The sequence below is a fragment of the Hyperoodon ampullatus genome (assembly GCF_949752795.1).
Source record: "Hyperoodon ampullatus genome assembly, chromosome: 14".
NCBI classification, from domain to species: Eukaryota; Metazoa; Chordata; class Mammalia; order Artiodactyla; family Ziphiidae; genus Hyperoodon; species Hyperoodon ampullatus.
Window position 1 is genome coordinate 82434764 of NC_136927.1, and position 143537 is coordinate 82578300.

At 46.2% G+C, this 143537-nt stretch overlaps 4 protein-coding genes across 5 annotated transcripts; 3 read left to right on the forward strand and 1 right to left on the reverse strand.

The window, feature by feature from the left end:
* Positions 1-8032: 8032 nt before the first annotated feature.
* CASS4 (Cas scaffold protein family member 4) lies at positions 8033-44396 on the forward strand (the record flags this gene model as incomplete). The annotated part of the gene is made up of 6 exons (XM_079719659.1): positions 8033-8068; positions 30468-30890; positions 35391-35492; positions 37346-37429; positions 38172-39479; positions 43986-44396. The coding sequence occupies 6 exons, from the start codon at positions 8033-8035 to the stop codon at positions 44394-44396; spliced, it is 2364 nt and encodes a 787-aa protein (XP_079575785.1).
* A 5493-nt stretch (positions 44397-49889) lies between these two features.
* Positions 49890-92615, forward strand: RTF2 (replication termination factor 2). 2 transcript variants are annotated; one of them, XM_079719434.1, is made up of 9 exons: positions 49890-50008; positions 53653-53747; positions 54805-54898; positions 56636-56775; positions 60907-60985; positions 87940-88053; positions 90895-90949; positions 91057-91152; positions 91974-92615. In XM_079719434.1, the coding sequence occupies exons 1-9, from the start codon at positions 49940-49942 to the stop codon at positions 92150-92152; spliced, it is 921 nt and encodes a 306-aa protein (XP_079575560.1). In that variant the 5' UTR covers positions 49890-49939; the 3' UTR covers positions 92153-92615. The 2 variants fall into 2 exon arrangements, with proteins under 2 accessions (XP_079575560.1, XP_079575561.1); XM_079719435.1 differs by having other exon boundaries at positions 91977-92615.
* Positions 70028-76108, reverse strand: LOC307063354 (beta-1,3-galactosyl-O-glycosyl-glycoprotein beta-1,6-N-acetylglucosaminyltransferase 7; the record flags this gene model as incomplete). Its single annotated transcript, XM_079719433.1, has 3 exons — positions 70028-70251; positions 73877-73972; positions 75139-76108. 3 exons carry the CDS (start codon positions 76106-76108, stop codon positions 70028-70030), a joined length of 1290 nt encoding a protein of 429 aa, XP_079575559.1.
* Positions 92616-95063: 2448 nt separating the features above from the next.
* Positions 95064-96508, forward strand: LOC307063431 (protein FAM209-like; the record flags this gene model as incomplete). Its single annotated transcript, XM_079719585.1, has 2 exons — positions 95064-95309; positions 96242-96508. The coding sequence occupies 2 exons, from the start codon at positions 95064-95066 to the stop codon at positions 96506-96508; spliced, it is 513 nt and encodes a 170-aa protein (XP_079575711.1).
* Positions 96509-143537: the final 47029 nt, after the last annotated feature.

A 143537-nucleotide genomic window follows, 5' to 3' on the forward strand; every position in this document is an offset into this window, starting at 1 on the left:
TCCCTTGATCATTTGAAGAAGGATAGAGTATTCAAGTGCTTTCTAGATCTCAAGTGGATCTGTCATGAGGAATGTTCATCTGGATATTTTGTCAACTTTGGTGCCTGTTCTACATCCCCTTTGTACATTTCTTTTCAAAGTACATTTTGGCAGATATGGGGGCATATGGCTCTGAGAATCAAGAGTTTTATGCCATATTACAACCATGTTAGAAAATTGATAGTATCAATTCTATCCTAAAGTGACATCATTCTGATAATAAAGTTCAGATCTGTGACGTTACTGTTAACACATTTTTCACTTCAGTGAAACTAATGGCCAGCTTTTCCTGAAGATTTATAGAGGTATATCTCCCATCACACGTCCCACATTATCCTTTCACAACCTAAAATGCTTGTCTTCAGTCAATGTGTTTCTGGTGAGATTACTACCATTTGATAGGAAACATTGAAAACACATCCAGTGTAAAATCAAAATTAGGTGAGCCCGCTGTTGCTCGCAGGTTTTGCTCATCTTCAGGAATGATTACTATCGATTGACTTCGTTCTTATGTAATTTTAAATCTTATTTTTCAGTTCCCTTCAGCATGAGCCGTAACTGCTCATCGTGGATACACCCAGCAGCTGCATTCTCAGAAGTTTTTTTTTTTTTTTTTTTTTTTTTGCAATTAACAAACTAATACAGGTTTTCTGGTTCTTGAAACTTTTTAGGCAGTGACAGTGGTTCTCTGGATTCAACTCTAGCTAGGTCAGAGAGCCCTGAGCTCCCCTTACAGAGGGAAACTTTGGTTTATCATTATCTCCCAATACAAATACCTCATGGTCTGGGTAGGAGTACCTAGAAATACAGTCCGGGATCATTTGATAAAGATATGAAATATATTAAAGTAATTGTTTTATGTTACAGGAATTTTATAGTCTTCTGAAGTTTATTGTATAAAAATTCTGCTTTAGACTTCACCCTTAAGGATCATTTTAACTCTTTGATTTATAAAACCATTTTCAGCATTCTTAACATGTTAAGTCACAGGTTTTAGTTCAGATTTCCAAAGAGCTATATTTTTTGGTCCGTAGTGAGTTTAAATTTATTTTGTGTTCTCATTCTGTGGTATTTGAGCTTGGCCATCTGTGGGTGCTCTTCTTGTACGACCGAAAGAAACCTATTGAATAGAAACAAGGATAACCAATTCTACCCCAAAATTACCAACCAAAACTACCCACGTTTTCCAACTTTCAGCCTATGAAACTGTAAAGCAAAGGTTCAACTTTTCTGCTTATTCTCTCTGGCACACGCACTGGGATAACCACACTGCACGCCTGATACAAGTTCCATTGGACCTTTTTAACTGTTCATGAATTTAAATGATACTGCCTACTTTTTCCAGCTTTTGGAATAGTCTCAGCAATAGATCTGTAGTTTCAGGACTTCTGTTTACGAGATCAAGATGCTTTTGTGTGTTTCCAAAATAGACTTCTTTTAAAATTTTTTTTCTTTTAAAAATCACATTAATGTTTGAAACTGGTGTAAATGCCAGGGATATTACATGGACTTGGTTTCATCACATCATTAATTGTACCACTTAATTTTACCACATAACACCCTGACATTCAGATGGTGAGTAATATCCAGTTAAGTTAAGAACGTATAACATCTATGTTATTTTTTAAAGACGTGATTTCTAAAATAAACTTTTTGTATATAATGATAATTTAAAGCTAGTGTTTGTTTGTTTTTTGGAGCTTGCCTTGAATGTTTCTGTATTTGAACGTAAGTTCTCGAACAGCAGTTGTGACTTTGGACTGACACTTTTCACACTGTTTCTTTAGTGCTTTGTTCTAGAAGCCAGATTTTCGTAGCTTAATCACCTTTAGCTGTGTATCTTTCCTCTTCTATGAATGTACAATTTTTAGTATAATCTGTTTCTTTAGATCGTTCAGAGAAATCTGGCTTTTGCCTTAAGCTTTGGTTTCTCTTAGGAAAGGAGATGTCGGGGGCATCTAAGTCTCAGGCAAGTCATTTCCAGGCGATAGCTTCCTTTTCTGTGATTGAAGAACTTTATCAAAATCATCCCCAACATGCACTTCAATCACTGAATCTCCTTTTTTTTTTTTTTTTTTTCACTCTGAACGCTACTCCAAATTTTATTGGTCTCTATTTTGTCTAGGAGTTTTTCAAATTTTCTACCATGATCATTTGTTAGTTTTATAATTACATAATAAAGGCATTACATCATACAATCTTTTGTTATCCATTGCAGTTTTAAAACTATTCCTTTCCTTGTCCTCAGCAGATATGTCATAGATTATTAGTACACAAGCAAAGACTTTCAACGTAACAGTACTTTATAGTGAGAAGAACTATACTGAGCTATCTCTATCCTAAGACAATGCACTAGGAAAGCACTAGGAATTCTTAAGCACTAGGAATACAGAGACAATCAAGGGGCAAGTTCCTTGCCTTCGAGTATACATAATCATTATAGCAAATGCTTAAATAGCACTTAGTATATAACTCACCACAGCAGTCTTTTTTTTTTTTTTTTTTTTTGCTTTATAACAAATTTAATCAGTTATACATATACATATGTTCCCATATCCCCTCCCTTTTGCATCTCCCTGCCACCCTCCCTATCCCACCCCTCCAGGCGGTCACAAAGCACCGAGCTGATCTCCCTGTGCTTGAATCTCCTTTTTTAAAAACACATGATATAAACAGAATTGCGGGAGGGGAATAACATTTACTTCTTGCGGGACACTTCTACTGAAAAAAAACAGCAGGCCAGACAGAACCCTTTCGGTACGAACCTGGATAGAATTTGTTTTTAATCACTAAGTAGATAGCTGAGCTAGCAAGAAAGTGAGGGGGTTTCTGAGGCAGACCCCACACAAAGCACAAATCCAGAGGATTAACAGTGACAGCTGCCGGTTGTACCAAGGACATTTGTCAGTCCCTTGTAGCCTAAAGATTTCTGGGCTCTGAGTCTTCACGGGGTTAGGAACTTTGATCAAGACCCAGAAAGAAAACCCAGAATCCAAAAGGTGGCCCCTCAGCAAAAGGGTGAACTGGACAAAATCCCCACCTCAGAGAAAGAGGAATGTGGCCCAACACTACTGGCTCAGGTTTGCAGGGAAGGGTCTGGAGTGTTGGCACAGGGGAGGGTCTTCGAGAATCCCATCCACAAGCAAGGTTGAACCAATCCACACTACCTATGTGGTTTGGAGAAAAGCAAGCTGAGAATTTCACGCAACTCCAGCTGGTAGTGGCCATGAGTGCCAGACAGGCCAGCACCAGTTCTTTATGGATGAGCACATCTTAAACACCAGGCCTCAATTCCTTCTCCCAGAGAAAGCGCTAAGAATCACGTGTTCACAAGTGAACATAGGAAACAGCCACTGTGATGAGAATCAGAAACGAGTCAGACTTAGTGGAATTAGCAGATGCACAATATATATGCAGAATATGTTTGAAGAACTAAAACAGAATAACTAAAATGGGGCCTGGGATCAAGAGACGTCAAAAGTAACCAAGTGGGTTTGAACAACAACAACAACTATAAAACATTCAACACGTCCATAGCTTTCGTACCTCATGTTTTTGCCCCTTTTCTAGAGCCTTTGCCTTTGCCTTGCTACTCCCTTAGTGGGTGTTTTCATCTGTGAAGCCTCTTTCCCAGTCATTTTCTGGCCAATTTTCTCTTCCTGGCTGCTCACCCGCACTGACTACTGGCCTGTGGTGTCGTTTTCTGCCGCGGATTTTCTGGATCCTCCTGTGTCTGCATTCAGCCTTGTCCTCCAGCTCCACACCCCCTCTCCACCTGCAGAGTGTCCTTTGCATCCGTTCTGTTCAAGTCTTGCTCTTACTCTTTTTCCCTCTCAACCTTGGGATCAAAATTCAGGCTCTTAAGCTCAGTTCTCACTAATAATTAGTAGCTGTAGAATCGCAGTCCTCCCTGTATTATCCCTATACTAGGGTATTTAGATGAATTTGTTGGCAATGTATGAAATCCTACTTTGACCAAAGGAGCTGGGTTTTTTGTTTTTTGTTTTTTTGCAGTACACGGGCCTCTCACTGTTGTGGCCTCTCCCGTTGCGGAGCACAGGCTCCGGACGCGCAGGCTCAGCGGCCATGGCTCACGGGCCCAGCCGCTCCGCGGCATGTGGGATCTTCCCGGACCGGGGCACGAACCCGTGTCTCCTGCATCGGCAGGCGGACTCTCAACCACTGTGCCACCAGGGAAGCCCAAGGGAGCTGTTTTGAGTTATGTTCATGAAGTTAAAATCTGCCAGATAATCAGGTGATTTTAAAGCAGCAGAGTCTGAAATGTCCTGCCAGGCCTTTAAGGCTCTGGACATTATGAGTGGTGTTTGGCTGGACTTTAATAAGCCAGGTATTGAGCTACCACTCATGGAGCTGAATGGCTGAAAGTCCACACGAAAACAGTATAAAAGCATATAAAGAGCAGTACACAAAAGCCATCTGCCTTCTTGTACATTTATTTATTTACTTATTTTTAATTTATTTATTTGGCAGTGCCGGGTCTTAGTTGAGGCAAGCGGGATCTTTAGTTGTGGCACATGGGATCTAGTTCCCTGACCAGGTATCAAACCCGGGACCCCTGCATTGGGAGCATGGTGTCTTAGCCACTGGACCACCAGGGAAGTCCCTGCCTTCTTGCACATTGATTGGGAGCTGTGGAGGTGATCTGACTCCCTAGGTTCTGAAAAGAAAATCAATTCAAAATTCTGTTCTCTGGAATTCCCTGGCGCTCCAGTAGTTAAGACAGAACTCTGCGTTTTCACTGCCGAGGGCCTAGGTTCAATCCCTGTTTGGGGAACTAAGATCCTGCATGATGCTCAGCCAAAAAAAAAAAAAAAAAAAATACTGTTCTCAGTGGTACATTAGTTAAGAGAGGAGGGGTGGGAATTACCTTATTAGAAGCTCTCTCACTTGGTTCTTTTGAATTCTAACTGTTTCAAACTTCTGCCTGCAGTATATTGTGAAAACCACCCAATTTTCTAGAATGATCAACTCTCACAATATTTGTGCACGTAAGAGACTCATTTGCCTTAAGATGTAAATATGAATGGATTGCAGCAAAATGTCTACAGGCTTTCATTCAGAAAAATCTTAGCAGGGTCAAATAGGAGTCTGAGAACTCAAGCCCCTTGTTCACAAAATACTACACTAAATATCTATGTAGGGGTGAGTATTTAATTTCAAGGCCAAATCCTATTACTTTTGTGTCTTGGATTTTGGTTCTGATTGTTTTTCCTTAAAAAGGCATGCAGGGACTTACCTGGTGGCGCAGTGGTCAAGAATCCGCCTGCCAATGCGGGGGACACGGGTTCGATCCCTGGTCTGGGAAGATCCCACATGCTGCAGAGCAACTAAGCCCGTGCGCCACACTACTAAGCCTGTGCCACAATTACTGAAGCCCGCATGCCTAGAGCCCGTGCTGCAAAACAAAGGCACCGCAATGAGAAGCCCGTGCACCGCACTAGAGAAAGCCCATGCACGGCAACGAAGACCCAACACGGCCAAAAGTAAATAAATAAATGAAATAAATTTTTAAATAAGACATGCAAATTACAGCATTCTAATCTGTTTAGGGACCTTTGAAGTCAGCCCTTCAGTATAGGGAAGAATTACTGTCTGGAGTCCGAGAAGGTGATAGGAACCGTCTAAACTTGAATTGGTGTGAAATCTGTCTGTTGTCTTTTTTTGTTCATCACTGTGTGACCTTGAGTGAGTATATCCATCCTTTCTTTTTACTTTTTTTCAAATATATACAAAAGTCAATAATACAGTAGAAACAATGGTTGCCAGGGGCGGGGGCAGAGGAGACCAAGGAATGACAGCTGATGGGTACGGGCTTTCTCACTGGGGTGACGAAAACGTTCTGGACTTAGTGGTGATGGTTGCACAACTCCGAATATACTAAAAAACACTGAATCGTACTTTTGTGGTATGTGAATTATATCTTAATAAAGCTGTTATTTTTTTAATTCAATATCAGCAGTACAGTACAATGAATCCCCATGGACTCATCACTCGGACTCCCCAATTTTCAACTCATGCCCAGTATTGTCCTACCTATACCTCTATCTACTTTCCCCTTGAATTATTTTGAATTTTCAAATTTTATCTGTAAATATTTCAGTATATATCTCTGAGAGATAAGGACTTTTTAAAATGCAATCATAACATTTTTCCGTCTCAATATATATGTGGAAACATGGAATCTTGGTTTAATAAATTCCCACTCTGGAAACATGAACCTCAGCCTTAGCTGGACAGTGCTTGCCTCTTCCTCATCTGAGGTGCTACATGGCCCATGGCCACCGACACGGAGGAGCTGCTGGAGCCAGAAGAAAAAGCAGGAGGGAAGAGGTGCACCCAAGAGAAACACCCGGATTCACATTTAACAACATGGAAATCACCTGCTATTTTGCAGCGGCCTTTGCCTCACAAATATCACCTGTTATATGCATTGCGGTGGTACTACTTTAATGAGTTGTCTCAGCTGTAAAGACTAACAGGATAAAATACTTCTGTTAGCTCAGGCTCTATACTGCTCTGCCCCTGCTTCTCGTACCTTGCCTTCCTCGTGAAGCCTTCCCTAAATTACTCCCCCACTCTCCCATCTCTGTCCTCCTCTCTATGGATCTCCACCTTGAACTTGTTGCCAAGTCAGTTTGTGACCCTTCTGTGCAATCACTGTTCCCTCCCTGTTATCTGCTCCCATCAACAGCATGTCAATTACTTGGCACTGCAAGTTAACTTCCAACACTGGTAACGATTTAAAATATAGGTCGTGGGGACTTCCTTAGTGGTCAGGTGGCTAAGACTCTACACTCCCAAAGCAGGGGGCCCAGGTTCAATCCCTGGTCAGGGACCTAGATCCCACATGCCACAACTAAGAGTTCACATGCTGCAACTAGAAGATCCTGCATGCTGCAACTAAGACCTGACACAGCTAAATAAATCTTTTTAAAAATAAATAAATAAAATAAAATATAGATTGTCTCAGCCAGAAATCAGTCAGCTATTTCCACCTGTAAATCCTTCCTGGTGCTCAGACTTGTAGGGGCTACATGTGGGACAGCCAGCAGACAAGACAGTAAGTGCTGTAATCACAGGAGAGAGACAGCCCACCGGAGGTGGAAGCTGAGCCCCGCTGGGAAGGATGGGTACTAGTTTGTTTATGTGAAATAAAAGTGTGAACATGCCTAGCAAGGAATCTGCTCTCGGGTAGGTCCTCTCTGGATGTTTAGTCTGAACTTAAGGAAAGTGGAAAGACTTAGCAAGTCGTCCCGAACTGTGTGAATTAGTGTGGCATCAAGTGGGTGGGTCGGTGAGATTTGAGAGATAATGTATTGATAAGTGCTCAGCATAGCTCTGCTGCAGAGCCAGCACTCAAAGACCAGGGGGTGAGTATGGGGGTCAGAGGAGGGGGAAGTGGAAGGGTGCATCTGACGGGGAAAGATGTGGGATGAGGTCCCTTGGGCACGCCCCCCCGCCCCCCACTGGACTCGTTTTCTCCGGCTGTTGCAGGGTAAGTTTTAGGGGGCAAGAAGGAAGAAACACTGACCGCTATCACAAATTTGTCCTGGCGGCGTCTAATCAGAGAAATATGCTTGGTCTGTCCAGGGGGAGTTGTTCCACAACGTTCAAGGGTTGAGAATTCCGTGCGTTCATAAGTAGGAACTTCACCCTATAAAGCAGAAGACTTTTTTTTTTTCCTTTTGTGGTTTCTCGTAGCAAATGTGTGACAATTTATACTTACAGACATCACACATTGAGGAGTGAGTGTGGCCTGGATTTCTGGTCTCCCTTCCTTCACCTCTTTTCTTCTCGTCCTTTCCAGAAAGTTTGCTGCTCGGAGAATCATTCTGACAATTTCCTGTGCTGTCAGCTCCATAGAATTCAGTTTCTGAGAACCAGCCAGAGGCATGCAGTGACATTGCGTAACCACCTCTGAAGTCGGAGATATCAGCCGTGGAGCTCAAAGGAGCCGTTTCACACCAGCAACATGAAAGGAGCTAGCATCACGGACGGAGCGCCCAAGGTGAGTGGCGAGGCTGCCTGCAGAGGCAGACGGAGCAGCCTGTTTGTGTTATGAGGACAGCGGCCAATTTCAGGGCTGAGTTTCTGATGAAGTCAAAGATGAATACCACTAACATCTAAGTTTGAGAAGAGAAAGTTTCACGTGAGTTTAAGTATAGAAACTATATGTGCCGTAAAGCTCCTGACCAGTCTGACTCAGAGATGGCTGCAAATTACTTTCTAGCAAAACCCAGTTTATGCGGTTGATAACACAACCCATCCCTTTGAATCCATTCACCTTCTAACAAACTTCTGAGCGAGACATGGGTCTCTGCCCCAGCCCTGAGTCCTCAGCGGGCCTTCCTAGTGCTGTTTTCACGTTACCTTCTGTACTGACATGCATGAGTGGAGCCCAAGTCTGTGACAGGAATCAAAAAGGATTTGCTGTTTAGAACGTTGAAATGGCTGCTAAAAGAAAACTGCTTGGACACAAGGAAAAGTGAAGGTCAGGGTTATTTTGCTACATCTTTTAAAAATTTTAAGTAGAACAGGAAAAAAAATGAAACAATTATGAAATGGGGAGCTTGCTTATATGATTAAATATGTGTTATTTATTATTATAATAATAACAATAGGTGTCACTGGTGAAATGTACAGCTGAATAACCCATGACAGTCTCTCTTACATAGATTGCTACCCTAGAATTTTGTACCTGACTATTTTCTTTGAAAAATTTTAAACCATTGGGAAAATAGAAAAAAAAATTCAGTAAACCTGTGCGTATCCTTTACCTAGATTCACCGGTTCCTGGCACTTTGTCACATTTGTGTGCATCTATTTGTATATATTTAGACACAGGCTACATTCACATTTTCCAAAAATCCAAAAACATCCTTTCTAGCTTTTTTGGCTGTTATTATTTCTTTGTATGTTTATTTGTTTTTTTTTTTTCCAACCCAGGACTCGTTCCAGGATCACACATTTTGTTTGTTAGGTCTCTGTCATCCTTAATCTAGAACAGTCCACTACTTTTTTTTTTTTACATCTTTATTGGGGTATAATTGCTTTACAATGGTGTGTTAGTTTCTGCTTTATAACAAAGTGAATCAACTCTACATATACATATATCCCCATATCTCTTCCCTCTTGTATCTCCCTCCCTCCCACCCTCCCTATCCCACCCCTCTAGGTGGTCACAAACCACCTAGCTGATCTCCCTGTGCTATGCAGCTGCTTCCCACTAGCTATCTATTTTACGTTTGGTAGTGTATATATGTCCATGCCTCTCTCTCGCTTTGTCCCAGCTTACCCTTCCCCCTCCCCATATCCTCAAGTCCATTCTCTAGTAGGTCTGTGTCTTTATTCCTGTCTTACCCCTAGGTTCTTCATCAGTCCACTACTTTTTTATTTCTTTAATAACACTGACATTCTCTACAAATATCCAGATTTTTTTATGATTTATACTTTTTTTTAATGGGCCACTTATTCTGTCCAATTTCTATAGCACTTTACAATGTGTAATTGTAACATGTATATGTGTAAGTAACATGTATATATACATATAACATATATTTGGTAGTCCCAGCATCCCCGTGAATTTCTATTATTGATATTATACAGATAATAACAGCTGACCCTTACTGACTGTCCATCTGTCAGGCCTGCTGCTGAGTGCGCTTCTTCCTTTTTCTCATTACATCCTCTTGACATCTCCATAAGGTAGACGTGTTACTCTTATCCCCATTTGACAGATGAGGAAAGTAGGGTTCATTGACTTGCCAAGGTCATTTTCTAGTAAGTGGAAGGCCAGGAGCCAAACCCAGACAGACTGACGCAGACCCAGGCTTAACCAGCTCACTATATACTGACCCTTAGGCCAGAGGTCCGCAGTCTTTTCATAAAGAGCCAGCTAGTATTTTATGCTCTGTGGTCCACCTCTGACCTCTGGTGCATATTCTCGTTTCTATTTTTTATTTCTGGCCGCACCTCGGGTTTCGGGATCTTAGTTCGCGGACCAGGGATCAAACCTGGCCCCCTGCTGTGGAAGATCAAAGTCCTAACCACTGGACTGCCAGGGAAGTCCCTCTGCTGCATATTCTTTTTTGTTTTTACAACCCTTTAAAAATATGAAATCATTCTTAACTCTTGGACTGGTCATGTGGATTTGGCCCACAGGCCCTAGTTTGCCGACCCAAGTCTTAGATGAATGATGTCTCAGCTCGTACGGATGCCCCCCCTACCCAGTAACAGCAGCACCAGGGCAAGAGCCCAAATCTTCCATTCCTAGCCCAGAGGCAACCTCAGTTCATGCTTTCTTGGGTATCCCTACAGAACTGCCAATGCACATATAAGATAATATGATTTTTTTAAAAGGTTTTTCAAGAACAGGAGCGGTAAGTGAACAACTGTTGAGCTTCTTGTCTTTTACAGTGAACAGTACATATTAGAGCCCCATCTGTTTTAGCACCAGTGACCTACCTCAGTATTTTCAATGCCTACGTTGTCATTTAGGTGCTTTTGATTAAATGGTAACACAGTGCTTGAAGGAGTCATACCATGTGAGTGGTTCTCAGCATTGGTGCATCTGACTTTAAAGCAACCCTGACTTTCACTTAGGGGCACCCAGACTCCTTTCATGCCCCGAGGTCAGCCTGTGTACGTCATGTGGTGAACTGTGCCTGCCCTTTCAGGCTGTTCCCCAGTGTTGCTGCTTGACAAACAACCAAGAGTTCCTCGTCAGTAGAATTTCACCTTTGTGCACAGCAGATTTTGTGTAATTGTCTGACTTTTATTAGGTTTCTGCAAACTGTCTTACAAAATGAAGAGAAAACTGAAAAATAAACATGGTGATATTAGAGCTAGGAAACACTGGTCTCAAACAGTGTAATTGCAAAAGGTAGAGACCGTTGTGTTGTTGCCAAGGTGGTAAATCCAACATCTCATTGGACTATAGCTGATTGACTCCGTGTTCAACTCCATTCATGAAACGCTGGAAAATGAGGTCTGAAAGAAAAGGTGAATAACTGGTTTTACTATATGTAAGTCCTTGCTTTGGATTTTTGGTTGTTTCAAAAGCGTCTTATTTATGAAAATAGAGTCTGCATGAATTTTAGTGATTCGGTCCCATTTGTTGCACATTGTGTTTACTTCTGAGCGTACGTGTCTGTGTGTGCGTGCAGATGTCCACACCATTAGAGGTGATGCTGCAAATAGCATCTTTGTGTACAGGCATCTTTGTCTCCCTGGAGTGAATGGCCAGGAAATGAAAGAGGAATCCTGGGTCAAATAAGCATGGTATTTTGTTTTCCATCACTTTCTGAGAACTTCTAAAATTTGAAAACTTAGTTTCCATAGTATTTTCTCTACAATCTATATATTTTCTCTCTTTTATAAATAGAGCCATAGGCTGTTTGCTCACTTGGTTTTCTGAAGGGAGTTTTCAAACCAAGTGTCTTTACCATGTTACTGAAGGGTGGATGTTCCAGAGCACTGATCAAAATAATATTTGTGTTTTAAGAACGTTTAAACGTCCTGAAATGTTCTCAACATTTCAGATTCAGCTTCAGTTAAAACGCAAATATCCTGTGGTCCTCTTCCATCTCAACTCTGAGTGGGATGGTTCTAGATTCACTCAAGGAGGGTCTAGGTAAAGACTCAGAATAATAATAAAAAAAAAATCACCAACACTGCCAGGGTTAGTTTAGACCCTGACAGGCTGCAGTGGCATCGGATGAGTCTGCCGCTCGCCAAGACTCTTCTGCTCTGGTGCTTCTGGGCAAGAACGCTCGGCGAGGCTTCGTTTGTGAATGAGGAGCAATTTCAGGCTCTCCTTGTACCTTCAAAGCTCTCAGATGGTGAGCAAGACACTTTCAACTCAGTCTTTGTCGAAGAAGGGCAAGTGCGATCACGGCAGGGAACTCACCGTCACCCACCAGGCCTGCCGCGTGCCCCTCCCACCAGCTCCCACCAGCTCCCACCAGCTCAGTTCCTTGCCCTTCTCCCCTGCTGTTCCCGACCTGGGAATGCTCCTCTCTCCCTGTGGCTTCACCACTGGGTCCTCCTCTCAAGCATCTCCCCATCCAGAGGCCTCTCTGGACCACCCTGTCTAAACCACCTCCCTTTTCCACACCCATCCCATCATTCTCATCATCCATCTCAGCCTCACTTATCAAGATTGGAAATTGTCTTGCCTTTGTTTCGCCCTTTGGAAAGTCAGCTCCCTGAGGGACAGATCTGGCCTCTCTTATTCAGTGCTGCATCTTTAGTGCCTACAGCAATGCCTGCACATAGTAGGTGTTCCAGAAACACTTTGGCCGGTGTGCGTGTGTGAATGAATGGGAGATTACCGGGAGTGCAGATAGAGCCCTTGCAACGTGGCCACGAGGACAGGAATGGTACTTCCTGCTCACCAGATGTCTGGGAACAGAAGTCACCCCTGACTCTCAGCTCTTCTAACCCCTACCTGGCTCCGTCCTGACCCGCCTCTCAACCTAGATGCTTCAGAATTACCCCCACTCCTTCTCCCACGGTCACATGTTGCCTTAGATCTGAGCCTGTGCAAGTGAAGGCATGGCCACAAGGACCTGTGGTCTTCCTCTGACCTCATCCAGCAGCCTCATCCCTTCACCTGCCTCCCAAAGCAAAACAAGTAACCACAGCACCCAGCTTGAAAACACAACTCATGGTCCACTGTTTAGCCTCTCACTCAAGACAGAATCATTGAGCTCTGGGGCTTCAGGCAATCAACACAGAGCCGACATTCCCGTGGGATCAGACAGTCGGTAAATGAGTAAATGGACACAATGATCTCGGGTGCTGACAACTGCCCTAAAGCAAAGAAAACAGGGCTTCCCGGTGGCGCAGTGGTTAAGAATCTGCCTGCCAACGCAGGGGACACGGGTTCAAGCCCTGGTCCGGGAAGATCCCACATGCCGCGGAGCAACTAAGCCCGTGCTCCACAACTACTGAGCCTGCACTCTAGAGCCTGTGACCCACAACTACTGAGCCCAAGTGCCACAACTACTGAGCCCGTGTGCCACAACTACGGAAGCCTGTGTGCCTAGAGCCCGTGCTCTGCAACAAGAGAATCCACAGCAATGAGAAAAGCCCGCACACTGCAACAAGGAGTAGCCCCCGCTCGCCGCAACTAGAGGAAGCCCCCGCACAGCAACGAAGACCCAACGCCGCTATAAATAAATAAATAAATTTATTTATTTTTTTAAAAAAATTAGTATAAAAATTAAAAACAAACAGGGTGACCTGATAGAGATGATCCACAGAAAGGGCCTCTCTGGAAACCAGAATGATGGGGAAAGTTTTCCAGGCAGAGGGAACAGCAAATGCAAGGGCAGGAATGAATTCAGCAGAGCAGGGCATCCATGAAAACGCCAGTGTCGTCAGAGCAGAGTTAACAAGGGGAGAAAGTGTCAGAAACAAGATCTGAGGGGTAAGCAGGGTCTGTTCACATAGGGCCCCGTGGACGCCTTAAGTACTTTGAAGTGCATTCTTTTTTTTTTTTTTTTTTTTTTTGCGGTATGCGGGCTTCTCACTGTTGTGGCCTCTCCCATTGCGGAGCACAGGCTCCGGACGCGCAGGCTCAGCGGCCATGGCTCACGGGCCCAGCCGCTCCGCGGCATGTGGGATCTTCCCAGACCGGGGCACGAACCCGCATCCCCTGCATCGGCAGGTGGACTCTCAACCACTGCGCCACCAGGGAAGCCCCCTTTGAAGTGCATTCTAACTGCAGAATGCACTCGAACTGCATGCAAACTGCTACTTTACACAAGCCACTGGCCTGTGTAAAGTAGGAGATAACATGGGCTGATTTACGTCTTTTAAGACATCTTAAGGCTGCTGTGCACACACAGACAGTCAGTAGGAAAGAGCAGGAGCGGGGAGGTGAGTCAGGAGGCAGGGCCAGGGCTTCATTTTCCATTTTGGGTGGTACCGTGCTGTTCTCAGCGCACATGGAGAAGCACCGTTTGCTCAGTCTTTTGAAAAAAATAAAACGTTTGGTGTTTGAGAGTGTCGGGAGATGTGAGCAGAAAGAAGAGTAAATAAAGGTATAAATAGCTTTTATTGAGCTACATGGGCTGTATGCTTTATTTTTTGAAGAAACGGATGTTTATTTTCCACCAACTTTATTTCCATTTTCTTTCATTCATTCCACAAATATATTGAGCCAGACGCTGCTCTAAATGCCACAGAAGACAAAAGTCTAGTCCCTTTTCTCAATATTTAATAAACTGTCATTAGCGTTAAAAATCCATTACCTTCTATTATTCTTTCCCCTGTTCGGTAACCTTTATTCTCTCTCTCTTTTTTTAAATAAATTTATTTTATTTTTATTTATTTATTTTTGGCTGCGTTGGGTCTTCGTTGCTGTGCGCGGGCTTTCTCTAGTTGCGGCGAGCGGGAGCTACTCTCGGTTGCGGTGCGCGGGTTTCTCATTGCGGTGGCTTCTCTTGTTGCGGAGCACAGGCTCTAGGCACGCGGGCTCAGTAGTTGTGGCTCGTGGGCTCTGGAGCGCAGGCTCAGTAGTTATGGCTCGGGGGACTCTGGAGCACAGGCTCAGTAGTTGTGGTACATGGGCTCAGCTGCTCTGTGGCATGTGGGATCTTCCCAGACCACGGCTCGAACTGGTGTCCCCTGCGTTGGCAGGTGGATTCTTAACCACTGTGCCACCAGGGAAGTCCATAACCTTTATTCTCTTAACATTGTATTTGCTATAGAGCTCACATGGCGGGGCGGGGGGTGGGGGGTGCGGGAAAGGCCAGACAGAATACCAACTGCTTATACTACAAGTTAAAGAAGTTGCCAGGACACTTTTCAAAGGAGAGTGGCCTGCATGATAATGGAATGAGGAAGCAACCGTAGAAATGTGTGTGGTCATGTTGGAACTGTGATGACTCAGGGGGGAAATGACAAGAGCCTGGAGGGGAAATAGCTTCAAAGGAGGAAGGTGGGAGGCTGGTAACAAAGAAGAAAAAAGATACCACTGCAAGTGATATTCGAAGACTCCAACATGAGTTGCAAAAAGGGGAAATACGTATTTTAGGAACCATTTCCAAACGTATTGCCCATAAACCATGTGTTTACTGGAATGGAAGAGGGCTCCTGTGTGCACATGGCGAGGACAGAGATAGGAACAAGAAGGCGGAGTGCGCGCCTGCGCCTGGGACCGCATCTCCTGGCTCTTTGCGGGGAGGCTTTGCCGGCTCTTAAAACTCCTCTAGGAAATGTTATTCCTGGTCAAGTCTGGGCTCTGCCTCCGCCCACCCACTCCAGGGTGAATCGATTGTTCTTTTTCTTTAAACTGTTGCTTCTCCTTAGAGTCAAGAGCAGTTTTGTTTGTTACACGTTTGTTACAGGCAGCTTGTCTTTTGGGGCTTGGAGGGGGTGAGAATTGGGGTAAGAAAGCAGTAGGGTGGCTCTCCCTTGGAGACGCTTGCCATCTGGTTCACAGAAAGTAAAAAGTGCCTGTGGAATGTTCTCTTGGGTTCAGAATTTAAACTCAGAGGCGGCTGAAAGGGCACGAGAGTGAATTACTAAGAGCGAGAATGTCAAGTTGCTTCTGTCCTACACGGATGTTTCCCAACATGGAGGGGATCAACAGCCCTGGGGAAATCAACAGGGACAGTTACAAAGCACATTCTCTCTAACCTTCCTTGTGTGAGGCTAGCCATGGGTTTATCTGTGACTCATTATTGACAACAAAATGAATAAACCCAGTGAACTGGAATAAATGCCCACCAACAGACTGAGAGAAGAACTTAAAAGAACAGGTGGCTTGCTGCTTTCCTAACACCCCTAAAAATGACCCTAGCAAATGGAGAATTCGGTGAACAAGTATGAATGTTCACTCATTTCTCTGTGATCCATTAAATAGCTTGGACCAGTTTTGAATTCTTCCTGATCAATCAAATGGAAAATAATCACACCCTGCAGGGACTTTGACCGCATGCATACAAGATGATTTTAGGTGTGGTACACAGATAGAACATTTTTTAATGTTAGCTCTGTATTTTAATGTGCATTGGAAAAACCTAAAACTAGCTCATCAAACTTGTAATTTCATAGGTCATATTGCTTTGGGAGACTTTTTTTTTTTTTTTTTCTTTTTTTTTTGTGCAGTACGCGGGCCTCTCACTGCTGTGGCCTCTCCCGTTGCGGAGCACAGGCTCCGGATGAGCAGGCTCAGCGACCATGGCTCACGGGCCCAGCCGCTCCGCGGCATGTGGGATCTTCCCGGACCGGGGCACAAACCCGTGTCCCCTGCATCGGCAGGCGGACTCCCAACCACTGCGCCACCAGGGAAGCCCTGGGAGACTTTTTTTTTTTAAATGGCCTTAATTTAATATTTTCCTTGAAGTTAAAAATATACAGACAGCACATGGATATGACAGGAAGCATGCAGTTAATAGACAGGGAAGTTTAAGAAACACAGTCTTAGACAAAGCTTTCTCCTAATCGGAGGTGGTATAATTGCTTAAGACCAATCAAAGGAAACGAAACACCTTCTTTTGTCTCCATGCCTTTGATCCCCTTTATGCTTCAAAACAAGAAAAAGGGAAGGAAGGAAAAGATGAGAAAGGAAAAGATTCCACCTTCCATTTTCTTTAATCCCTCTGATGGCTTTCAGGAAGTAGGAGATAAGAGCAAGACAAGAAACCATGCAAAATGCAGGGGGTTGCAGCTGGATGGGAACCCTACACTTTCAGGTGAGGATACTGAGGCCCAGGAAAATTCTCAGCTACTTGCCCTCCCCCCTCCATGTGTTTCTCACAAGAGAGGGCTGAGTTCTCAACCACTTACCTTGGCCCAACATTGCTCTCAACTCCTCTTTTCCCCAAACCAAATATCTGAAACAAGAGTTCAGAAACTTGTCTAGCAAGGAGTGAACTTGGAGGTGGGGAGGGGGTTTGGGGGACGGATGAATAAATATACTGGATCTCTAGGGCACTACAAGCTACAGAAACAGTTTGGTATAACATGGACCTGTCTTGGGCCACATCCAAAAATATCAATTACTTAGAAGACCTGGGAGATCTTTATTGTTGCATCATTTCAACCCTGAGCTTAGACTAACAGAACCTTGTTCACCTTCCTCCCCCCAGCACACTGTCAGACATACAGTAGGTGCTTAATAAACAACTCAAATCAGTGAAGCAAGACAAGTGCATTTTAGCGAGGGTCCCATGAATAGGGGAAGTATATTCAAACAATACACCTTCCAGCAGGACCCAAACCTGTTGGAAACCACAGCATTCAGGCATCAGGGAAGAAAATGTTTCATTTCCACTGGGTGGCTTTGGAATTTTTTTCTGACCACAGCCTCTTCCTCAAAGTCTCATCAGTCGGCAGTGCCTTCTGCGGCTACCCAAGTCTCCGTGGCGAGAGGCCTTTTCATCTGAACCATTAGGAAGAATTCAAAGCTGGAAGGATCAGAGTTCAACGTTATCATGGAGAAATCAGTTAAGGTTTGTGCGTGTTCACTGACTAAACCATGGTCAGGATCATTTTTAGAGGTGTTGGGAAAACTAGGAATCCTTCTTTTACTTAAGTTTTTCTTTTTCTCTTATATCCCTTCTCATTTCCAAGTTCACCAGGTTTATTCCTTTCTTAGTCCCCAGTGCCCACAGCTAAGCCGGAGACAATGGCTATTTGCATCCAGATGGGTGGAAGAGAAACTATGTGTTATGTAACCGGCCCCAAACTTTCCCACCCATGGCTGTTCGTTTCAGCCCACATCTCCCACCCCACCTCCGGTAGGGACAGCTGCAGAAAGAGCAGTGCTCAGGCACAAGTGTTCTAGACCCCAAACCTCACAGCATGCCAGCGCCAGCTACTACAGAAGGAGTTCCCTTCTGAAGTGATTTCTGCCAGTGTTTTCCAGGGTATGGACTAATCACCTTTAAAAATAATATCTTTAAAGGATCAAGACGAAGGTGAATGTGAGTATCTGAGTTTCTCTCTTCTGGAATCCATTTCCTGCAAGAGTTCAATTGCTTAGGACTCAGAGTGAACTGTGTAAATGCATCCATTACTTGTTATTCTGCATTTTTCCCACTAAGTTAAGGAAGTAGGTAATGATGTTTCCCAAGCAAATATCCCATCAGTGGAAATTATCAAAAGTTGTTTTATGTCCCACGTTTTGAAGCAAAAAAGAGAGAAATAGAATTTTGTTTAGAAAGCTCTATTCTACTCAGTTAAGTTTTTGGGGTTGTTTGTTTGTTTGTTTGCGGTACGCGGGCCTCTCACTGTTGTGGCCTCTCCCATTGCGGAGCACAGGCTCCGGATGTGCAGGCTCAGCGGCCAAGGCTCACCGGCCCAGCCGCTCCGTGGCATGTGGGATCTTCCCAGACCAGAGCATGAACCCGTGTCCCCTGCATCGGCAGGTGGACTCTCAACGACTGCGCCACCAGGGAAGCCCTAAGTTTTTTTTTTTAAAGCTTAAAGGTGACTCTAAATATAAAAGTAATCTGGAAAAGGGCATTTCAGTATCTCAGTTAAATGACTTCAGATCACTTTCTACACATTCTGGAGTCTTTTAGTCCAGAACTTTTCAACTTTTTCAAAAGCGGAGCTGAAGCTAAAACTCAGTTATTTTCTAGCCTATCTGGCAAATGAATATTAACCACAAGAAAGACAGCAGTTTTCCCTCAGCCTCTCTCATTTAACTGCTTTGCTAAGTTTTTTTAAAAAATAGCTCCAAGAGAAGCAACTCTTCTTTATGCTGTGGGATGATGCAAGAAATTACTTAGCTGTCACCTCATTAAAAAAAAAAAAATTCTAAGTATTTCTGAAAATGAAATGCAGATCATTGCAGCCGAGCTGTGTCAAGTTCTACAGCACCATGTTAGGCATGACACATTAAAAGGAAATAATTTAATATAGTTGCAAATCTCAAGGCAAGTTCTGGTTGTGAAATATACCATTTTGCTATGTTAAGTGACTCTCAGTTCCCTGTAACTTGTGGAATTTTATTTTTCAATGTAAATGTGGCTATGGAAAGCTACTGAAATTCACGAAAGGAAAGAAAAGTTAACTTAGAGAAGAGAAAGAGGAGGAGGCCTGATGGCCTGGGGGCCCATCTCAGCTGCAGACCTCATGATACAACTCCATGTGGAAGGAAAGCAGCAAATGGTTATCCCAACGCCTTCCCCAGTGGTACGGGAGTGCAAGGCACAGCTACAGTGTCCTGCAGCTGCTGGTCCTAATTTCTGGTCTTGGGAACAGTCCCCTCCTGGGGGGGCCCTCCCACCTGGCCCAGGTGTTTGTGCCCAGGACCATGTCATTCTGCAGCTGACCTCAGGGGAGGGGGCGTACCGGTGGCAAAGGCACCCAGCCTCCCCTGTTTACCTGGAGACTTATTCGATGTCTCTCTAACTTGCCTGGGCCGGGCTAGAAAAACCCTTAAAGCTTCGCCCCACCTAAACTTGTGTGATTCTTAACACACCTGCGGTGAGACCCTGTTGCCTTTAAGTGGTAGGTTTTTGTTGCCTTCTCTGGATGTCTTCTGTGGCCCTACTCTCAAGGAGCTGGGGAGAAAGAAACACTCACAAAATCAGCTGGTTCTCAACAACTGTCCAAGCACTTCTCAGCATTTTCCACGCTGTAAAGGGTCCTCTGATGGATGGGCAATAGAGTTCCATCAATGGTGTGAGCTTTCCCGGAAGTACACAGAGGGTTTCCCCAGATGCCAGATGCTTTTGTGTGGCAAACTGCTTTTGGCTGAGATGAAGACTGACTGGGTCAAGGTTCCCTTCTATCAAATCTGGGAGTAGAACAAGCTTAAGTGATCATGGAAAGCAGGAGCTCAAGTTCACCAACGCAGAAGCAATTCTCTTCTAACAGAACAGAATCTTTTTGAAACACTAGATTTTTATATTGAAAAAGCAAACCATGTACATATGGCTTTAAACATTCCAACTGTACCAATGAACATGGACTGAAAGCATGTTTTCCTTTAATCCCAGAGCTCTGTAGTTTCCTGGTCTCCGGTTCAGCTAGCCAGAGGGGGAGCCCCAATGACTCCCCAGAAAGATCATCTTCCAGAAAGATGCTGTACTCATAAAAGCATACATGGGGGGCTTCCCTGGTGGCGCAGTGGTTGAGAGTCCGCCTGCCGATGCAGGGGACACGGGTTCGTGCCCCGGTCTGGGAAGATCCCACATGCCGCTGAGCGGCTGGGCCGGTGAGCCATGGCCGCTGAACCTGCGCGTCCGGAGCCTGTGCTCCGCAGCGGGAGAGGCCACAGCAGTGAGAGGCCCGCGTACCGCAAAAAAAAAAGCATACATGGGGACATACTGTCTACACAGTTTCTCATCTTGCTTTTTAAAATATTAATCCTTGGGAATTCCCTGGTGGTCCAGTGGTTAGGACTTCACACTTTTACTGCCCAGGGCCCAGGTTCAATCTCTGGTCAGGGAACTAAGATCCCACAAGCCACATGATGCGGCCAAAAAAAAAAAAACGTTAATACTCTATTTTAGAGAATGTTCCACTTTGGCTCATTTAAACTCTACCTCATTATTTCTAATGGCTGTACAGTATTCCATTATACAAATGTGTCATTATTTGCCAGTAATTACATTGAAGCCATTTCCCAAATTCTTAATGGAGAATCTAATTCTGATCCTCTAACCATACAACTTACCCAGCTGAGTTAAAAATGTTATTCAGCTTACCATGCCTCTCTCCAGAGGCACACTTTGTCATTTGCTCATCCATCAAAATGCACATGCCATCTCATGAAGGTTAGCATGCTAAGCACTATGATTTGTAGGCTAAGAGGGCAGACTCCAGGGTCAGAACTGCCTGTGTGCCAATCTTGGTTCTATTCGCTGCCCTCCGAGCAACCTTAGGCTAACTCACTCACCCTCTCTGTGCCTTAACTTTTCATCTTTTAAATGGGACATTAGTAACAGTCCCTGCTTTATGGGATTGTGACTATCATGTGAGGTAATCAATGTTAATTACTTATCCCTGGAACAGGGTTGAAAAGCTGTGAGCAATCTTTATTAATGAGGCATTTGCTACATAGTGAACAACAATACAAACGTGACTCAATATGCATCCAAAAGATTAGAGAGGATTTTTTTTCTCTTTGGTTAATTATGGGAACTTAATATTAGTTGACACATACAGTGTGTAAGAAGTCTGCGTAGTTATGTGGGGTTTGCAAAGTGGGGAGCCTTCCCAGATAGTCCTTGCTGTGACTCCTTAAAGCCCATTGAGCCCTCCCGTATCTCTCCCGAGATTGCCTTGCAGAATGCTGTCACCCATCCACATCTCTCATCAAAAAAGAGTCATGTGGGTACTTTGTTTCTTCCTCAGGGTTGTGTTCCTTCCTCTGTCTTTCTTCCCTTTTTGGAGAATGTGGGTGGGAAAGGGAAAATGGAGGTGGTGAGGGCATTTTTCTTACACTCTTGGAATCTTTTCTTTCTCTCTCTCCTCTCTCTATTTTTTTTAACATATGCGTTTTAAAATATGATGGAAAATAAACATTCTCGAGCCAACAGATAGCACCATTCTCTCTGCTTTGATCTTTCTAAGCCTATCTATGTATTTATATAATATGAAATACTTCCAAGTACATTGAAGGGAAGACCTCTGTCTTTAGAGATGATCCAAGAGCTTTCTCCATTCTGCGTTTACTCCTATGTTCTGAGTCTGGCCTCAGCAGCCTCATAAAAGATGTATAAGAGAATATCTCATTGATCTCAAAGAAAAAGTTCCTACATCCAGGGAAGACCTTCATGAACTTCAGGGGTTCACATTTCCCATACATCACAGGATTTGAAATATTTACAGTGCATGCATTAAAAAAAAAGTGTGGCTTATGTATAACTATTCTCTTTCATGGCCCTCAGAGGGGGAGTATCAATCATTCCATCACCTTCCCCTAAAACTAACTGCTACTTCCAAGAATTCTTGGAAGTAAGTCATGGAATCTGTGAGAAGGAAGCTAAAATGCTAAACATGGATGCTTTTCAAAGAAGGATCTTAGTAGAAGAAAAATGCCCGTCTTGTTAATGGGGTTCCACGATGTCGTACAGAGCAGGGACCCAGCAACAGCTTGCTGCTCAGGGTTCCTTCCACACTTACGATCTCTATCTCTTCCTGTCTGGGACACTTATTTATTTACTACTTCCTGCCATGAGCTGGTGTCCCTGTGGTATGATTTACCTTCCCAAGGAAATGAAGATTTTCTGGCTACTTTAATGGAAAACATTCCAGGATCTCTACTCTCCTATCCCCTGGCCACTAACTCTGTCATTTCAAGAATACAAGAGTCTGGGGGCCGGGGGAGCACTTGTGAAGGATACAATGAGGAGAAAGCAGGACTGGGTTGTGATGCTGATCTGACCCTTGTGAGGGGAAAGAGGGGAGCAAGCAGGGGAGGGTAGAGAGAGCCTCAGACTGTGAGCATTTTGCACATAGTCTTGGATAACATAATGGGGGGTGGTGACGGGGGGCTTCAGAACAGATTGCCCATTAGAGGAGTCCTGCACTGGGCAGAAATGCTCCAGCCCCTGCTTGTTAACTTCGAGTTTGCAAAGGAAACCAGTGTGGGGCCTCTAAGAGCCCAGCAGTGGGCTGGACTCAGCCGCAGAGTACTTCATTTGTCCCAAGTAGTCATCTTTTGAAATCTGCCTGAGCATGCTGCAGTCTCCACCATTCCCAAACGTCTGACACCTGGCCTGCCTCCCTGACATAATACTGCTTGCCCGGCTCCTATGACCATTTGAGTTTGCCTCTCTTGCCTATAGATGTCATTAACCCAGCTCCTTCTAAGTTTACATGCATCTAGACTTTAGCAGATTAGAGTAGGAAATTGACTTGGACTCAGAGAGGCTGTGCACTGAATTGACAGGCTTCAGAGTCTGACAGACTCGAGTTTGAATCCCCACTCTACTGACTGCTGCTATGTGACCTTAACCTCTCCTAGTCTCGGGCACCATAAAGCTCTAAAATGAGGCCAACACAGCAAGTGAGCCCCCCACCCCCACCCCATCCAGCTCGAACACTCTGAGTTTCTGCAGCTTTGCTCTTTCAAGTGAACTGAAGAAAAGTGGAAAGTAAAGCAGGAAGGCAAGCCAGGCTCTTGGAGAGCCAGCATGGGGCAGTCACTGCGGAGCTGTGCCCACCCTCCCAGCCCAGAGAGGGGATGACCATCCTGGCAGTGGGAATGATGCAGAAGCCCAAAAAGAAGCTTCAGCAGGTGGCATTTCTACAGGCTCATCTAATGTGGTTCTGCTTAGAACTGTAGCTGCTGGCTCTTCACATCACTGCAGAAGACAAAGTATGAGAACCAAACCTGTCTCTCTGCATCTTACTTCCCTTGGTCCACAGCGCGCCTCTCTTCCCTTCTCTGGCAGTTACAATCCTGCCCTTCTTTCAAGACTCACCTTAGGGTTGCCCGCAATCCCTTGCCAACTCCTCCTGGCAGCACTCCTAGAGCCAACTGCCACCCTCATCTGAGCCTCAGGCATCTCCCGCCTGGACTGGACCGCTGGCTTTGATGAGCCTCTTTGGCTTCACACTGACTCCGTGGAATCCCCTTTTCACCCAGCAATCAGAGATAAACATCAACCAATATGGAACCCAAGCCCCAGGTTTTTGTTTACTTCTCTCCAGACAACCTGGTCATCTTTCAGTTTCCCCGACTCACAATGCACTTCGCATTGACACACAAATTCACTCCCTCCCTCCCTCCCCCACTTTTCTTCCTCTGCCTGGATGATTTGTCCCCCTTTCTTTCTTGATCTGACTAACTTCTACTCACTCCCAGATTGCAACTTCCATGGCCCGTTTCTCAAGGGAACGTTCCCTAAGCCTTCATCCATCCCCACTTCCCAACTGCACTCATAATTCCTCATACATTTCTGTATCTTCCTTCATTGCACTTAAGAGAAGTAGAAACCCTACATTTATTTCTGATGTGACTGGAATGTGTCTCCTCTGCTAGGGCGTACACCGGCATGAGATCAGGAACTGTTTTGTTCACCGCTGTATCTCTAGCAGAGTGCTGGGCGTATAGTCGACGCTCAACGCAATCTTGATGTATGAATGATTGAATGAATGAATGAATGAAGCTAGCTAATTACTCCCATGACTCATTGCTGATCCAGTATAGATTAGCACATTGCACCTGGCCATTGTGTGAACGTCTCCCCAGAGAGGGAATCTCTTATTTGCCTTCGTTTCCCCAGTCTCCTTTCCCTTCTCCCAACTGTTGTATGAAGGTGGGCATTTGGGGGAAATGTCCTTTTTGGAAATTGGTTAAGGTTTCTTCCGTTGTACCTAGAACCTAACTGTCTTTGTGCCCAAAGAGAATAAAAATAAACATATGCCCTCTTTCATCTCTTAAATATCTACATGAATGTTGCCAAATTATCACCCTGTTAAAAAATAACTTGGGAGTGGCCTCAGTGACAATTGCAGTTGTTATCAGGATGCTTTGCAGTCCTCGTCAGTCCCTTCCATCTGTTGTCTATAAAGCGTTTAGCACAGTGCCGGGGCATGGGTTCACGATGCCTGTTTGCTGCGGCTGCTATTTCTTGTTCTCCCCACACGGCCAGCCTGTCCATAAAAGCCCGGGTTGCCCCGACTGGACTGTTTCTTAAACATGCCTAGAGGGTCATCATCTCCAAGTCCCGTGGATGCACGTGGAGGAGCCCAGCCTCCAGCGTGTGGTCAGGGACATTCTCTTCAGGAGGTGACTCGAGCTGAGATCTGAAGGAGGATGAGTCATTTGTGCAAAGATCTGGCAGAAGAGCATTCAGGGCAGGAGGACTAGCATGGGCAAAGGTCCTGAGGTGGAAGCAAGCTTAGTGCATCGCAGAAAAGTAAGAAAATGATGCAACTGGAGGGAAATTAACGGGAGTAGTAGTGGCCCAGGAAGCCGATCAGGCAGGGCAATCTGGTAGGGAGTTTAGGTTCTGTTCTAAATGGGGTTCTAGGCAACTGGACATTTTTAAACAAGAGACCAAAAGTCTGATTTATGTGTATAAAAGACCATTCTATGCAAATCAAAACTACAATGAGGTATCACTTCACACTGGTCAGAATGGCCATCATCAAAAAGTCTACAAATAATAAATGCTGGAGAGGGTGCGGAGAAAAGGGAACCCTCCTACACTGTTGGTGGGAATGTAAATTGGTGTAGTCACTACGGAAAACAGTATGTAGGTTCCTCAAAAAACTAAAAATAGTGCTACCATGTGATCCACCAATCCCACTCCTGGGCATATATCTGGAGGAAACCATACTTTGAAAAGATACATGCACCACAACACTCACTGCAGCACTATTTACAATTGTCAAGACATGGAAGCACCCTAAATGTCCATCGACAGAGGAATGGATAAAGAAGTACATATACATTATACAGTGGAGTATTACTCAGAGTCATAAAAAGAATGAAATAATGCCATTTGCAGCAACATGGATGGACCTAGAGATTATCACACCAAGTGAAGTAAGCCAGACAGAGAAAGACAAATATCATACAAAATATCATTCTGGCTGGTGTCTAGAGACTGAATTGTAAGGGGAAGCGTGCAATAACGGATGTGAGGAGAAGGCTTAGAGTCTACGTGACCTCGGACAAGTCATTTGACCTCTCTGACCCTCCATTTCCTCATCTGTAAGATGGAAATAAGAAAACCTACCTCTGAGGCAGTTGAAAATTAAGTGACATAATGGCTTCAGTGCCCCCAACACAAAACAAGTCCCCATTCAATATAGTCCACTGTTACCTACCTTTTCTGGGAGAGGAACTCCCCAAGATTTCTCACATTTTAAAAATTCTTTTACGACACAAATTTTCATAGTCTTTGTTATTAAAACTCTAAGACATTAATTGACTGCAGGAGATGTCTCTGGACCAATTATAATGAAATACTATTCTGAAGGGAATCATGTTATAGCAACATATTTAGGATTTTCCTTTGCTGGGACTTTATATCCTTTAAGATGTTGGCTGCTGCTCTGAAGGCTTCAGGCTGCAAGTGCAAAGTAAACTGTGTCTCCATTTTGGACAGCTGTGGGTGCCCGATGGGGTGAGTGATCACACAAGCCCATTGTTCTCTGGACAAGCATCCCCGCCCTTTGCAACAGGCAAATCCACCAGCTAAAATGATGCCAGTCTGGGCACTTCAAAGCAACTGCCATGTTGAAGCAACTGCTCTGTCTAAAGATACACACGATCTTATTTCTAGACAGGTGCAAGCACGTTTCAGATGATGGGCTTTTTCTTTTCAGACTATGTTAGATGTATTTCATGGGAATTGTGATGATGGGTTGGAGATTGTGTTTTGTTTTCCCATTTCTTCCCAGTGTGGACAGTTACAGTATCATTTTCATAAAGGTAAAATCATGACTCTCGTGCGAATATAAAATGAACTCATGTCAAAGATTTTATTAAACTGAGTAATTAATGAAGGAACCAGAAAAAAAGTTAAAATCAGGTCAAAGAGCATTTGAGGATCTAGGTATCTGGAGACAATTCAATACAGGAATCTTAGGATAGGATTGCAGGGCTAGACACAAATCTGGTTAAAATCCAACCAACAAGATAATAAACCATTAACATTTCAGGTTCTCTTTTCTTACTGAACAGAAGTTACTGGCTTCTTTAACTGGAAAAAAGAATCCACAAGGTAGCAAGTAACTTTACTAAGTCAGGACCTTTAATCAAGACCCTTTATAAGATTCTAAACCTCTCTTCCCTCTAAATGCTTCATCTCTGCTCGATTCTCCAAAGCTGAGCACCCATATTCATGTGAAACCAACTCACGGCACATTGAGGGGACAGTACTAGAGTGGGCAGACTGGCCAGGCCTCGAGGTCCATCTTCTGGACATCTCAGGGGTCATCCTTACTGAAAGCCATCAAAAAGAGTGGCCAGAGAGTCAGAGAGCTTCCTTCTTCTTAGACAGAAACAGGAGCTCTCACCTTGGTGCTGGGTGTCTCTTTACCTTCCAAAGACTTGAACATAAGGCATCGCATCACTCATCCTTAAGCACCCATTAACTAACCAAGTAGCCAGTGAGCACCTACTGTGTGCTGGAATCTGAGGATACAGTAAGAGCAGGAAAGTGTGGCCCCCTGCTCTCCTGGACGTTATGCTCTGCAGGGAGACAGATACCAAATAGATGATCGCCCACTTAATGAATTAAATACAAGGGTCATACATCCTGATATGGAAAGGTGTTAAGAAAAAATAATGGGGAGAACTAGCTGAGTCTGGAGGACTATGGGTAACAGGGCATCCTCTTTCAAGGAAAGGACACTTTAAATTAATCTGGAAGGATGAGAGGGATTTCACGGGGAGCGGGGGGGGAAGGTGCTAACTGTTTTGGGTAGAGGGAACAGCTTGTGTGAAGGATTCGAGGACCCCAAAAGGGCGGCGCTCCTGAGTGGCTGGTGAGGAAGGGATGCCATGAGACTGGACAGGAGAGCAGGGGCCTGGAAGTTTTGGCAGAGTTGGGGCTTCATCCAAAGCGTGCTGGGGAGCCATCGAAGGGCCGTAGGGCGAGGAATGACACGATCAGAATTTGTGTTCCTGGAAAGTCCAGCACTGGGAACAGCGCTGGTAAATACTCAGTAAACGTTGGCAGGAACACAGGGCTGACCCGAGGGGATGCTTCTCAGGATCCCTGGCTGTTAGCTCTAACTCAGCTCTCTGCTTTCCAATTTAATCTCATAAACTCACTCAACCCCAGACAAGTAAGGCTTCATACCATCCCTCTAGCTGAGGATCTGTGGTTCACCATGGATGAAAGAGAAACTCTCCACAGGCAGCGATGACCCTCACTGTACACCAGCCCGTAACTCTTCAGGCCTTTCTTCCTTCTTTGACAAACGAGTTAACAGTGGAGATGCCCCAGGGAGCTAACGCTCCTCCCAAACTGCAAAAACATTTCAAGTTTTCTTGACAAAGATTTTAAAACGAATGTGCCATCCAACAAAGAGCTAATGCACAGGGTATGTTAGCGTGCAAGGAACTGGGCAGTTTCATTCAAGGGTCAGGGTGGGCAGATGTGGAAATGACTCGGACCTCGCTGGTGGGCCGTGAGCAGCCCGGAAGGGGAAGCCCCAGTGATTTCCACCTGCAACTCCCCTCCCACAAATGTGTCTGTGGAAATAACAGGGGGAGTTGCAGATAGTTGGCTATCAAGGTAATCATTTCAGCATTGTTTGTAATCGCTAAAAACTGGAATTAGCTAAAACGTCCCCAGATCAGGAAGTTCGAGTATGGGTCATTCATACAATGGAAAACCATTCTGCTATTTAAAAGGATAGTGAAGAAAACTGTTTATAGGCTGAGGAAGATGTTCACAATCTATTTTTAAGTGGGGAAAAGCAGATTATAAAACTGGATGTATCATAGATTCTTATTATGTTTTTTTGAACATCTTTATTGCAGTATAATTGCTTATAGTGATGTGTTAGTTTCTGCTGTATAACAAAGTGAATCAGCTATATGTATACATATATCCCCATATCTCTTCCCTCTTGCGTCTCCCTCCCACCCTCCCTATCCCATCCCTCTAGGTGGACACAAAGCACCAAGCTGGTCTCACTGTGCTATGCGGCTGCTTCCCCCTAGCTATCTATTTTACATTTGGTAGTGTATATATGTCCATGCCACTCTCTCACTTCGTCTCAGCTTACCCTTCCCCCTCCCCGTGTCCTCAAGTCCATTCTCTACGTCTGCGTCTTTATTCCTTTCCTGCCCCTAGGTTAAAATATAATTGTTACTCTAAGTATGTATATGAACATGTAAGTTCAAGAAGAGGTCTGGAAAGACACAACCAAAGAAGTAACAGTAGTGACCTGTGGTTGGTGGCACTGTAGGTGTTTTTGGTTTTTTCTATTTTCTTATCATCATTTTGTATTCTTTCTTTTATGAACTTTCATCGCATTTGTAGCAAGGAAAAAAAGGCTCATGTACAAAAATGTGCATGATCTCCTAGGATCTCAGCTGCTGTAGATTTTATGGAGGATTTTCAGTGCCTATTTGCCTGCAAGGAGGATTTGATTCTACTTAGTCTTCTCAGATATACATGCATGTGTTTCCCCAAATCCACAGACCCTATTGTGGGTTTAAGATGGTATTTTTCAGCAGTTGGCCATCCAATTCCATTTTTGTGACAGAAAAAAAAACATTATTATGCAAAAAAAACTGCATCAGTTCTCAACCAATGTAATGGGAGGATTGGTCGTTTTTGCTTTATTTATAAACTGTATATATTAGGGGCTAGTGGGTATAAAAAGTATAATTAACTAAATTTGATTTTTTTAAAAAGGCAGCCGGAAGGATGTATACCAAAATGATGTAAATAGTTACCTCTGAGTGGTGGGATTGTAGGTAATTTTCATTTTCTGCTTTTTGCTTCTCTACATTTCCTAATTTTTCTGTAATGCATTGATATAATAAGGGAAGGAGGCGATTACTTTAAAACCCACAGGAACAAATTGCATTCTTTTATTTACAGCAGAAAATTCCAGTAAGAAGGGGTTTTACCATTGCTGTCGCTACAACAGGTGGTTTTTCTTTTTTTGGAGGACTGTGTGGCTTACAGAAAGGGCAGGGGTCTGAGAATTAGGAGACTGCCCGTGTTTTGATCCTGGCTGTATAGACTAGTCACTCACTCCCTGCGTCTTTGTTTCATTGCACGTGAATAAATGAACATTGATGGAGCCTCGCCTATGCGCCTGGGTACGTGCTTGATGCTGGGGAGAGAGCAGCAAATCGAGTGAGATCTGGTCCCAGAAGTCATGGAATTTCTAGTTCCAGTCAGGAGAAAAATAACAACTAGGCAAAGAGCAGTAGAATCATTTTGACACTTTACAGCCAAGCTTTACTGAGCACTTAGCAAATGCCAAGCACCGTTCAATGAGCTTTCTACACTTACCAACCCATTTAACTCTCACAATAACTCCATCAGGTAGATAGTACTATTATTCCCAATTTACAGACAAGGAAACTGAGGCCCAAAGAAAGTAATTTAATTTGAGCTAATTTAAGTAATTTGAGCTAATTTACTCAAGGGCACACAGCTAGGAAGTCACAGAGTCAGGATTTCAACCCAACTCTGTGCTAGGCTGCCCTCTACCATATAACTAGGGGGGTCATAAATTAAATCAAGACCATGAGAGGGGAGAGACTGGACCTGGTCTCAGGGTGGAGGTAATACTTCCTGGAGGATCTGACATTTCACCTGAGACCACGCCCCACACTCCCCGAGGATGGGTAGAAATAAATCAGGCAAACAGCAGGGACAGGGCCTCTGGGGTCGAGGAAACAAGATAAATGAGCAGCTGTGACTGGGTGCTAAGCGAGTGGTATGGCTGCAGTGGTCATTGGCAATGATAATGACCGTGAATTCTTTCTCCCCTGCCCCCAGATGCTGTTGGCCAGGGCACTTTATGACAACCACCCCGACTGCGCAGATGAGCTGGCTTTCTGCAGAGGAGACATCCTGACCATTCTGGAACAAAATGTGCCAGAAAGCGAGGGCTGGTGGAAGTGTTTGCTTCACGGGAGGCAAGGCCTGGCCCCTGCCAACCGCCTTGAAATCCTCGTGGAGGCCTCTGCCGACAGGCCCTGTCCCCCTTTCCTGAGAGGCCCGGAAGATGCTTCCACCAGCTCCCAGGAGACCTATGAAGTGCCCACCCTGCTCAACCCCTCATCTCCAGGCCCTGTGTACGAGCAGATGAAGAGCTGGGTGGAGGGGCCTCCACCTCCCACAGTCCAAGTCTATGAAGTCCCTAACCCACCTGCCAGCGCCAGAATCGTCTGTGAAAAGACTCTAAGATTTCCAAAGCAGGTAAGCCTGTTTCCAGACAGAAGAAATAGGTCAAGGGGTACATAGCACCCAGGGGCTTAACTACCCTTGAATCGTGGGTGTCCGTCAGGAGATCAAACATACAAATGGGAACCAGATGGCCGGGGTGAGTGGATGAGCTTGTGTTTGGCGCCCACTTTGGTTGTCACTCTGGGTACCTTGGCGGTTCCTGGCTCGCCAAGACACCCACACTTTGCAGGAAACTAAGTGCTTAGTCAAGCTGTGTGTGAAAGCATCTCAACATTCATGGTGGTCTTTTTTTACACCAGGAACACTAGGATGGCTAGTGGTAAATGGAGGGGTTGAATTTCCATGGGTCAAAGGCAGGAAATCACTCATCAGATTTAAAGTATGTATTCCTTTCAATCCAGAAACTTTACTTCCAGAATTGCTGCAGAAATATACGAGAAGGCAGAAATAGATCTGGATGAGGAGGCCATAGGCACTATAGCATTATTTGTTACAGGGAAAAATCCAAGATGCCTAAATGTGTGTTCATGGGGTATTTGTTACATAAATTTCAGCATAACCCTATGATGAGCTACTATGCAGTTGTGAAAAAAAGATGAAGCAGTCCTATAAAGTATTTATAAGTGGGGACAAAGAACCATTTAAATAAAAACCAACCTAACAGAGAAAAACTCAAAAAAAAAATTGTGCATGTATGTGTGCATTGAAAAGAATACACACCAACAGTGGTTACCCTTAGGAAGTGGAACTGGTTAAGGAGAAAGTGAAAGAAGGCATTAAGCAGGGACCTTTATTTTATTCGCTCCTGTGTCCCCAGCATCTGGGACCATGCCTGGCATGGGGTGGGTACTTGATAAATATTTGATGAACAAAGAGACTAGGAAGTTGATTTGTGCGTTATGTAGAGCGTGTGTTACATCTGTAATTTTTTTAAATAACAATTTTTTAAAAACGGAGGAAAAGAAGCGCTCAGTAAATGCAGAATGAAACTTTTTTTTTTTTAAAGAAGGAAAGGAATTAAAAGAAGAGAAAAATAATGTACTGTTTTTCCCCAAGCCCTGGCCTTCATGAAGTGTTAACAATGTAGAACAGAGTTGCATGGTCTTCAGTCACTGCAGGCATTTCCTGCCGTCACACACTTTGCTTTCAGCTCAGATGACACATCCCACCCGGCCCCAGCTCTGCATGGAAGTCCCGGCGAGGTCCGTGTCCAGGAAGGGCCACTCCTCCCATGTATGTGCTGGCCCCCACCTCCCAGCCCCCCGAGCAACATCCCACCTACCCTGCAGGCCTCCTCCACACTAACTTCTTCAAACAAGAAGGTGTTGATTCCTTAAGAGATTTTGCGTACTTCAGATTTCCTAGCTCCCGGGGGCCGCCAGGCAGAGAACCAGCTGTTACACAGAGCAGCTGCCACCCGTAGGCACTGGCTGCAAACACCAGAAGGAGGCAGCTGAGTCTCCAGCAGCCATCCGTGGGGTGGACCCCAAGTCACTTTTCGGGAACAACTGGCCCAGATCTAGGCCTGGCACACTCAACTGTCATCTGAGCAGCTGACTCGGTGCTGGCTTCTCTGAGAACAACGAGTGGCCTGGGCTGAAGTTAATTGAGTTGCTTTTCAAAGCCACTAAAAGAAACAAAAAAAAAAAAATCAAAGGCCCCCTAAAAGGACAGCAGCTGCAATGTCCACTGTTCCCCGGGGATCCCAGACCCCCAGCGCAGTGCCAGGCTCCTGCAAGATGCTCTGTAAACATTTACGGAAGGAATGAAATGACCGGATCCAACCTAAGGCTTCACAACCGTGGACTCACTGTCAACTCCTAGACTGACAATGGTATGAAAGGAGAGATGAGTTTACCATCCTAACTCAGAAAAGGGCCGGGGCATTAGCTGTAACATTTGTCCTTGACACGAAGCGTGGAGCTCTCACTGGGGCAGGCTGCGGCCATGGACAGAAACCACGGCGGCCAAAGGGGAATTTAGAAGCGAGGGATTCCTCATCACTCAAGCAGGTCTTGCTGTGGCCCCAGTAAAACACCTGGGGAACTTCCCTGCCTTTCACTCCTGCTCACTTTCCCTCCATCGCTGCCCTGTCGATAGTTTTCCTCCCTCCCCCCTCCCGTTTTTATTGCCTTCTCCGTGCTTGGGGGTCTTTTAAAGCAAGAGATGCCATCTGTGGCTTAGAAATCAGGAGACCAGCTTCACTTGGCTTTGGGGGCAGCCACAACTATGCTGGGTGATTGGAGACATCCCAGCACCCCTCTGGACTTCTCTTTCTTGCTCTGTATCAAGAGAAGGTGCGGGGCTTCCCTGGTGGCGCAGTGGTTGAGAGTCCGCCTGCCGATGCAGGGGACGCGGGTTCGTGCCCCGGTCCGGGAAGATCCCACGTGCCGCGGAGCGGCTGGGCCCGTGAGCCATGGCCGCTGAGCCTGCGCGTCCGGAGCCTGTGCTACGCAACGGGAGAGGCTACAGCGGTGAGAGGCCCGCGTACTGCAAAAAAAAAAAAAAAAAAAAAAGAGAGGGTGGGGCTCCATCATTTCTAAGTTCACCTCAAGTTGTATCTTTTGGTGATTCTGAATAATTTTGCTTCTTCCTCTACTACAAGAAGGAAGGAGCTAGAAGAATGCAAGATGATAATCAGTTAAGAATCTTCTGATTCACAGAAAAGGCAGACATCTTCTCCCCGTTCGGGTAATCTAGCGGTGAGCCTTGAGTCTGAGACCACCCAGAAAATATTACATTCTGAGCAGAAGCGGACATTGGTAAAACCAAGCACGTCCAGCCATTAGCTTTGAGCTGTTTTCTGATGGGCTGTTCACAGGGTTGGCACACGGCCCGGGGGACCCATTTCAGAGATTCCCCGGGTTGAGTATCTCTAGATTAAGGTTGGCCAAAAATCAAAAACCAAGAAGGTGGAAATATGTCACTTGTCTCAAGTTGTCCTAATAAGGGATTCTCCGTCTTTCTAGCTGGAAGAGACCCGTGTAGATTAGAACAACTCTTCGCTTTAAAAATGAGGAAATTGATTCCCAGGGAGGTGAAAGGCCCATCCAGGGTCACACCCTGATGAATACCAGAGACCAAAGTTTCTTTGTTGTGTCTGTCTCTGTCTACACCCCTGGACTGACAACACCCAAGGCAGAGCCCTTGGCCTACCCTTGATCTTGTTCACCTGGCTCTGTGGCTGACGCTATCTGTTTTGTTTTATTGAAGTTTAACCTATAGATCCTAAGGGTACATAGTTCATTCGCTAGTATCCGGATCTAGAAAAAGAACGAAACTAGCATCCCAGAAGCCCCCTCCCGCCTCTCCCAGCCACTTCCCCCCAGCGTAACCACTGTCTTGAGCTTTGTTTTACTTTTTATTCCGACTTCCTTAATATAACATGCCGGCCTCTCTTAAAAAAATAATAAAATAAAATGACCGTACAAAGAAGGTATTTGATTTTGGTTTCAATTCAGAGAGGGTAATCTTTTGTATTTCAAGTAAAAAGGTTAGATTTCCTGATGAAATTGCTTTTAGACCCTCTAGTTCTCGAACTGTCCTCCAAACCTTTCAAAACCACGTTTCTCAAAACAGCTTCCTTAACTGACTGCCGTCTACATTTTCCAAGAAACACTGGGCATTTTTGAACTGACTCCTTTCCACCTAAAATTCCAAACACAGGAAAGTCCCCATGTAGCCTGTAGGTTGTCTCTTGGGCAAGTGTGACCCACAAAGGCAGCTGCATAAATAAAATGGACCTGTGGTGATTGGGGAGTGGTAGGCAGTGGAACCGCATTTGGACAGGCTCTGCAGTGGGAGAGAGCTCGGTGTGTTCCAATAAGGAGGTGGGGTGGGCAGGGAGGAAGGCAGGTGACGGCTGACAACTGGGGACACACCGTGCATAGTCCCTGGGGTTGGGCAGGGCATGGCCTGCAAGGAGCTTGGAATTAACCCAGAGCATAATGGGGAACCATTGCTGAGTTTGTCCTAGACAGATCAGCCGAAGACCAGCAGGGACCAAGTCCGGTTTACTAATCTGCGGCAGTGTAGGGGATCACAGAGCGGAGGATCAGGCAGCACCTGTAAAGCCCCCCTGCCTGCCTCATTCACGGCTGCATCCTCAGCACCATGAGACAAACATTAATAACCCAGCATTCAAATCACAGCCTGGGGTCCCTAGAGAACATCAGAATCACCCGGGAAACTTGATGATCCTGCAGTTTTTCAGTTTCTCCATCAAGACTCAGAAATGCTATACAGCGGACTCGGAGCCCAGGAATCTGCATTCCAACCTGCTTCCCAGGTGAGGCTGATGCAGGCAGCTATGGGCCAGCATGTGAGGAAGACTGCCCTCCACCATGGACCTCCCCAACAGCGCGTCCTGCTGTTCCCAGTCTCAGAGCGAAGGGTCTCCAATTAGAGGTGCCCAGAGAACGTCTCAGTGTGTCGGAGCTGCCTTTGCTGTCTCATGACCCGTGGACTCAGTGGTGACATCTCTTTCCCTCAACTCTTCTTTCTCTCCCCAAGGCCCTCTTCACAGTTCCCAGACCTGCTCGCACCTCATTGCCAGCTCTGCCTTGCCAGGTGTACGATGTGCCTGCCCAGAGCCGGTGCCTCCCAGCCCTGAAGGTGAGTCTCAGCCGTGGCCCTGCTCTTCCCACACCTCTCCACCCATCGTGGGGTCTCAGGGTCACTCAGACCCTGCATTTCAGCTTTACCACTGAGATATCTCCTGGAGCATCAGTCCTGACTCCAAAGGACACATCTCCTCTCAGAGACCAGCTTTGTGCCCAGGGAGCCCAGACCTCCTCAGGAGAATAGTACTACTATTTGAATTCTGAATATTTAAAACTTTTTTACTTTTCATTTGTAATAGATACTTTATATCCATGCACATGTACACACACAAACATACACATACACATATCTGCACTTCTTGGGTTTTTTTTCCGGTTTCCAAAGCACTTTTACTTTGGCAGGCGTGACCTTTGTTCCCCTGCAGTGCGAGTGTGGAGTCTTTTTTTAAAATAGATCTTTATTGGAGTATAATTGCTTCACAATACTGTGTTAGTTCTGTAGTACAACAAAGTGAATCAGCCATCTGCATACGTATGTCCCCATATCCCCTCCCTCTAGAGCCTCCCTCCCACCCTCCCTATCCCACCCCTCTAGGTCATGTGCTATGCTGCTGCTTCCCACCAGCTAACTATTTTACATTTGGTAGTGTATATATGTCGATGCTACTCTCACTTCGCCCCAGCTTCACCCTCCCACCCTGCGTCCTCAAGTCCACCCTCTATATCTACATCTTTATTCCTGCCCTGTAACTGGGTTCATCAGTACCTTTTTTTTTTTTTTAGATTCCATATATATGTGTTAGCATACAGTATTTGCTCTTCTCTTTCTGACTTACTTCACTCTGTATGACAGACTCTGGGTCCATCCACCTCACTACAAGTAGCTCAATTTCATTTCTTTTTATGGCTGAGTAATATTCCATTGTATATATGTGCCACATCTTCTTTATCCATTCATCTGTCGATGGACATTTAGGTTGGTTCCATGCCCTGGCTATTGTAAATAGAGCTGCAATGAACATTGTGGTACATGTCTCTTTTTGAATTATGGTTTTCTCAGGGTAAATGCCCAGTAGTGGGATTGCTGGGTCGTATGGTAGTTCTATTTTTAGTTTTGTAAGGAACCTCCATACTGTTTTCCGTAGTGGCTGTACCAATTCACATTCCCACCAGCAGTGCAAGAGTGTTCCCTTTTCACCACACTCTTTCCAGCATTTATTGTTTCTAGATTTTTTGATAACGGCCATTTTGACCGGCGTGAGGTGATACCTCATTGTAGTTTTGATTTGCATTTCTCTAATAATTACTGATGTTGAGAATCTTTCCATGTGTCTCTTGGCCATCTGTATGTCTTCCTTGGTGAAAAGTCTATTTAGTTCTTCCACCCATTTTTTTTTTTTTTTTTTTTTTTTTTTTTTTTTTTTTTTGTGGTACGCGGGCCTCTCACTGTTGTGGCCTCTCCCGTTGCGGAGCACAGGCTCCGGACGCGCAGGCTCAGCGGCCATGGCTCACGGGCCCAGCCGCTCCGCGGCATGTGGGATCCTCCCGGACCAGGGCATGAACCCGTGTCCCCTGCACCGGCAGGCGGACTCTCAACCACTGTGCCACCAGGGAAGCCCTGAACTACCGTTTTTAACTGCAGCTGCAGCTAATTCTCTCTATACTTTGTCCCCACCTTCAATCGAGGAGTCACCTTTTCTAAAGCACAGAGTCCACTGTTGAAAATATACCCAGTAGAGCACACACTTCCACCATAAAATCATCATGACTGAAATCCCCAAGTCTTCAGTGATTTGTGTTTTCATTTGGAAAATAGAAAAGAAACGCTGGAGTGGAGAGAGTTTGTGATGTGCAGCCATCAGGAGGGAAACATTCAAGTTGTCCTTCTTTGCGGTCTTTCCCCAGGAGCCAGGGAAGCAGCAGCAGCTATATGACATCCTCCCCAGCCCCCCAAAAGCAGCACTTGGTCCCCCTGCCAGCCAACCAAACGTAAGTATGACGGGCGCTGAGATCCGATGCTATGCAAACCTGAACGGCCTCTGGGAAATGTTGTTTGCTTGGTCAAAATTAGGAATGCAGGGCTTCCCTGGTGGCGCAGTGGTTGAGAGTCCGCCTGCCGATGCAGGGGACACAGGTTCGTGCCCCAGTCCGGGAAGATCCCACATGCCGCTGAGCGGCTAGGCCCGTGAGCCATGGCCGCTGAGCCTGCGCGTCCGGAGCCTGTGCTCCGCAACGGGAGAGGCCACGGCAGTGAGAGACCCGCGTACCCCCCCAAAAAAAAAAAAAAAACAAAAACCTGTGCCCAAGGTGGCAACTCAGCAGTGTCACGAAGGATGCATAGGAGTTTGTTAGACGGAAAGCAAGGGGTTGGGAAGACATTTAGAGCAGCGGAACCAGTTGGGGCAAAATTAAATATAGGGGTTCAAGAGAGCATTCTGTGTTCAGGGGAAGGTAAACAGCAAGAGGAGCTGGACCTTTAAGGAGGGTGGTGGCAGAAGCGGAGAGCAAGGAGGCTCAAAAGGAGGTTGGAGCCCGACTGCGAAGGGCTTGCGTGATAGCAGCAGTGGGCAGCCACAGGAGAAGCTGAGTGGGGGAGCGTCGATCAGATTTTTGAGAAGCACAGTGCCCAGCACTTGGTGGGTCCTCAGTATAATACACATGTGTCACCTGAGTCGCTCATACTGTCTTCTTGTTGCTCCTAAACTGGGTGACTTTGTGTGGTTTTTCACAGGAGCAGAGTGTTCCCCTGATGTCAAGCATTGCCTTAAGGAGAGGCAGCTGCAACACGTTGCCAAGCCCTCAGACATCCGAATGGATTTATGACACGCCAGCGCCTCCGGAAAAGGCTGATGTAAGAAACGCATCTCTAAGCAGCTTTGTGGAAAAATCGGGGCACCGTGCTCTCCCCGGGTACATGTCCAGTTTTCACAGCCCTCAGAACAGCAGAGCAAGGACCCTCAGTCCACACCCGTGGAAAAACGTGCCCATGCAGAAAAAACTCAGCCTTCCAGAGATTCCTTCTTATAGCTTTCCACCACCCAGGGATGCATTCCCTTTGGATGAGGGTGTCAGCTACAAGATCCCTTCAAGCTTTCTGATCTACCGAGTGGAACAGCAGAACACCAAGCTGAACATCTACGACGTCCCTAAAGCAGTGCCCAGTGTCCCCCAGGATGGGAAAGACCTGGGAAAAGCCGATGGGCCTTCGGAGAATTCCGTGGACCATAATTCCTCATGGTTCTCCGGACGGGCAGCATCGCCGTCTCCTGAGCCAGACGGCTTGTCCGTTTCCAGTTCTGACAGCAGAGCCAGCGTCCTCTCCTCATGCTCCTCTACGTCTAGCCACTCTTCTAGCTCCTTCTCGGAGGAGTCAGCCAAAGAGCTCCCCTTGGACCTGGACTTGGCCAAAGAGACAGTCACAGCTCTGCAACACAAGGTGGACAAGTCTGTAGCAGGCCTGATGCTCTTTGTCAGTAGACAGTGGAGGTTCAGAGACTACCTGGAGGCCAATATCCACGCGATCCGCAGGGCTGCCGACTGCATAGAGGAATCCTTGAGAGAATTTCTGGATTTCGCCTGCGGCATCCGTGGGACCGCCTGTAACGTCACCGACAGTAAACTTCAGGCCAGAATTAGGGATCAGCTACAGACAATCTCCAACTCCTACCAAATCCTGCTTGAAACAAAGGAAAGTCTGGAGAGCTGCAATTGGTCCCTGGAAGTCCTTGTGACCAACAAAGTCCAAAACAGCCTGGATGACCTGGAGAGATTTGTTCTGACGGCGCGGATGGTTCCAGAAGACATCAAGAGGTTCGCCTCCCTCGTCATTGCCAACGGGAGACTCCTTTTCAAGCCGAACTGTGAAAAGGAAGACCCCGTGCAATTGACCCCAAATGCAGAATTTAAGCTTGCAAAATCTATCCGGCTTCCCCAAAAGGAGATTGAATCATACCAAAGGAATGCTCCTTTTCAGAAACAAAGGGAAGGCGAACACCCTCCTGAACTATTAAAGAAAAATAGGACAAATGTTTGTGAACAGGTGAGTTCAGAGTGGTATACTATAAGGGGACTTTCCATTTTTATCTGGAGTGGTCACCAGTAACTTAGATGATGAGAATCTGTTTTATCGTCTTTGGGGAGACAAGGGTTCCATTTTCCAGAAAATAAAATTCATGGAAGTAAAATTCTAGGTGAGCTCTTAGTAAGAAGTAAGATATGTATCTTAATATTAAGGCAGACAGGATGTCTTCTGGAAATTTTGGGGTTTAGGGCTTACCTCTGATGCTAGGATTAGAAAGGATTTTGAAAACCTTGTGAAACCTGTTCTTTGAACAAAATTTTTCATCTCACCACCAAGTTTCTTTGCATTTTTGACAGTTATAAATTTAGTCATTGTCAATGTGTTTCTTAGAAACAGAAGAGGAACTGTAAACACTCTTCCAAATTGTGCATGGTCCTAGCAGCCTCCAGACTCTAATTACTCTTAGGAATACTTTGCTCCATGAGTCTAGACACTATAGAAAGAGACCCTTAGTTCAAGAATTGCAAGTTGCAGGGCTTTCCTGGTGGCGCAGTGGTTAAGAATCAGCCTGCCAGTGCAGGAGACACGGGTTCGAGCCCTGGTCTGGGAAGATCCCACATGCCTCAGAGCAACTAAGTCCATGCGCCACAACTACTGAGCCTGCGCTCTAGAGCCCATGCACCAAGAGCCCCTGCTCCTCAACAAGCCACTGCAATGAGAAGCCTGTGCACCGCAACGAAGAGTAGCCCCCGCTCGCTGCAGCTAGAGAAAGCCCACACGTGGCAAGGAAGACCCAACACAGCCAAAAAAAAAAAAAAAAAAAAAGAATTGCAAGTTGCAAGAAATGCAGCAGGTAACCTGGGGCCTGTGTCACGGAGATAACTCAGTGCTTTCAGCCCCAGTCTTGGTTTTCTGCTGACACGCCTGGAGGTGCAAGAGCTTTAACACACTCTAGAGAAGCTGGAAATTTGGATATTTTTCATTTCCCAATAAAATTTTGTGTCATTATATTAGGCCGTGTTGGTAGGCAAAATTCAGCCCTCGGGCTGCTGAAGTCTCCTTTGTTGGAAAAAGTCATCACTAGGTAGAACCATCAACAAAAACATAACGAGGAATGCTCAAGTTTTAAAGTGGACTTAAACAGCTATATAATAGTATAAAGACCATTCTAGCTGGTAATTTGAAGGGATTTTATGTTTCAGGAGTTGCCTAACCTAGAAGAGAAAGAAAAACCCATCTTGGTACAAAGGTTGGATAAAAACAAAGACTTAGAAACACAGGTAAGCGATGATGCTGACTCTCCAATACTTCTGACTGACTAATAGGCTTTATCCCCAGGGACGTTTCCTGCTGTGAATAATTCAGCTTTACAGCCCGGACCCACATGGGAGGAGACTTGGTTTTGTGACAGTTCTTCCTTTTTTACAATAGAAGGAACCCTGGAGATGAGCAAGCCCAATGAGCCCCAAAATATGGAACATGGTCCTTTAACCATCAGTGAAATAATTCTCGGTGCTCTGCGAGTTTATCACAGGAGATACTGACATGGCATGAAGCCACACGGACTCACATTCTTGTTGACATTTTTCCCCCTTTGGCTTAAACAATATAAGTTTATGTTCTCACAATTCTGGAGGCTAGAAATCCAAGATCAGGGTTCATTTCTTCTCAGGTGTCTTTCCTTGGCTTGTACATGGTTGTCTTCTCCCTGGGTCTTCACTTGACCTTCCCTCTGTGCGTGTATCTGTTTGACATTCCCTTTTTTTTTTTTTTTTTTTTTTTTGCGGTACGCGGGCCTCTCACTGTTGTGGCCTCTCCCGTCGCGGAGCACAGGCTCCGGACGCGCAGGCTCAGCGGCCATGGCTCACGGGCCCAGCCGCTCCGCGGCATGTGGGATCTTCCGGGACCGGGGCACGAACCCGCGTCCCCTGCATCGGCAGGCGGACTCTCAACCACTGCGCCACCAGGGAAGCCCGACATTCCCTTTTAATGTTTCTGATTACAACAGAAAAAACATTTTGGTCTGGGGCCTGTGTATCTTCAACACCTCTTTGACATTTGATATTCTTCCTTTTTTTTTTAAAATCAAAAATGTTATCATTGTACTTATTTTTCATTGGTCACCTCCTATGAATAGCAAATGATAGTTGTTTTCCATTTACCAATTTTAAAAGTTTTAACTTAAGTAAAAACAGCTGATCACTTAAAAACAAAGATGAAGCTGACCGAAGTTAAGAGGAAGGTAGAAAGGGCGTAATGTGAGAAGGTTTTCTTTGAATAACTGAAGCTTGGGAACCAGTGAACCCATTCAACCACCTGGCTGATGGGGGGTGGGGAGGGCAGCATGGGCGAGAAGGGACAGAGATATCCAATGATGTGGACAAGATTGTTTGCCTTCTCAGAGGCCAATTAAGATAATAACCCAGGCGTCCTGATGCTTCGTTCTGCAAACCCCAAACCCAAAGCTTGGGGCCTGTCAGATTGCTAAAAGTCATGCTATTTTGTTCAGCATGAAGTATGCCTTGGACCAGTGGTTCTAAAACCTGAGAGTGGGTCATAGTTTCCCATAGGGCTTGTTAAAACCCAGAGAGCTGGACCCCACCCCAGCGTTTCTGATTCAGTAGGTCTAGGAAAGGGCCTGAGAATTTTCTTTTCCAACAAGTTCCCAGGTGCTGGAGGTCCAAGGATCACCCTTGGAAAAACCCTGCTTTAGACTGACTGATTCTCAGTGGGGGTGGCAGGGGGACCACTGACCATCAGGTGGACAGTTCTTCATTGCATGGGATGGACTGTTCAGCATCCCTAGCCCCCTGCCCACTGGTAGCCTGTAGTGTTCCCTGGTCAATGTGACAACCAAAAATACCTCCAGAGATTTCCAACAGCCCAGAATAAAAATCATAGTACATTTTTGTTTACCTACAGGTAATACTCCCAAGCTAAGATGCCAACATTCCAATGTCCAGATGGCTGCTCCTCATTTCTAGCCTCTGATGCATTCTTCTCATGCTCCCTGCCCCCCGAGAGTCCATCTCAACCAACACCCCGGTCTTTTTTTCCCTTTACCTGTCTATCTTAATCTGTTTGTGCTGCTACAACAAAGTACTATAGGCTGGGTGGCTTATAAACAACAGAAATTTATTTCTCACAGTCCTAGAGGCTAGGAATCCAAGATCAGGGTGCTAGCAGGGTCAGATTCTGGTGAGAGCCCTCTTCCAGGCTGCAGACTGCCCACTTCTCATTGTACCCTCACCTGGCAGAGAGCAGAGGGTGGAAGCAAGCTCTCAGGCAACCCTTGTAAGAGCACTAACCCCATTCCTGGGGGCCCCGCCCACATGACCTCATCTAATGCTGGTCACCTCCCAAAGGCCCCATCTCCCAATAACTTCACACTGAGGGGTAGAGTTTCATGATATGAATTTTGGGGAGACACAGTCAGACTATAACACTGTCTGAGTGCTTCTGAGCTGGGTGTTTTAAGATCGTAGGTGGATAAGAGTGCACAGTTTAATAGAAAGAATGAGAGTTTCAGACTCGCTGACTAGGCTAAGAGCTCCAGATCTTTATTTTGCTAATAGAGTGACCCTAGGCAGCCTCTTCTCTTCAGGAAGCCTCAGTCTCCTCACCTATAACCTAACAAAGGGGCTTTTTTTTTTTTTTTTTTAACTTTTTATTTTACATTAGAGTGTAGTTGATTAACAATGTAGTGTTAGTTTCAGGTGTACACAAAGTGATTCAGTTATACATATACATGTATCTATTCTTTTTCAAATTATTTTCCTATTTAGGTTGTTGTATAATATTGAGCAGAGTTCCCCATGCTGTACAGTAGGTCCTTGTTTGTTATCCAATTTAAATATAGCAGTGTGTTTGATTGTCACCTGGAGTAGGATTTCCACTAAGTTTGAGGCTGAGAATCTTTCAACAGTGAATAGGCTTTGGTTCCACATTCCAGAAAATAAAATTCACGAAAGTAAAATTCTAAATAAAACTTTAATTAGCAAGTAAGATAAATATTTTAATCTTAAAGCAGATAAGTCAGTATATTTTTATTTCTTCTGGAAATCTGGGGGATTCAGATTTACCTCTGATACTGGAACTAGGAAGGGTTTTTAAAATGCTTTAAAACCTGTTCTTTGAGTAAATTTTAAAATCTCACCATCCAGTTTTCTGCATTTTTTTTTAAAGTTATAAATTTAGTCATTGTCAACGAGTTTCTTAGAATGGGTTTCTAACAGTTTGTAGAGAGGGTTGAATACGATTTTATATGTATCTAATATGAATGATTTTATATATATAATGCAATATATAAAATTATATACCTGAGAGATAATTTATATGTAACAGTGCTTTGAAAACCTTAACATTAACTTCTTAGGCAAATGTTGCACTGTGGGGCTTCCCAAACAAAACCGTACTTTTTCTTACAAAAGGTCTAGCAAATTGAGCAAAAACAGGAAAAGCGAGACAACCACAGCCTGTCGATCGAATCTCTCTCTTATCCGTGGTTTCCTTTCCCTTCTCTAGAATCCTAGCTCCCTTAGCCCCCGGCTTTTGAGTCAGCAGAATCCTGAGAAGAAAATCCGCCTTTCTGAACACAGCCGCCTCTATTTCGGGGCGCTCTTCAAAGCCATCGGCGTGTTGCACAGCAGTCTCGGCAGCAGCCAGCCCCCCGAGATCTTCATCACGCAGAGCAAGCTAGTCATCATGGTCGGGCAGAAGCTGGTGGACACGCTGTGCCAGGAGACCCAGGAGAGGGACGTGCGCAACGAGATCTTGCGCGGCAGCAGCTGCCTCTGCAGCCTGCTCAAGGACCTGGCGCTGGCCACCAAGCACGCCGTACTCCAGCATCCCAGCGCCGCCGCCCTTCGGCACCTCCAGGCCGAGGCCAAGAAGCTGGAGCGGCACACGCAACAATTCAGGGCGACGTTGGAATGAGCCTCCTCCCTCCCTCCTTCTCCGTGTTAACTTCTTCGCTTCAGCTTCACACCCACAACCTGTGCAAGTCTGTGCTCTGGGAAAAGCCAGCCTGGGGATACACCAAGGGGTGGCAACAGCCGTGGTGCCCCAAACCGGTATTACCAAGTGGCTGAGCAACCCCAGGACATTGGCTTATCCCACAGAGAGTCAGGGAAGAGAATCAGGTGTGAACTAAGGACCAAAGTTTTTAGCCTATCATGTAGGGCCAGTGTGTGAAATGAAGTTATAGAAATCAATTTTTATATTGGCTAAATGTGTGCCTGTTTTAAACTCATTCATTCAGTACTTACTTACTGGGTACCTGTTATATGTCAAATTCTAGGTGCTGGGCATATAGCACTGAATCAGACTGAGGCTTTGCCCTCAAGGAGCTTACAATCTAATGGGGAGACAGACAAATGATGAAGAAATACATTCACAATGTATTAGGTGCTAGGGAGAAAATAAGTAGGAGAAGCGGGGAGAGATTATTTTCAAACGATTAATTTCTGTTGCATCTGCTAAAAAATATAATAAGTTTTTCATTCTGGATTAAACTAATTCTGTGAGATTGGTACAAGTTATGTATCTGCATCTTACACCAAAAAAATATATATATATATATTGCTATTTTATCTGAAATTAGTAAAACAGGCATGTTATAAGTAGCAATAAATTTGCAACATAACATGTTCTGTTGGGTTCCCTACTAATTTATTTTGTACATTATAGGTTCTGTGTTGATAAATTCAGTATGTTGGATCATAAAAGGTTTATACCTCAGTGGTCTCAAATGTGTTACCATTTATAATATTATGTAAATACAGTCATGAATTGCAACATCCTTTGTAGCAATCTTTTCTTTGGAAAAGTCTTTGATCCGTGTCACTTGGGTTCTGGTACCAAAGCAACATGTTTACTTGTGTCATTTAAACGCTTCTCCCCAAAGTGTTCAAGGAGCTACAGAAGAGGCCAAGTTCGCATGCACAAGGCTAGCTCAGGAAAAGCAAAGCCAGGAAGTGTGGTATAAACAGGATCCCTATCGCTGGGCACAGATCTGAGCAGGGCCCAGCGCTTCCCCCGCCACCCCCGCAAGTCAAACCACCTCCTCTTCCTCTCCTTGTAGCTGGGGCTTTAGCTTACATTGCTATGGTTACATCATCACTTCAAGTCTTCATGTCTCCTACGTGCACCTCAGCCACAAAGCATCTCCAGGCTGGAAATCACCTGATATGGTACCAGCTCCGGTTCCTATCTGCTACTTAGTAAGCTCTTTTAAATTGTTGACTGCCAAAAGACTAATTATTTTCATTGAGTTAGTCTCGGGGTCCCTAAAGAAGGATCCCATCTTTGTGAGTCTTGGTTCCCTACACTAGAATGGAGAGATCCACATTCTGGGAGCAGCTGTGATCTGTATCAGCTAAGACTCCTTCTGTTACAAGGGATCAAAAACCATATACACTCTCTCTTAAGCAATAAAGGGAATTTATTGACTCAAGTATCTTAAAATAACCCAGGGGCAGGCTGGCTTCAAGAACAGCTGGTTTTAGCAATCCCACTACTGGGCATATACCCAGAGAAAACCATAATTCAAAAGACATATGCACCCCAATGTTCATTGGAGCACTATTTACAATAGCCAGGTCATGAAAGCAACCTAAATGCCCATCGACAGACAAATGGATAAAGAAGGTGTGGTACATATATACAATGGAATATTACTCAGCCATAAAAAGGAACAAAATTGGGTCATTTGTAGAGACGTGGATGGACTTAGAGACTGTTATACAGAGTGAAGTAAGTCAGAAAGAGAAAAACAAATATCGTATATTAATACATGTATGTGGAGTCTAGAAAAAATGGTACAGATGAACCGTTTTGCAAGGCAGGAATAGAGCCACAGATGTAGAGAACAAATGTATGGACACCAAGGGGGGAATGTGGGTGGGTGGGTGGGATGAACTGGGAGATTGGGATTGACATGTACACACTAATATGTATAAAATAGATAACTAATAAGAACCTGCTGTATAAAAATGTTTTTTTAATTAAAAAAATTTTTTAAAAAGAACAGCTCGTTTGGGGTCCTCCAGCAGAATCATCAAGGCCCAGTTTCTCAGTCCCACTCTCTCTGTGTTAGCTCTCATGGTTGCAAGGTGGCTTCCCTGAGTTATGTCCTTCTTGGTTTGTGGTCAGTGGGGAAGAGTCTTGATTTGTGCTTGGACTAGTTTAGATCAGATGCCTGCCCCTGAAAGCGCCATGATGACAGGGGCATGTAATACCCAAGTTGTCCTAGACCTGGAATTCACCCCTACACACACGCACACACACACACACGCACGCAAACACACACACACACGCGCACGCACACACTCCCATGTGTCCCGAGAGAGGTAAGGGGTTGGATCTGACAAGAACTGTGACATGCCTGAGATTTTCTCCTACTTCAAATTCACAAGTTAGCCTGTGACAATTTCATGAATGCTGGGAGAAGACATGAGACTCTGGGGTCAGAGACTATGTTAGGGTCCCCAAGACCAGGTCCAGTGATTCGATAGGAGGATTCACAGGTTCCCACATATAGCTGTGCTCACAGCTCTGAGCCATCACGGTGAAAGGAGACAAAGCAAAATCGACAAAGGGAAAGCACACAGGCGGGTGAAGTAGCAAGGAAACCAGGCTCAAGCTGCTGAGACTCCCCTCCCAGAGGTCACCCAGGACACACTTAATTCCTCCAGCAGCGAGCTGTGACAAACACATGGGCAATGTTGACGGTTAGGGAAACTCTTGAGAGCCTGGCCCCCAGTGCCTTCACTGGGGCTGATCATGCAGGCAGCCTCTGTGTGGCGTGGACCAAAATTCCAGACTCTCCAAAGGAAAGCAGGCATCCAGCATGAATCACATCATTTGTACAAACACTTTAGGCCCTGCACCATCCTTATCAACTCTGGGGATGGTGAAGACCCTCCTCAAATCCAAATTCCTATCCAACCACCAAAGCCAACCTTGCAAGCCGGCCTTTCTAGGGAGATTAGTCAGGCCTGTTATGTCAACTCTCCTGTGCAGTCAAGGGGCTTTTCTTACAGCCTCGCAAGCAGCTTATATTTCATCTTTGCATCACTTCCTCACATCCCTCAAGTCCCAGGGGCAATGCAAAGGTGGGCGCATGTGATGCTGTGCACACAGGGGGTTTGCATCAGAGCCAAAGAAAAAAAACCCTGAACACAGGAAGCCCCAATCTTTTATAGTATCTCTGTAAACCTGACCAAGCTTTGCCTTGGAGGGAGACCTTATCTTTACGATATTGGACAGCAAACAATCCTGCCCTTCTGCTCTGGAGGGAGAGGTTATCTCTGTCTTCCAAGGGAGTTTGTTACAAACATCCTGGAAAAGATAGTCTAGAAAAAAATGTCAAGTCAATGCCTCTGCTCAGAAGATGTGCAGAAACACGAGAGACCCTGGGAGCGCTGTGTCCCAGCTGGAGCCCCTAGCAAAGTTAGCAATGGTGTTAGGAGGAGGGGTTGCTCCAGGGAGACACCAATAAGTGTTTACTCCAGGGGGCAAAATGATGTTTTACACATGAGTGATAACAACAGGATGTATCTATTAAGGGATTACTATATTCCAGACACTGTTCTAATGCTTTAGATGTTTTAGCTCATTTAGTCCTTTAGAAGTGACATAGTCTCCAATAGGTAATGAACAGGTCCCAAATGGTTTCAGAATACTATGTATGTATGTATGTGAGTGGAGAGATCAAGCAATGGAGAGATAGAGCCAAAGAGAGAGAGAAAGACAGAGAGAGAAACACACACACACACACAGGTCTGGAGCTGTATCTATCTATATATATATATTTCTTTTTTTGAGAAGAGCTCAAACCAAGGACCTTTGTCAACAAAGTACAAAACCATTGGGTTTAAAATAATGAAAACTGCTGCTCTTAGCTAAATGTGTTTCCTTCCTTTTTTTAAAAGAGAGCAGTTGTGGGATGAGTTTCCACTGATTAATTCAATAGGATAATTACTTCTGAAAAAAACCTGTAAAGTAGGATAAAATCATATTTTTTAGCTTTCAGCAACTTTTGGCTAAATATTTTTCTCTAATGCCCAGACTTCTGTACTGTTTCCTCTCCAGGTAGGAAGAGGAAATTGTGGGTGGTATGGTGGTGATGGTGGTGGTAGCAACTTGACCTCAGTTGAGTTCAATTTCATCAGGAAGATGGAAATGGTAAGAAGCCTTGTTTAGAGATCTCCTAGTGTGATAAGCACTGTGGACCCAAGCACCCAGTGGCAACTATTTTTCTTAACAAAGCATCTTTTAAAAACTTTATGTTCTCCCCAGGTATGCACCCCATGTCTCCTGAAGCTGCCCCTTTGCAAAAGTTGCCCATTTGTGTAGGTTATTTGCTAATGCCCTTTTCCTTTCATTCATTCAACAAATATTTATTGAGCACCTCCTATCTGCCCAGGCCTCTGCTGATCATTAGAGGTGCTGCAGGGGACAAAGCAAAGGCTCTGCATCATGCAGCTTTCATCCCAGCTGAGGGAGATGGAAAAGCAGGGCCAGAACGGGGTGAGGCGAGTGAGGCACTCTCTTTGGATGGAAAATGTAAGGGGGGCTTCCCCAAAACTTAGTAATTAAGATAAATTATACTTTGATGCCATATTAAAAAAATCTAAATCAATGCAAAAAATCCATGGTGAAACAAGATATGAAAATTTAAATTTATAACATGGTATCAGTGGTGGGAAGTGCAAGGAAGAAATTAAATCAAGGTAGGGGGTAGCGTGATGGAGGAGACGTGCTCTTTTAGATGGAGAGGTCTGGGAAGATGGCTCCGAAGAGGGGACCAGGAGCCGAGTGATGCATCACTGAAGGGAGCTGGCCTGGCAAACACAGGGAAGAGTGTTCTGGAAAGGGAATCGCAAGGTGAATGCCCAGAGTAGACGTACACCTTGAGAGTTCAACGGAGAGGAGGATGCCCCTGAGGCTGGAACTGAGTGAGGGAAAGAAAAGAGAGTGACATGAGCTGAAAGGAGTAGCCAGGGGCCACTTCATGTAAGGCCCGTATAGTCCTGGAATATTCTTTTTCGGGCCCCCCGCGCTGCCCCCCCGGACCCCGCCCCCGGAGGGTGGGGAAGCGATTACGCGGGTGCAGCAGAAATCCAGCGCCCACCCGAAAGACAAAGGGACTGGCTGCCGCGGTGGAGTGGAAGAACGCTCCACACCCTGCTCGGCACGCGAGGCCCAGTCAGCACTTTGCAGCAGCTCCCGTCGCGGGGCCACGCCCAGCGCCTAGCGATGTTCTTCATGGCAACCAGGGCTGGGCAAAAGCCCCGCCCCGCCCCACCCCACCCCACCCCACCCCACCCCACCGCCCCCCACCGCACCCCACCCCGCCGCGATGCGACGGGCGTTTTGCGTCACTGCGGCGCGCCGGAAGTGACTGCTACAGGCGCTAGGCAGCCCGGAAGTTGCAGCTGTAGGGGTTTACTTTGGACTGTGACTGCCGGCTTGCGATGGGTTGCGACGGGGGAACAATCCCCAAGAGGCATGAACTGGTGAAGGGGCCGAAGAAGGTTGAGAAGGTCAGTGACATGGGCCCAGTGGGGCCCGGGGGTAGTGGGGCACGCGGACGCCCCCAGGGAGCGAAAGGAGGTGGGAGGGGGAGCCAGCGGGTTTCCACACGCAACTGTGCTCATTTATCCCTTTTAAAGAACTCAAGACTAACCACAGTATTAATAACGGACCTTTATTTAGTGCGTGCTGTTGCTGTTCACCCGGCAGTTCGCGTAATATGGGGTATCTCATGTAATTCTCAAAACAGCTCTACGGGTACATACTGTCAGAAGACATGGAAATTGAGGCTCAGGAGGAGAAAGTTTTAGAGCTAGTAAGTGGCAGAACCAGGATTTGAAGTCTGTCTGCTGCTAGTAACAGTGATACAAATGGCTGCTGTTTGTTGAGTTTTGTACATACTAACTTCGTTTTCTCAGTGAAGTCTTCTCAAACCGTTACCTATGAAATCAGATCCTCCTCTTTTTTTTTTTCCTGCTGCTCTGCGAGGCATGTGGGATTTTAGTTCCCCGACCAGGGATCGAACCCGTGCCCCCTGCAGTGGAAGCGCGGAGCCCTAAGCACTAGACCGCGAGGGAAGTCCCCAGGTTCTCCTCTTAAAAACAACCATGTACACTGCTTGCAGGTTGATTAATGTTGATCTCAGAGGATGGTAAGCTCCTGGTGGCAGAGCCTGCACCTTTTCCCCCCTCTACAACTACCGCAGCTCCTGGTACAGTAAATATAGTGGATAAATGAATGAGTGAATAATCCCTAATTCTCGCCAGTGATTGGGCAAATTATGTATTATAATTTCCATGCTACTAACAGGGAAATTGAGTCAGTAACGTGACCAGGATCATGCAGCTGGTAGGTAATGAAGCCAGGATTCACATCCAGTTATTCAGGATTTCAAAGTTAGCACCAGTAATTACTTTTTAATAATAGAAGGTGTGTAAAGCACCTAATACAAGTGGCTGGCACATTGTGGATGGTCCATATGAGTCTCCGTTCAGCAGCCAGAGAAGTCTTTTTTAAAGATAAATTCCACATATCAACTGTATTTAAACCACTCTAGTGGCTTCCCATTGTATTCAGAAAAAGAATCCCACAAGACCCTGTGTGGTCAGACAGGGTCTGATGTAATTACCTCATCTTCTGCCCTTCTCCAACCCTTTCATTCTGTTCCAGCTACACAGGCCTTGTTCCTCAACCTGGAGTATAACTTTCTCAACCTGATATGGTCTTCACTGAGATAGTCATATCATTTGGGTTTTTTTTTTTTAAACATCAATCAGTTCTTTACTCAAATGTTATCTCAGTCCACTGTAGCCAAAATACATCTCACTTCTGATCACTCTATCCTCTTCTGCTGCTTTATTTTTCTTTCTTTAAAAAAAAATTATTTATTTATTATTTATTTATTTTGGCTGTGCCAGGTCTTAGTTGTAGCATGTGGACTCTTAGTTGCGGCATGCTTGCGGGATCTAGTTCCCTGACCAGGGATCGAACCCGGGCCCCCTGAGTGGGGAGCGTGGAGTCTTACCCACTGGACCACCAGGGAAGTCCCTACTTTTCTTTATAGTGCTTATCACTATATTTGTTCTTGTCTATTTCCTATATGGACAGGGTCCTTGTACGTCTTATTTCTGCGACCCCTATGATGTGTCTGCCACACAGTAGACACCCAACAAATATGTGGAATTTGAGAGTGAATGAACACCCAGGAGGATGGAGCATACCCTCTGATCATACCTACACGTGCAGACATTAATGCTGGGTAGTTACCACTTGTGTGCGAGAGCTTTTACCCAAAGAGTATTCAGCTCAGTTTTGTTAACTTGTGCCCAGAGCTGAAGAAGTAGCTTAATGAAAGGCTTGGCAAAGAATAGGTGTCAGAAGGGGATAGAAAAGAAAAAGGGTGATCTGAAACAACCAGAGTGCCCAGGCAGGATGGATTTTTATTATCCTTATTCACTCAACAAATACTTATTAAGTGCTTACCGTATACACCATTCTAGGCCCTGAGGATGCAGCAGGAAACAGAGTCCAGCCCTTGTAGAGCTTACATTTTCAAATAGGTAAATAATAACATTTGTTGATCACTCATATGGTTTGTTGGGTCTGGCCCCAAACATTACTCAAATTTGAGACCTTGCCCTGAAAAGAGTGACCCTAGAATAAATGTTTTCAGAAGTTTGGGGGGGACCAATTTTTAAATTCCTGGGCAAGGAGTAATCTAGAAAGTAGATCCTAAACTTGCTGAACATGGCTTTTTATTTTTTTAAATTGATTTTTTGTTAGCTGCATTGAGCGGTGAGCAGGGGCTACTCTTTGTTGCGGTGCGCGGGCTTCTCATCATTCTGGTGGCTTCTCTAGTTGCGGAGCATGGGCTCTAGGCGTGGGCTTCAGTAGTTGTGGCTCGCGGGCTCTAGAGCGCAGGCTCAGTAGTTGTGGTGCACGGGCCTAGTTGCCCTGTGGCACGTGGGATCTTCCTGGACCAGGGATCGAACCTGTGTCTCCTGCATGGGCAGGCAGATTCTTAATGATTGTGCCACCAGTGAAGTCCCCTGCCTGGCTTTTTATCCTAGCTCCTTTGTCTGCTTGTGTGTTTGTGACCTTGACATGTAACTTAACTTCTTGGTATGTCAGTTTCCTCAACTACAAAGGTAAAAATCCTAACTCAGAAGGTTTTATGAGGGCTAAAAGACAAGTCACTGAAACTGCTTAGCACAGTGCCTGGCACACAGTAAACACTTAAGTAGTTGTTCCTGCAAAAATTAAATTTAAGGGAATTTAAAATTTTCAAATGTGCCATCCTGTTACATTATTCAGGTTTGACATTTTAGGAAGAGGAAGGAGTGGGACATGGAATATTAAGTGGGAGAAAATATCATTTGAGGGCTATGGAAGGTCTCAGATCTGGATCTTTATACTGTGGATAATGGCTTGATATGCCACATAGTGAGCAGTTGGCAAAAAACACTTCTGTTAAATTGCTGATTTTATAAAGAATTATACAGTCTTTGTGCTGAACTGTTTTTTTTAAAAAAATGCCTATCTTCTCAATTCTTTGTCCTTAAATTCTGCTACAACTTTGGAGCCTTTCCCATTGTTAGGAATTAACCTGTACTGCTTGTTTTTCCGTATGGCCTTCCTAACTTACTGTTAAGGTACAGATATTAATATGTAACTAGCATAAGCAATATAACGACTTGATGTAAACTGTTTCTTTGTACATGTCATGTATAGAGAGGCCTTTATTTGACATAGTGTCGGTTACTTGTGACTTTTTAAATCCCGACTTCGTGTGTCACTATCTTTGATTTAAAAAACAAAAATCGTGGGACTTCCATGGTGGTGCAGTGCTTAAGACTTCGCACTCCCAATGCAGGGATCCTGGGTTCAATCCCTGGTCAAGGAACTAGATCCCACGTGCATGCCGCAACTAAGGGTTCGCATGCCGCAACTAAGGAGCCCTCGAGCCACGACGAAGGAGCTGGTGAGCCACAACTAAGACCCGGCACAACCAAATAAATAAATATTTTAAAAACAAACAAACAAAAGAATTGTCACAGTGTGGTATTACTGAATAAGCCTTTATATGTTGGAACTGTGGACCACGTGTCTTTCAGAGGTGAAAATTAATTGACAGGATTTTTTTTTCTTTTCTCAGGTTGACAAGGATGCTGAGTTAGTGGCCCAGTGGAACTATTGTACTCTAAGTCAAGAAATATTAAGACGACCAATAGTTGCCTGTGAGCTTGGCAGGTATGGTTCCTTTACTTAACAGAGACGAGTTTTCATTAAACGATCTTAAAAAGAATTTTAATGTACAAATGCTGTTCTTGATTCATCAAATGTGAATGATCTCCAGCAAATTTCTGAAGCCTGGGTTATCATTCCCTGTCTCAGAACATACTTCTGCACTTTTCTATTCAGTTTGGTTTATTTAATCCATGGGTTGAAAACTCAGGGGCCGTTAGGAGTTAAGTTATAAAGATAAATGCATGAAAGACCCATGTGGGGTCAGTAGGGAATGGTGAGGACTGGGGGAAACTGGAGAGTTCACATCCTGTCTGAAGGGTAGCTGCAGGAATTCCTTGGTGGTCCAGTGGTTAGGACTGACTCCATGCTCTCACTGCCAGGGGCCCAGTTTCAATCCCTGGTTGGAGAACTAAGATCCCACAAACTGTGCTGCACGGCTGACACCAAAGGCAAATTAAGCATAGCTGCTATTCAGTTCCAGCCTGTTGTTACAGTTCAAGAATGTAGACTGATTCCAGGACATCTGATTTTTTTTTCAGGGAAAGTTGAAAATGTGTACTTTTTTTTTTTTTTCTTTTTTTTTTTGCGGTACGCAGGCCTGTCACTGTTGTGGCCTCTCCCGTTGCGGAACACAGGCTCCGGATGCGCAGGCTCAGTGGCCACGGCTCACGGACCTAGCTGCTCCGCAGCATGTGGGACCTTCCCAGACCGGGGCACGAACCCGTGTCCCCTGCATCGGCAGGCGGACTCTCAACCACTGCGCCACCAGGGAAGCCCGAAAATGTGTACTTTTATATTAAATTTCCCAATTTAAAAAAAGCCTTGTTCAGGTCACATTCAGTCCTCAGACTGCCAGTTTGTAGCCCTTTATTTAAACTAGTTTCTTTCTTTGTATGCTTTGGAAATGGTTGATACAGGATTAAATTTACTTTTTTTTAGGAGTGCAGGGCATTTCTATTATCAGACGTAAATGACTTTGGATTGTACTCAATTTAGTCTCCTTCCTTTGGGTGAAGGTTGATTATTGCCAGAATGTTTTGACTGATCTTTATTGTTGCAGACTTTACAACAAAGATGCCATCATTGAGTTTTTATTGGACAAGTCTTCCGAAAAGGCTCTTGGGAAGGCAGCCTCTCACATTAAAAGCATTAAGGTAAGACAGGCGATTCTGAAGTGCTCCGGGGCTTTCAGTGGTTCGGGTTTATTTTATAGAATTCATATACATTTTAGACTGAACTTGGAAATTTGGAATTCCAGTCCCACCCAGCCACCTAATAAAGGTGTGATTTGGGGCAGGTCACTTGCAGTTCAAACCAGAAGTCCCCACACCCATACTTCCTGGATTATAAATCTGTTGTGAGTTCATATGTGTGAAAGAACTTCAAAACGGTAGTATACAAGTTTCAAAACTTCGAAACTTGTATATTGTGCTGTATAGGTGTTGGGAGGCATTATTTTTATAGTTAAAACTCAGCCACTCGAATTTTGGTTTGGAAGACACTTTTATAGAATTAGAGATTTTTACAGGTAGATAACTATTCAGTCATTGTGGTTATCTCCTGCTGATTAGAGGTTCTGAAAGTTCTTTCATAAAAGTGGAAAAACAAGCTTTTTAGTAAAGGAAGTTTGTTGAGAGGACAAAATCTTTCAAATCTGGTCAGTGGGAGAAAAATCAAAGCAGTGAAGAATTTGAGAACCACCAAGCTTGACAGGTGAAAACACTCACTGTGTATGACATGTTGAGGCCTCATGGCTAGTCAGTGGGGCGCTTAAACTAGATCCAGAGCCCCTGACTCCCAGGCTAAGGCTTTGAATTTTTTCCTCCTTCTTTTTCTTAAAAAAATTTTTTTATTATTATAATAGGCTTTTTGTTTGAGTTCTTGGGGTAATTACAGAATATATTTATTTCAGACAAATTAATGATTCTGAGATGTAGCCGTTGGTAGTGCTGTAGAGTAACCATGCTGATTGTTGTCGTTGTTTCCTTGGGAAGAGAATTCATTTCTCAAAAACCCATAGTAGCATAATTATCTTATCTCAGAAATGTGATTATCACTGAAATTAACTTATACAAGTCTATACTTAAAACACAATATATAATGTATGTGATTGAACTTTTAATTTTAATGCAAAAATTTTTTTTCCAAGAAATCACAACTATAAAGACAAAAGGATTCACATGAAACAACGCAAAGGTTATTGTTACTACAGTCAATAGTCCACAGATACTCTGAGCAGAGAGCTTGATGAACACACAAGCAGGAAGCCGACCCCGTGTGTGGTGGCTTTCCTTTCAAGGTGCTCAGCTGCCCTCTGGAGTGTTGAAATCAAATGGTGCGGTTAAATATGAAGAAATGCTTCAGATGCTAAAGTGGGGCTGTTAAGTCACTCCTTGTAAAACTGAATTTTGAAAACCGGAACAGCTGGATCTTGGAGTATGACAGTAATCTCTGGCTAATATTCTGCCTTGGACTCATTAGACCATGGCCTCACAGATTTTACCGTCTATTTAGCTGTTAAATAAACGTGGCTGGTCAGTAATATGAACAGCCTCAGTGAGGCTTCATCAGCCAGGAAAGAAAGTGTTCCTTTCTGGATGAAACTAATACAAAGCTTTCTTCTCTTAGTGGGGTAAATTTTCATGTCTGACGTTACTTTGCCTTATATAGCAAAATGCTTGTAAAATAGAAATTAATTATTTGCTAGACAGTGCATTTAAAAAATTTTGTTTTCTATCACAACTTATGGTTTAATTTTATATCCATGTTAATTGATGTTAAAGGAAAGTAGAAAAAGAGGTTTGGATGGGAAGGGACTGGAATAATAATTAAGGCCAAAGATGATCCATTTGTCAAAGGAACTCTTAAAATATTCATGTTTTTTTTCACAGAATGTGACAGAACTGAGGCTTTCTGATAACCCCGCCTGGGAAGGAGATAAAGGAAACACTAAAGGTGACAAACACGATGACCTCCAGCGGGCACGTTTCATCTGCCCCGTTGTGGGCTTGGAGATGAATGGCCGACACAGGTCAGTAATGGATGTGGAGTCTGAGTGAGTGATCCCGGTGCTGTTAGGATCTGTGCCGAAGCTTAATAATCACACGGGTTTCTTTAAGGTGTCTTTTGGTTTGGGTAGTGCACAAGACCGTGTTCATTCCCTACCAGCCACGTCTAACATGGCCTCTTTGTTGTCTGCAGCTTTCTGTTCTTGAGGTTAGGAGAACCTAAAGTAAAGAGGGAGTTTAAAAATTTGTCTTGTGACACTTAAGAGGCTTGAGTTGAGTTCTTTGGTCTTCTCCTATGGGAAAGAAAGTAAAGGACAGATATTTTCCATCAAACAAATCCCATTTCCTTACAATTGCTTAAAACTCTGCAGTGGAAAACGGTCTTACAGAATGTGTGGTTGATCGGTCAGTGAAATGCCCAGTTGATGATGATAACTTGCTTTGAATTTGTAGCTAACAGATCCTCTGGCTAGAGCACCAGAAATCTTAAGCTTGAGATTTATATTGCAAATGTAAGTAAGTAAGTATATTTCCCCCTTAAAAAAAATATGAATGTCAAGTGGATTAGTAGGTGCCTTTTTATAGGATGTCTCACTTTACCAAAGCTTTAAACTTTTTTCCCACCATTTAGAAATATCTTTAATAGCTGGTAGTCCAGACTGTCATCTGGAATCTTCCATCTAACATATTACATGTTGAAAGGAAATCATTTAGGCCCCTCCTAAAGTTTACCGTTTAGTGCTGACCCTGTGAGGTGATGGGTATGATAATGAGCTTGATTGTGAAGATCGTCTTACGATTTCTACATAGAGCAGATCATCAAGTTGTACACCTTCAATATACACAATTCCTGTTTGTCAGTTATACCCAAATAAAGCTGAAAAAAGCCTTTCATTTCATACCCAAATGCAAGGCTAAAGTTCACAAGAGGGATATTCTGGGGAATGAGATTCACGTACCTAACCTTGTCCTACTTGTGTGTGTGTGTGTGTGTGTGTGTGTGTGTGTGTGTGTGTACGTGTACATACGTACACATTATTTTGAGGTGAAAGTCATAACATTCACAGTCTTTTTAAAGTGTATGCTTCAGTGGCATTTAGTACATTCTCAGTGTTGTGCAACCATCACCTCCATCTAGTTCCGGAACGTTTTCATCACCCCAAAGTAAAAACCCCCTATAAAGTAAAAAGTCCCTCCCCATGCCCCCTTCCCCCAGCCCCTAGCAGCAAATAATCTGCTTTCTGTCCAGTGGGTTTACCTATTCTGAATATTTCATATAAATAGAATCACACAATATGCGACCTTTTGTATCTGGCTTCCCACTTCTTTTTAAGAAAACCATGGTTCACCCCCAAAAGAGGAACTTAGCAGAAACAGACTCAACTCTGGCGTCTTGAGCAGGGGTTACCTGTAGCCTGTTGCTCCGATTGTGGCTTCCCCTAGTTTTTTCCCTTTCATTTGCTGGTGAATCTCTTCTCCTTTTTCTCTTCTCAGTTAATTGAGCTTTGCCTGTTTTGGCTTTGCCCTCTTGCTGTTAATAGGGCCTCCACACTAGAAAATTGATTTTGGGGTTAGTTTGTATATTTAATAACGTTTGTATAATAAAGATTTAAGTGTATAGAGAAAAAGAAATAGGTTATTGGTATAATAAAAACATTTAGCCTTTGTTTAAAGAAAAGCCAGTTCCTAAATCACTAATACTTAGTAAGCATTCATAAAGCAGCGGGTTTTTTTAGTCCTAAACAACATTTAATGAATATTAATACAATGTTATTAATTTGGTTTTCATTAGAGCAATCTGCATCTGCTGCAATCCCTAGGATTAAAAGTTTCTATGGAGAAACTGGAGAAAGTTTCTATGGTGAAAAGTTTGGAGAAAGTTTCTATGGTGGCATGTTTTAGAGGAACATAAGAAGTAAATGTGAGGGACTTCCCTGGTGGTCCAGTGGCTAAGACTCCACGCTCCCAATGCAGGGGACCCGGGTTTGATCCCTGGTCGGGGAACTAGATCCCACATGCTGCACTGAAGAGTTCACATGCTGCAGCGAAGATCCCACATGCTGCAACTAAGACCCAGCACAGCCAAATAAAAAATAAATAAATAAGTAAATTAAAAAGAAGTAAATTGTGAAAGTGCTTTTTGCACCTTTGCCCCATCCTAGCCTCCAGTGACAGCACTGTTAGCTGTTCGGTGTCTAACGCCCCCTACAGACCTCTGCAACCCCAACACACAACACACTTCCCTGCACCTCTGCAAGAGAGATACAAATAGACATGTATGCTTCCCACTGGCATGGAATCATATTACACATATTTTGTAACCTTATTTTTTTCTACTTCTCTGTCTAATTTAAACATTTTCTTGGCCATACATACAGATTTCCTTATTCTTTTTTTTTTTTTTTTTTTTTTTTTCGCGTCGGGTCTTAGTTGCGGCAGGCGGGCTCCTTAGTTGCAACTCGCCAGCTCCTTAGTTGCGGCAGGCAAGGTCCTCAGTTGTGGCTCGCGGGCTCCCCAGCTGTGGCACGTGAACTCCTAGTTGCAGCATCATGTGGGATCCAATTCCCAGACCAGGGATCGGACCCGGGTCCCCTGCCTTGGGAGTATGGAGTCTTAACCACTGTGCCACCAGGGAAGTCCCACCTTATTCTTTTTAATAGCTGTGTAAGAGTTCATATTTATTTAACCAGTCCTCTGTTGATGGGCATTTAGGTGGCTTCCTCTTCTTCCTTGCTGTACTGCACAACTTCATAAATACATACTTGTGCATGTGCACACTTGTGGGCATGTTTCTGTAGGGGAAAGTCTGCAGAGTGATGCTTTACCTGATGCTACTGCCAGTTGTCCTCCTGAAATGTTGTACCGTGTTGTATCCACCCACCAACAAATGTGCCTGTTTGCTCAGGCAGTTTCCAACTGGATACCTTCATACTCTTTCATTATTGCCTGATAGGTAAAACACTGTATGTCCTTGTTTGAAATGCATTTCTGTAATTAACAGTAGGGATTAAGCATCTCTTATGTGTGTTGGCTGTTTATATTTCTCTTGTCAACTGCATGTTAATGCCCTTTACCCATTTTTCTATGTTGTGTACTATTGCTTTTTTTTTTTTTTTTTTTTGCGGTATGCGGGCCTCTCACTGTTGTGGCCTCTCCCGTTGCGGAGCACAGGCTCCGGACGCGCAGGCTCAGCGGCCATGGCTCACGGGCCCAGCCGCTCCGCGGCATATGGGATCCTCCCGGACCGGGGCACGAACCCGTATCCCCTGCATCGGCAGGCGGACTCTCAACCACTGCGCCACCAGGGAAGCCCTGTACTGTTGCTTTTAAAGACCTCTTTGAATATTCATAAACTCTGAACCTCATATGTGTTTAAAATATTTTCTCCCTGAGTTCCTATTCTGTCTTTTGACTTTTTGTGGTGTTTTTAGAAAATGCCTTTATTTATTTTTATTGATAGGGTCTTTTTTCCAAAGGATTATTGCAAGGGGGTAGGAGTGGAACTTTGGCCTATGTTTGTGGTTTTAATTTCAGCACACAAGTTTCTCCTCTCTCTGAAAAGTAGAGCTTTTCCTAAGTGACTAAGAAAACTTTCCTAAGCTGAAATGGTGTAAATTGAAGAAGCAGTTACCCTTAAGATACATCTTGCTAGCAGATGCACAAAATAAATAGGGTTAAAGCACAGATGGTCACAGACACAGTTCAAAGCTATGGCAGCTTGACACTGAGATGCTGAGTGTAGTTCCTCTAGAAGGAGCTTGGGGTGCGAGCTGCCTGTATAACAGCTCGCTGCAAAACAAATGCTGAATGCCATTTTTTAGTTTTTGCCATTTTTCATAAAAGCAGAAATCCACTTTGGATTTCTTTCCATTAGCGAAAATAGGTACTAATGTAGGTCTTTCGTAAAAATGAAGTGGCGTAAAGAAAACTTTCAGAAAACGGGGTGTGTGTGCGTGCGTGTGTGTGTGTGTGTGTTTTAAGTACTTTGTTTATTTAGGACACACTGATTTTTTTTTTTAATGGAATCAAATATAACCATTTTTTCTTTGCGGTTCTTGGCCTTTGTGTAAACAGAACAAATGTTAATTGATAACGTGGGTAATAATTTTTAAATTGTTATTTAAGTCATTCTCCACGTTGGATTATTTCTCCAGGTTTTGTTTCCTGCGGTGCTGTGGTTGCGTGTTTTCTGAACGAGCCCTGAAGGAGATAAAAACAGAAGTTTGTCACACGGTGAGTTGTTGACATACATCGTTTGTTCCTTCCCAGTAGCTGAAGAAATCAGATGGTTTGGGGTCCCCCCTCCATGTGTCATTTCAACATCTTTCAATTCCTTCTGAAACATGAATCTAATTAGTTGCTTCTCTGCTTAAAACCTTTCTCCTCCCATCCTTGCTGGAAGTAGAGACTCAGACCACCTCTTGTGACGTGTCCCTGCCCGCCTGTCCTCTCCTGTGCCTTTGTCCCCTCCACCGTGACCTGCCAGCGGGAGGGGTCTTGCTCCCCGAACCTTAGTTCCAGAGCCATTGCTTCCTGTGTGAACCTTGCTGCTCAGTCTCCTTCCCTGCTCCCTGGGCACCTTTTTATCCCACTGATCTCATCACAGTGTAATTGCTGGTTAGGTGGTGCTTGCCCTACTGGACCATGAGGGTTTCTTCTTCTAACTCTTTCTTTTTTTTTTTTAAGACTTTATTTCTTTTTGAGCAGCTTTAGGTGCACAGCAAAATTAAGAGGAAAGTAAGGGGTTTCCCCTGTACCCTCTACCCTCACACGTGCCTCCCCCATTATCAGCATCCCCCCCCAGAGCGGTGTACTCGTTCCAGTTAGTGAGCCTGCGTTGACACCCCATCATCTCCCACATCCCCTTTACATTAGGGTTCACTCGTGCTGTACATTCTGTGGGTTTGGACAAGTGTATAATGACGTGTATCCATCCTTATAGCCTCACGTGGTGTATCTTCGCTGCCCTCGTGATCCCCTGTGCTCCGCCTGTGAGTGTTTGAGAGCGAGGGCAAAGCCTGTCCACCCTTCACCCCGCTGGCCTGGTTCTCCCCAGGGCAGGGCGCACGTCCTCAGTAGACGCCCACGGGAGTGAGCGAGTGCGTCACGTGAGGGCGCGCCTGCTCAGCTCACGTGAGGGCGGTGCTGAGGGCTTTGCCCTCACGGGGTTTCTGCTGCAGCCCAGGACATCTGTGTCTGGGTGTTCCGCCGGTCCTTGGGGAGCCTGGCATTTACTTTAATGTCGTGGATACCAACAACTCCTGGCTGCATTTTCACCCACAGTAATTCTGCTTGGATTTCCTTAGGCCTCTCGGTACTGTTTCTCCCTGTTGTGAATTATTCTTTGATCCAGTAGCTATCATGGAACGGCTGCCATGGGCAGCACCGTCCTAGGCACGTGGGGTGGCGTACATTGTAGATAAGATTGATCCAGTCCCTGCCTTCATGGAACCCACATTCCAGTTGGAGAGAGACACTCAGGTAACCGAGCAAGGCAGTACCGCTTGTGACAGCTGCCAGAAAGGAAGCGCAGAGGGTGAGGTGCCGGAGGGCGAGAGGCCTCCTCAGCGGTGGTCGCCGGAGGTGCCTCTGGGGCGTTGAGCTAAGACCCGAGGTGAGCAGCAGCCAACCGAGCAGGGCCTGAGCCAAAGCTCAGAAGTGACGGAGGACTTCGCTAGTTGAAGGAGCAGAGAGTGCGGTGGAGGGTGGGGACAGGAGAGAAGTAGATGAGGTTGAGGGTCAGGCAGGGGCCACCTTCTTTAGGGCCCAGGTGGCCGCCCTGGGGCTTGTGGATTTTACCCTAAGAGCAGTGGGAAGCTGGGGGCAGCTTTCGGCCAGGCCGGATGTACTTTAGTTTCAGAATGATTTCTCTGTAAAGAAGTCAGACGTGGAGGAGGATACGCTCAAATGTGATTCCATTTATTTGAGACTCAAAGACAGACAAAAGGTGATTGGTAGTGAAGAAGTCAGGGAGGGGCGTGGAGTTGTTTCCAGTTTGGGGTGATTACGGATCAAGCCATCAGAGAACTTGGAATCTGTCTCATTAAGCTTTTGCCAAAAAAAGAGAAATTCAAAGAATGCATTCAGGAATTGATTCATGTTGTTTATTGTCCAGTATTTATTATGTCTCCTGTGTTCAAGATGATGTTACAGGTGTTCCCAGGTAGGATGGGATGTGAAGGAATCAGTCCCTGTGCCCAAGAAGACTGCAGTTGTGCAGGAATCAGGTTACGTGAAAAATCATATTCTGCTTTGTTTTTTGAGGCCAGTTGCCAAGTGGATGTAAGGATGTTACTGGAGTTGAAGGGCCAGAGAACTTTCTGGCTGTGCTGGTGAGAAATGGCTTTATGGGAGGAGACATTGTTCTAGGCCTTGAAGGCAGAGCGTGTTCTCACGGGTCAGGCTTTCCCAGAGAGTGGGACATGGCTGCCATCGTAGGCAAGCTGGTGTGAGGGGTCCACAGACAGGACCCCAGGCGTCCCTGTGAGACACTGCACAGCAGGACGGTAGCTCCCATTCTGGCGCACCTTCTGCCCGTGTGCCTGCCTGCCTTGCGGAGAAAGTCTCCATTTGGTCCTCGGATGGTTTTACTGCATCTCACTGAGCTCCCAAGAGAGAGCGGACCTTACGCTCAGAGCTTTGGCAGGCAGGGCCTCGAGAGATTTGTTTGTGTTCTCTGCATTGTTATGCTTTCTTTACATTTATGGCAAGGGGTACTGTTTTTATACATATGGTATGAATATAAAGTCAACATTTAAAGTAAATTTAAGTAAAAACAATGGGTAGATTTAAGGAAAGATATTAAGGTACTGACGGTACCTTAGGCAAGGGAACGCCTGAAGTTTGAGAGACGCCCTTGTCAGTGATGGTGGGTGCGCTGTGGGCAAAGGGAACGCGTGGGAGAGGAGAGCTGCCGTCACACTCAGGGGAGGAAGTGCCGGGGCAGCCTGTGAAGATGGGGCCTCAAGGGGTAGTCGTGCCCCAGCCGCTCAGGAGCAGGGAGAGGCCAGAGATGTGAGTCCGACTGCTGGCGGAAGCTCTGAGTGCCAGGCAGAGGGGCAGCTCGGGGGGCGTGCAGCAGGCGGCTCTTGACGCCTTTGCAGCAGCACAGCGCCTTGGGAGCAGCGGGGTGTAGGTCCGTGCAGTATGGGCAGCGGGGAAAGACTAAAGAAGAGCAAGAATCTGACAGCAGTTGAGGAGAAGGAGCCCGAGAGAGAAGTACCGTGAAGGAAAGGGAGCTCCACTGGCCTGGGCTTCCTGCGAGCAGTAAAGGAACCTCGCTCGCTTTTGCTCTGTGTCCAAGTGTGTGTGTGTTTTCACAAATAGTGCGTGAGGTGTTGTCTGAGAGTTTCACACATTCACAGGTACACTGAGGAAGTTTCCTTGAAAGAATATAAATATGAGAAGGTGGGAAATGAAGCTGAAATTTATTGAAGCAGCCAAATGTCCTGAATCAGTGGTTCCCAACCCAGGCTGCACTGCAGAATCACCACAGTGGTTTGCTAAGTTCCCACTCCCCACCTCAGGCCCCTCGTGAGAATCTTAAGGGTTAGTGTGGAGCCCGCACGGAGTTCCACTTTTTTTTTTTTTTTTTTGCGGTACGCGGGCCTCTCACTGCTGTGGCCTCTCCCCTTGCGGAGCGCAGGCTCCGGACGCGCAGGCTCAGCGGCCATGGCTCACGGGCCCAGCCGCTCCGCGGCATGTGGGATCTTCCCGGACCGGGGCACGAACCCACGTCCCCTGCATCGGCAGGCGGACTGTCAACCACTGCGCGACCAGGGAAGCCTGGAGTTCCACTTTTATATAAGCTCCCAGAATAATTCTAAGGGGCAGGCAGGTTTGGGGGACTCAGGGGTCGAAAGCAGTCAGGCTTCTTTCCCCGACCCACAGGGCTAACTTTCTTAGATTGGTATGCAGTTGTCCTCTTCAGTGGCTGACCTCAGACATCCATTAGCATCTTGACAGACGTGCAGCAGAATAGGAGTGTCTACTCACAGCTCTGCAGAGAAGTTGATTTTATTTCATGGAAATGCAACATTGCAAGGGAACTGTGAAGTCATTTTGTTGGTGTCTGGGAACAAAGTGCTCGTAAACTTCTGAAACTCTACATAGAGCACTTCAAGGGAAAGGAAGGAAGTAGGAGGAAAGGGGAAGCAACTGCATCAGGATCGCACAGGAAGCCAAGACCAGACGAGGACCGGACACCAGCTCCTCCAGCCTCCTGATGGGGGCTGCCAGGGCTGTTGAGACCACCTGCAGTCAAGACAGGACCCTGGCTGGAGTCCAGGAACACCTCAGGGACAAAATTCTCTTAAAAATAAATCTTTTGTCAGAAGAGTAATATTTTACTCTTCTCACTTGTATAATCTCCTTAAAAATTGCCTTTGCAGCGTAGCTAGATTGAATACTCTGCGTATTAGTTTGCTAGGGCTGCCATAACCCGGTACCACAAACTGGGTGACTTAACAGAAATTAATTTTCTTACAGTTCTGGAGGCTAGAAGTCTGCAGTCACGATGCTGGCTGGGTTGGTTCTTCCTGAGGGCAGTGAGGGGAGGATCTGTTCCAGACCTGTCTCCCTGAGTTGTCGATGGCCGCTTCTCCCTGTGTCTGTTCATATGGTCTTCCCTCTGTGGAGTTTGTCCCTGTGTCCAAATTTCCCCTTTTTATAAGGACACCAGTCGGGTTGGATTAGGGCCCACTCTAGTGACTGCACCTTAACTAATTGCATCTGCAGAAGGTGACATTCTAACATACTGGGGATTAGGACCTCAACATTTGCCGGGGGTGGGGAGCATAATTCAACTGATAACACTATACAATTTAGAAAATCAGAGCATGGGACAGTCAGTCAGTGGCACAGTTGAGTGGGAGTCATTCATTTGGGCACTCACAGGACCAACATTGAGAGCCTGATATGTATCAGTTTTGGTTCACACATCAGCACTGGCTGGCTTGGGAGTATAAATCACTTCACCTCTCTGGGCTTCAGATTCTGGTATGTAAAACAAAGGAATTGTAGTAAATTCTTGGATGCTTTCCTTTTAGACCCAAATTCCAAACAATGACGTTTTTAAATGAAGAAAAAATCCAATGACAAATTCGTATACTGTCATTAGGAATCAAGCTCGTACTTCTAATTTCAAGTCCCTAAAGTTTAGTAATACTAATTACATCAGTCAAGGTTGGCTACGTCCTGTAACAAACAGCCCGCCAATTCCAGTGGTTAATAACAGTGAGAGCTCCTAGTTAGGCAGCTTTCTTTTAAGGGAAACTCAAGGACTCAGGCTTCTTCTGTAGGTCTGACCTCCTCTGGTGTTTAGGGTATTCTCCGTTCAGCTGGCTGATGAGAACAGAGAAGGAAGCATCTAGCTTAGGAGGTTTTTATGGGCCAGGCCTACTTAATGCTTCTGTTCACATTCCATTGGCCAGAACTCAGTCACGTGACCACGGCTACATGCAGGAGCCTGGGGATTATAGTCTAGCTGGACGCCCAGGAAGAAGAGGTGAACAGGAGCCACTTCTGCCAAACTAACAAGAGGAAGAGTGATGGTGCAGTTTCAGGAGCTGTAGCGCATTGTGAAAACGTGAATGGTGGAAGATAAGGCCACAGCGTCAACGTCGAAAGCAAACATTTTCATGTTTTAGGTAATGTCTGAAATTTAGAGGAACCAACATCATAAGAACAGTGTCAGGGGGCTTCCCTGGTGGCGCAGTGGTTGAGAATCTGCCTGCCAATGCAGGGGACACGGGTTCGAGCCCTGGTCTGGGAAGATCCCACATGCCGCGGAGCAACTAGGCCCGTGAGCCACAACTACTGAGCCTACGTGTCTGGAGCCTGTGCTCCGCAACAAGAGAGGCCGCGACATTGAGAGGCCCGCGCACTGCGATGAAGAGTGGCCCCCAGTTGCCGCAACTAGAGAAAGCCCTCGCACAGAAACGAAGACACAACACAGCCAAAAATACATAAATAAATAAATAAATTTATTTAAAAAAAAAAAAAGAACAGTGTCAGGGACTTCCCTGGCGGTCCAGTGGTTAAGACTCCACGCTTCCACTTCAGGGGACACAGGTTCAGTCCCTGGTCAGGGAACTAAGATCCTGCATGCTGCGTGGCACGGCCAAAGGGGAAAAAAAAAAAAAAAAAAGGAAGACACCTTCCCTTGGGAACAGAAAGGAATAAACAAGTAAACAAACACGATAGAATGTGATATTTAAAAAAAAAAAAAAAAAGAACAGTGTCAGGAGCCTCCGTGATACTGAGGGTGTGCACGTTCTCTGCTTTTCCCTGTGTAGTTCCATCAACATTTGGCTTTTCAGTTCACTAGAAGAGACTCCAGGGTTTGAAGTAGCTCTGGTTCTGTGTCTAAAACACATGGTGTACACACTTGATTTCAGTAAACAGAGTCCAAAGAGATGTAGTTGCTAGGTTTCTTTGTTTTCACTGTCAACAAAGCACTAGCCGAAAAATTAGTTGTATTCCCCACTGTGTTCTTCCCTTCTTGTAATAAGAAGAAACACATTGGAGTAATCACAGGTTGCAAAATAAATGATGGGCTTGTTACTCAAAACACGGTCCATGGTCCTGCGAATATTGACATCGCCTGGGAGGTTTTTTTATTTTTGTTTTTTAAGAAATGCAGACTCCCAGGCCCCTCCCCAGACCTGAAGAACATTTTAACAAGAGCCCCAGGGCATTTGTATGCACAGTAAAGCTTGAGAAGCTGATCTGGGTGTTAGAGGTGTGGGCAGCAGTATTTGACTTGCCAGCCTTCTGGCTTCATTTATTTAGGCTTAGTGACAGGTGAGTGCGGTGTGGGGATGTTTTAAAGTCAGAAGTGAAACAAAAATTTACACTCGTATACCTTTTGTTTGTTTGTTTGTTTGTTTTGAGTACTTGTCATGGAGGGGGTGGAGTGGAAAGGGGAGAAAATAAGTTAAGGAAGGGGGTCTCTTCAAAAGCGGTTGGCGAATTCTGCTGTTCGGGTCCAGCCTCCTTCACGCTTTTCCTTTCTACTGTCTTTATGGTCTTTGTGAATATTAAGCCTCAAGAAATCACATACAGCACAGGCAGCCGTAAACTTCTACATGAAAGAAAAATACAATAGAAAAATTGAAGAGTAGACTCTGCATGTTAGCAAGAAGGTTCTGTTCCCCAGAAAGTTAGAGAAATCATCTCAGTATCCCTGTTACCCTCAAGATTGCCTTTATGTTACAGTCTGTAGCAATGTATTTCAGACATGTTTTACATATGATTTAATTTTGTTCTTTTACTTTATGAATGAGTCCAGTCAGAGGCTGAGTCAGGGTAGAGAGAGCAGCAGCTTCTTGCTGGTTCTGATGCCCACGGAGGCTGCTGCCTTACCTTGGCCTCCCTGGCCTGTCCCCTGACGCTCCACTGAAACCCAGCTTGTGCTTCCCTGAACCTCGTGCTGCTTCATTCCACCGTGCCTTTACGTTATTTTATTATTTTTATTTTATCTCACTGTTACTGAAAGGATTCACTGAGGTGACTTCTCCCATCATAATGTTTGAGCCCTCTGAGGGCAGGTATGTGTTTGAACTTGGGCTCTATGAGTTGACGTTGAAATGAGATGAAGGAAGGCTTATCTTTTAAGTGACTTGAAAAGATTTAAGCTTCTCTTTTATTTTTTATTTTATTTAATTTTAAAAATGTAATGGGTTGTACACTTACTTGCAAATGAGTTGTGATGAAACGTAAGGGACATGATTGTGGTGAACCTGAGCTTTCGGAACAGCCAGTCAGAACACGGCCGTGAGCTGTGTGTCTGCCTGTGAGCGGGGAGGCTGCACCGAGCTGTCTGGGGCTCTCATGCCCTTCTCTGACGGTCTTAACCCTCTACTGTGTGTTCTCCCTGGGATTATGTATCTTTGGGGAAGAAATGTTTGTTTAAACAGAGATTTTTTTTTTTTCTTTTTTTTCGGTACGCAGGCCTCCCACCTCTCCTGTTGCGGAGCACAGGCTCCGGACGCGCAGGCTCAGCGGCCATGGCTCACGGGCCCAGCCGCTCCGTGGCATGTGGGATCTTCCCGGACCGGGGCACGAACCTGTGTTCCCTGCATCGGCAGGTGGACTCTCAACCACTGCGCCACCAGGGAAGCCCTAAACAGATTTTAATATGCTGTGGTTAGCTCGGGTTTGATTTGTGGGCTGTGCTTTCAGAGCCTCTTTTCCTTCTATGTAGTTTTCATGCTTTTCAAGGGCTATTTTCATTGAGTGGATTTCATTTCATTTCTCTGTTTGGGAAGTGTCAGTTCACTGAGGGGTTATACTTCGCCCTTGAATTATACATTTATTTCTTTAGTGTCCTCTCCTGTGGTTCCTGTTTTTCCTTTATTTTAGTTGTTTTAAGTTGTGCTATTTAATAGTTGTATATTTCCAGCCTTGTATGACACCGTGAGCTCTTTTTTAGAAAGAGAGTATATTAAAAGTCCTCGACAAAACAGCAAAGATTCGTGGACTTTTGGCAGACCTGAATCTGTGAGTAGAGAGAATTAAGACCATTTATGCCTTTCACCTGTGCTGTTCTGTATGGTAATCATCAGCCACATGTGACTATTTAGATTTCAATTACTTAACATTTTAAAAGTTAAGGTTCACTTAATCAGCCACTGCAGCCACGTTTCAGGTTCCCAGCTCTCCCCGTGGTCGTGTCTGGTATCAGACTGTGCAGACGTAGACCGCTGCATCATCACAGCTGCACGGCTGCAGGGACCTAGGGCGGCCTTGTAGGAAGTTGTGTTTCAACTCCAGAATTTTATTTTACCCAAAGGAAATAGACTCTTCCATGTTTTTCTAGGATTTCCAGAACAAAGTTACATTGTTCCCAGCCAGAGATAAGCATATTTTCTCCCATTTTCTGTGGGAGTTTGTTCTTTTTTAGAATCTCATCCACAGTAGTATATCTTTAAGACAAGATGTGTTCTTATTCTAACCTGAGCCTGGATCTAAGTGTCTGGGGGACTTTGATTTTCAGCAGCTGTTAAGTGAGGCAGTCGAGCCTCCAGGTCACTTACCCAGTCACCAGTGGGACTTTGAGTTACTTTTTCTCTTGTGATTTCTTTCTCAAAGCCGTAAAAGTGGACTATAATCAATAGCAGAGTCTTGTTGGTAGCACGTTTCTAAACTCATTTCAGGACTAACTTGTGTCAAGGAATTATTTTCCCATTCTTTTTGGTTGAATGTTCTCTGATTTCAAGTCAGGGAAACAGAATTATACCAGTAAGAAAGCAAACATTCTCTATAACTTCCAGCTCAGCGGTTCAATTTCTTATTAAAATGACTCTGCCGTTGGAAATGCCATTGTGGTTCCACGGGGACTTCCACCTGCCCTAGAACTTTAAGTCTGTGCCACCGCTCCAAGCATGAGACCACAAGAGGCTCGGTCGAGTCAAATTGGTTGGCAAACAAAGAAGGTGATCGAATGATCCAGGGCAAGTCTTCTGGTCCGTACACACAGACGTCCTGGACATAGTGGCCTGCAAAGGGAACACAGAAACTTAGCTGCCTTTGTTCCGCGTCAGTTTACATCCACCTAGAAAAGTGATGCACTTCTAAGGTCATCTGTAAGGCCTCTCTCTGCTTTATGCCAGTTCAGGTTAAATGGGGTTTCCATGATCGCTTTGACGGGCTTTTATGTTGAATTTTGAATTCATGATGGAAGGGAAGCTTTCATTCGTTTGGTTAGTGATTTCTGAAATGTTTAATGGCTACTTTAGGTGAATACTGTAGAATTTTAGCTAGTCATGAGCACGAGGGAGAAGTAACAGCCATCATTTGCCAGATAACACCTAAATTCTGATAGCTGCTGTTTTAAGTTCCATGAACTTTTCAACTATTTTCCTCGGTTGTGGGTTGTGTTGGTTTTAATAAGTCATTGCTTCAACCTTCTGTTGGTTTTTCAGAGTGAGTTTGATATAAATAGAAGTAATTAAAATTGGAATTCTAGTTTGAATCCAGTACTGATTGGACTCCTTCGAGGTGAACTCAGTAGCACGTTTTATGTGTCTGACACTGTGCTTGACTCTTCCTACTCTATTTTTTTTTTTTTTTTTTTTGCGGTACGCGGGCCTCTCACTGCTGTGGCCTCTCCCACTGCGGAGCACAGGCTCCGGACGCGCAGGCTCAGCGGCCATGGCTCACGGGCCCAGCCGCTCCGCGGCATGTGGGATCTTCCCGGACTGGGGCACGAACCCGTGTCCCCTGCATCGGCAGGCGGACTCTCAACCACTGCGCCACCAGGGAAGCCCCCTCCTACTCTATTTTAATCCTCCCACCAACAGTGGGAGGTGGTTTCTGTCATCACCTTCAGTTCGCAGAGGCAGGAGTGCTCAGTTTGCATGTAACGGAAATTTCTGTTCATTTTGGAGACCTTGCTCTTTTCTCTGCTCAGTGCTGCCATGCTCTCTCCCCCCTGCTGATACTGTAATCCAACTTCCAGAAACCTATCTTAAGGAAATATTATTTAAAAGGGTTGGAACCGCATGCATAGAAATGTCCAGTGTTGTTTGTAAGACTGAAAAAAATCAAAAGGAATCTTTTCCCTGCTAAGCGTGCATTCGTGTAGTAAAGGGCCTAGAACTGGCCCATGGTGAGCATTGTATGCGTGAAAGCTGTTACCATGATCAGAATCTTTTTAACTGATAGACTCTTGGTGCGATGTCACAGAATCTCAGTAGTATTACATTTAACCAGTTGAAAGTATAAATATGAAGATAGTATGAAAAGCTTAGAACATAGTGAAAGAGGAATCAACTGCACCTTGATCGTAACTGCATACTCTATAGTTTATGTACGTATGAACTGGAAGGGAACACAAATAAATGGGACTTTGTCAGAATTGGGTTAATGCTGTTTTGGTGGTTAAAAATAAACAAACTCTTTGTTGCTGATGGCAATGGGATGGCTCTGCACTGTGTGCAGAGCTGGGCCATATGCTCCCCCAGTGGCGTGGCACCAGGCAGCCGCACCTGGTTTGAGACCCAGCTCTGCCACTGCCTTTGCCACTTCCTGTGCCACATCCTGTGACTCTGGGAGTGACCTCACGTCTCTGAGTCTGGGGTTCCTCATCTGTAAAGTGTGCGTAATGATAGTTTCTACCTGCAGATCACTGTGAGCATCGACGGCAGGCCCAGAGCCAGGTTCCAGAAGGGTTTACCACAGACCCTACAACAGTGCTTGGCCTAAGTCGGGACTGACTGAGTGCTGGCCGGGGTTGGCCCTGTACTGCTTTGCTAGCAGAACCATTTGCACAGTGAAGCTAGTGAAGGCAAGCACTTTCTGAAGTGTTCACTTGTAGGGATAATGATTCTCCTTAAGACGCGCAGGCACTAGGGTTTTTTTTGCAAACATTATTAAAATACTCAGATTTTGCTACTCTAAGAATTTGGAATCATTACTTTATCATTGACAGCCACAACCCTTCATGACATCTTATATACCATTGGTGAATCACTTTTTCAGGAAGAATCTGAGCCTCTCCTTTTCTGAGCATTTATCCGCCAGTCCTGTCAACCCCTGTGTAATGACAGTGAGCCACTTACTGTCTGAAGAAAGGCCAAGGTTGTTTGTTAGCCTGTCGTTTAACTGTCACCTTCTTTCTATGTGACTATCCCCCTAGCTGAATCATATCTACCTTTTAAAAAATACTAGAAAATTATTCCAGTCCTTCTGACCTGGTACCTGTCAGGAGGATGGCTGTGCACATGGCAGCGGGACTTGTTTGTCTTTGAACTGTTCTGGTATTAGATTGTCCATTTTTTGTTTGTCCACAACCTGTTTCTTTTAGGTCAGTCTTCAAATCAGCTTGGAAACTGGGCGAACCTAGTTTATTTTGCATTATCTGATATACTGTATTCAGACCTGAGGACTGTAACCGGATGCCTTGTGAAAATAGGTTATATATCTCTGCAGTAGCTCCCGTGGTGGTTAGGGAGCTGCTTGTGGACAGACAGCGCAGGGCCCAGGTATCCCTGGAGAGCACGTGCTCTGCCGGAGCCGCCTTCACACACGGCTTTGCTCCAGTCTTCCCGCGTTCTCTGTCCACCACCAGCTGTGGCCCCAGAGACGTCAAGCACGCTCTGTTTTCCTTCCCCGGAGTACACCAGAGAACTTGCCATCTTTCTACTGGACTCATCCGTATCATGCTATGAATTGTGTGTCATCCATCGTTTCCTCCCTGAGACTGTCTGCTCACCCTGGGGGTTCGGGGGTGCGGAGCGCCAGCCCCAGAGAGGAGGCACGGATAACTTCCCAGGAGCCAAGTTCTAGCTCTTCGGCTCCGGAGGTGTTTTCCCCGAACCGATGCACCTGAGAGCTGCTCTGCAGCCAGCCAGCTAGTTCTCTTCTAGACTCTTCACAGAACAGAGATGTCCTCTCCTCCACCCCAGATCTGGCTTTTGTGTATTGCCCTGGTCACTAAAACCTCTGGCACACAAGACAAAGGGGCAAAAGAATTCACAGTCCCTCAGGGAGAATCTCCTGAGGGCAAAGCAAAGAGACCTTTTTTCAGCAAGAACTGCCTAAGAAGTATGGGGGGCAGCTGGCTGACCCCACCGAGGAGCATATACCTGTGTTATTCAGGTGTCTGTTCTAGTAAAGAGACCCAGGGAGACAGAGAGCTCATTTTAAATAAATGTTAGGGTTTGAATTCTAGGAGCAGGTGGGAAAAGCCAGATAGCTCATGTGTTTTTACCTTAAAACTTTAAAAGTTGCTGCCCTGTTGTGTGTTCACTTTGTGAAAATTTATCGACTCAAATACTTAGAATTTGTCTACTTCTCTGGATATTATAATTAAAAGGAAAGTTTTAAAAAAATTGACACCGTGCTAGTTGGATCATCACTAATTCTTCCAGATTGAAGTAAACATGACTGTCAGTCTTCTCCCACTGTTTTCGAGGCAGCAGTTGTACAGTTTTTATAAAATTTGAAGGTGTTTTGTGGCTTGGGTTTTGTTTTTGTTTTTGTTTTTGTTTTGGCCACGCTGCGCGGCTTACAGGATCTCAGTTCCCAGACCAGGTACTGAACCCAGGCCCCGGCAGTGAAAGCCCAGAATCCTAACCACTAGGCCACCAGGGAAACAAACCCCTTGGGTTTTGTTTTTACCTTTGCAGCCATCATGAACAGTTCCCTCCTTGTTTTTCCACTTAATGGCTCGAACGTTTCCTTCCCAGCCAGTGTTTGGGGTGGAACCTGGAGCATCTAAGGGAAAACACGTGCAGGCATACAGTGAGCAGATGAAGGGAAAGCCCAGCCTCATTCAGAATTCATGTTCTCATCTGATGAAAGGCTAACGCTTCTGGGGGCGGGGTGTGTGCTGCACCTGTGGCAGTATCGGGGTGGAGCGAGGTCCCGTATTCCGTCTTTGTGCTTAGATTTCACTTTTCATCCCTTCCTCCATCCCTAGTAACTCACCTAGTATTGACAGCATGTTATGTTGGGTTTCTTTGGATCGCGTTTTCTCCGCAACAGCTCTCTGTGGGTGATTTGAAAGGATTTTCAGTGGATATGAGAGGTTTTAAAAAGCGCCTAACCCATTTCTGCTGGATTTCATTGTTTGCGCTGTCGCCTGGACTGACCGATTCGCTTAGCTGTTCAAGCTTGAAGCCACATTCGCAACAATCAGCTTTATAGAAAGAGCAAATAAGCCCATTTAAAGGAAGGCCTCAGATTTCCCTCTGCCTCTAAGAAAACCTATCTGAAGTATCATATTAGCTACAAACAAAATGACTAGTTTTAATATTTTCCATTCTTTTTTTTTTTTTTTTTTTTTTTTTTTTGCGGTATGTGGGCCTCTCACTGCTGTGGCCTCTCCCGCTGCGGAGCACAGGCTCCGGACACACAGGCCCAGCGGCCACGGCTCACGGGCCCAGCCGCTCCGCGGCATGCGGGATCCTCCCAGACCGGGGCACGAACCCATCTCCCCTGCATCGGCAGGCGGACTCTCAACCACTGCGCCACCAGGGAAGCCCATATTTTCCATTCTTAATGAGCCCCTAGCACGATACCTGGTGCTAGTAGGTATCCAGCAGTATCTAATAAGTGAAGGAAGAAAGGAAGAACTTTCCGAAGACCTGTGCTCAGAATTTTCAAAAGGCTCTATTTGAGGAGATGCACAATGCTGGTACTTCCTTCTGGAGAGGGAGCAAAAGCAGGCAGCCTGATCTGGGAACATGGCGCTCTCTCAGCAAACCTCAGATCCCTAAAAGCAAAGAGCCTCCTGGACTACCCCGGTGGAAGGTCTTACAGAATATAGAGCTGTTTACCAAGCCAGAGAGCTGAAATAGAAAGAATCTTCAGTTAAGGATACACTTCTCCTGTTGTTGCCTCTGGCCTGAACAGACGCTGTTTTGCTGGATTGCTCTTACCTTTCAGTCGGTTCAGAGTTACCCAGTAATGTCGCTCTGGACCGTGGATGTCTTTAGACCACCGAAGCATGTCTTTTGCACGGGTGTCTGTTAGTACAAACTCTACAAACTTCCTTGTTAGTACATAGTAAGCACTTCCAAAATAAATTGTTAAGTTATGGGGTGGTTCATCTTTGAATCTTTCATTTGGAGATACATAGATATCTTCTTCAGGGGTGAATTCGGGATGGCTTTGACTTGTCTTGGATTTAATGTTTGGTGGCTGGATTACTCCAGGAGTGATATTTTTATCATTCCATTTGCTTCTGATGTAGTGTATGATTTCTCTGTTAGTTTTGATTGGAAAATCCTGTCCACAAAGATTAATGACATAGTTCCATTGAAATTTGGAATGGACTAGATCTTTCATACAATTAATATCTGCCTGTAGTCTCCTAAAGCCAGTGTGAGCCATTTTCTCTCTCGTTGATGAAATAAAAATATTTTCAAAACAATTAACCAGAGATTGCACAACAGTCTTATACTCCTTGGGGGCCTTTTCATCAACATGAATACAGTAAACATTTTGAGGCACATAAATAGCTCTGAGAAGCTGTACAAACATAGCCATCTCCTTATGAATCGTTATAATACATGCCAGAGGGAAGGTGCCCTCTTCTGCAGACAGGGGTCTGGTTATGAAATGCAACTCCTGGGATAGCCTGGAACAATTTCCTGGTCTGTGTAAATGAGCAAGTATTTCAGATCCATGAGGGTTTTTACAGAATTTTGCAATTTGGGGAGCCATCTCTTTCCCTTCAAACAAAGCCGAACACAGTTCATCTGGATAAAAGCCACATTCCACTACTGCTGGGTAGGTGGGTTCCTCCTCTGGTTCCTCAGGAGTTGGATTCCTTAAATAAAGAAAAATGAAGATGCAAATGGCTGCGCACACGAGAAGACCTGGCTTTGTGGCTCGCAGCTGGCTCATGTTTTGAGCTCCGGTCGCCTTCTTATTACCATGGTTTGAAATGTTTTCCTCTAAGCTTCCTAAAAGAACAACAGGCAGAATTTAGGGTGTTGTTAACTCTCTTCCCCCCCCATCCCTGCTAACTCTATTGGCGTACACGTATTTAAAGTGTATAATTTGATCAGTCTTTATATACGTGTATACTCATGAAACTGTCACCACCGTCATGATAACAATCATTTCTTTTACCCCTAAAAGTTTTCTTGGGCCCCTTTTACTCCATCCTCCTTCCACCATTGTCTCTGGACAATCACTCATATGCTCTTGTCACCGTAGACTAGTTGGCATATTCTACAGTTTTATATAAACAAAGTTATACGTATGTACTTTTTTGCCTGGATTTTTTTTCACTTAGGATAATGATTTTAAGATTTCATCCACATCACTGCCTTTATCACCATTTTTCCCTTTTTATTGCTGAGCAGTATTCCATCAAATGGACGAGCCGCAATCTGTTTATCTGTTCATCTGTTGAAGGACACTGAAGTTGTTTCTAGTTTTAGGGTATTACAAGATGCTGTAAGCATTTGTGCACAAGTCTTTGTGCAGACCTATGTTTTTGTGTCTCTGGGGTGAATACCTAAGAGTGAAATGGCTGGCTCGCATACAGGTGTATGTTTAACTTCTTAAGAAATTGCCAGGTTCTTTTCCAAAGTGGATGTGCCATTTTACATTCCCACCAGCAGTGTATGAGAGCTCCATTTACTGTACATCCTCACCAACACTGGGTATGGTCAATTTAAAAAACTTTACCCAGTCTAATAGGTGCGTAGTGGTAATTCATTGTGGTTTTAACTTTGCATTTCTCTGATGACTAATGATGTTGACTGTATTGTCATGTGTTATTGCCCTTATCTTGGCAGATAAAAATCTCAAATATTTATTTTGGACATAGATACGGTCCTGTTCTGCATTATTCAGAATTTATCTTATGCCATTATTCTGTATCGTGTTATGAGAATATATCTTTCCAATAAAGAAAACAACAAATCAAGAGAAATTTTGTGATCACATAATTCAACTTGTTGAAATGAGTTTATGAATTGCTTTTAGAGAAGGCGTCAGTGATTAAAAACAAGATATCTTTATCTAATAAAATTATTTGATAATAATTTAGTTTCCTCTCTTGAACTCTACAAAGATGCATGAATAAGTATTTTAATTAATTAATTATTATTGGCATGCAAAGACCATCCTTTGGAATTTAGGGAAGAAAATTGATCAGGTAAAATGTCTATATTGTTAGTAGTTTTCTCCCTTGTTTATGAATTTTGTCTGTAGGTTTCTGTAAAAAGTCATATCACTGCTTGTTCCTACTTCCTATTTTTAAAAAAATATTTATTTGTTTTATTTTTGGCTGCGTCGGGTCTTAGGTGTGGCACGAGGGCTCCAGAGTGCGTGAGCTCTGTAGTTGTGGCGTGTGGGCTCTCTGTTGTAGCCCATGTTCTCAGTAGTTGCAGCGTGCGGGCTTAGTTGCCCCACAGCGTGTGGGATCTTAGTTCCCCAACCAGGGATCGAACTCGCGTCCCCTGCATTGGAAGGCATATTCTTAACCCCTGGACCACCAGGGAAGTCCCCCTACTTCCTGTTTTTAAAGACCCATTTACTTTTTTTTTTTTTTTTTTTTTTGCGGTACGCGGCCCTCTCACTGTTGTGGCCTCTCCCGTTGCGGAGCACAGGCTCCGGATGCGCAGGCTCAGCAGCCATGGCTCACGGGCCCAGCCGCTCCGCGGCATGTGGGATCTTCCCGGACTGGGGCACGGACCCGTGTCCCCTGCATCGGCAGGTGGACTCTCAACCACTGTGCCACCAGGGAAGCCCCCCATTTACTTTTGACCAGTGTTTATCTCAGATTTGACATTAGTCCCTTACCTTTCCACATCATTATTGCAAATGCCATTTGGATAAAGCATTAACAAGGCAGCATTTTGAGTTATCCTGTGTTCTTAAACTATGAGCCCATAAAAACTGTAAATGCTGATTGTGGATTTTTAAAATGTATTTATTTTCATTGTATAGTTTCTTTTTACCCATCATACTTCAAAAATAAAACAACCACTGCCCAAATATGTCAGGTTACGTTTTACTCTGGTTTGGTAAATGTTGATTGCCCCAAGCATAAAACGTTATGGCATAATTTTACAGACATTTTTATAAATTACATAATAACTTTTGTAAGCACAATCATCATTATAATTAACACATTTCATATCTGGTCTCTAAAATAGACACAACATGTATCATAAAAACAGAAATTCAGTTGGACGGAAATACCTTCTTGAAATGAAAATAAAGCCTTTAACTGCTTCTCTGTTAAGAATTTTGGTGAAAGGTAAACTATGTCCCATAGTTTGTTACATTTTCTCCTGTGTTTAGCTTTTGCGTGGGAAGGGGGTTTGGGGGTTTTTTTGGTTTGTTGTCTTGGTGGTTGTTTTTAAGCTTATAGTCAAAGTGTAAAACATGCTGGTCTCATCACAGAAATGTTAGCCCCACTTCACTGACAGACTATATACCCCATGCAGAGCCCAGGGGATTGGGTATTTTCAGTGTTTTATGATAATTAAGTGAAGACACGTCCCATGTGTAGTCCGTTGTCCTTCAGGGCAATACGTTGGCTAAATGCTTTCCCTCCCTTATTTATAAAGAGACAGGCACAGGAGCTTGGTCACAGTTAATCTGCTGCCTTTCTGCCTCGTGTTCTGTTAGTGCAGTGCTCACAGTTGACCAGTTAAATCTTCCTTTTGGCTCAGGTTCACTTTGAAATTTAGAAATCGGTGTGGCTAGAATGCCATGTTGTGGGAAGGGTCACCAGCTTTATTTTCATTGTTTCAGTACAAGCTTTTCCAGGTAGTCAGGACAGCCTTGTAATGAAGCCTTTGGAGACTCCACTGCTGCTGAATTTACATAGTTCTTGCTGTGGCTTTAACCTACATCTGGTGGATAATGTGAAAATTCCCACAGGAATCAACTCTTTAGGGCCTGGCAGTTTTTCCTTTTTAAATCATGGTGAGCATCATTTTCAGCTTTGCAGACATTTCAGTTCTTGGTGATTTGTTGTTGTTGTTTTGTTTCTATAATGTGAAATCAACTTTTGTAGTCATAATGAAACTGTAATTGTTAAACATGGTGCCTTTTTATCACTAAATTAATTTCCAAGAAATGTGATACTTTCCAAGTGAGAGGAACATGCAGCCCATTAAAAAAAAGTGCAGTCTTACTGATTGTTGAGCAATTTTTTTCCTCCACAAAAAGTTTAAATATTTATTTATTTTAAAGACTTTAGAAAGAGTGGCAGTTATCATTATACATCATGGAGCAGATAGAAAAGTTCTTTGTTCAGACCAGACCCAATTATTTTACCACTGCAGTGTTCTATTTCCTCATGTACTACTGAAATCACAAATGATTTATAAAATTATTATTTTGTGTGTGTGAGAGAACATTTTAAGGCTTTTTTCATATAGTGTCATTCCTTAAATTATCTTTCCTGGGCCTTATATATTTTGATAATCTTTTAGTTCCTCATATCTGCAGCCTTTGGTGTGTAGCATCATTAAAATATGTAGAGTGTACAGTAGAATTAAATAGCTTCCAGACAGTGAATAATGTTTTGAAGATTACACGTTCAGTTGACTGAGGACATACGACATCCAAGGGATTTTGTAGAATAACTTTCAGTAGCAGTAATTACCAAAGTTACGGTTAAAGATGGTGTTAAAATTTTTTCCTTTTTGTGGTACTAGAAATCACAAATGATTTCCAGTTATAGTTCTCAGAATGAAATTATTTTACCTTTTATTTATGTTTTTGTCCAAGCATAAAATATTTCCAAGGAGTTTCAAAATACGTTACTATCCTAATTATGAGAGCCGGCGAGCATATTTTCCTTCTTCTTTTCTGCCTTCTTTATCTGTCTGTAGTGCCCCTCTCCTACCGCCCCTACTGCAGGCCTTAACAGCCAAGAACAGAAGTCAGCAATATGGGTCTGGTACTATGTGTTGCCGCTAGAACACTTAAGGGCAGTCATTTTGAATTTGTTATGATGGGATTTAATTTGTTATGTAGGCTTTTCAGGGGGAGTTGGCAACATCCTGGATAAATTAATTATTTTGCTAAATCTTATACTTTGTGGGTTTTTTTTTTTTAATTTGGTTGCACCAGGTCTTAGTTGCGGCAGGCAGGCTCCTTAGTTGTGGCTCACCAGCTCCTTAGTTGTGGCATGTGAACTCTTAGCTGCGGCATGCATGTGGGATCTAGTTCCCTGACCAGGGATCGAACCCCGGCCCCCTGCATTGGGAGCACAGAGTCTTAACCACTGTGCTGCCAGGGAAGTCCCTCTTGTTTTTTTTGTTTGTTTGTTTGTTTGTTTGTTTTTGCGGTCCACGGGCCTCTCACTGTTGTGGCCTCTCCCGTTGCGGAGCACAGGCTCCGGACGCGCAGGCTCAGCGGCCATGGCTCATGGGCCCACCCGCTCCGCGGCATGTGGGATCCTCCCAGACCGGGGCGCGAACCCATGTCCCCTGCATCAGCAGGCAGACTCTCAACCACTGCGCCACCAGGGAAGCCCACCCTCTTGTTTTTTTTTTAAAGGTAATTCCTGTTAGTAAATAGAAAATGGGCATCTTTAAAGATGAACTTGTAATATTTTGCCATATATTCTATAGACTGTTACTGTTTTAGAGTATTAACATTAGCTTAACCAGATTAAACAATTTAGTCTTTACTTTCTGGACTGCAGATGGGGGTGTATGATAGTACCTGCCTCCTGAGGACACCAGGCTAGGGGTGTGGAGCAGCTGGCTGAGCGTTTCCCACTGAGCCTGGCCCGGGGCGGTGCTCAGTGCTTGAGTGGGGTGGGGCTACTCGTACCCACCAGTCCCAGAGCAGTGAGACCCTCAGACCATGAATGTTGGTTCTCTCTCCAGGTACTGCATGTTTGTCCTAAAGAAGTCACTGTAGCTGCAGCAATGAAAATTTTGTGTCTGTTATTTTTGTCATCTCTGGGCTCAGAATGATGTCCAAAGCACCCTACAAGTTAACAGTTTTTTCTTGAACTATTTGAGCTTTATCATAGTAGTTAGACTGATTTTGAATTCAGACCGTCAAAGCTGTCCAGTAAAATAAATGTCTTAATCATAACATGCTTATGCCTAAAATGTGTATACGTTTCTTCAGCCACTTTGATGTGAAGGGGAAAACTACATTTTAGGATATCCATTTAAAACAATCACAACAAAAGCAACGTTTTTGTTAGAGGACTGTTTTTTGAGAGGAAAAGATGCCTTCTACTTCTGCATTTTAAAATATTACTGATATTCCAATAGTTCTATTTTAAAACCATGGAGGAGGCACAGAAAAACATATTTTAATAATAAGACCTGCTCAGCCTGTGCCATTCAGGATCTCTGCATAGTTAACGAAGCACTTACCGAGAGAGGCTCGCATATGGCGTAGAGGTCCTGGCCGTGTCCGCGCCCAGCCTGGCTTTTTTTTTTCCTTCAGTTGCTTCCTTGCTGTGGCTCTGGCTGAAATCACATGAACAGAGTTGCTTGGCAGGTTTTGTTACCCTTTCATCCCTGGAGGATTTTATTCTTGTTGATCCTGACGCATGGGTTGGAAAATAGAACCTGTGTATTTCTTCAGGGCTGGCCCCCTGCCTTACAAAACAAACAGCAGAAAACACCCAGCCCAGGTGAAGGACAGTGCAGAGTAATTGTTGGATTCTGAAAGCTGGATGAAATCCTGGCAGTCCTGGGTCAAATTCTTTAAATGTTTTTAAAAGTAGGAGGCCAAGTTTGGTTATCGGACACTTTTTCATTAAAGGGATAAATAAAAGTCATTTAAAAATCTCATTTGACGGCTTCCCTGGTGGCGCAGTGGTTGAGAGTCCACCTGCCGATGCAGGGGACACGGGTTCGTGCCCCGGTCCAGGAAGATCCCACATGCCGCGGAGCGGCTGGGCCCGTGAGCCATGGCCACTGAGCCTGCGCGTCCGGAGCCTGTGCTCCGCAACGGGAGAGGCCACAACGGTGAGAGGCCCGCGTACCACACAAAAAAAAGAAAAAATCTCATCTGATTCCTAAGTAGCATTCGGAGTGCTTCAGCGTGGCTCTCCAGAGGCCTGACTTCAGGGAGGCAGGTGCGCCCTGCCGTGCCCCGTCCTCCCGCGGCCCGTCTGGGCATGGTTAGTAATGACTCCCTTTCGTTATTCTCCTCCGATGGATACTTTTCCTCCTAACATCCTTCCTTTCCTGGTTTACAAGGTCATCCCGCTCGCTGGACCTCTCTTTAGGTTTACCCCAGATGTGTCCGTCGGGAATAGTGAAGCCAAGAGACGTGAATCACACCCCGCAGAGACCCTCACCCTCGTGGGTGTCCAGACACCTGAGCTCTTTATTTAGTCAGCCGAGTTCAGCTTTTCTTCACCTGCTGCGGTGACTCGAGATACCTGTTGCTCTTTTGCAGAACAGATGTTGCTGTTGCCCTAGAAAGATTTCTTAACTAGGCAGATAGAATCTAGTCTCTTTAATCTTAAGGGGATGCAGCATTGCTGCACGTGTGGCATGTATGCCTTTTATATAAAAACAGGTCCGTGCAGCCTTTTAGTGGGGAGACCCTGTATATGTTTGCATGGAGTTGTTCACATTCTGTGAGTTGAGAGACTAATTTTATCAGACAAGAGTCAGGAAAGGAAAGGCCCCCCTGTCAGCTGGTGAAGTGTTGCTCCAACTCTGCCCCCAACCCCGAGAGCTTGTTTTAACTTGTCCTGTGAGTGCTGCTGAACTGGCCTGGCAGGTCCGTCCCTGGGGGAAGAGGATTGGCGCTAGATTTCACCTGGACCTCACATGCTTAACCTGGAAAAAAGCAGTGGAAGAACCTGAGAAAATGATGCGGAGAGTTGCCTGCGTGCAGCTTTATACTCCCATAGCTCTAAGGGAGACACAGAGTAAAACCAACCATGCTGAACGGAGTGTTGTAATAAATGGACAAAAAAAAAAAGGCTTAATGTATCAGCTTCTTTTTTAAAAAAATTATTTTGTTTATTTATTTTTGGCTGCATTGGGTCTTCGTTGCTGCACGCGGGCTTTCTCTAGTTTCGGCGAGCAGGGGCTACTCTTCGTTGTGGTGCGCAGGCCTCTCATTGCGGTGGCTTCTCTTGTTGCGGAGCACGGGCTCTAGGCGCGCGGGCTTCAGTAGTTGTGGCTTGCGGGCTCTGGAGCGCAGGCTCCGTAGTTGTGGCACACAGGCTCAGTTGCTCCGCGGCATGTGGGATCTTCCCAGACCAGGGCTCAAACCTGTGTCCCCTGCATTGGCGTGTGGATTCTTAACCACTGCGCCACCAGGGAAGCCCTGTATCAGCTCCTTATACTGATGTGATTCAACTAAAATTTTTGAAAGATGAAAATCCTAATAAATAAAACAGACATAGAGTGTAAACATGTAAATTACAAAAGAGGCGCTGTGAATACAGTGGGGTGTTTTTTTTTTTTTTTTTTTTTTTCCGGTACGCGGGCCTCTCACTGTTGTGGCCTCTCCCGTTGCGGAGCACAGGCTCCGGATGCGCAGGCTCCGGATGCGCAGGCTCAGCGGCCATGGCTCACGGGCCCAGCCGCTCCGCGGCATATGGGATCCTCCCGGACCGGGGCACGAACCCGTATCCCCTGCATTGGCAGGCGGACTCTCAACCACTGCGCCACCAGGGAGGCCCCGGTGGGGTGTTTTATGTTTCTTAAAGCCAAAAAGGAGCTGTGTTCTTCTGGTTTTTAGATTAGCATAAGTTTTTTTTTTTCCTTCCTTTACGTGGTATGATGGGCATTCTCATATGCTGTAAGGAGTGTAAAGTTCATGTGACCTTCTAGGGGAGCTATTTGGCTTTAATATTTCACTCCCTTTCATCCTGGTTTGAAATATTTCTTTAGGTCATGTTCTCATTGCTTCATTCAGCAATTTTTTACTGAGCATCCACTGTGTGCAGGACCCTGGGCTTAAGACTCAGCTACAGCCATGAAAGATAAAGACAAAACCTTCCCATTTGGAGCTTACAGTGTGACAGAGAGAAGCCCTATTTTAAAAGTCAATACACACATACAGGCATACATTCATTTATCATAAGCCATGAATACAGGAAACAGGGTTCTGTAATAGAGAACAGCCAAGTCTCAGAAGTGGAATTTGGGGGTCAAAGATGCATGTAATCAGTTGTTCATCACAATTATTATTTGTAAGAACAAAGATTGAGAAACCACTATTACATTTGTTTGTGATATAAATATACAGATATAGTAGCATATTACCCTTAATTCTGTTTCCTTCAGCACTTTCCTACTGGCCTTTTTTTTTTCAATATTTAAAAAAAATTAACATCCAGAGGTCATGTAATATACAACTTCTAGTCTGTTTTTCCTTTTAACATATAATGAGCATATTCTGTGTTGTCGAAAACTCTAAAATAACTATATACTCTTCCTTTTTAGGAATGTATTATGATTTATTTAGCCATTTCCCACCTTTTTTGGACATCTGAGGTACAAGTAGTAAAAGGAATCAAAACTGAAAATAGGGGCTTCCCTGGTGGCGCAGTGGTTGAGGGTCCGCCTGCCGATGCGGGGGACGCGGGTTCGTGCCCCGGTCTGGGAGGATCCCACATGCCGCGGAGCGGCTGGGCCCGTGAGCCGTGGCCGCTGAGCCTGTGCTCCGGAGCCTGTGCTCCGCAGGGGGAGAGGCCACAGCAGTGAGAGGCCCGCCTACCGCAAAAAAAAAAAAACTGAAAATAAATATATGATTTCACCTGTACGGGAACAGTACACATAGAAAAATGGGAAATACGGGTGTTTTCTACTTTGTGTACCTGTTACTTTTATAAGCAAAGAGAGGGTCAGTCCCTTTGGGCTGCTGTGCCTTTGCAGCAGCCCCCCTCCCTTTCTAAAGCCCCCCCGCCCTTTAGTCCACGGAGGAGAGCCCCTGTCTGGCAGCTGACATCGTGGCAGAAACCTGCTTCCTGCCCTGGTTTTACTTGCCTCCAGGGACGGGCCGCTCCACGCAGGGCCCTGGGTTCCAGCAGAAGCCTGGTGAGGTCAGGCATGACCCTAGAACAGGTGCGGGGCCCGTAGCTGGAGGGAGGGCCACGTGCTGCTGTTCCCAGGGGCTGCCCACTCAGGGCCAGGCAGTTGAGGCCTTGAAGGGTGGGTTCGGTATTAGTGGATTTTTTGAATTTTGGAGACAAAGAGCAAGATATCTCAGGTTTTAACGTGCAGGGTTCCCAGCTCAGTGTTGTTATTAGCAGCTGATTCAACTCTAGGACTACAACTCGGGTACAACACACCACAGCTGTAGGCAGGACAGGGCCCACCGCCACACGTAGACAACTAAACAATCGTGTGCAGGGAAGGAGGCTGCGGACCACTGGCACGATCAGTCAGACCCGGGCAGCAAGAGTGGTGAAAAGGCGCAGAAAGCCCGCGGGGGAGGAGGATGAGGGCTGTGACGGGACAGGGGGGCAGATGCGCTCAGGAGGGTTATTGACGCCAGAGCCCCAGCCCCAAGCCCCACCGGGCCTTATCTACCACCTGATTCTGTACCTGCAGATCCTTTTTCCTTCTCTCTCCAAGGAGGACAGCCCCCAGGGGAAGGCTCTGCCCCAGTCTCCCACAGCCCGGGGCTTCCCAGGTGGCCTTCCCCTGCAGAGGGGCTGTTCCCCTCCCCTGGCCTCCTGGCATCTCTGTTCTCCAGAGGCAGCCCTGGCCAGACGCCGTACCAGACGCCCCCTGTCTGTGCACAGAGCTCCTCTCTGTGGCACCAACCTCAGGCTTTGTGGGTCTTTACCACCTTAGAAAAGGAGCCGACTTTGACCTAGAGCTGTGGGTTTTGGACACAGAACCACAGTAAATAACCCAGCTAAGGCAGCAGCCAAGGAGAGTCAGCAGACGGTGACCGGCTCCTCTGTGTGTTAAGAGGTGCTGGGAAAGCTGTGGCAACTTTTAAGAAAAAGAGTAGTTGTGTGGCTTTTCTTGTGCTGAGAATGTTTTCTATCAGAGAGATTCTGGGCATGGACTCGGCATACGGCCGTCCTCACGGCCCAGGTTTGTCCAGTGAGCCAGCAGGGCCGTGTAGCCCTCAGATGGTAAGGGGCAGAGACCCAGGCAGAGTCTAGAGGAATCCGCGTGAGGCTTCCTTATGCTTTCTCCCTTCCACGAGGGGGCACAACTCCCAGCAAGGAAAATGCATCAGCGCGTACTGTCATCCCTCCCTATCGGTTGGGGGGCTGGGGGGATTGGCCCAGGACTCCCGCATATACTGAAATCCGCACATACTCAAGCCCCTTATATAAAATGGTGTAGCGTTTGCATATAACTGACACCCATCTTCCCGTCTACTTTAAGTCATCTTCAAGTTACTTATAATACCTAATATAATGTAAATTCTATGTAAATAGTTGTAAATACAGTGTAAATGTTACGTAAATAGTTGCTGGTCTATGTAAGTAGTTGCGGGGCCCTGCACTGGTACGTGGCAACTATTTATATAGTATTCAAGTGTTGCTTTTTGGAACTTTCTGGAAAATTTTTTCTTCCCAAATATTTCCTGTCTGAAATTGGTTGAATCCACGGATGAGGAACTCAGGTTATGCGATGCTTCTGCCTAGGGAAGCTAGTTAGAGACACGATGCTGAGGGCTGGAACTTGGAGCTCCATCTGTGTTAGGAAAATGCAAAACTGGTGATGGTTGAGTGTTCAGTGCCCAGCTCTGGGCTCCATTCCCTACGGCGTTACCCTTAATTCTTGCCCCAACCCGATCATGCTGGGAGTTCAGTATATCCCCATTTTACAGATGCGGTAACTGAGGCCAAGGTCTAGGCAGAGGGACTCTGGAGAACCCACAGGAAGAGGGAAACAAACCCCGAAATGGATGCTGGCCCAAACACTGTCCTCAGCAGGGCTGGCTCCCCAGGGAGCAGTTGAAAATGCAGACCCCCTGTGGGCATGACAGTGGGCAGCTGCAGCCCAGGAAAGAGCCGAAATGCAGGCTGTGCCTCCAGAATGGTCCTTCCCTTCTCCTGCTGGGATTTAGTCCATTTACCCTAATTGGCCAACTTCCTAAACTCTAGAACAGTGGTTCTCAAAGCCTGGTTCCCCCACAGGCAGCATCTGCATGACCTGAGAAAACGTTAGAAATGCAAATTATCGGGTCCCACCCTAGAACTCCTGAATCAGAAACTGGCGGTGGGTCTCAGGGATCCCCCCGGAGATGCTGATGTAAGGTCAAGGTTGCAAACCTCTGTGTGGCCTGTGAGATCCCCCGGCCTCTCTGTTTTAGCCTTGGCTCAGCTGTGTGTGAGTCCCACAGGTTCTTTATTAAGTCAGTCCTCATGAGATGAGGCAGCAGTAGGTGCTCAATGAGTATTGCTTATGATTCCTTAAACAGACATTTCCTAAACGTCCACCCTGTGCTTGGGTCTTTGCATGGGACCCCTGGAGGTCGGGTCCCGTGGGGAGGCCTGTAAGCAAAGAAGCCCAACACGATTAGGAAGTGGGAGGGACCCTGCAGAAATCCAGGTTCCTAGACACCAGCCAGGGCCAGTCTGGCAGGCAGGCCTGCTCTGCTAACTGTACACAGAAACTTTCCCAAGCAGGGCTCAGGGTCAAAAACTGGCCAAGCCAAGGTGCAGGCGGGGAAACAACAGGAATTTCCCAAGAGCTTGAGGACCAGTGGTTGGGCTAAGAGTGAGGGCCTGAGGGCAGCTGCTTTCCGCGTGGTGACGGAATCTGTCGTCTTCTCTCTTTCGTCCTCTCCAGTGTGGGGCTGCCTTCCAGGAGGACGACGTCATCGTGCTCAATGGCACCAAGGAGGACGTGGAAACGTTGAAGAGGAGGATGGAGGGGAGGAGGCTGCGAACCAAGCTGGGGAAGGTACCGGGGTCCTAGGCTCGCCACCTCACCTTCCCGAGTTGGGGCGCAAGTCAAGTCTGCAGGTTCTGCCCCGCCGCGGCCTCTGCCCCAGAGCCCGTCGCAAACCCGCCAGCTGTGCTGCTGGCGCTGGTTCGGGGTTCGCTGCGATCGAGGCGGTTTTTATGACCAGGCGGGCCCGGGCTCTAGAAGATTCCAGGCGGCCTCGCTGGGTCGGGCTCAGTGGTCTGCTCTGCTCTCGGCTGCCTCATCGGTGAAGGGGGGGCGGGTGTGGGCAGGAGGGTAGAAAAGCTCAGGCCTGTGAAGTGCGTCCGGAGGGCAAGGCAGCCACCACGATTGCTGCGCGGGCACTGAGTGTAAGAGGCTTGGTGTCACACCTTGTAAAACTGAGGAGGAGTAAAAGTCACCACCCCCAGCACCTCTGGAGAGCCTGTGCGGCCCAGGTTTGAACGTCCTAGAGATCTGGGGGGAGCCCGGGGCCTGTGCTTCCCACCCACTCCTGGGAGTGCAGATGCAGACGCACACACGCATGCGGCCACACACGCATACAGACACATGCAGACACACACAGGCATGCAGACACACGCACACATGCAGACACACACACGCACGCACAACCCCTCCTTGTGCTCCCTGGAGCGAGGAAACAAGCAGCCTTCCCCCCCGTGGAAGCTGCCGCCTGGCCATCCTGAGCCTCCCCTGGCCCCGGCCTTGAATGGCGCCCCGGCGATGCTTGCTGATGCCCGGTGCTCTGGGTCGGGGGTGTTGGGGTGAAGGCTTTGCTTTGCGCCCCAGGTTTAGAACCACCTTCCATAAGCAGTGGAATCCGTGCTTAATGATCTGATGTGATGAGCAGGCTCAAAACAGTTGATCAGCTAAGAAATCATTCAATGTGTCATCGATTCTGGATCCAGTAGTAAATTTTGTTATTTCTTGAGCCCTTACAGGTGATAGCCATGGTCTTTTTTTCATCCTTTAAAAAAAAAAAAAAAAAGGTTCAGGGTAAATGTGGGAGAAACTTCATGCCATCAGAACTAAGGCAAAAGAATGCCTAAAGTATTAGAAAATTAGTTTCAGTATCCTGAGGACATAAAATTGTGAAGAGAAATAGCCTGCCTGGTTTTGTGCTACTGGCGTGCATTTACCAGTGATGTAATAATTAAAGATTTTTCAGGGTTTTCATTTTTTAAAATCATAATAGAGGAAAGTGCAAGACCGTATCACCCTGGAAAAATATATAATTCATGGTCATGAGGCTTTAAAAAGCTGAGAATATGATAGCAGTAGCGTTATTGTGTGTGGGTCCAGAATTCTCAGAAAGAGCCAAACCACTGGCATTTCCTCCTTTGATAGCTTCACTTGGGTAGAAAATAAATAATGTGTGTGAATGGTTCTGTAGTACAAGGAATTGTGCCCAGCTTTAGTGATCAAATACCAGTAGAAGTACTCCGTGAAGCGGTCTTGTACGAGGTTATTACAACATTCATGAGAAATAAAGAGACGCTCTGTCATTTAAAGGGGTGAGTTCGGGTTTAGAAGCGAATAGAAGTTTGAGGTATTTTTGACGACATTTACCAAAAAGGATCTGCTTGTTCTTTGTTGCTACTATTGATCGAGTTCAGTTTTTAAGAAGCACAAAAGGGAAAAACTGTATTTTAACGGAAGCTCCTAGAGACATTGGTATGGTCATTAGCCTTCTTCTTACTTTAGTGAGTTGTCTCCTCTGTCCCAGGCTTCCTGCCAAGTTGTTCAAAGCCCGGTGGAACTAACATGCCCCTCTCCGCAGAATACTCCCCGGACCTTCTGGGAATGCTTCCTAGAGACGGCTACCAGGAAACCAAAATATTTCCCCAATATACCCGCAGCTGGAGACAGGGCATAGCATTTCCTGTCTAAGGCCTCATTGCTCGTGCTTTTCAGATAACCTCAGCTGTGAATGGAGGGCTTAGAAATAAGCAGTTTTCTGCATGTTTTTTCTTTTTGAAGGATGAGGTGTTACCCTCATAAATTTGAATGCATGTCTTGCATGTGTGAAATGAACAGGACGTGTTTATGTTTTATGCAAGTGTTATAGATCACGTAGCATATATATATTACAGGTTCAGGGCCACTGCCTGAGCAAGGTCTTTGGTGTTTTCTAGTGATGGGAGCCTTCTGAAACGTTTAGGCTGCGTATCTCTAACGCCACCTTTTGCATGCTTAGGAAAACGGCATGTTTAAAGTAAATTCTCTGAGTGAACCTAGGTCCTGTTTGTCCTTTCTGTGATTGAATCAGCTGTGTGGTTTTAGAATGGTTTGTTTCATTTCTTAAATTTTTGCTGACCAATTTAACTATTATGAGTGACAGAATTCTAACAGAAGTAATCCAGAGCCGAGGAGAATTGGCTAAAGTGTTCTTTAGTACAGGCCTCAAGTCCTTATAGTTAAATACACAAATGTCAAAGCAGTTGGACAACTTTGAGGAAGTCTTCCTGGAAAGGTTAAGACCCAGTACCGGCTGGACTTACGTTGTCATCCAGTTAACTGCTCTTCTGTGTGCAGTCGTCACCATTAACACTGACTCTTACCACTAAAACCTGTCCTCCGCACCTAGATGTTTTGCGGGTGTGGTTTTGGAATGTAACTATACAGCTGAGCAGATCTCTACGGATGTGTCATGTGAGGCGAGAGTGCACAGCTGGAAACACGTGGGGAGGCCCGAGGTTTAGGGCAGAGGATCAGCGGGACGCCTGCCCTGAGTGACCCGTGCGGGCCTCTCACTGGGCTCCCGGGCTGGCGGGAGCCACACTGACACCGAAATCAGTGAATCTGAGCACGTGTCCGCCCTCCCCTTTCTTTTCACAGAAAACAAAGAAACCCAAGGTGGCAGAGTCTCTCTCAAAATCAGATGTCAGTGAAGGTAAGATGCTAAAAGAGGTCCTTATTTTAGCAAAAGTAAGGCCATAGGCCTGTTTCCTACATAAGTTCCTGATGTTGTTTTGTTTTGCTTACTTCGTTCTTTCACAGAAGCCCCAGGACCATCAAAAATGAAGACAGGGAAGCCGGAAGAAACCAGCCTTGATTCTCAAGAGAAGAAAACCACCTCGGCTCCCAGAAGTGCAGGTGGGTCCTGTTGAGACGGCAGTGGGCCACTTAGACAGCTGGGAACCTGCGTGGGTGCGTCACGGTTTTGCTGGCGTGAATTCGAGAACTCAAGCTCGTCCTAATGAATAGTTCACTGTTCTCTGAATAGTTCACTGAGCTCTCTTGGTGGGTAACTAAGAAACAGTTGATTCACCTTAGAGCAGGAGCCCTCTCGAGACGGAAGGGGTGTGAGCACAAATGCCAGTTTTCCTGTGGAGTCTGCACTCGGGGCCAGGCTAACAAGGGGCGCCAAGGCCTGACTCGGGCGTTCCCTAATTTAAGGCTGGGGCTCGCTGTGCACCCCGTGTGCACTCGAGCCAGCCCTCCTCCACCTGCTCTTGACCGAGAGCCATTTTGTTTGCTGGATAGTCCAGGATTTAGTGCCTTTCTCCCGAAACTCACTACCTTTAGCAAAGAAAATAGTATTTATTTCACAAAGAAGAAAAGCACAGATTGATGAGGTAAAGGAGTGTGTAAACCTGTGGTGTAATCGTCCTCCAGAGTGTTCATGGGTTCCAGTACCCCAGACACACACCTCAGCCACCTGGCCTCGGGATCTGATGTACGTCATCCCCGGAGCTGGGACCAGTGCCGTGAATATATAGCAAGTAGCGATGAGTGTGATTTTAAATACAGTAGCTTCATTTGTTTTTAGGACTTGGCGATTGAGATAACATAGTTCAACATTCATCCCCAGAAAGCAGGAGGGAAATTCCTGGGATTAATGAACTTTTGAGGATGTGACGTTTGGAATGATCTGTAGTCCCAGCTTTAAAGTTTTGGGCTTTTCATTTTTCCAGCAGCACAGGGGAGCTCTTCCGGAAAAGCCGGGAAGCCTCCGTGTGGAGCCACGAAGAGGTCCATCGCCGAGAGCGGAGAGTCAGAAGCTTACAAGTCCCTCTTCACGACCCACAGCTCCGCCAAGCGCTCCAAGGAGGAGTCGGCCCACTGGGTCACCCACACGTCCTACTGCTTCTGAGGCCCGGGGCACGGCCTCGGCGCACCCCAGAGCTCGGAGCCGGCGTGGCGGGGCAAGACGGGGTCTCGGTGACCCTGCCGGCCCCACCCCGTCGCCCTCTCCGCTCACCTCCTCCCCCAGAGCGCGTGGACCTGCCCACGGCCGGCCGAAAGCACGCTGGCCGCGCTATTTATGCTTAAAATAATTAAAGACGCCAGATTCCTCACGGGTATGTGGTTGGCTCATTTTGACTCAGATTCTCATGGTTTTGCTCGCGGCGGTTAATTAATTAAACAAGCCAGGTGAAACCGAACTTGAGGAAGGACGAGTCTGCAGTGCGTTCCGCCTGCAGGGCCGTAGGAGGGGTCGTCTCAGCGCCAGGGAGGGGACTGAGGGGCCTTCCTTGCGGATCGCCTTGACGAGGAGATGTAGTTGGCACCCGATGATTTCGTGCGAAAATAAAGTAGTCTAAAGTCTGCTCCGGCTCTCGTCTCTGGATTTTTCTTCTTTCTTCCCCGAACGTTGAGTAAGAAAATTGCAGCCATTGCACTGATAGCGATTGTAGTTCTATGACATCATGTCAGTTCCACTTTCTCTCTCAGCAGAAGATTATAAAAGGGGGAAACTGTGCGTAAAATTGGTGTATCTTATCCATAAAGTGTGTTGAAGTGAATAATTAATGAAATTCTCCTATGAGACTAAGAATCAGGAACATCCAAGTTCAACACTGCCTTTCTGGAGACAGTTGTATCATTCAGATGGTTCTTTATACCAGATCCAGGGCCCTGGTTTCCATGAAAAAGCAGGCAAAGGAAACACAACATTGTAAGTCGGCTGTACTTCAGTAAAATACATTTTTTTAAAAAGCAGGCAGGGCTCCCCTGGTGGCGCAGTGGTTGAAAGTCCGCCTGCCGATGCAGGGGACGCGGGTTCGTGCCCCGGTCCGGGAAGATCCCACGTGCCGCCTAGCGCCTGGGCCCGTGAGCCATGGCCACTGAGCCTGCGTGTCCGGAGCCTGTGCTCCGCAACGGGAGAGGCTGCAACAGTGAGAGGCCCGCATACCGCAAAAAAAAAAAAAAGCAGGCAAAGGAGCTGGGAGAGGAAGGTCGGAGGCGGGAGGGAGCAGCCTCAGAGGGAGGATTCTGGGGAGGGGGTGGAGAGCCGACCACAGCCTGCGCTGTCCCCGGTCCTGTGCCTCAGCAGGGTGGGAAGTTGGACCCGGGGACGTGTTGACGTTGTGAATATAGAGGAGTTTTAATCAGAAGGATATTAACCTCAGTGAATTTCTGTTGTGGACTTTTCCAGAACAAACCTGAAAATTATCTATTTTCTTTCCCAGATCAGCATTTATATACCTTTACATACAGGTAAGTCTGGTTATAATAGCCGTGCCTATTTCCTAATCAACCCTTGGGCCTCGCGCCCCCTGTAAGCCCTGCACAGATGCTCTCGGCAGGGAGCCCCACGTCCCCACCCGAAGCTGGGGGAGCATGTGCCCCAGGGCAGTCTGTGCCGCTGGATCCCACTCTCCATCTCCCCTCCTGGTTTCAAACCATCTCACAGAACTTCATCACTCAACACAGTTAGAGGCACAGTGCAGGCACCCAGTGGACCCTTGGTTATATCCAGCAGAAGGCTTTATTCCCCGGGAATAAGTGTGAATCAGGTGACCCAGCGGAACAGGTACAAGCCCTGCGTTCCATTAGTCGGGACTTTTTGTTTCATGTCATTTTTAGAAACTGATGGTTTCTAGTGCACTGGCCAGTGAGCCCTGGCTGTACTCCTGGCAGCAGACTCTATCGTCCTGCAGGCTGTGTCCCTCTCACCTCAAAGAGTCTTCACACCTGCCTGGGTGTCAACCACTTCCCCATCTTATCCAGCCAACTCCTGATCATCCCACACATTCCACCACCTGAATGTCTTTTTCAGGAAAACCTTCCTGCCTGGACCAACCTAGAGCTGACCCCTTGTGTTCTCTTAAAGCTCTCTGTTCTTATCACATGTTATTTTTTTCTTTTTTGGCCACACCGTGCAGCATGCAGGATCTTAGTTCCCCAACCAGGGGGTCGAACCCGTGCCTTCTGTATTGGGAGCGTGCAGTCTTAACCACTGGACCACTAGGGAAGTCCCCTTATCACAATTTTAATGAAATAAATGATACTCTTAATTAACTCAGGCATTGCACAGTCAGGTGAAGTCAATGAGCGTAACTGTGAGGCGATAGGGAGTGGTGGGGACTGTGGAGAAAACATGGCCACCTAGAGGGGCGGTTGCTCCTCACCTCCAGCAGAGAGGGGCCCCCACGTTACCAGATGCTCCATACTTTTCAAAGGAAACTTAGTTTCCTGTGAAATCTGGCCTTTTTAAATGAAGCCCTCCCCCTACCGACATTTAAATATTGGCAAATAATCATTTTCAGAAACAATGTAGGCCAAACTAAGTACATCAGTGGCTCCTAGTCTGTAGCCTCTGTTTTTTTGGTTGTTTTTTTTTAGCCTCTGGTTTAATATCTTGCTTTCCCACTAGGCTCTCGGCTCCACAGGGGCACATGCCCGGGCTGCTCTGCTCGCCACAGCATCTGCAGTCAACAACTAGAAAAACAAAACTAGATGGACTCTCCCAGTAGAGCATGAGGGTCAGAAAGAACATACTGGCAAGGAGGTGGCCTTCTGTCACTCCCCCGCCTCTCTTTTCATTGCCCGCTGGAAATTTTGCCATCTCCCTTTAAGCCTTACTCCCAGGCAACCCCTGCGAGCCTCTTTATCCTCGGCCCTGAAGTCATCACAATGGCCAGAGCTGGTTCTGGCTCAGGGCCTCTGTGACATCACCAACCGCCCAGCCCAGCCCTGGTGCCCAGGCCTGGTTCCCAGTCTCCGGGTGCAAGGGCAGACCAACCTACCATGAGCCACTTTGTCCCCCATCTCTGCTCACCATGCGGACGCTGAAATGGTTCTTGTTCTTTGCTCTGTGCCTCTCCTGTGGCTATGCCTTTATGTCTTCTTCTCTGAGAGAGAAAGCCAGAGAACCCAAGGAGAAGGTGCCTTGCGGAGGGCACTTTCGAATTCGGCAGGATCTCTCAGAGCATGCCCAAGACTGGCTTGGGAGCAAGTGGCTCTGGCTTTTTTTTGTTGTGCTGTATATGATGCTAAAGTTTCGAGGAGATAGCAAGAAGGGTATGGTAAGGATGGCTCTGTTTTTCACACCACATTGATTCCACCGCAGAAAGCTCAGACTCAGAGGAACACATGCTCTGGTTGTTACAGGCAAGACCGTTAAGTACAACGAGTTTGAATACAGAGTACCTACTTCTGGTCCTGAGAAACGTTGGCTAACTCATTTCCCGACGTGTCCTTAGGGGGGACGGTAGATCTTAACTCACAGAGGTGGGGACTCATAGTTGAAGACCACCTTCTGTTTACTGGGCAACTAAAACCTTGGCTCAATATTTATCCTGTTAAATCAGATTTTTCAAACTGAGGATAGATTCAAGAACTTGGCGTGTTTCAGGTCAACATTATTTATGGAGGCAGATTCACTGCCCCTGATTTTTAATTTCCCTAGCGTTTGAATCATTACAAGTTGCTGAACTGAATGGAAATGGTATCATTATCCCAGGTAAAGGAAAAGACCTGTCGTAAAGGGTCAGAGGTGTAAAGAGGTAACAGCCTGTCCATAAAGTGGCTGAACAGCTCTGAGAAGGGGAAGGGAGAGAAATACGGCAGCATGTTCGCTCCTGGACAAACCCACCGCCTCAGGATTCTGTGTCCAAACTGATGGGAGCAGGGGTTGGCAAACCTTTTCTGTAAAAGGCCAGATAGTTGATATTTTCAGCTGTGCAGCCCATTCAGTCTCTGTTGCAAGGACTCAACTCTGCCGTTTGAGCGTGAAAGCAGCCATAGACAGTATGCAAATGAACGAGCCTGGCTGTGTTCCAGTAAAACTTTATTAACAAAAAAAGCTGGTGGGCCGGATTTGGCCATCGTTTGCCAATCCCTGGGCTAGATCAATGCTAGAGCCAACTTCTCTTAGGTGAGCCCAGCTCTCTTAGAATTGTGTCAAAACCAGCAACGTCAACAGTATTATTCACCCTGAATATATCTTTCTTGCCAGGAGCAGAATAATCCTCCTGCCCTTCAAGGCTGTTCATTTCGCTCTCCAACAAAGAAAAATCAAAATGCTTCCCCCAACAAAGACTATGCACTCAATACCCTAACCCAGCTCCAGATGGACCTTGTGAAATTCATGTCCAAGGTGCAGAATCTGAAAGCCGCCATGGCAACCGGCAGAACTCTCAAGCTTCAGAACTCAGAGGTGCCTGCAGACCCACACAATAATATTACAATATATGAGATATGGGAAGAAGAAGACTCCGAGTGAGTGGATCTGTGTGTCACAGTAGGAGAGAAAAATTTGAGTGCTGACAAACCATATGCAAACTAATAAAACTATTCTGAAGAAAAAGAATTCTCAAATTTGGGACCTTTTTCCTTTCTCTTTTTTTAAGCTTGAAAAAAGTGTGAGGCCAGTAGCCATAGCAGTTATTGTTCTGTTTTTGCCTTCCTCACTTCCTCTAGAGCTGAGGGTGGTGAGAAGTGCGTGGACAGTGACATTAGTGTAGGGTGACATTCTTGGCCACTGTGCCATGGCCCTTGTAGAATAAGGCTTGGGAAATTTGGGGTAAGATGCTGACATCATTTTCATAATAACTATCTTTAGCTATTTTTGTAAAAGACGGAACCTTTTTTATCTTTATGATTTATTATATTACAAAGGACAACTTTATAGGTTTTTAAATGATAAAAATGATTGTTAGGAGGTATGTGTGTCAAGGGGATGGTGGATTCTAGAATCATTTCATTTTCTTACCACCAGAAAAGTCGTCTTATTCATTCTGTCTCATGGGTCCTATGCATTGACTTTTCTACTACAAAACTAACAGTTACATGTGTCTAAGTGGATTCAGAAAAATGGAGAATCAAACCATGTTTTTAATGTAATTCGGATATAGATGAGCTAGCCAGGGGTTCCCAAATTGGTCAATATGAATATTCTTTATAATACTTATTTAAAATATGGGTATTTTGGCATGTTTGTATGGCTAATGGAAACTACACTTACTCCAGGCTGTTCTGTTAGCTCATGACCCCTAATGTAGGCCAGCCTGGTAGTTTTAGAGACGTGCAGGGACTTCCCTGGCAGTCCAGGGGTTAAGACTTCGCCTTCCAATGCAGGGGGTGCGGGTTTGATCCCTGGTCAGGGAGCTAAGATCCCACATGCACCTAGTGGCAAACAAACAAACAAACAAACATAAAACAGAAGCAATATTGTAACAAATTCAATAAAGGCTTTTAAAAAAATGGTCCACATCAAAAAAAATCTTAAAAAAAAAAAAAAAGACCTGCAGGTGCAGGCCTGGGCAGAGACGTCAGCTGTGCGAGACCATGGAAATTCCCTTATTTCCACTTCAGTCCAAATTAAAGTGGGCTTGACTCTCCATCACCTTCCTTCCCAGCCACAAAGAGTTCAAAGAGTTCACCCTTATCGTCGGAGCACAGTCCTCAGGTTCAGTCGCACATACGTGTTCGGGAAGAGACCTCAGATCAGAGCCGGCCATCTCTTCCCATCTCGTAATCGCGATGCTACCTTTGAAAAGTGGTCCCTGAGCCCTTTACTTTTTGCCGAAACTTCAACTTCCAGGATGTGGAAAAACTGGAAGGAGCTGAGACGCCTCCTTTGTGCCTTCTGTTCTCTTTCTGGGTGTTTTCAAGCAAATGGGACTATGTGAGTTATTTTCACAGCACATTCTGGAGAAAGGCAGATAAGGAAAAGAGACTTTGGTTTTAACCTGTGATGTCAACATGGGGCACATTTTAGATTAGAATAGAGATAATGTAAGGGATGCCAAACCATGGCTCACAGACCAGATCAGCCCACTGCCTGTTTTTGTACAGCCCATGAGCTAATAATGGTTTTTATACTTTTAAATGGTTGAAAAAAATCAAATGATGAATTGTATTTCATGACATGAAAATTACATGAAATTCAGGAATTCCCTGGCGGTCCACTGATTAGGACTTGGCACTTGCACTGCCGAGGGCCTGGGTTCGATCCCTGGCCAGGGAACTAAGATCGGCAAGCCACGAGGTGAGGCCAAAAACAAAAAAGGAAAAATTACATGAAATGCACATTTCAGTGACCATAAATAAATTTTTATTGGAACACAGCTGTACCCATTTACGTATTGCCTACGGTTGCTTTTGTGCTCTGTGGCAGAGTTGAATTACTGCACAGAAACCATTATGGCCCCAAAGCTGAAAATATTTACTAACTAGCCCTTTACAGGAAAGGTTTGCCAATCCTAGTTTATGCTAATCTTATTTATATGTTAACAACCAGAAAAGGTGTTCATTGAGAACCAATGTATTCAATAACCTTCACAAATATCCCCTCTTTGTCTGATAGGCAAAAATGTAATTTCATATCATATTTTTGTGTCTACTTTTGTCCAGGTCACTACTAGCTAATGATGGGAATCCTAAGAAGGAGCAAAACGTCAAAATGCAAGTCGATCCAGGACATAAATGAGAACGAAATCTGCTGTACAATTGGATTTAGCAATTCCCATAAAATAGTGTCCTGGGTCTTTGCCTCGCCCTAACGCAGAGCTTTGCAGACCTCGGTGTTGCCTGGAAAAGTGTTTCCTCACCCCAGTGCATTTCATGCAATATTTTCAGGCAAAAATGCGTTAGATATAGATGGAGAAGTCAGAGCTCCACAAAGCTCACCTCTGTTGTCCCAGTGTCAACTCAAACCCCAGTGTTACCACACTCCGCAGTGACTCAGCAAATCGTAGCCGCCGGATCGCTGTAGTTGTCTACACTTGCTGTCTCTGTCAGAGGAGGTTCACTCGGGTGGTTGGCAGAATTTGTAGCCAAGACCCTCTCCTGGGGGCCTGAAGAGGCCGCTGCCATACGCGAGGTGATGGGTCGTGGGGCAGGGACGTGAGGGCAGCCTTCAGGCTCTGAGAATGGTCCCCAGTCAACAGCTAGAAAAGAAACCCGGAATCTCAGCCATAAAACTGCAAGGCCATGGGCTCTACCAGCAACCAGTGACCTGGAAGAGGCCCCCGAGTCAGAGGGGATCCCAGTCTGGTGAGACCCTGAGCATATGAGCCCACCTACCAGAACATAGACTCCCAACCCACAGAAACTGTGAGATAATAAATGTGTGTAGTGTGAAGCCACCAAGTGGCTTTGTGGTAGTTTATTACAGAGCAGTAGCAAATGAATACAGGACACACACACACACACAAACTCTTTCCAACTGCTGTTTCTGATGCCTCCGATGACACATCCACACTCCCTCTGGCCTAGTCACCAGCCTCTGAACCAGGGGAACGGGACCAAAGGAAACACTGGCAGAGGGTCACGAACAGGGCTATCCTGCTCCTGGAAACCAGAGGTTACAAAGTGTTGGCTCAGGGACCAAACCTCCCACCACCCCCGGCATGTTTATTTGACCCATAATCATATTCTTTAATATTTTATTTTGAAATTTGTAGATTCACAGGAAGTTGCAAAAGTAGCAAAGTATCTCCTTAGACGCTTGGCCTGGTTTTCTGCATTGGTTTTCCCCAGCGGTTACATCTGACGTAACTTGAGTACAGTCACAAAACCAGGAGACTGACATTGCAGCAGTGTGTGGGGGGAGTTCTGTGTTGTTTTATCCCGGGTGTGGGGGCGCGGACCCACCCCTCCCCCATCCCAGCAGAGACCCCCAACCTCTGGCAGCTACCAATCAGTTGCCATCTCTGTGATGTTTTTCAATTTTTATTTATTATTTTAAATTTATTTTTGGCTGGGTTGGGTCTTCGTTGCTGCGCGCGGGCTTTCTCTAGTTGCAGCGAGCGGGGGCTGCTCTTCATTGTGGTGCGCAGGCTTCTCACTGCAGTGGCTTCTCTTGTTGTGGAGCACGGGCTCTAGGCACGCAGGCTTCAGTAGTTGTGGCTTGTGGGCTCAGTAGTCATGGCTCGTGGGCTTAGTTGCTCCGTGCATGTGGGATCTTCCCAGACCAGGGATTGAACCCGTGTCCCCTGCATTGGCAGGTGAATTCTTAACCACTGCGCCACCAGAGAAGTCCCCGTCTCTATGATTTTTGTCCTTACAAGAATTTATGTGAATGAAATCATACAGTGTGTGACCTTTTATTTTTTAAAAATATTTATGTATTTATTTAGCTGCGCCAGTTCTTAGTTGTGGCACGCAAGCTCCTTAGTTGCAGCATGCGGGCTTTTAGTTGCGGCGTGCAGGATCTATCTAGTTCCCCGACCAGGGATCGAACCTGAGCCCCCTGCATTGGGAGCTCAGAGTCTTAACCACTGGACCGGCAGGGAAGTCCCCTACAGTGTGTGACCTGTGAGGCTGGCTTCTTTCACTCGGCATAAGGCCCTTCAGATCTATCCAGGTAGTCTCATGTGCCAGCACTTCGTGCCTGTCTGCTGCTGAGTCCGTGGAACCCTCTGCCTGCCGTGTGGGGGAAGTTTTGTTCTCTTGTAGGTTTCGGTTATAATTACAGAGCTGCTACAAAGAATCGTGTGCAGGTTTTTACATGAACACGCATTTTCATCTTTCTGGTATAAATGCCCAGGGTTGCGGTCGCTGGGTCACATGGGAAATGCATGTTTTGGCTTCCACTCAGAGTCAAAGATTTAGAAGAAGATACAGTCGGGGAGCTGCCGCTCTTTCCTCATCCCGGCTGCCCGGATCCCACAGCCTCCTGCCCGCCACGAAGCCCCGTAGTGATGTGATCAGCCTCTTTGGTTTCTGTTTTGTCCTTCCTGTCTTTCTCTTGCACAAACGAACAGATGCGTGTGTATTTTCTTTTTTCTTTTTCTTTTTTTTTTTTTGCGGTACGCGGGCCTCTCACTGCTGTGGCCTCTCCCTCCCGTTGCAGAGCACAGGCTCCGGACGCGCAGGCTCAGCGGCCATGGCTCACGGGCCCAGCCGCTCCACGGCATGTGGGATCTCCCCGGACCGGGGCATGAACCCGTGTCCCCTGCATCGGTAGGCGGACTCTCAACCACTGCGCCACCAGGGAAGCCCGCGTGTGTATTTTCTTATACCCCTTCTTTCCGACGTGAAGGACAGCGAGCTTTCCAAATTCTTTGGGGCTTTGCTTTTTCCACTTAACAGAAGGCTCTTGGAAATCCCTTCAAAGTGGCTCTTAGGGGGTCTTTCTCATTCTTTTTTCCCGCTACAGAGTGCTCCATTGTGTTTGTTCAGCCCCTGTCTTATATGCGGACATTCATTCAGGTAGCTTCCAGGAGTTTGAAATGACAAATAATGATGCAGTGAATAACCTTGTGCATACGTATTTTTATGGTGTTGGAGATGTATCTTCAGGGTAGGTTCCTAGGGTGAACGCATGTGTGGTTTTGTTAGGCATTGCTAAATTTCCCTCCAGAAGGGTTGTGATGAGTCGCGTTCTCATCAGGGATGCCAGCACAGCGTTTCAGCTGCCCGAAACGCCGGTCGTGGAACGCTTCGCATGGCTTGCAGTTACTGAAGATTTCCACTAGGTGGCAGACAAAGCCCGTCACAAGGAACAGCGCTCTCGTTTCCCGAAGATTTCGTTTTCAAGGGTCCTCCATAAGTCATGTGTGAGTTGAAGTAGTAGTTGTCATAATACTTGTATCCCAGTTAGCAACTAGCATTCATTGTACTGGTAGTAATGAAAACATTACTTTTTGTTAACAATGAACATTTGTCGTTTGATTATTCACTCATTCATTCAAGTATTTGTTCTATGCACTGTTTTGCCGGCACAGAGCTTGCATTCCACTGGGGGAGAGACAAGAAACACGTACATAAGTCCAACATGTAGGCTGTCAGGTGGGCCCATGTACTACAGAGAAAGGTAAAACAAGGAAGGGGGGAGCAGGGTTTGGGGGTCAATGAGTGAATGGTTGTTTCGGATCTTAGTATGGTCGGGGGAAGGGCTGCCGAGAAGCCCTTAGGGAGGGAGTCAGCCCTAAGGACCCGCGAGGAGATGAGGAGGACGCGGGAAGGGGAAGTGCAAAGGCCCTGAGGCAGGAGCGCCAGGCCTCAAGGTGAGCTGCTGGGGGTCCCGTACTTGGGGCCGAGTGAGGGAGGGGATGAGGTGGGACACACGGAGCGGGTGCCTCGCAGGCCACCGGCAGGGCTCGAGTTTCCCTCCTAAAGAGATGAGGGCCGTGGGGAGACTGCGGAAACCCTCCTTCCCCCACTCCCCGGACAGAGACGCACCCATCCTCCAGGTGTCTCCAAACGGCCCAGCCCGGGCCACACCTGATCTGGGCTTTGTTGGTCTCTGTTCTTTGGGGCCTTGGGGGTGGGGGATATGGGGACGACCGATGCGGGGAGATGAGGCTTCCTGTGGGAGACGAAGCACCTTTCAGGGGCCCTGCTGAGTGACCTCTGCCTTCCATTGTCTTTGGACCACTTAACAATTCTGTAAACTGTAGAAAATGGGTAATACACGAAGCCTCGGTGTTTATCAAAATGCAGGTGGATCTCACGTAGGGGACGCAGTTAGTTGTGCAGCTCTGCGTCTGTCTGTCTATCCTCCCGTCGGCTTCCGGTCCTGCGAGGCCTCCTCTGAACCTGCTGTACCGCCCTACTGGCCCCTCCTTAACCAATGAGTTGCGTCACGTTTCTGACACATGATCGTCTTATATTGCATGAGTCGTGAGTCGGCCGCTTCAAAAGTTCCCTCTCCCCGGTGCCCCGAGCCCTTCCCAGCCATGGTGCGGACATGAAGACGGCTCTAGCACGTTACCCCAGGACGTGAAGAAATTAGATTCCCTTCCATTCTGAAAACCCATAAAAAGGAAATGTGATGGAGAGGAGGGGGCAGTGGCTGTGGGAGGAGCTGCTGCGGCCCAGGCTCTCCTGTCTTCCATTCTCTAGGTGTCAGGGACACCCAGGGGAGGGGGCCCACGGGGACCTGCCCGAGGGTGGTGACCCGGGAGATGCAGCACCCTGGAGGCAAAGAGGAGGCTCTAAGCTCCTGAAGGCAGAGCCTGGCCTCACCACAAGCACCCCTCCTCCTCCCAGCAGACCCTCGCTGCCCGCACAGGCGAGAGGGAGGCCTCCCCAGCCTCGAGGTCACTCCTGGCGCCCTCAGGAAAGCGCCTGCCTTTGTTGGGCAAACTTCCGGATTCCTCCAACTTGAAGAGCCCGCGAGTCTGCTCAGTACCCTTCCCTCCCCAGCGTGCGTGGACTTAGACATCAGGCAGAAGCTGCAGGAGCTTTGCCTCTCACTTGGACCAGTGCCTTCCGGCCACTTCGTTCTTCCAGAAACACCCTCTCCCCTTCACTCACTCATCCTTCCTCCGTCATTTATCTGTTCATCATTCAACCAGGACTCAGGAGCATCTCACTGTGCGGACATGGCCGTGGGTGCTGAGGATACAGGGATGAGCGAACATGGACCACAGGGAGACCCACCTCACACACCTTAGAGGCTGCTCTCGAGAAAGAGACTGTAAAATGGTGCAGCCACTGTGAAGAACAGTATGGAAGTTCCGCAAACACTTAAAGATAGAATTTCCATATGATCCAGCAAATCCTCTTGTGGGTATAAAACCCCAAGAAATAAAAGCAGGATCTGGAAGAGATGTTTGCACACCCAGGCTCATAGCAGTGTTGTTCACAACAGCCAAGAAGTAGAAGCAACCTAAGTGTCCATGGATGGATGAATGGATGAACAAAATGTGTCTTATACATGCGTTGAGTATTATTCGGCTTCAGAATGGCCAAGCACCCTCTAGGCACCAGGAATCAAAGGGAATCAAACCCTACAGTATTACTGGGGGCTGTCAGACAATTAGGAAAAACAGACAGTGGCTACAAACACATAAAAATATACAACAGCATTCAGGAGGGGGTAAGTGCTGTGAAGAAAAATACTCCAGAGGAGGGGTCTCTTGTGCCAGATGGTCAGGAAAGACCTTTCAGAGGACACTTTGAACAAACCTGTGTGAGGTGAAGACCCAGTGATGGGAAAAGCAAGTGCAAAGGCCCTGAGGTTCTCCTAGAAACCCACCCCTTCCTTCAGAGGACTGACCTCCATACTTAATTATACCTTCATTTGCGTTGTAATTGGGTCCTTAACGGATATGCTGTCCCCAAATGTGCCACTTTGGCATAAGGATTATTTTGAGCTGAAGGCAGCTGAGGCAGGAAGAGTTCTCCGCCCTCCCCTCTTCTGCCTAAAAGCAGGACATAAATTTCCCACTGAGGAAGGTGCCCCCCTTCCCCGCACACCAGGGGGAGAACAGTGACCCTTATCATCAAAGACTGGGAGTGGAAACCGAGAGGCATTTGCATAAACAGACCTGACTAGAACAGTCCTGTTTTCCATTAGTTTCCCGCATATATTTCCTAGTCACTTCCCCACAGTTTGTCCCTTGAACCCTAAACCCTCTTTCCTTTGTTAAAATGGTATATAAGCCCCTGAGTCTACCTGCTTCTTTGATTGTCACTTCTTTTCTGTGAACTCCTGTGCACACAAACATTAGTAAAAATTGTCTTCTGTTCATCTTTTATTGGTTTAATTCATAAACCCCTATTTACTGAGCATAAGAGAGTAGAGGAAAAGCTTTCCTCCCCAACAGTTGTCTTTTCTTGTCTTTTATTATTATTTTTTCAGTTTTCTTTTTTTTTCTCCCCAACATTTTAAATTCTCGATTTTTAATAGATTTGGGCTCTTCTTGTTCTAGAGTTTGGATGTACCATAATTTAACCAGTTCCCGACTGGTGGATGTCTGGGTGCTCTCCAGTGTTTTGTTATTACGAACACATATGGTACCTATTTCCCTAGATTGGGCAGGATTTGATGCTTCCCACTTCAGGCCGTACAACCACCATCTGCCAGTGTTTGGGTTTATTCCACAGTCAGCAAACACGGAAAGCACAGCCAGGCAAGGCACTGAAAACAAAAACCCTGCAATGGCTTACACGTGACTTATTTTAGAATTTCTAAGCACAGTTAAGTGATGACTCATCCCACTTAAATTCTGAGCTGTTTAAAGGGCCATCTGGTTCATCAGAATGTGAAAGACTTTGCCCAGCAACCTGGAAAAGGACCCAAGATGAAGACAGAGCGCTGTTTAACCACCGACAGTGAGTCCCAAGGAAGGTCGGCCGAGTGTTAGCTCCTTGAGGACAAGAATGTGGTCAACTAAATAACCTGCATAATGTCTGGGCCTATTTTTGTAAAAAATGTTTCCTTTTTTTCTGATTACATAGGCGATGCAACCCAAAGCACAAGTAACCAAAGAAAAATAGATCAGTTAGACTTCATCAAAATTAAAAGCTTTTGTGCTCCAAAGGAAACCATAAGAAAGTGAAAAGACAACTCAGAGAATGGGAGAAAATATTTGTAAATTATATATTTGACAAGGATCTAGTATTAAGCATATATGAAGAACTCACAACTCAACAGTGAAAAGAAAAAAACCCAACTGAAAATGGGCAAAGGACTTAAAGAGACATTTCTTCAAAGAAATGTACAAATGGCCAAGAAGTACACAAAAAGATGCTCATCATCAGTCGTCAGGGAAATGCAAATCAAAACCATAATGAGGGCTTTCCCTGGTGGCGCAGTGGTTGAGAGTCCGCCTGCCGATGCAGGGGACATGGGTTCATGCCCCGGTCCAGGAAGATCCCACATGCCGTGGAGCGGCTGGGCCCGTGAGCCGTGGCTGCTGACCCTGCGCGTCCGGAGCCTGTGCTCTGCAACGGGAGAGGCCACAACAGTGAGAGGCCCATGTACTGCAAAAACAAAACAAAACAAAACAAAAAACCACAAAACCACAATGAGACACCACTTTGTACCCACTAGGATGTCTGTCATCAAAAAGGCAGACAATAGGAGGTGTTGGTGAGGATGTGGAGAAATTGGAATCTTCACACATTGCCAGCAGAAATGTAAAATGCAGTTACTTTTGAAAAAAGTCTGGCATGTCCTCAAAGTGTTACATATACAGACTCACCATATGACCCAGCAATTCCATTCCTAGGCGTCTGCCACGAAAAATGAAAACATACATCCACACAAAATTTGTACATGAATGTTCATAACAGCATTATTCATAATAGCCAAAAAGTGGAAACTCAAATGCCCATCATCTGGTAAATGGATTAATAGTGTGGAATACCCAAACTATGGAATATTATTCAGCCATAAAAAGGAACGAAGACTGAAAAAAAAAAAAAAAAAAAGGAATGAAGACACAAAAGACCACATACTGTATGATCTATGTTATGGAGGAAAAACTTCTCCTCCACCCTCTTAGGTTCAGTCCATGGGGACCTGTGAATTAAACTAACAAATGTATGCCTTTTCTCCTAAATTAACAGGAGCAATGAACCCCTCTACAGAGGGGTGGTAAGGGAGGACTCTCCTTCAACTCCCATTCACGCTTTTTAACAGTTTATTGAGGTATAATTCACATCGCATACAATCCACTCACAGCATACAACTGAATGGCATGTTTTGTATAGTCACAGGTATGTGCAACCATCACCACAGTCCACTTAAAACATTTTCATCACCTCAAAAACCAGCCGCATACTCATTAGCACTCACTCTCCATCCCTGCCCCGCCACTGATAACCACTAATCTACTTTCTGTCTTTCTGGATTGGCCTCTTCTGGACATTTCTCATAAACTGAGTCATACACGTGCAGCCTTTTGTGTCTGTAGCATGTATCATGTTCCCTCTCATGGCTGAATAATATTCCATTGCATGGATGGACCACATTTGGGTTGTTTGCACCTTTGGGCTATTAACTCTCTCATCCTTAATCCTATCACCTTACCTCACTGCACTGTAAGCTCGAAGCAGGCACAGAGTTTTGTCTGCATCACTGCTGGGTGCCTGGCCCACAACGATGAATGCGTGATTGGAATTGGACCTTCTCCCACTGAGTCAGGCCTCTGGGAAGTGAGGGCATCATGAGCTCAGGGAGAAGAAAGTTCTCATAGTTTCTAGGTGTGGCCTGGAGACGCTGCTTTTCTCTTGGCCACCGCGACCTCTGCTTTGAGAGTCTGCACCATCCACTTTATCTTCCTCTGAACCTTTCACGTAAAGGGGAGGTGTTGGGACAAGTGGTGGAAACGGGTGCGCTGGGGGGAGCGGGGTGGGGGTAGTTGGGGTGGGCGGGGCCACTATCTTCTGGGAACCGATTCCTGAAGCTTGTTGGTTCTGCCGAGACACCAACCATGCAGTGGTTTCAACAGTTACCCCATGGAGGGAGGTTCCCATCTGTGATCAACTCTCCTAGCCCAGATGAGGATGCTGATAATCCCCTCTGCTCGGCATTTTATTTTATTTTATTTTATTTTTGTAGTTTGGGGGAAATTTGCCAAATATACCCTCTTTCCAGGAAAAGGAAATTTTTATTTCCTTTTTTAAAAAATAAATTTATTTATCTTATTTATTTATTTTTGGCTGCATTGGGTCTTCGTTGCAGCGCACGGGCTTTCTCTAGTTGCGGTGAGCGGGGGCCACTCTTTGTTGCGGTGAGCGGGCTTCTCATTGCGGTGGCTTCTCCTGTTGTGGAGCACAGGCTCTAGGCACTCAGGCTTCAGTAGTTGTGGCATGCGGGCTCAGTAGTTGTGGCTCGCGGGCTCTAGAGCGCAGGCTCAGTAGTAGTGGCGCGTGGGCTTTGTTGCTCCTTGGCATGTGGGATCTTCCCGGACCAGGGCTCGAACCCGTGTTCCCTGCGTTGGCACCCGGATTCTTGACCACCTCACCACCAGGGAAGCCCAATTTTTATTATCTTGACTTCATTCTCAGACCAGCCTTCCCCCGTGCTTGCAAAAAGGCTGCCGGGAGCTCCTGAGGCCACCGCCATGGAGATCTTTCCTTTGGCTTCCTTTTCAAACGTCTCATGGCCTCTCATTGGCTCTTTCTAGATCATCTGCCCATCCCCGACCAATCGCAATGGCTGAGGTGAAAGCAGAGTGCTGATTGGCTTAGGCCTAGGTCACAAGCCACATCCTCGTCCTGGATGCTCAACTTGGGGCGACATGTGGACCGGGGGTAGAGGCATGGAGGAAAGCGGGGGCACTTGTTTCCAGAGGAAGGATGGATGGAAAATGCGGAAGGGACACCGAATACCGTCTTTATGAGAATGTAAAGTGAAAGCCTGCAGTGGTGGGGTTCATGCTCAGGGGTAGCTGAGGCCAGATCAGGGAGGGCCCAAAGGGAGGTGCTTGCAGCTTAGATGCAGGGGGTGGGGAGGTGTGGAGGATGTGAGCCAGCATCCCGGAGACAGCAAGCCTCATCTGTGGGCTGCCTGGCTCAGGTGGTGATGGTGGCCAGTGGTTTCCATCTTTGAGTCAATTCTTTCATCTTGACAATGATGAAAGAGTAGGGATGCTGCTTCTCCTGAGTTCCTTCCTTCATTGACTTGTAATCCACCCAGTGTACTCAGAGGTCCACACACTTTTTCTGTAACTGGCCAGAAATAGTAAATATTTTGGGCTCTGAGGGCCATCTGGTCTCTGTCACATCTGCTCAACTTCACTGTTGTAGTGACAGCAGCCATATTATTCACATATTGCCTGTGGCTGCTTTTGAGACAATATGTACCGCAGAGCCTAGAATTCCTATCTAGCCCTTTACAGAAAATGTTTGCCAACCCTGTCATATACTAGGAACATCTTCCAAGTGAGTAAACACCCTTCCTCACCACCATTTTTAGTGACTGCATTTTGCTTCCCGTCCATAGACTTTTCCAAAGCTGCTCTACTGAGGACATGTATTTCCCTGGCAAATGTTCTCAAAAATGAGTTTGTTAAGGAAGACACCTGAATTTGAGAAGCAGTGGGACAAGTGTCCCCAAAGCCCCGCCTGACTTCTCTCCCGGCCCAGCCCTGGTCTCTAAACTCTGAAGGGCTGAAAAACGGACTTTTTCTCAGGCATGTCTCCTGACTCAAGAACTTGCAACTTTGCAAACCCATAAAGTAGGCCACCTACTCAGGAATCCTACTGGCCCTGTCCTGATAGTCCAGGACAGTCCCTGCTGGTCCCTGCAACCTGGTCCCAACCACATCAAGCTGTTTACAAGGAGCTCCTTGAAAAATTTCCCCCTTAATTACAGTTTAAGCTGTGCTAAAGAATCACTTGCTTGCCTGGTGTCATGATACATCAAGCTGGGCAGGGGTCTTCTTGTTGAATCAAGGAGGTGGATTCAAGACAGAAGCTTGAACCAGTTTTTCTAGTTCCCAGGCACCCTCCAGATTCTCCTCTGGGTTTACTTTTCTTAGGTAGCAAACCTTACCTGGATTTGCAGAGAACATGGGGCTCTTTGTCATACAGGATCCCTCAGGGACCCACGGGCAAGTTAATTGTTTGGAAAGTGTTGCCTCTTAGGCATTTCTTTTTTTCATAAAAGAGGAGTTAGAGTCTTTGGGTCCTATAACCTTGGACTTCTGCCAAGTTTCCTCATAGCATTTTCACCTGAAAAAGATGAGCCTTTCCCCTCCTGAGCCAGGAGAGTGTTTCTTGTACCAACAGTGGTGTTTGAAAAGCCCAAACTCTCAAGCCTGGCTATACCCCTGCATTTATCATGTCAAACATCCCAAATGCAGGTGTCATCTCCCAACCAACTTTTAGATGGATTGGAAAAACCAGAAAGAAGTAAGAGGCAATCATTATAATCATTTTTCAGATTTATAGCATTGCCTTTTAAAAAAATGTTTGGGGGGCTTTGGAGTTTGTTTAAAATTTATTTTAAACTTTTTTTTTTTCCTGTGGTTGTAAAATGATGCATGGTCATTACAGAATTAGGAAATCTTAGGCTGGGCAAACAAACAAACACACAAACATAGCCACCAGCCCACGGTCAAGGAGGTAAACATGGATCACCCTGTAGGACGGACTTGGGCCCCATATCATGCATTCTCCATGCAGTGTGGTGTTCAAAGACAGAGTCTTTCAAGAGAAATGGAAAACAGAAATATTGTTGTTTGTCGTTACAACAGGTACATGGAGAAATACACACATAACTCAACCCCCATGCAACCATTTTTTTTTTTTTTTTTTGCGGTACGTGGGCCTCTCACTGTTGTGGCCTCTCCCGTTGCGGAGCACAGGCTCCGGACGCGCAGGCTCAGCAGCCATGGCTCACGGGCCCAGCCGCTCCGCGGCATGTGGGATCCTCCCGGACCGGGGCACGAACCTGTGTCCCCTGCATCGGTAGACGGACTCTCAACCACTGCGCCACCAGGGAAGCCCGCTTACCATTCTTTAGCCTTGGTCCTCCAGCTGCAGGGTAATTCTGGAGTTGGGCAGCGATGAAAGCACCTGGCTTCGGTGCACCCCAGAGGAAAGGGGTGATAGTTATGCTGACCTAGAACTGCAGCGGGCCTGGTGCCAGGATTCGGGTTTGGTTGCATCTCCAGACTGAGCTGAGGGTCTGTGCAGGGGGCAGCTGCCAGTGCCCCCGCCCGCCTGCACACAGCGTGGCCGCATATGGAAGGATGGAATAAGTCCCTCTGGAAGCTTCTCCCCTTGAAACGCCTGACATTAAGGAATCTTCCTCCTCTGCTCTCTTTCTCTCCTCCCCTCCTCCCTTCCTCCCTCCCCCCGCACCACCCCTGCTTTTTTTTCTTTAAATTCCCAATGTCAGTTGATGCCTTTTCAAAAGCACCTAACTAAGCAGGACAGGCAGTGTGAGCACAGGCTCTAGGCAGGATTACAGGAAGATTAAGATCCTTTGTCAATTTCTCCTCTTCTCTGCAGAGACAAGACCTGAAGTATCGCTAAAGAATCCCCCTGGAAACCACTTTCTCTGGGGCCTCCTTTGGATTGCCTCTGGCTGGGTGGAGCTGCCACGTGTGCAGCCTTCACGGGGAGCGAGCTGCCAACCTCGGAGCGGGTGAGCCAGGGCGTTCGCGTTGGGTTGGGTCTCCATTCTGGGGCCAAGTCGACTCATCTCTGGGGCCAGTTGCTTCAGACCTCAGAGACAAGCCACGTCCTGCCAAGAGACGTCTGCTTCCCAAATGCAGGGCCCAAGGGTGCGGTCCTGCGGGCATCCCCTCCCCGGGTCCCCGTCTTCCTCCGTTTCTCCTGGTTTATGGAGGAAACATACAACCTGCTCTTCTGACCTAAGGCGGGTCCCCCATCTTGCTGCAGGTCCCACCCTTTGTGACTTTCTCCAGGATTTCAAGTCCTTAATTATTCCCTCCATTCTCCCAACTTTTCCATTTCTCTCTCCCCTGCATCTCACCAGCCTGCGGCACTGCTTCCTTATTAGAACGAGAACAGAACTCTCTGACCTCTGTGAGCCCCACCAGCGTCCACCCTCATTTATCTGTTTTCCTTCACAAACGTTTCTCCATTTCCTCCGTTCCCACCCGTTCTCTGGCCCCCTGCCCTACCCCCGGCTTCTGTCTCACGAGGGCACCTCCAACCATGTTACAATACACAAAGGACCCGCTCATGGCCTCACGTGATGAGGCTTCTTAGCTGCACTCCACACGGCTGACCACTTTTTTCTTCCAGAACCTCCCTCCTTTCTTTCCTTCCGTGACACGCTCGCGGCTTCTCAGCCTCCGTCTTGGGCCCCGCTTCTCCCCGCCCTCTAAGCGCTGGGTTCCGCACGGCTCGCCCTTGTCCGCTGCATCACTGGGCGCTCACGGAATGACCTCATCCACCGCCAAGGCTTCAAATGGGACCTAGCGGCTGAGGGCTCCCACGCTTGCCCTCGGGGCCTGCCGTCACCTCCCAGATTGATCGCCTACCTGACGCCCCTACTTGGATGTCTCGTGGGCTTTCCGCACTGAACGTGTCCACAGGAAACCTCGCGTTGTCTTCTTCCCCACCCGTCTCCGCCCCAGGCCCCCTCGGCTCCAGGAACGGTACCGCCCTTCAAGCCAGACGCCCGAGCCGACGCCCCTGCTTCTTCCTCTCCTCCCTCCCTTAAGCTCCCATCCAACCAGCCACCAGCTGTCAATTCCAACCCCACGTTCGTCGTCCTCACTTTACCACCTGAGGCCAGGCCACAGTCAACGCCCTCCTGGGTGATGTGACAGTCTCCTGCGTGATCCCCAGCCCTCATTTCTCACACTGCTGCCCTTGGCCTCTTTCTAGAACGAAAGTCGAATCAGGTCAGTCCCCGCTGAAAACCATATCATGCTCCCTAGGGCTCTGAGGGGAGGTCTAACTGCCTCAGCTCAGTTTACACAACCCTTCAGAGCCTGGCCCCTCGCTGCCTCTCCCGACTCCAGGGCCACCCCCGCAGGGTGCACTCTGTGTCCCTGATATGCTGACAGGCTCTCGGGTTCCAGAATGTTCTTTCCACTCCAGGCCTTTTGCACCTGCTGCTGCCTTCTTGGGCTACCCTTCCCTACCCTGCTCCCCGCCTCTGGTTAGCTCCGACTCATCCTTCTGGCTTGACTTAAATGCTCCTTCCTCCAGGAAGCCCTCCCTGTCTCATCCTCCACAAACAAAACAAAATCAAATCAGACCTAAAAACTGAGTCATAAGCTCCTTTCTTCCCTGAGGAGGGATCACAAAAGCTGTGTCTGCACAACAAGCACACCGCTTTTACTTGCCTTCCTTGTTACAGGTTCATAGAAATGGGGTCTAAATATAAACAGTTGCATAGCACTAGAAAAACACAGATCTTGGGACTTCCCTGATGGTCCAGTGGTTAAGAATCCACCTTCCAATGCAGGGAACACGGGTTTGAGCCCTGGTCGGGGAACTAGGATCCCACGTGCCGTTGGGCAACTAAGCCCGTGCACCGCAATGACTGAGCACGTGAGCCGCAACTGGAGAGCCTGCGTGCCACAACTAGAGAACCCACGCGCTCTGGAGCCCACGTGCCACAGCTACTGAGCCCGCGCACCACAACTAGAGAGAAGCCTGCTCACCGCAACTAAGCGCCGACGCAGCCAATAAATAAATAAATATTTAAAGAAAAACACAAATCTTTACCTGATATGTGACTGATGTGATTAGCTGATTGGGACAGATCATCAGAACATGAAATAAAAGCAGAGACTTGATTAATAAAAAGTATACCTTGGGGCTCCCCTGGTGGCGCAGTGGTTGAGAGTCCGCCTGCCAGTGTAGGGGACACGGGTTCGTGTCCCGGTCTGGGAGGATCGCACATGCCTTGGAGCGGCTGGGCCTGTGAGCCATGGCCGCTGAGCCTGTGCATCCGGAGCCTGTGCTCCGCAACAGGAGAGGCCACAGCAGTGAGAGGGCCGCGTACCGCAAAAAAAAAAAAAAAAAAAAGTATACCTTGCTCACCTAAAAAGATACTTAACTGGGTTTTATAGAAACTGAGTTCTTTTCTTCCACATGGGTGGTCAGTTATTCCAGTGATAGATTACAGAATTGGCTTCTGCCTTTCACGTATTAAATCACAACACCGTCTTCCAGAATTGTAAACACATCCTTGGCTAGTTTTGTTTCATTCATATCATAATTATCATCATCGTCACTCAGGATGGCTTGAGAAATGGAGGAGGAGGCTGGCTATAGCATACTTTGACCCCCCTTGGCCTCACTATGAGTTGTATTCCAAGTGTTTGGCCCCTACTAGGGACTGGTTCAATACCGATGAATGAATGAGTGAGTGAATGAATGAAATCACTGTCAAACCAGAGTCCCAGGTTTCATGTTGTTGGCCTCCAGCTGTTAATTTCAGCACACACACAGACCAAGCATGGCTCTTGCTCTACAAATCATGGAACCATCGGATGACAGGATGGCAGGGTCCCCGGAGCACCCATGGCCCTTCTCCGAATGCATCAGTTGAGCTGGCTGAGCCATCGCACCGAGCAGGCAGGCTGCGGGCTGGGTGGAAGAAAGCGTAGGGGGAGGGTACAGCGGCCAGGTCATACCTGGGCCTGTGGTCATACCTGGGCCTGTGGATTTTATTCTCGGTATGGTGAGAAGCCCTTGGGGAATCGAACACATCACCTGATCTGATTTCCTTTTTGTTTGCTTTGCTTTTTTAAAGATCACTGCTAATCTCTGGAAAACCAGATCCAGGACTGGAGAAAGTAAAGGTAGGAGAGTGTAAACACACAATTGTGACACCAAAGGAGGCCCTCCCCACCCTTAATGGCAATGCCTAGAGTCAGATCGCCATCTTGTGGTCAAGCCTAGAAACTGCACCCTCCCGTCTTCGTTTCCGGTGCTCCTCGCAGTGGAGGGGCCCGGATTTGGACCCCCAGTGACTTGTCCTACCAGAGTCTGGGGTCTAAAAGCCTATGTTCAAGTCCTGGTTTGACCACCCCCAGCTGTATGACCAAAGAGGATTCAGGTTTCTTTATTTTTTTAATATAGATTTATTTAATTTATTTATTTGTTTTTTGGCTGCGTTGGGTCTTTGTTGCTGCATGCGGGCTTTCTCTAGTTGCATCGAGCAGGGGCTACTCTTCGTTGCGGTGCGCGGGCTTCTCGTTGTGGTGGCTTCTCTTGTTGCGGAGCACGGGCTCTAGGCGCACGGGCTTCAGTAGTTGTGGCACGTGGGCTCAGTAGTTGTGGCTCCTGGGCTCTAGAGCACAGGCTCAGTAGTTGTGGCGCACGGGCCTAGTTGCTCTGCGGCATGTGGGATCTTCCTGGACCAGGGCTTGAACCTGTGTCCCCTGCATCGGCAGGCGGATTCTTAACCACTGCGCCACCGGGGAAGCCTGGATTCAGGTTTCTTATATGAATCGTGGAGATAGCAATGCTCTCATCTCTGTGGGTAAAGACCCAACAAGAAATGAGATTGTCACTGTCACAGGCTTTTGTAAACTCTCCTGTCTGTGGTTGATGGGTATTGCTTTCGGAGGGTGCAGTAAGAATGTCTTTCTTCAGGGTTACCTTAAAAAAAGAACATAAGATGTCTGGGTGGTTTGGATGTTTAGCCCTGAAAGGGGTTTGGGAATCATTAGGTGTGACCTCCTTGTTTCAAAGAGGAAGAAACTGAGGCTCTGGAGAAAAGAAAGCAGAAGCCAAGACTTTTCAAGGCTCATATTGTAGGACTTGACCTTGCTGCTTCTTGGTTTAGCAGTGAGTCGAAAGCTCTGGCTTCAGACGAGGACCCTGGAGGGCAGAAGCTCCCAGGTGGGCACCGCAGAACGGGGTTCAGGAATGCGGCCAGTGAGGACGGAAGTCATGACCCTTTAGAAGCGGCATCTTCAACGTGCTGATAAAGAGGCGCCCAGGGAACCTGGGAGTGGGGCTGGGGGCTCTGGGCAGCACCCGGGTGTGCAGAATTTCCGACATTTAGTGACGACCTTGCCCCAAACCCCATTACTTTACAGAAGGGGAAACTGCGACACAGGGGGAGGGGAGCGGCCCCACCCTCGGCCGGGCAGCGTTTTCAGTAGCTGCTCCGTCCCAGCAAACTGTAGGGCTGCGGGCCTGGCCCTTTGTCTGATTCTGATCAAATACCTGTTCTCTTAGAGGGATCATGGAACTATGCACTTTACTGCCTTATTATTCTGTTGAATCCTCCCAGCAGCCCTGCAGATGGGTTTCTTCCCATTTTGCTGATGAGGAGACCGGGGCTCAGGGAGAGGGTGTGATGCGGGAGGTCCAGAGTTGAACCTGTCTCTGCTCAACTCAGGAAACTGGGTTCACAGCCACTAATATGTGCGGTGTCACCGGGAGCTGGGAGCTCTCGGGGGAGGGGGCGTGTTATGAAGAGGGAGTGAGGGGGATGTCTTCTCCTAGGAGGGCCGTCTTCAGAGATTACTTAGATCTCTGTGACCCAGAGCAAGCCATCTGCCCCCACTCACTGCTTTGTAAAAAATGAAATCAAGGACACCAAACGGTGGGCATCAGGCTCCTGCCTCAGTTCCTGACACACAGTCAGGACCCAAATAAAGGCATTTTCCTCCATGGATCCCGCCCACCCCCCAGCTGCTCCCCACCCCCAGCTGCTTTAGAACCCAGATGGGGCTTCCCTGGGGGCTCAGTGGTTAAGAATCCGCCTGCCGATGCAGGGGACACGGGTTCGAGCCCTGGTCCGGGAAGATCCCACATGCCACGGAGCAACTAGGCCCGTGGGCCACAACTACTGAGCCTGCGCTCTAGAGCCCGTGCTCCACAACAGAGAAGCCACCGCAATGAGAAGCCCGGGCACCAAAGAGGCGTAGCCCCTGCTCACCGCAACTAGAGAAAGCCCATGTGCAGCAACGAAGACACCAACGCAACCAAAAAAGAACCCAGATGAATGAAACCTCCAAAGATGGGAAGGACTGAAGTGTGAATGCCTCTAGGGATTCCTCCTACCCGCTTAAGAGGATACCTATGGGAAGAGGAGCAGGGACCTCCCTTGCTGGAAATACCCCAGCTCCCTGAGGGGCAATGGCAACCCCATCATTTAATGGAGAACAAAAACCTGCCCCAGGAGTTCTGAGTGGGGCAGGAGGGGAAGATGCCGTCTGAGGCTCCCTGGGCCTGAACCCCCAACAGAGGCAGGTCCCAAACCTGAGCTGCTTGGTGGGCCGACCTTCCCAGAGCGTCCAGATGCTAGGCTACCTGGTGTCCACTCCCAGCCTGGGCCTTGGGTCATCCTCACCAGAGTGTCTTCGACCCTATGGACACGAAAGTCCCAGTTTGACTCTGCCGTTGTTTCTACATTTCCTTCCAAGTATTTCTACCTAAGCCTGGGGATCAAAAACAGTAGGAATCCTTTCATAGATTGCAGACTGGACCTGGGAGGAAGATTCTCAAAGAATGAACAAATGAGGGGATGAAGAATGATGAATCTGGGTGTTTTCTTTCTGACCCCACTGTCTCTAGGTTCTTTGGAACCCGGGGTCATCTTTTATCCCCCACAGTACCTCGTGCCTGTCTTAGACTGGTTATCTATCTCGGGGGTCCAGTTGAAGGTCTTTGTAGGGCCCAGGTAGCCAAACTGTACTCAGTGCCGCCCCACAAACTAGAAATCACTTTAAAATGCACCCTCTGCACACATTAAAAAGATGTTCTGTGGTGTAAATGAAAAGATATTTTATAACTGAGTTTTGCCAGGAACAAATTGTTCACTTTGTCCTTGTGATGCAGATTTCATTATGTTTAAGTCCAATGCTATATAAAGAAACCCCCAAATACCCTATATGTTTGCAAATTTAAAGACAAACCTGTAAACAATTCATGAGTGAAAGAAAAAGGGGCAAGATAGGGGAAGGGATTAAGTGGTACAAACTACTATGTATAAAAACAAATAAGCCACAAGGATATATTGTACAACACAGGGAATATAGCCAATAGTTTATAATAACTTTAGAGTATAATCTATAAAACTATTGAATCACTTTGTTGTACACCTGAGACTAATATAGTATTATAAATCAACTATACTTCAATTTTAAAAAAAGAAACTGACAAAAAAAAGAGGAAGTCATAATATAAGTGAGAGAGTATTATAACCAAACAGTAATGAAAATCCTATCTAGTTAAACTTGTGGATTCAGCTATGATAGTAACTATAGGGAAACATATGGCCTTAAATGCACATATATAATAAAGAAAAAAGGCTGAAATTAATAAGCTAAATATCCAATGCAACAAATTAGAGAAAGGATATCAGAATAAACCCAAGGAAAATGGGAGGAAGAAAAGGATAAAAATAATAAAAATGAATTAGAATCAACTCAGAGTATCACAAACCAAAAACTGGCTATTCAAAAATAAAAACATAGGTAAAACCCTGATGATATTACTTACAGGGAAAGAAGAAGATATAAGTTTGAGGAATGAAAAGAAGTACACTACAGATACTGTAGAGCTTAAAAAGTAAGCCAACACTTAGAAGCAGATTTATGCCAATAAATTAGAAAATTTAGAAGAAACTGTCAATTTTCTGGGAAAATATAACCTTACAAAATCACTTAAGAGGACCTGCAGTAAACCTGTATTTGTTACCTTGTATCAGTAGTTTAAAGTACAGTGAACAGAGACTCTGCAGGACTCTGATGATTTCACAGGAAAGTTCTTAAAAAACCCAGAAAATTCCTATATTGTTCCAGGAGATAAAAAATGAAAGAAAACCATTCAATGCATTTTTTGAGGCTAAGTTTACCAGAGACAAATCTGTGAAAAAGAAAAACCATTGTCAATATTTCTTGTGAACATAAATTCAAAAATCCATGTACATAAAGTATCATCAAGTCAAATGGAAGTCAATATGTAGAATGTACATGAGGATGGAGGCCCATGGAACAGGGTGGGGTAGCAGTCCAGCAGGGGTTTGTGTCTACCTAATGAGGGTGTCCTGAGAGCCAGTGGCCCAGTGGTTCAGGAGATTTGCTGAACACAGAACACAGGGGATTGAGAAAATAAGTAAATATACTGAGAATAATGGGATCCATGTATCTTACTTTAAGAGAAAGGAGGTGCAAATATGGAAGGAAGGAATACTGGAATGAATCCTATGGAACTGAATTAGAATTGGAAGGATTAATATGAATGCATGTTTTTCCAATATAAATAAATATAGATGTATATCTGTGTACATGCACACACACACACACACACACACACACACACACACACTCCCTGTCTTTGTCCACTAAGAGGGCCTGGGAGCAGCAACATCCCAATAACAATGAGCACACTTAGCACCCAGATATTGGTTTCTAAATAGGAGAACTGGCTGGTTCTAGGGCCGAGGCAGGAAAAGAACAAGATGATCCTGAACTTTCTTTTTATGCTAAGGAATCACTCAAAGACTGATGCAGTCATATCAAAAGCCACTAAACCTGTCTTGAACCGACTCCCACTTCCAAACCTGGGACAAGAACTTCAAAATAAGTAATGACAGAAATGGATTAAAACCCACTGAATAAAATAGGAATCCTTGAGTTCACGCTGACATAAATTTTAATTTATTTATTTTATGATTTATTTTTTTTCGGCTGCATTGGGTCTTCATTGCTGTGCATGGGCTTTTCTCTAGGTTCGGAGAGCAGGGGCTACTGTTCGTTGTGGTGCGCAGGCTTCTCATTGCAGTGGCTTCTCTTGCTGGGGAGCACAGGCTCTCGGCGTGCGGGCCTCAGTAGCTGTGGCTTGCGGGCTCCAGAATGCAGGCTCAGTAGTTGTGGCGCACGGGCTTAGTTGCTCCGCGGCATGTAGGATCTTCCCGGACCAGGGCTCGAACCTGTGTCCCCTGCAATGGCAGGTGGATTCCCAACCACTGCTGCACCAGGGAAGCCCTGACATAAAATTTTAAATGAATAAATAAATGACGAAAACAGGAAGCTCTTCCTAACACTACAGTGCACACTAATTAAATGTAGAGAGAATGACGGAGTTAGAATATTACTCTTTGGCAGTTATCATAGGAATAATTCAGACAAGATATATCCGTGGATGCTAAAATTAGTGGGTGAAAGTAGAGTAGGAATGGGAAATTAAGTATCTCCCCCTGAAATACTTATTAAATACAGAAGAAGAAAAGTAACTTGACTGTGGAGGAACTTGGCCAAAGCATCTTAATCAAGAGATCAGTGCTCACATCCTCAGTCACGGGACAAGTTGAAATCATGTGCTACCTGATAGGAGACAAGGAGAGGAACACAGCATCCCTTCTGTGAAATTCTGGGCAGACATGTAACCAGAGTCTCATCATAGGAAACAGTGGATGAACTCAAATTGAGGATCATTCCACAAAATACTTGTCCCATAATCTTCAAAGATGTTAAGGTCAGGCTTCCCTGGTGGCGCAGTGGTTGAGAGTCCGCCTGCCGATGCAGGGGACACGGGTTCGTGCCCCGGTCCGGGAGGATCCCACATGCTGCGGAGCGGCTGGGCCCGTGAGCCATGGCCGCTGAGCCTGCGCGTCCGGAGCCTGTGCTCCGCAACGGGAGCGGCCACAACCGTGAGAGGCCCGCGTACCGCGAAAAAAAAAAAAAAAAAGATGTTAAGGTCATGAGAGTTGAGGAAAGACTGAAGAAATTCTCCAAATGGAAAAGACGGAAGAGATAAGAGAACTGGGTGTGAAGTGTGATCAAGTTTGGATCCTTTTGATAGAAAGGACAGTATTATTAGGATGATTGGCAAAACTCTGAACGAAAAGTATATGCAGGCTAAACCTAGCAAAAGAAGTGTAAAATCTTTATAAAGGAAGTATAAAACTTGACCAAAGGGCATAAACTTAGGCTTCAATCAGTGGGAAAATATCATGATTGTGTTGGCTTGGTAATGAGTTAATTTGCCTCGACTGGACTTCATTTCCCACAGTTCCCTTCCCCATATGTTTATGGTTAGGATGGCCCTAGAGATTCTGGTTCAAGGCTTGGCAGAAAGCAGCAGCCTTATGTTTTTTTATGCTCATACAATTGGACCACAGTCACCAGGCTCTTCTGTAGCTCATGTACCTTGTCACTCACCTGCTGACATACCCCTGCCCTACTCAGGATGGGGCCAGCTCCCTCTGCCGATGTTGGGCTCACGTATGGGCTTCTTTGCTTACAGGTGCCCATTGGACTCTGACTTCCCAGAGGCCAGGGACCTCTTTGATTTTCCTCCAGGTGTTCAGCAGCAGGGCCTCTGGTCTTGGGCAAAGACCCTCGCAAACGCAGTGAGTGGGCTTTTAGGATTGTCAGTTGAATATTAACTGCGCACCCAGAGTTGGCTCCATTCTTGATGATTGTGTCAGGCACAGCTCTGAGTTCTGGCTCACAGAGCCCCGAGCCCACGGATCTCCAGTCCTAGGCTAGTGGTTCTAAAAGTGTGGTCCTTAGACCTGCAGTATCAGCACCACCAAATTGCTGCCCACCCCTCCCCCTCAAGAGCTACTGAATCAAAATCAGAAGCTCAGGGATTATGCCTAGCAATCCACCATTTAACAGTCCCTCCAGGCGATTCTCATGCACATTAACAATTGAGGATAGCATTGAGAACACTTGAGGTCTAGAGTTTTGGAAGACTGCCAAGAAGGGTAGTTGGGTTAATTCCCAGCAGGAAGAAGGAAGAGAGTTTTCTGAGGCCCACTGTCATTCCCAAAGGGACCGGGCATTTCCAGTCGCCCACCTGGGGAGCTAGACCCCGCAGATGGTGCATTTAAGGCTCAAGTTAGATTTTCCCATTTTATTTTATTTTTTATTAATTAATTAATTTATTTATTTTTGCTGTGTTGGGTCTTCGTTTCTGTGCGAGGGCTTTCTCTAGTTGTGGCAAGCGGGAGCCACTCTTCATCGCGGTGCGCGGGCCTCTCACTATCGCGGCCTCTCTTGTTGAGGACCACGGGCTCCAGACGCGCAGGCTCAGTAGTTGTGGCTCACGGGCCTAGTTGCTCAGCGGCATGTGGGATCCTCCCAGACCAGGGCTCAAATCCGTGTCCCCTGCATTAGCAGGCAGACTCTCAACCACTGCGCCACCAGGGAAGCCCCAAGATTTTCCCATTTTAGATCTCTGCTTTCTTGATTTATTTTTATTTTTCCAAGTAGGACTTCATATGATTTATTGGATAACCATTTCTTCTCTCACTGATAGGAAAATGATACCCTTTATCATATACCAAATCTACATGTATATTTAGGTGTTCCCTATTTGAATTTTTAAATGTTTCAATCTATTGAATTTTTTATCTTTGAACTAGAATCATATTGTTTGTTTCAGAAAACAAATTGTTTTATTTTGTTTTCAGAAAAAATCATTTTGGGGGGAATAATGCTAAAAATGAGTATCATTTCAAAAGTATTTGAACATGTCAATTATATCTCAATAAAACTGGCAGAAAAAAATTGTTTGACAACGTTGAAATAACAGCCAGTAATTTCCCACCCCTCCACCCTCTCAATCTCAGGCCCAGAGGCTCCAGAACAGACGCTGGCTGCATTGCACGCACATCGCACATCACAGTATCTGCCTCGGTGGTGCCTGGGAAGGTCGCCAATCCCCATTTTAGAAAACAGTGTTGAGGGACTTCCCTGGTGGCTCAGTGGTTAAGTATCCGCCTACCAATGCAGGAGACAGGGGTTCGAGCCTTGGTCCGGGAAGATCCCACATGCCGCAGAGCAACTAAGCCTGTGCGCCACAACTACTGAGCCTGTGCTCTAGAGCCCGTGAGCCACAACTACGGAGCCCATGTGCCACAACTACTGAAGCCCGTGCGCCTAGAGCCTGTGCTCCACGACAAGAGAAGCCACTGCAATGAGAAAACCCACGCACTGCGAGGAAGAGGTGCCCCCACTCACCACAACTAGAGAAAGTCCGCGCAACAATGAAGACCCAACGCAGCCATAAATAAATAAATAAATAAATAAATAAAATTGAAAAAGAAAACAGTGTTGATACCTAGACTGAGCGAGAGGCATATCCGGAGCCTGAGAAGAAACAGCGACTGTGGAGAAGGAAGGTCGGGCCCAAGGGGCTTCAGCTCCCTCAGGACCCCCTACCCCCAGATCAGAGATAAACATGGCATGTATCCTTGGAAAGCATTTTTTCAGCTGTTAATTCACACAACCGGTTGTGTGAATTAAGAAATGAAGCATCGGGATGTGGGAACAGGTGTATGTGTATGACTGATTCACTTTGTTATAAAGCAGAAACTAAAAAAAAAAAAAAAAAAAAAAAATTTTTTTTAAAAAGGAAAATCAGCCATCTGAAAAGTTTTTCAATAAAGGAAGAAAATTTAAAAATTGGAAAAAAAAAAAAGAAATGAAGCATCGGAAGGATGTGTTATGTACCAATGGCAGACAGCAGTGGTGTAACTGAGATTCACCTGGTTATCCCAGTAACGCATGCTTTCTAGTCTAGCCTGAGAAAACGAACAGGGAGCAGTTCCCCAGCTGCTCCATTTCTAACCTCACTGCTGAGATGTATTTATTAAGCACCTGCTCTGTGCCAGGCACTGCACTGGGCTCACTGCACAGTAGCTCTCCTTTTATCAGCACAGTAACTTTACAAGGCAGTTACCTGTATCATCCTTGTTTTATAAATGGAAAGACTAAAGCTCAGAGGGTTACTTAGTAACTCAGCCAACATCACCCAGCCTGGCAGTGGCAGGGGAGGGAATCGAACCCAGGTAGTCTAGTTCCAGACCGTGTTCTAGCTCCTCTGCTGTTCTCTGCTGGCCACTCTCACATAGTTTGTCTCTTGAATGTTTGGCGTATTTGTTTCTTATAGCTGCTGTAACAAATTACCATAAACTCAGGGACCTAAAGCAGCACCTATGTATTCTCTTACAGTTCTGGAAGGCAGAAGTCTAACATGGGTTGGCAGAGCTGTGTCCCCTCTGGAGGCTTTAGGGGAAAATCCATTCTTTGCCATTTCCAGCTTCTAGAGGCTGCCTGCATCCCTTGGCTCAGGGCCCCTTCCTCCATCCTTAAAGCCATCACCCCAACCTCTGCCTCCATCATCACATCTCTTACTTCTGACTCTCATCTCCTGCCTCCCTCTTGTAAGAATCCTTGTGATGACATTGGGTCCATCCCGACAATCCAGGATGATTTCCCACCTCAAGACCCTTAATCACACCTGCAAAGCTCCTTTTGCCGTGTAAGGCGACATATTCACAGGTTCCAGGGCTTTGGATGTGGATATCTTTTGGAGGCCATTATTGTGTCTAGCACATTTGGTTACTTCCATTTTGTAGAATAATAGCAAAAAGCATTTTTAATGCCTTCCTAGACCTTAATTCCACTGGTTTAATTCCACCAGAAAAACCTGCCGATCGAGCAAAGCTGGGTTATTATACCTCCTGCAGTAAAGGAAAACACCACTTCAACAAAGTCTCAGATTAGGGAAATTAGGGAATGGTATTTATAGGGTTTTAGGGCCCTGGTTGGGTGATTTTAAAGCAGTTTTGCAAGGCAGCGAACTGGTTGGAATCGGGCCGTTTCTGACACAACAGCTTTGGAATGGTGGGCCCAGGGAGGTGGAGTTTTGAAAGCAGAACTGATGAATAATCTAATTTTCCAGAAGCAGGTATTTCATGGAACCGGCAGCAAGTGACTTTCACCTGATCCCAGCATTGCTTGACACGGGGATTATGTGAGTTTTAGTTCTTCTCACTAATTACAATAGTAATAGTTCCCATTTTTTGAAGCTCCTCCTACGGCCAGACAACTTGAATACATTTTGGAAAGGACAACAAGCCTAAAGGCAAGTATTTTAGCCTAATCTCAGGATAGCATAATAATCTCCCTCATGGATTTGGGAGTCAAAAAGTCCTGCATAAAAATCCTGCCTCCTGCAATTATGGGTAGTTTCTTCATCTGTAAAATCAGGATAATGCTTCCTGCTCTGAGGGTGAAGGCGAGTATGCAGTGCTCCGGCCGGTATACACCGTGTGTTCACGAGAGCAGGGCTCAAGCATCCTTGTTCGCCCACAGGAGACCTGGGTCATGCCTGGTCTCCCAGCATCATTATTAAAAGTGTCCATGGGGCTTCCCTGGTGGCGCAGTGGTTGAGAGTCCGCCTGCCGATGCAGGGGATGCGGGTTCGTGCCCCGGTCCGGGAGGATCCCACATGCCGCTGAGCGGCTGGGCCTGTGAGCCATGGCCGCTGAGCCTGCGTGTCCGGAGCCTGTGCTCCGGGCGGGAGAGGCCACAACAGTGAGAGGCCTGCGCACAAAAAAAAAAAAAAAAAAAAAAAAAGTGTCCTTTTTTTTTTTTGCTGCACTGTGCAGCTTGCAGGATCTTAATTCCCCGACCAGGAATCAAACCCAGGCCCCCTGCACTGGAAGCTCAGAGTCCTAACCACTGGACCACCAGGGAATTCCCTAAAAGTGTCCTTTTATTATTCTCCAAAGTGTCCTATAGATGAAAAATTATACGGGCACTGTTCAACATAGTGAAGCTATGGTTATTATTTCTACTCTGGAGGTGAAAGGGGGAGGTTCAGAGGAGCTAGGTGATCAGCTCAAGGCCACACTGCAGAGTGGGCAGGATTCACCACGTCGGAGGTGCACGGCTGGCCAAGTGCTGTTCCTTCTGCCTGGAGTACCGCCCCCATCCTAAGCCCAACCCCATGCCACGCTTTGTGACTGTATATTTGTGTGATGTTTTAATTAAATCCATCCCCCCTAGTAGATCAGGAGCCCCATGGAAGCCAGATTGAGGTCAATCTCATTAGTGACGGTACATCAGTGCATAGAACAGAGGGAGCGCAGTGGGTCCTTCACAGAGGTTTGTCATCTGCAGGCAGATGATCAGCCTGCTGCCTTGTGAGTATTCTGTAAGCAAGTCAGCTTTTCTCTTCCTGAGACCCAGGCTCAGGAGCCGCCCCAGCCTTCTGGGAAGGTCCATCACCCCAGGCGGAAGAATGCACTCAGTAGCGGACAAGACCTCCTCCCACCGTTAATCGGGGGCCTCCCTGTAGATACCCGAGAACTGGTGAATAACAGCTTTCACCATACTTCCACCTAAAACGGCTCTGATAACCATCCACCTTCCACAGTAGCGTAGACACAGGAAGTAGGAGAAACAGTGCCCATGCACTGGGCTCTCTTGAGTAAGGTTTATACACTAGGCTGACCCCAAATGTCCCCAGTGAAAAGGATTGTTTTCCTGTAATTACTGTCCTTTGGGCTTGGCCCTCACAAAGACATTGCATCCAATTAGCTGGGATTTCTTGGCTCTGATAAAACAGTGTCTCCTCTTAATAGTAACAGATGTCAAGGAATGCTTTAGACCTTGGTCTTCCCTACAGGGGAGGAAATTAACATATATATGTATATGTACTTATTTAGATTCAGGGGATATATGATCATGGTATTAAAAGTTCTACCACTGTAGAAGGGTTTTAACAAGACAAATCTGAGCTGACCCCGTGACTCAGCAGTTTCAATTCCTGGGACCTCATCTTCAGAAACAAGCATCAGGATGCTCCTTTTATCTCTCTTTGTAACGACAGGAAAAACTGGAATAACCTAAGGGTCCATTAAGGGGGAAGAGTTCAGCAGGGTGCATCCATACAATGGAATGTCTCCCAGGTGCTTAAAATAATGAGGCAGAAGCCAAAGATGACATCAAGCACTGTGGAGAGAACAAAGCCAGTGTTAAGTTGTATGTGTTTGTGAATGGATACTCAGATGAGAGCCTAGAAATGCAAATGAGTTAAGTCTGTTCCCCCTCCGGAATTTAAAGAAAACACACACACACACACACACACACAGCATTAAAACGAACAAGAAATTAGCAACTTTCCACAGTGGACGTTAGCCCAGCACAATTCCACTGCAGGTGTTAACAGCTCAACTGCTTTCTGGGTAGAGTTAGACGGTTGTGCCAGAGCCGGGCAGCGGGAGTACTAAATTAAAATTAAAAGCTCACCCAGAACCCTCCAAAAAAAGCTGAAAAATCAACCCCAACCCCACTCTGCATCAGATGAAAAGTCTTTAACTAGGTCAGGGGTTCCCATTCTTGGCATTGCTGACATTTGGGGCAAGAGACCTCTTGGTGGTGGGGAGAAGGGGTGGTGTCCTATATATTGTAGGATGTTTAGCAGCATCCCTGGCCTCGACGCGCTAGATGCCTGCAGTAAACACCACCGCCCCCCAGCTGTGACAACCAAAAATGTCTCCAGACGTTGCCCAATGTTCCCTGGGGGCGAAATCGCCCTCACCCCCGCCCCTGGCTGAGAGCCGCCTGACTAGGGTGATCTGTGTTCAGGTTTCCTTGAGATCTTTCTGATTGGCATCTCCTGAGCTGGGGGAATGACTAACATCGACCCCTTTGACTCTCAAAAATGCCCTGTCCGATAAAACATGTAGTCACCCTGGCTCTGACTCTTTTCCCCACAAAAATGCACCTACGTTTGTGACATCATCCTCCTGACATTTGGCCCCCAGTCCCCTTGGGGGATAAAGAAATTAATACTTACTCGTAACTAACACTTACTATGAGCCTCAGTCAGAAGCATCTTTAGTTAGATTGCCACCTCACTCTTATTTCACGGTCCACTTGTATTTTTCAACTTTTCCTTAAGGCCAAAGTAAAATTGGGAAGCCGTGAGGAATGGGCAAAGCACTGTAAGGTATTTGAATGAAGTTCCTTTGAGGATTTCAGCCAGTTCTAGGTTTTTACACTTTAAATACTTTTTTTTTTTTTTTTGAGATCTCAGCACTGCTAGAGGGTGAGAGTTCCTCTTGCAATTCTATGAATACAGAGTGATTGGATGTGTCAGACACAGAAGTAATCCCTAGGGGTACAGCAGTGGACCAAGGACAGGCCCCCCACGTCCTAGGGCTCTTATGCTGGAGTCAGGGCATGGGGTGTTGATATTGACCAACAGGCAATAAATAAGAAAACTGACAAATAAACAAAACACTGCAAATTGTGATAATTCAAATACCCCTCAGGATGTTCCCCTGACCCTCCCTCCTGCCTTATTCTCTTCCCTGGTGCTTGGCATCTCTTGACCTTCTCTATATTTGACTCATTAGTTTATTAGGTCATTTCAGTGGAACGGAAGCCCCAGGAGGACAGGGGTTTTGGTCTGTTTTGTTGCCTGCTCTATCCTTAATGCCCAGAATAGCGCTGGGCACGTAGTACGTGCTCCATAAATAGTTATGAAATGAAAGATGGGGAAGAGACAACTCGGGGCAGAGCTGGGAATCACAGGGTGGAGGGACATCGTGGACCCAGGTGATGGGGGTGGGGTAGGGGAGGCCAGTTTGAGAAGATGACGCGTCTGACTCAACCCTGGTCCGAGAGGGGACCAGTTAGTCAGGCCTTCTCACGGGCCGATGCTACGGAACCGTACGTGCTGAACACACCACAAAGTGAGTCCCTTTTTTTCTTTTTTTGGCTGCATTGGGTCTTCGTTGCTGCACGTGGGCTTTCTCTGGTTGTGGCGAGCAGGGGCTACTCTTCATTGCGGCGCGCGGGCTTCTCATTGCGGTGACTTCTTTTGTTGTGGACCACGGGCTCTAGGCGTTCGGGCTCAGTAGTTGCAGCACGTGGGCTCAGTACTTGTGGCGTGTGGGCTCAGTAGTTGTGGCGCACTGGCTTTGTTGCTCCGCGCTATGTGGGATCTTCCCGGACCAGGGATCGAACTCGTATCCCCTGCGCTGGCAGGCGGATTCATAACCACTGAGCCACCAGAGTAGTCCCGTGAGTCCCTTTTTAAAGTCAAGGCTCCCACTTTGGACTCTCATTAGGGGCTTTGCACATACGGCTTCTCATCCCTCCCTTCCCCAAACCCCAAGAGGTTGAGCATGTTGTTTCCATTTTAGATGTGTGGAAACTGAGGCACAAGAGGTGAGGGAACTTGCTAGTGGGGGATGAAGATGGGACCCCAGGCCTCCCTCCCTGCACGGACCTGGGCAGCATGTGGGCCTGATCCAGGCTCTCTCAGCCTCCTGCTGGCTCTAACGTTGACCACACCCCTGGCCTGACAGAGCAGAGCCTGGGAAGGAGGAAGTGAGGCACTCAGGCAGGCAGACACAGCCGGCTGGGAGTCCTCATCTCCAGTGGAAGGGTCACGGCCACCCAGAAGCTCCGCTGACTTGTTGGCACCCCAGGCTGGGCACAGCTGGTCACCTCTGGCTCCCTAATCCCACTGGTAACTCTAATCCAGACCTCTGCGAGGTGGAATTAGATAGGGAGTGGGAAATTGTACCCTTTATCTGTTGTTTCAAACTCATTTACCATAAACATATATCCTTTCTTTTTTTTAATATTTATTTATTTATTTGGCTGTTTCGGGTCTTAGTTGCGGCACATAGGATCTTTGTTGCGGCATGTGGGACCTTTCCCTGTGGCACGTGGGCTAACTAGTTGTAGCGCTCAGGCTTAGTTGCCCTGCTGCATGTGGGATCTTAGTTCCCCGACCAGGGATTGAACCTGTGTCCCCTGCAATGGAAGGCAGACTCTTAACCACTGGACCACTAGGGAAGTCCCATATATCTTTTCTTTTATAATACTGATGATTCCAGTCTTTAACCAAAAAGTAAAATAATCTAGTACTAGAAAAGAAGACAACTCAGTAGGAGTTTGAGAAATGGCAAAAGGTATCAGTTCCCATTAGCAGAGAAAGAATTGATTATTCAAAAAAATATTAATCAAAGACTTAAAAAATGATGCATCATTTTTCAGTCCCAAAGAAGGATAGATATAGCCAAAAAGATGTATAAGGTGAAGTCATAGTAAAAAATAGTAGAAAGAAAAGAGAAACGATGACTGAAACACCAGGACTATGAAGAAAAAGGTGGACACATTTTACTATGTAAGAATTGCAAATATGAAATATTTCAAGCATGAAGCAAGAAGAAGGGATAATAAATACCACAGCTTCCTGCTCGGCTCCCGTCTCACAGAGGACAGCAGAGTGCATTGAAACCTCGGGTAGTCTTCCATAGCCACCCCACATGTGAACTGTCCCGAATTTGTAAGAGATGTTTTCTCCTCCCCTCCGGCCTCAGTAGTGGCTGACAGTGATGCACATTCAGTGCCAGCCTGTGTTAAGCTCCCCACGTAGATCACTTTATTTACTGGTCAAACGTGATGACACTGGGCACCTTGGTGCTGCCCATGTGACAGATGAAATGACCGAGGCCAAGGTGCCAATCTGGAGAGTCCTTATTAAGCGGCAGCCTTGGCCACTCACTCGTTAATAATCTGCATTAAACACTTGTGTTTGGGTTGATCTTTCATAATTTTTTATCGCAGAGATTTGGGGAGAGTGGGTGCTGGCCTACATCCTGTCCTCGGTTGCACCCACTCCCCAGGTGGGTGCCTGGATTGACCGTGGGCAACATCAAGGCAGGGAAGAGCCACAATTCAGGTTCTGGGTCAGAGCCCTCCTGCTAGGAATTAGCCCATTTACCTGAACTGGGGACCAGGTTTGTGCTGCCTTTTTTTTTTTTTCTACTTTTTTTTTTTTTTTTTTTTGCGGTACGCGGGCCTCTCACTGTTGTGGCCTCTCCCGTTGCGGAGCACAGGCTGTGGATGCGCAGGCTCAGCGGCCATGGCTCACGGGCCCAGCCGCCCCACGGCATGTGGGATCTTCCCGGACCGGGGCACGAACCCGTGTCCCCTGCATCGGCAGGCGGACTCTCAACCACTGCCCCACCAGGGAAGCCCCAGGGAATTCTTAATGGTGAAAATGTTTCAATAAAGTTAGGAATAAGACAAAACCTTCTCTGTTACTGCTTGTATTCAACACTACACCAGAGGTCCTGGCAGGGTCCAGGGACAATCTTTCTGTGCTCTTGTACATTGATTTATTTGGATCACAGGTATATCTTTTTAAAAATAATTAAAAACAAATCATTTTATTAAAAATACAGCCAAACACACAAGCAAAGGCCTAAAAGTCCAACAGAAATGGCCTTAGTACAAGCCTTAGCTCTCCTTACTCCCCAGTTCCAAGCCAGCCCACCCCTGCTGAGAAAAAAAGAAAAAAGAAGGAAGAGATTATAAGTATTAAAAGGAAAGAAACAAAAATGTCATTATTCAATGATAACATGACTATATCAAAAATCCAAGAGAGGGCTTCCCTGGTGGCTCAGTGATTAAGAATCCGCCTGCCAGTGCAGGGGACACGGGTTCGAGCCCTGGTCAGGAAGGATCCCACATGCCGCAGAGCAACCGAGCCCCTGCACCACAACTACTGAGCCTGCGCTCTAGAGCGCGTGTGCCACAACTACTGAAGCCCGTGCGCCTAGAGCCTGTGCTCCGCAAGAAGAGAAGCCACTGCAGTGAGAAGCCTGCGCACCGCAATGAAGAATAACCCCCGCTCACCACAACTAGAGAAAGCCCGCGTGCAGCAACGAAGACCCAACGCGCCAAAAATAAATAAATAAATAAATAAATTAATTAAAAAAACAAGAGATTCAACAAACCATTACAACAAGTGAAAGAGTTGCATAAGATTACTGGAAAAATGATTAATATTTTAAAAATCTGTAGAATTTCTATACACAATGAAATAAGAACTAGACACATAGTTAAAATAATGATATAGCAAAAATGATAGAGCAACAAAAATAATTAGGAATAAATCTAATAAAAGGCATGTAAAAATTTTTGGAGAAGTTTATAACACTTTGCTAAAAAACTCAAAGGAAGTGTTACATAAAGATCAGTTTTTCTCAAAATAACCTCCAAATTCAAGGGAAGCCAATAAAAATACGTTAGTGAATTGGCCCCAAAACTTGGCAACGGTGATTTTAAATGCATAAGTTCTTTATGGATTTTAGACTCTAGAGTCTGGATTTTAGCCTTTGGAATTTTGTTACTTTGTAAAAGATCAAAGAAGAGTCAAGGCAATTTTGCAAAATAAAACAAGAAAGAACATATCTTAAAAGATTTTAAACTTCCTCTAAAGCTAAGTGGGAAGTACAACAGGTGGTATCAGACTAATGTACTGGAATAGAACTCAGAGAAGACCCACACTTCTGTGGGAACGTGTATGTGACAGGGGTGAATGGACAGGTTGGTAGAGAGGAAATGGATTGGTTGGCAAACCGTTCTGTGTAACTGGCTATTATAAAAAGATAAATTAGATTCCTGTTATTAGATCACTCACTAAATTTCAGATGGATTAAAGAACTAAATATGCAAATGCAGCACTGAAAACCTTTAGAAGAAAACAGAAATATCATGATATTAGGGTAAGGAAGGATTCTTAGTCAAGATAAAAACAAAACTATAAATAGAATGTTGACACACTCAATTGCATTAAACAGGGTTTCTTTTTTTTAATTAATTAGTTACTTTATTCTATTTTTGGCTGTGTTGGGTCTTCATTGCTGCATGTGGGCTTCTCATTGCAGTGACTTCTCTTGCTGCGGAGCACGGGCTCTAGGCACGTAGGCTTTAGTAGTTGTGGCACGCGGGCTCTAGAGCGCAGGCTCAGTATTTGTGGCGCACGGGCTTAGTTGCTCTACGGCATGTGGGATCTTCCTGGGCCAGGGCTCAAACCCATGTCCCCTGCATCGGCAGGCAGATTCTTAACCACTGCGCCACCAGGGAAGTCCCTAAACAGGGTTTGTTATGGCAAAAAACCAAGATACTTGATGTGAAAAGTCCATAATATGTGCAGTGCTTCAGAATACAGGATATAAATCCTAGAAAACAAAGAGAAAAAAGTCAAGCAAAAGAGCAGTAGAAAGTAGAAAAATAGGCAAAAGATGTGAACAGGCAATTCATAGAAAAGAAAACCCAAATGAGTGGGCCATTTGTTTTGCAAATTTACAAAATATTTCGAAATTAAAAACAATATGTAACAATTAGGAGGTGAATGGCTAGGGGAATAGAGAAATTCATCTTTATTTTCTGCCCTTCTGGCCTATTCTTGTTTTCTGAGCCATGCATATGTCTCATTTATTTTTTATATGTCTCATTTTAATCATTAAAAATGACTTATTTTAGTATGCATAAGTGTAAATATATTAGCACTGGCATTTCAGACCAGAGGGAATTGTAAGTCTACGGTCTCCCACTGGATATGGGGTTCCATATCCAACCCCACTTCCTGTTCCCTACACCCCAGTTGGACTCAGTGAAGGTCAAGGTCCCGCTGTCAGAGCTGGGCTCCTGAGTGGGCTTCTTTGCCTACAGGCCTCCCCACTGAACCCGACCTCCAGGGGCCCCATGCAAAGACCCAAGCACAGGGTGGACGTTTAGGAAATGTCTGTTTAAGGAATCATTAGCAATACTCATTGAGCACCTACTGCTGGCTCATCTCATGAGGACTGACTTAAGAAGAGCCTGTGGGACTCACACACACCCGAGCCAAGGCTAAAAGAGAGAGGCAGGGGGATCTCACAGGCCACACAGAGGTTTGCAACCTTGACCTTACATCAGCATCTCCGGGGGGATCCCTGAGACCCACCGCCAGTTTCTGATTCAGGAGTTCTAGGGTGGGACCCGATAATTTGCATTTCTAATGTTTTCTCAGGTCATGCAGATGCTGCCTGTGGGGGAACCAGGCTTTGAGAACCACTGTTCTAGAGTTTAGGAAGTTGGCCAATTAGGGTAAATGGGCTAAATCCCAGCAGGAGAGGGGAAGGACCATTCCGGAGGCACAGCCTGCATTTCGGCTCTTTCCTGGGCTGCCGCTGCCCACTGTCATGCCCACAGGGGGTCTGCATTTTCAACTGCTCCCTGGGGAGCCAGCCCTGCTGAGGACAGTGTTTGGGCCAGCATCCATTTCGGGGTTTGTTTCCCTCTTCCTGTGGGTTCTCCAGAGTCCCTCTGCCTAGACCTCGGCCTCAGTTACCACATCTGTAAAATGGGGATATACTGAACTCCTAGCATGATCAGGTTGGGGCAAGAATTAAGGGTAATGCCGTAGGGAATGGAACCCAGAGCTGGGCACTGAGCACTCAACCATTGTCAGCTACCGTTGCAGTTTTGCATTTTCCTGTAACAGAGCTACCTACCTGTGTCAACACAGATGGAGCTCCAAGATATATCCTTGAGGGGAAAAACGCAGGTTGCAGAAGGATACAGAGTTTTATTCCTGTATATGATTCAAGGAGCCCTATATGGCAAATAAAAGAATAAAAGCCAGCAAAGAAGGAAATACACCAACTTCTTTTTGCCTGGGTGATAACTTGCTCTATTATTTTCCTTCCTACACCGGGAGGGGAGCACACAGGGGGTTATGCTTCCATTTTTTAATATCTAAAATACTTCATTTGAAATTTTTAGGTAGTAAATTTCATCAATGTTTTTTCTTTATGTCTTGGTGTTTTAAGTCACATCCATGACTAAACTTTTTCTTACGTCTTTAACGCTTTATACATTTAACTCTTTGCTGTAAGTGTACTCTTTTTTGGAATAAGGAGTTAAGTTTTTCCCCAAAATCCTTCTCATTAATGTCATTTATTGAATAATAGGTTCTTTCTCCACTGGTGTGAAATGATACCTTTTACCATTTACCAAAGCCCCATATATATGTGGGTAGGGTATTCAGTGACTTATTCAGTTCCATGAACTTTTCTGATTGTCCTTGTACCAATACCAGATCGTTTAATAAAAAATTAAATTGGCATTTTTGTTAATAGAGCACATGGTCATGGTAAGCAATGTCGGCACAACACACGAAGAGGGTAGTCTCCCACCATCCCCAATCCCACCTCCCAGCGATAAAGGTCTGGGTTAGGGTTCATGGCAAGATTAGGGACGCGAGCCCAGAAGGGGTGCCAGCAATTCAAAGGCAGCCATGCCCAGCCCCTTATCAGCAGGCAGGGGTGGGAGTTCCACGCATTTGCTAAGATTCTCGGGGGTCCTCATTCATTAGCTGGAAATGGTGCACCTTTGGGGCTAGCAACAGGATCAGCTGTGACTGTTATTTCTTTAACTGATGATGAAAATGAAGTCCTAAGCCATTAACTGTCTTGTCCAAATTCATGTTGCCAGTTGGTAGGTGAACATTTTCAGGTTAGAGCTGCATAGTAGGGCACGTACTATTCCTTTTGCCTGGACCATCTCTCCTCCATCACGCTTTCACACTTTGTAATTCTGTATATTGGATTGAGGCCAGAAGCCCATGGGGGCAGACACAGGTCTGGGTTCACTGCTCTATGCCCAATACCCGTAATCCTGGGAGATGCCGGAGATGCGTAGTAGGTGGTCAGTGGATATTTGTTGATTGACAGGGTAATGCTTAGCCTACTGCCTGGAGCCTAGGAAAGGCTTAAGACATACTAGTAATTACGGGCTAGAGGGCATTTGTCTACAGACAGGCACGGTCTCCAAGTGGCTGGTACAGATGTTCCCAGGCTGCTCAGAATGCCAGCAGCACGGGGCGCATTTTATAACAGACAAGCCTGTTTCTACCACTCATCTGCGCAGGCGCAACAGTGCTATTTCTCTGAGTGATACTGAGCCTGTGAGTAACAGAGCCTGCATCATTTTGGTTGCTTTTATCTAAACTTTGGTCACAAGCCACCTTTCACAGTCAGCTGGACCCAGGAAGTGGAGAGAAATCATGGTCACCCACCGGGCTCTCTCCGACGTAGTTCGTGTGCCAAGGCTGTTTGGTTCTCATGCTGGGCATCCAGGCTCACAGGCCTTCCCTTAATCACCACACTTATGGGGAGGGGGTGCCTCCCAGATTCACTGCCCTCTGATAAGATGAAAGTTCTAGATTCCTCTACAATATTTTCTGTTACTAGAATAACAAACTCTTCCGGTCTCGGTCATCCTCCAGACGTCCTCTACCCCAGGAGAAAAAGTATTGGTTGTATGTATTGAATAATTTGAATTCCACAAAGTGGACTATTCTGCAGGTATTTTACAAAATGAAACATATTAATAGATAATAATGCAGAAGCATGGCTAAGAATATTGCTGGGTGGTAAATTTGTGTAAAATAGCAAATAGGGCTTCCCTGGCGGCACAGTGGTTAAGAATCCACCTGCCAATGCAGGGGACACGGGTTCGAGCCCTGGTCCGGGAAGATCCCACATGCCGCGGAGCAACTAAGCCCGTGCGCCACAAATACTGAGCCTGCGCTCTAGAGCCCACGAGCCACAGCTACTGAAGCCCACGTGCCGCAACAACTGAAGCCCACACGCCTAGAGCCCATGCTCCGCAGCAAGAGAAACCACCGCAATGAGAAGCCCACGCACCGCAACAGAGTAGCCCCTGCTCGCCGCAACTAGAGAAAGCCCACGTGCAGCAATGAAGACCCAAAGCAGCAGCAAAAAAAATAATAATAATAAATAAATAGCAAAGAATAAGATCTTTATAAAAGCTGTTTGCAGAGATATATACTTCAGTATATAGAAAAAGGACTCCAAGAATTTATCAGTCATCTGGGGGTTAAACTCAGGAAGAAGGTTTACTTCTAGGAGAAAGCCAGGGAGATGGACATTTATATGTTCTGTAGTGTACAGTTATACATATTTCATGAATGTTTTATAACCAAAATATACTCATGCATTAGTGGGTAATTTTAAAAAATACATTGAAACAAACAACCAAAAAAACCCAACAGAAAGTTATAAAGTGGGAACAATGCAAATCCCTGTCCCACCCAGTCACCTACCCTCCACCCTCCCAGGTGGCTACCACAAACAGCAGTTCTTTAGATCTGTAATCGTTCCTTTTGTGAGTAAATATTTGTGTTCAGAGAAAATGTTAATAGCCGTGAAGTTGAATGGTTATGCCTTGGGTGCGGCCCCAGGAGGAGAAAGGAATTAAACCACACCTCCCACAAAAAGGAAAAAAAAAGAAAAGAAGGAAAGAAGCCATAAATGGAACACTTCTTTCTGAATGTGATCTCCTGTGCATGTTACGGAGAGACAGCTGTCAACCTCCGTCTTTTAAATAATAATGATGTTAATTAGAATCATATAGCAGCTATTGTGTGCTGGACCCTGTTTCAACTCTAGCTAAACTGCCTTCTCTTTTGAAAATGGAGCTCACATCTTATTTCCTTTTTTTTTTTTTTGCGGTACGCGGGCCTCTCACTGCTGTGGCCTCTCCCGTTGAGGGGCACAGGCTCCGGACGCGCAGGCTCAGCAGCCATGGCTCACGGGCCCAGCCGCTCCGCAGCATGTGGGATCCTCCCGGACCAGGGCACGAACCCGTGTCCCCTGCATCGGCAGGCGGACTTCTCAACCACTGCGCCACCAGGGAAGCCCCCCCACATCAACATTTTAAAACGAACCCAGACTTTGTATCATTTCACCCAGAAATACTTCAGTGTGTGTCTCTAACACACAAAGACTTTCTGCTTGTTTGTTGTTACTCTAACCATGTGACCCCAGCATGGTCATTACTCCCCATAGAAGTTAATAGTAATTTCTTGCCACCTAATAACCAGTCCCTCTTCAATGTTGTGCTTTTCAGTCTGGCCAGAGGAAGACCTGAACAGTTTTGAGAAATTGCCCAACGCCATAAGGCATTTAAACAAAAATAGTAAGTGAGATCCCTGAATGAGGGCCACCACATCCCCAGGATCTTGTTAGAAATGGAAAAATCCCAAACCCAGACCCATGTATTGACAAACCAAACCGCCAGTTTAAGGAAAACCGTGGGTGATTAAAGTCTCCATCTATACTGCATAGAGGTAGTGGCCAGCCCACTCTGGATTAATCCACTTTTTCCCTGAGATCTGGATCTTGCTTGGCTAGAAGAGATGTCTCCTTCAAGTCTTAATACCCACAGTAAGAGCCCGACATGCCACAGGCATCAACCAGGTTCTTGGGGACAGAGAGGTCCCCACTGTTCTGAAGCTCTCACTCTAGTGGAAGAGGCAGACAGCAAGTTTATAATTAAATAAAATAATTGCAAGTTGTGATTGCTCCTATATCAGCTGGGTGAGGTCTCTTCGGACATTCTGTTTGTTTATTTTATTTTTATTGAAGTACAGTTGATTTACAATGTTGTGTTAATTTCTGCTGTACAGCAAAGTGACTCAGTTACACATATATGTACATTCTTTTTTATGTTCTTTTCCATTATGACGCCCTATTTAAATTGCACCGGCTCCTAAGGCCTCATCCCGCCAGCCCAGCTCCCCGCCCGCCTTGCTCCTTCTGCTTCACTTTGCCCAGTGGCCCTCACCTCCAGATGTTGGACCTGGATCTTTCCTATTTATGTGTTCATTGCTTTTCTCTTTGGCTAGGATGTGAGGTGTAGGATAAATATCTGCTGAATGAAAGTCTACTAAAAGTTTGTGAACAATAAAGGAAAGCACTTACTAGTGATCAATAAGTCAGCTATTCTTTTTTTCTCTTTTTCTTTTTTTTTGGTGGTATATGGGCCTCTCACTGCTGTGGCCTCTCCCGTTGCGGAGCACAGGCTCCGGATGCACAGGCTCAGCGGCCATGGCTCACGGGCCCAGCCACTCCATGGCATGTGGGATCTTCCTGGACCGGGGCACAAACCCGTGTCCCCTGCATCGGCAGGCGGACTCTCAACCACTGCGCCACCAGGGGAGCCCTCAGCTATTCTTTTAAAAATAAATCTATTTCATTCCTACCCACAGAAGAGTTCCTATGAGGAAGGAGGCTGATACAAACAGCAGCTACAGAAAATGACTTGCACTGGACCCTGCGGTGGGTGCATGCCTCCACCCCAGGCCGTGTCCTTCGGAAGAAATCCAGGAAGCCCGAGGCCAGAGTGCAGGTGAGTCACTGAGGACTCTATGCCCTTGTGGCCATCCTCCAGGTCACCCGTCTGGATTTTTATTTTTTTCACCCGAGGGCTCTGCATCAAGAGGCTGGTGTTTTATTGTCCCTCCTAGACATAAAAGGGACCTAATCTCAGCCTCATCAGTATAAAGATCTCAGGTGTCTCAAGATGTGTCTGTACATTCAGAGTAATTCTAAAATTCAAGCAAGAGTTTTGGGGGGAGGAGGGAAGAGTGTAGGGTTGAGGACTGGAGCAAAGCAAATCCTGATAGATTCTGAAGCGCTGATGGAGGATGAAGGCAGTGAGGCAAAGGCAGGTGTAGAAACGAGGCTGAGAGCTTTCGCGCTCCGTCTTGGAACCGGGTTAGGAACAGAGTGTTTAACTAACACGCAGGACAGCGACAGCCACACCCACGCCTGTAAGGGAATCTAGGAAATGACAAAGGCAGCACTTCAAATGGAAGGAATTTAAAAACAAATGCTAATGGATATGTTTTTGTTTGTTTGATTGTTTTTTATATTTTTTTGGCCATGCTGTGCGACTTGTGGGATCTTAGTTCCCTGACCAGGGCTCGAACCCGCGCCCCTTGCATTGGAAGCTGGGAATCTTAACCACTGGACCGCCAGGGACGTCTGCTAATGGACATGTTTGTCCATTTGCAAACTGTAGCATGAGTCTTCCTCCTTCAACCTCAAACACACACAAATATACACACCACCAATTCCATATGGGTTCAAAACCCAAACCTAAAACACAAATTCAGGGAGAATTCTTGAAACAAGACAGGTAAAAAGATAGTGTGATGGAAATGGGAGCAAATAGCATGGAATACAAGTGGTCAGTCATTATGGGAAAAGTTGGTCACCACCGTCTTGACCCTCAGATTGTGTAGAAGCTAAAAAATGAGACAGCGGGCTTCCCTGGTGGCGCAGTGGTTGAGAGCCCGCCTGCCGATGCAGGGGACACGGGTTCGTGCCCCGGTCCGGGAGGATCCCACGTGCCGTGGAGCGGCTGGGCCCGTGAGCCATGGCCGCTGAGCCTGCACGTCCGGAGCCTGTGCTCCGCAACGGGAGAGGCCACAACAGTGAGAGGCCCGCGTACCGCAAAAAAAAAAAAAAAAAAGAAAAAGACATGAGACAGAGCTCCAGGCAATAATGCAGAATAATAGCCAAGAATATCGCTACATGGAAAATTCATGTCAAACAGCAAAGAACAAGATCTCCTTTGTAAGTTGTGTGCAGAATATGGGCTTAAACAAACAGAAAAAGGATTCAAAGGACACTTCCCAAACTTCTTTTTTTTTTTTTTATGCTTAATGTAGCTTTATTCATGGTTCTTTTGCTTGGGGTTTATTGTGCTCTTGGATCTGAGGCCTTTAGTTCTTGTCATATTTTTAAACATTTTGGTCATTATTTCTTCAAATATCTTTTTTTTTTTAATTTATTTTTTTTATTAGTTTCTGCTTTATAACAAAGTGAATCAGTCATACATATACATCTGTTCCCACATCCCTTCGCTCATGCATCTCCCTCCCTCCCACCCTCCCCATCCCACCCCTCCAGGCGGTCACAAAGCACCGAGCTGATCTCCCTGTGCTCTGCGGCTGCTTCCCACTATCTATCTACCTTACGTTTGGTAGTGTATGGTTACTTGGGAGAAGCTAGGGCGTTCATTCTCATTCTAATGTACAAACGTGACCTTGTGAGGACGTGGGCCTTCTCTACACGATGGGGGTGTGTAATCTGTTGCAGCATTTTAGAAACTAAATGTAGCATTAGTTACAAACTCTTCTTGTGTTTCCCCTACAGAATGTACCTGTATGATTCTGCAAACCCCACAGATCCTGTGGGCAGTTGCTCCATTACATTCTACAGCACAGAAGAGTCTCCCAATTCCTCATGGCAGCCAGGCCTTAAACAGCCTGTGGGTGGCTTTTGTTTGGGCCATGGGCTCTTTGAAAAGGTGACTCAATCAGGTAAGTGGTTTGGCACCTGGTGTCAAAAGTCTCACACTTGAGCACACAGGACCTGCCCGGCCTGGAAGGGCAAGTCATGAACCTCTGTGGGCCTGGGGTCCCTCCTGTGTGCCGTGGAGTCACCTCCACAGGTGCAGGTCCCACCCCTCTAAGATACCACACCCCTTCACTTCCTACCCCTGCCTTTCCTTCTAATACCTGACCCATCTTAGTTATGAGGTTCGTGGTGGTCCCCATGGTAAGCTCTGGGGAGCAGGACTTTGCTGCTTTCCTCCCCCACCATCCCCCAGCCTGACCTGGTACCCGGAGGTACTCATAGTACATCTGCTGCACGGACGTGGGACCCCCCCTCATCCACCACCCGGGCAGCCTCAGAAGAGCACCTTATTTACAAAACACCCGCTGCTAGGACAACACTCAGTGGAGCTCTGGAGATAACAGGAGGAATGTCTGTGAAGACGGAAGGATGGAGCTCCTAACCCCACCTTAGCTCCCACCTTGTGCTGCCCCAGGGCCTTGCCTTCACTCCCCTTGCTCCTGCTTCCTCTAAAGATCTGCTCTCTGACCTTCTGGCCCCTCTTGATTTCAGCATCGCCTCCTCTGGGAACCTGCTTCACCCCCAGCACAGGCCAGGCTGCCTTATACCCACAGCACCCCTGTCTCTCCGTGGTGTCGCCGCCTCTGTGAAGGTTGGGTTAGCTGTGTTTGCCAAGATTTTGTCTCCCACCAGCGATGCGAGGCCCTGAAGACGGGGGGGTTGGAGCCTCTTTTGTTGCCTGTGAGCTTCCCAGCACAGGGCCTGGAACACTGCAGGCAGGCGCTCCATAAATATGTGTGGAATGAAAGATGGAAAAGAGACAACTCCCGACAGAGATAGGGAATCTCAGGGTGGAGGGACATCGTGGAGCCAGGTGACACGGGAGAGGCCGGTTTGTGAAGGTGACACATCTGACTCAACCCCGGTCCAGGAGGGGACCAGTGAGTCAGGCCTTCGCAGGTGCCGATGCCCCAGAAACACAAGGACACTGAACACACCACAGAGCGACCTTTTAAGGTCAAGGCTACCACTTCAGACACTCCCCACAGCCTTTGCAGATACTGCTTTTCGCTTCTCTCTCTCCAAACCCCAAGAGGTTGTGAACGCGTGGCCCATAGCACCCAGAGGTTTCTGCTCTCATGGGTGCAGCCCTGCCCTCTCTCCCTCCCTCCACTGGTGTCTGTTTTAAGACCTTGGTGGAATTTAGCACCCAAACTCCCTGGGCTCCATCACCGTCAGGGCTCTGTCAATTCCCAGTGCTTAGAAATTAACACTGTATCCCGCCCCACCCCCACCCAAACCCCATCCATGGGGAAAACTTTTGGGGTGTCAGGCCAATGGAGATTTCATTTGATTTATTTATTTTGCATATTTACGTCCAGTTTTATTTTTTAATGAAAACTACTTAAAAACGTATACATGCTCATTATAAGGAATGTTTTAAAAGCTCCCCAAATCCTACTATCTAAAAATTATTACTGCTAATATTAGGAAAATATTATTAGATACATTTTTCTTTGCATTTACAGAGAGGAGGATGGACGGACGGGTGAAAAAATGATATCTCAGTATAATTTTCATTTGTATTTCTCTTATTAGAAGAGAACTACAAGATCTTCTCATGTGTTTAAAAGTCATCTATATTTCAATACCTGTGTTTTATTTATATTTCTTGCCCAATTTTCTATTGGAGTTGTTGACTTCTTATTTATTTGTAGTAGATCTTTTTATACTACATAAAAAGATCTTGGGCTTCCCTGGTGGCGCAGTGGTTGAGAGTCCGCCTGCCGATGCAGGGGACACGGGTTCGTGCCCCGGTCTGGGAAGATCCCACATGCCGCGGAGCGGCTAGGCCCGTGAGCCATGGCTGCTGGGCCTGCGCGTCCAGAGCCTGTGCTCCGCAACGGGAGAGGCCACAGCAGTGAGAAGCCCACGTAATGCAAAAAAAAAAAAAAAAAAAAAGATCTTTATAATAAGGTAAATTAGCTCTTTGTTATGCATTCATTTAATAATGTGATGGATTTAACTTTTAGTGAGTGGATTCATTTTTTTAAATTAATATTTATTGCAGTATAGTTGCTTTACAATGTTTGTGTTAAGTTTCTACTGTACAACAAAGTGAATCAGCATATATCCCCACTTTTTTGGATTTCCTTCCCATTTAGGTCATCACAGAGCATTGAGTAGAGTTCCCTGTGCTACACAGTAGGTTCTCATTAGTCATCTATTTTATACGTAGTATCAATAGTGTACATACGTCAATCCCAATCTCCCAATTCATCCCACCACCCGCCCTCCCTAGAAGATTTTAAAAGTTCCCTGAAGGATACAGAATGGCTGTGGGGTCCTGGATGTGTGGTGGATGCTCTGCAGTATTGGGTTTTAACACTGATGGCTGCCACCATCAGCCTGGCACTGGAAGCCTGACCCCAATTCCTCCTGCCCACTCCCTTCTCCCACCACTGCCAGCCTTCTCAGAGGTGCAGAGGCAGACCCCTTGGCCTCCCCAGAGACTGTCCCTGAACCTTCCATTCCCCTTCAGTCGGATAGAAAGAGAAACTCAAATCTAGAGGTGGGACCGTGGGGGCAGGTGGGAGGGGATGGGTAACCTGCTCAGAAAACCTCTGGCTGCCTACCCATAGTAGATGCAAAATAACAAACCATCCAGAAGGTTTCTATCGTCTTCATAGCCCACGCTTCCTTCCCCAGTGCCAGCTACTCTGCTCACTGCTCTTACGAAGGGAACCTAAGCAGAACATTCTTATGGGGACCCACAACTGTCTCATTTACAAAGGAAGAAGCTCTACCTGTCAAGAGGGACAGGGCTGTCCTTGCCTGCCTCCCTCCTTTCTTCTGGGGACGCTTAGAGCAGAAGATCTCTTATCCTCTAATGTACCCCAAAATGTAATTCTTTTTTTTTTTTTTTTTTTTTTTTGCGGTACGCGGGCCTCTCACTGCTGTGGCCTCTCCCGTTGTGGAGCACAGGCTCCGGACGCGCAGGCCCAGCGGCCATGGCTCACGGGCCCAGCCGCTCCGCGGCATGTGGGATCTTCCCGGACCGGGGCACGAACCCGTGTCCCCTGCATCGGCAGGCGGACTCTCAACCACTGTGCCACTGGGGAAGCCCAAAATGTAATTCTTTTTAAAAATTAATTTATCAATTTTAAAATTGAGGTGTAATTGACATACATTAGTTTCAAGAGTACAACATAATGATTTCATATTTGTATATATTGCAAACTGATCACCACAATAAGTCCAGTTAACATCTGTCACCATAGTTACAGAATTATTCTTTTTCTTATGATGAGAACTTTTAAGATCTACTCTCTTAGCAACT

Coding starts and splice junctions, on each gene's coding strand:
- RTF2 (XM_079719434.1), top strand. CDS start 49,940: ATGGGTTGCGACGGGGGAACAATCCCCAAGAGGCATGAACTGGTGAAG. Junction 60,986..87,939: donor AAACAGAAGTTTGTCACACG/GTGAGTTGTTGA, acceptor CGTCCTCTCCAG/TGTGGGGCTGCCTTCCAGGA. Junction 91,153..91,973: donor CTCGGCTCCCAGAAGTGCAG/GTGGGTCCTGTT, acceptor TCATTTTTCCAG/CAGCACAGGGGAGCTCTTCC.